We start from the raw sequence: 131,201 nt of genomic DNA, 5'->3' as shown, positions 1-131,201 counted from the left end.
TGGGCTAGACTAAATGACTTGCTAGATTTGCTTGACTCTAAAGAATGTAGTACAAAAAGGAGAAAATAGTAACTTTGCAGTGGAGAAAACTGGCAAATACTACTACTTAACCAAGTGATCAAGGTTAAGCTCAGTAGCGATGTCATGCTAATATTTAATATCAGATACCCCTGATATGATGAGGTGAGAAGTACTTCATCTCTGTGGATTTCTTTCAAAAAATCCATAACCCCAATCCAATCATGAGAAAAACATTAGGCAAATCCAGATTGGAAAATATTTTACACTGCAGTGGTCCCCAAGCTTTTTGGCACCAGGGACCATTTTCATGGAAGACAATTTTTTTCCACGAACCAGGGAGGAGTATGGTTTCAGGATGATTCAAGCACATTACGTTTATTGTGTACTTTGTTTTTATTAGTAGTACATTGTAATATATAATGAAATAATTATATCACTCGCTATAGGTTGGGGACCCCTGTTTTACAGGATACCCTAGCCAGTAATCCTCAAGACTGTGAAGATTATCAAAAACAAAGAAAGACTGTGAAACTGTTTCAGACCAGGAGAGACTGGGAAGAGATGACAACTAAAGCAGTGCGGTGCCCTGAGTTGGATCCCAGAACAGGAAGAAGACATCAGTGAAAAAATCAAATCCATATGAAGTCTGGAGCTTAGTTCATCAGAATGCACCAGTGTTGGTTTTTTTCTTTTCTTTTTTTTTTTTTTGTTGGAGACAGAGTCTCTGTCACCCTGGGCTAGAGTGCTGTGGCATCAGCCTAGCTCACAGCAACCTCAAACTCCTGAGCTCAAGTGATCCTCCTGCCTCAGCCTCCTGAGTAGCTGGGACTAAAGGCACTCGCTCCCACACCTGGCCAATTTTTTCTATTTTTAATAGAGATGGTGTCTTGCTCTTGCTCAGGCTGGTCTTCAACTCCTGAGCTCAAGCCATCCTTGACCTCCTAGAGTGCTAGGATTACAAGCGTGAGCCAACACACCTGGCCCAGTGTTGGTTTCTTAATTTGACCAATGTACTATTGACATATAAAAGATTATCAATTGGAGAAACTGGGTGAGGGATATTTGGGAACTCTCCATAGTACCTTTGCAACTTTGCTGTGAGTCTAAAATTATTCTAAAATAAATAGCTTTTAAAAAAATTTTATAAAAGGTGACCATTAACCTAGGGGAAAAAAATAAAAAAGAACAAAAAGAAAGAAAAGAAAAAAAAGAAAAATCTTAATAATGGTTAACTTCAGTTTCTAGATAAACAAAAACTGTATGTTCCATAACCTGAGCTGAAGATTTAAACAATGAGACATACCCATTGCTTTCAAGATCACGGTCTAGTAGGGGATGACCACATAAACTACTGATAATGATGGTAATAACAAAAATGGCTTACATTATCAAATGCTTTCTATATGCCAAGAAAGCATTTAATCTTCTCTAGAAGTTTATAAGGAGGGTGCTATTTTTATTTCCATTATTCTTCCCTTAGGAGAGCACTGAGGCTTCAAGATAAGTGGTGGGGCAGGGATTTGAACCCAGGACTTGAGCCCTCTATGACCCTCTCTCCTGCCTCATTGTCATCTTTACTTCACCAGAGTGTTGCTAGAAGCCTTTGCTTAGAAGCTTTTGCAGGGCAAATCCATCTCCAAACGCCTCTTCATGGGCTGTGGGTTGTCACTCGCAAAGGCTTTTAAACATGATCACTTGCACTGGGAGAAGGGCATTCCACAGGGGATCTATAGTTAAATTCTGGGGCCTTAAATGCATTGCCATGGTTATCATAATATTAGGCATCAGAGGGAAGAATATGGGAAATAAACCAGAAGACATTTCCCAAGGTCCTAGTGGAACTTTCTGCCTGCTGTTATTTCAAACTCAACACATCTAATACCATAGTCGTCACCTTCCCCCACAAACCGTTCCTCAGATTTCCTGTTTTTGTCAGTGGTCTCATCACTTTCCCAATCTCCCAGTCATCCTCCCTTCTGTTCTCTTTTCTCATGAAATTACCTTTTCCTGTTGGTCAGTCCTCCTACTGGTTCCCCCATCTGGCCTTAAAGTTTTTTATTTCTAAGGCCATCCTGAGGGTTCAGGTTCTCATCATCTTTCACCTGGACTGTGGTGATAGTTTCCTATGCACTGCCCAGTTTTCAGACACCATCTACTCTGTACCCAGACTATTCTTTCTAAAATGAAAATAGAGCAAATAACTCCTCTGCTCAGAAACTTTCAATGACACCTTAGTGACACCAGTTAATAGGTTAATAATTAATAATTATTAACTCTAGTTAATAATTCCAAGTCCAAATCCTTGCTTTTAAGGCCACTAGATCTTCAGCCCCTATGATTACCTTTTGAGAACCACCCCCTCTTGACCACATACACTCTTTGAATTCACACCTCTAAATTTTTACTCATGATCACACCCCTCACCTTTCATTTCCGCTCTAACCACGTATTCTGTCTTTTTTATTATCAGGCTCTGAGTGAAATTGAATAAGTCAATTAATCCTGATCCCAAGGAGCTCACAGTCTATTGAGAAAATAGACAGGTAAGTCAATAATGGCACTATAAAAGGATAAGAGGGATCAAAGACCAGGTGAACACAAAAGAGAGAGACTTAAGCTTGCCTGGAAGAATCACAGAAGGCTTCACAGGGGAGGTGATGGTTTGGTTCATTCTTGGAGGAATAGGAGTTTGTGAGGGAAGGGTTTGAGGGGAAGGCTTCCAGGCAGACGGGCACACGTGTCTCTAACAATTATGTGGCTGTTTAACATGTGGCTGTTTAACATGTTTCTGTTTAACATCTCCTGTAGTTTGTCTTGTATTTCTAGCAGCTTTTCACATACTACATCTTGTCTGCTTTTAACTGCCTTATGAGCTCCTTTAGGGCAAGGGTCACGTCCTTTATTTCCCCTCTGTAAAATGTGGGTAGCTATACCTACTTTACATAATTGTTATGAGTGTTAGGAATAATTCATGTAATGTACATGCCAGACACTCAGTAATTTTTTTCTGTAATGAATGAATGAAGATTCTAGCTCAGTTTCTGGCTCACACTAAGGTACTTACTATTTGCTGAATGGATGATGTTACCCTGCTTGAGCTCAGGAGTTGGAGACCAGCGTGAGCAAGAGCAAGACCCTGTCTCTACTAAAAATAGAAAAAAAATTAGCCACACGACTAAAAATAGAAACAAAAAATTAGCCGGACATGGTGGTTCATGCCCAGGTACTAGGGAGGCTGAGGCAGAAGGATCGCTTGAGCCCAGGAGTTTGAGGTTGCTGTGAGCTAGGCTGACGCCACGGCACTCTAACCCAGGCAACAGAGCGAGACTCTGTCTCAAAAAATAAATAAATAAATAAATAAATAAATAAAAAGAAGACGTATCCAGAGAGGTTAAATATCCTGCCAAAGCCCACATAACTAGGTGGTGGAATCCACTAGATTCCAAGTTCAATGTTCTTTTCACTGAAACGCACAAATTTTCATGATGTAGAAAAACATGAAGGATTTGGATAAGTTAAATAGTCTTGTTTGCTAAATTCTCTAAATACTCAAGCCATGTACAATTTCTACAGCAAAAGAGAGGTTGTTTTAAGGCAAAAAAGGAACGGTTGCTTTACGTTGGGAGCACAGTAGGGAATAAACACAAGAAATGTATTATGATTAATGGCACAAACTGAAAAAGGGAAAAAGTTAGAAAAGAGTTAATAAAATCACAGATAAAGAATCCCTGGCAAGTCACTGAAAGACTAACCCTCCTCTTCCTCAAACTGAACTATGAGAATACTCCAAGCCTAAGTGTGGGCTCTTCCCAAAGGCAAAATCGGGCTGTGTGAGGGCTGGTTTCCTATCGTTGGGCAGGCCAGCTGTGCCCTCCCAGGGCCTATCTTGGGCACAGCTGTTGAAGAAAGCTGTGAACAAAACATCAATTATAGTAGATATTTCTTTTTCTCCCTAAAATTTTGGCTTGAGGGCCTAAAATTTCATGTCAAACAGAGCAAGTTTATGAAGATAGCAATTAAATTTCATACACCAAAATCAAGTATATGCAAAGTCAATATACAGAAAACAATTGTATTTCTATATATTATACTACCAATGAACAATTGGAAATTGAAATTTTTATTTATTTATCTATTTATTTATTTATTTATTAGGAGACAAGATCTTGCTCTGTTGCCTGCAATAGAGTGCAGTGGCATCAGCCTAGCTCACTGCAGCCTAAAACTCCTGGGCTCAAGCGATCTTCCTGCCTCAGCCTCCTGAGTAGCTGAGACTATAGGCTCGTGACACCAGGCCCAACTAATTTTTCTAATTTTTTTTTTTGTAGAAATGGGCTCTTGCTCTTGCTCAGGCTGGTCCTGAACTCTGGCCTCAGGCAATCCTCCTGCCTTGGGCTCCTAACGTGCTAGGATTACAGGTGTGAGCCACTGCACCTGGCCTGGAAATTGAAATTTAAAAATAACACAATTGTAAAAAATATGAAATACTTAGGGATAAATCTGACAAAAGATCTGCACACTGAAAACCACAAAATGTTGCTGAGATAAATTAAGAAGACCCAAATAAATGGAGAGATATGTCGTGTTCATGAGTCAGAAGACATATTATTAAATGTCTGTTTTCCAAATCTGATCAATAGATTCAATGTAATACCAATAAAAATCCCAGAGGGCTTCTTCTTTTTTTTTTTTTTGGTAGAAATTGACCAGCTCATTCTCTCATATAGAAATGCAAAGGAGGCCGGGCGGAGTGGGTCACGCCTGTAATCCTAGCACTCTGGGAGGCCGAGGCGGAAGGATCCTTTGAGCTCAGGAGTTCGAAACCAGCCTGAGCAAGAGCGAGACCCCGTCTCTACTAAAAGATAGAAAGAAATTAGCTGGACAACTAAAAATATATAGAAAAAATTAGCCTGGCATGGTGGCGCATGCCCATAGTCCCCGCTACTCAGGAGGCTGAGGCAAGAAGATCGCTTGAGCCCGGGAGTTTGAGATTGCTGTGAGCTAGGCTGATGCCACGGCACTCTAGCGCAGGTGACAGAGTGGAACTCTGCCTCAAAAAAAAAAAAAAAAAAAAAAAAAAAAAAGAAATGCAAAGGAACCTGGAATAGCCCAGACTGACATTTAAGACAAACAAAATTGGAGCACTTACACTACCTGATTTCAAGACTTAGTATAAAGCTATAGCAATAAAAACATACAGGTAGAAAAACAGATCAATGGAACGGACTAGAGTCCAGAAATAGACCCATACATATTTGGTCAATTAACTTTTTTCCTTTTCTTTAAAAAAATTTTTAAAAATAAGTCAATTGATTTGTTTGTTTGTTTGTTTGTTTGTTTGGAGACAGGGTCTCACTCTGTCACCCAGGCTGGAATGAAGTGGCATAATCATAGCTCACTGTAACCTCAAACTTCTGGGCTCAAGTTATCCTCCTACCTCAGCCTCCAGAGTAACTAGGACTACAGGCATGCACCACCATGCCCAGCTAATTTTTTAATTTTTTGTAGAGATAGGGTCTTACTATGTTGCCCAGACTGGTCTCAAACGCCTGGCCTTAAACAATCCTCACACCTCGGCTTCCCAAAGTGCTGAGATTACAGGCATGGGCCACTGCACCTGGCCCACTCACCTGATTTTTGACAAAGGTGCAAAGACAATTCAGTAGAGAAAGGACAGTCTTTTCAACAAATTCTGCTGGAATTGGATATCCATATGCAAAACAATGAACTTTGATCCATAGCTCACACCACATACAAAAATTAACTAAAAATTAGTCATAGATCTCAATAAAGTCATTAATGCATAGTCTCAACTTATTAATGAGCAAGTATCAGACAAAATCAAATTGAGGAACACTATACAAAATAACTGGCCTCTTCCAGAAAAATGGAACTATCCCTGATTGAGGAGACTAAGGAGACATGACAAGTAAATATAATGTAGATTGGATCCTGTACAAGAAAAAGGATGTTAGTTGAACAATTGTCCACATTTGAATAAGGTCTGTAGATTACTTATTGTACCAATGTTAATATTGTGGTTTCAGTGATTGCACTGTGGCTATGTAAAATGTTAACATTAGGGGAAACTGGATGAAGCCCATATGGAATCCTATGTACTATTTTAAATAAAAAATTTGACAGGGCATGGTGGCTCATGCTTGTAATCCCAGCACTTTGGGAGGCCAAGGTGAGAGGATCACTTGAGGCCAGGAGTTTGAGATCAGCCTGAGCAATGGCAAGACCCCATCCCTACAAAAAATAAGAATAATTAGCCAGGCATGGTAGTGCGTGCCTGTAGTCCCAGCTACCAGGGAGGCTGAGGCAGGAGGATTTCGTGAGCCCAGGCGTTTGAGGTTGCAGTGAGCTATGATGACCCCACTGCACTCTAGCCTAGGCAACAGAATGAAACCTTGTCTCAAAATAAATAAATAAATGAAAAGAAAAAAATTAAAAATTAAAAAGAATAAATTACAGAGTTAAATGCAAACCTAAAACATACAACTTCTAGAAGAAAACATAGGAGAACATCTTGGTGACCTCAGGTTAGGCAAAGATTTCTTAAATACAACACCAAAACATGACATATAAATAAAAGCTTAAGAAATTGGACATCTTCACAATTGATAACTTCTGCTCATTGAATGACATTGTTAAGAAAATGAGAAAATAAGCCATAGACTGGAAGAAAATATTTGTAAATCACATATCTGATAAAAGATTTGAATCCAGAATGTATAAAGAATTTTTGAAATGCAATAAGAAACAACTCAATTTTTTTTTTTTTTTTTTTTTGAGACAGAGTCTCATTCTGTTGCCCAGGCTCATTCTGTGGCATCAGCCTAGCTCACAGCAACCTCAAACTCCTGGGCTCAAGTGATCCTCCTGCCTCAGCCTCCCAAGTAGCTGGGACTACAGGCATGTGCCACCATGCCTGGCTAATTTTTTTCTATATATATTTTTAGCTGTCCATATAATTTCTTTCTATTTTTAGTAGAGACGGGGTCTCGATCTTGCTCAGGCTGGTCTCGAACTCCTGAGCTCAAACAATCCGCCTGCCTCGGCCTCCCAGAGTGCTAGGATTACAGGCGAAACAACTCAATTTTTAAAAATGGGCAAATGATTTGAAAAGACACTTAACCAGAGAAGATATACGGATGACAAATAAGCATGTGAAAAGATGCTCCACATTATTAGTCATTAGGGAAATGCAAATCAAAACCACAATGAGATGTCACTTCACACTCACTAAGTGGCTAAAACCAAGAGAGATAATAACAAGTGTTGGTGAGTATGTGGAGAAACTGGAACCTTCATACACTGTGGTACATGCTTATTAGAATGGCTAAAAAGAATGACCATACCAAATGATGGGGAGGATGTGGAACAACAGGAACACTCAAATACTGATGACAGGAATTTAAAATGATACAACCACTTTGGAAAACAGTTTGGCTCTTTCTCAGAACGTTAACTCTGCATCTACTATGTGATCCAGACATTAAGTCATAGGTATTTACCCAAGAGACAACAAAATATATGTCCATAGAAAGACTTGTACATGAATATTCATAGTAGCTTTATTTGTAATAGCCTAAAACCGGAAACAACCAAACGTCCATCAACAGGTGAATGAATAAACAAATTGTGATATATCCAAACAATGTCATACAATTCAGCAATAAAAAGAAATAAACTATTGATACAAGCAACTACATGGGTGAATTTCAAGATAATCACACTGAATAAAAGAAGCCACACACCTCCCCCCACCAAAAGAACATTTACCGTATGATCCCACTTATATACAATTCTAGAAAATGAAAATGAAGCTGGTGACACAAAAGCAGATTAGTGGTCTCCTGGTGATATGAGGATGAGAGGGAGGGATTATAAAGGAGCATGAGGAAATTTTAAGGGTGACAATATGGTCACTGTCTTGATTGTGGTGATATATTCATGTGTGTATACATAACTTATCAAATTATACACCTTAAATATCTATGGTGGTTTATATGTCAATTGCATCTCAATAAAGCTGTTTGGTCAAATACATGTAGATGGCAAGCACAAATTACCAACTAGGTTCTGAGAACGCCAATGGATGGAGGGTCACCCAAAGGGCCAGGCCCATACCTGGAACTTGAAGATGAGGAAATTCTGAGTGGGTTCACCAACCATCATTACCACTTTGGAAACACCTTCTTCTGCCATTTCTCTCCACCTCAGACCCTAGCCAGCTAGCTAGTTTTTGGAAGGAGCCCTAGTCTGGGATGGACATAACTGTGGCAGCCTCCCAGGCCTGTCGCTCTCTGGCTGCCTTTTGGAGGAGCTGAGCTGAGTCTTGAGGTATTTTCATAACTCAGGAAGAGGAGTGGAAAGGAAGCAGTGAAGGAACCCGAGGAAGCTGGAGACGAGTTGGAGAGGGTAGCTATTCATAACTGAGTAATAGATAGAGGAGGACGGCTAGAAAAGGCCCAAGAGAACTCATGCTTCAATAATTCTTGTTTGTGAATGAGAACACCAAGACCTCCACCTTTTAGTCACAGAATTAGGGCTTTAATCCAGGTTTCTGTATTTTCCATCTACGCCTATTCCCATCACCCATTTCCATTATGCCAAGTGGCTACTGTTTTCGAGATGATGGCTTTCCTTTTCATTCGCCACTTTAGAGTACCTATTTATGGTAAGAGGAGGATAGCTCCTGGGGTCTGAAGGAGCTCACGGTCTAACAGATGATCTACGTACATAAATAACTCACCTAATAAAAGCAAGACCGTAAGAAGTGTTATAGATGAAGTGCTACAGAGGAGGGGAAATCTTTTTGTTCGGAAGAGAGAGATGCGGTGATGGGGAGGTCCTTATGCAGGAGTCCAGACTCCCCAGCAGTAAACAACACCCTTTAGTAGATGCTGAGTAAGTGTTACTGTCCTTCCTCCCTTCACATTCCGACCCGGCCTAACTTTCCTTTAGTCTACCAAACCCTCTGTTCCTCAGCAGCATGCTGTTTCATGCCACTGTGCTTTTTGCATCCGCAGTTCTCTCCTCCTGGAATGGAATGTCCTCGCTAGAATGAATGAACGGTGACAGGAAATGGAGCTCGGCAGGGTGTAAAACATGTGGTAACAGTTAAGCCCACGGGCTATGGAGGCCAGCCTCCGGCTCCTCATTGGAGATAATAATATTTATTTCACAAGGTTGTTAAGTGGATTAAAAGGACAGTCCCGTAAAGCTGTTAGCATCACGTCTGGCACGTAATGAGCGCTGAGGAAATATTCGCAATGTGTGTGCGAGCCTGGCGACCTTCGCCTGCCACGCCCCGCGTAGGAGCCGCCCCTTGTCCGCCTCCCCGGCGCCCAGGGCACCCGGCGCGGCGACCGCGCCGCCACGTCGCCTCCTCTCACGCTCAGGACACCCGGGTTTACTAGACCCGACCCAGCGCTAGGTGCCCGGTGCACCAGCCCGCGCCCCACACCCTGCCTGCTCCCTCCGATTGGCTGCTGCAGGTGCCTTTCGCCAGAGACCGCTGCAGATTGGCTGCGACGGGGGGGGGGCGGACCTCGGGGAGCGAAGGAAGGGCGGGGACCCGGATGTGTGTGGTGGCGGCGGCCGAAGAGCTTGTGTGCGGAGCTGAGAGGCCTATGGATGAGGAGGACGCGGCGGCCCCGGTAGGCGGGGATCGGGGGCGGGGTCCCGGAGGCCTCAGGTCTCCCCGGAGCCTGAGGCGGGGGTCCTGGGCGGGGGCTCCAGGGCCAGGGGCGGGGCCTTGCGCTCTGGTCACTGGGCTTGCTCGGTTGGCTCACCCTCGGCCCTCCGTAGGGCCCGGGACACTGGGCGTAGTCAAGCTGACCCGCCGGGGCCCCCTTGCCCCTGGGTCTCGTCTGAGTGATCAGGTCGTTCCCGGGGCGGAGGCAGGGCCCAGCACGGCCGCTGCTCGTCGGTGCCAAGGCTTTGGGGTTCTGGACAACCAGATGCCTTTAGATCTGGGGCTCCAGCATCTCCTGGGGTCAAGCCCTGGCAGAGTGCCCAGGAGTGGAGTCCTCGGGCTGCCCCACAGGTGCCTACTCTTCTGGGCCACGTAGTGGATTGTAGCTCCCGCATAAGGGTCCTAACATGCTCATTGGGATTGAATTCAGCCCAGCCAAGGCTTCCTAAGCACCTACTGTGTGCAAGGCAATGTTAGGTCTTGATAGAATCCCTGTCCCAGGGTTTGGGGAACGTGCAGAGAAGAGTACTTTACCTCTTTCTCACATTTTGCTCCCAGGAAAAATGTATTCATTCATTCATATATTGGCACTGCTAGTGGTTTAAATACCTGGATCATCCCACTCCTCTCCGTCATCACTGCTACCATCTTCGGGGATGCCACTCTCATCCAAAATGCTGCAACAGCCTCCTAATTGTTTGCCCACTTCTGCTGTTGCTCCTCTTGTGACGAGTTCTCCAACCAGCAGCCTAAATGATCTTTAAGATCTGATAAACTTTAAGATTATATCATTTGCTTGCTTGGAACTCTCCAGAGGTTTCCCATCACACTTGGAATAAAATCCAAACTCCTTACTATGGTCTAGTATGATCTTGATCTGGTTCCTGCCTTCTTCTCATCTTCTATGTTCCCCCCACTTTCCCTACACACCAGCCATCTTGGCCTTCTTTCTGTTTCCCCACCATGCCAGCTCCCTTCAACCCAAGGACCTGCGGTTGTCCCCTCTGCCTAGAATATTCTTTTTTGGGCTTGTCACATTCCTGGCTCCTTTTCAACTCAAATGCCACCTCCTCAGAGAGACTGTTTCTGTCCATTCTGCCCACCGCCCTCATATTCTTTATCATATCACCCTGTTTTATTTCTCCACTGTCTAAAATTGCCATGTCTGTTTATTGTCTGTTGTGTCCACCGCCCCCCCCCCCCACTAGAATGGAAACCCTATGAGGACAGGAATCCCATCCATCTTGGTCACAGTTATATCCCTAGCACCTAGAACAGTGCACACAGTAGGAGCTCAATAAATGTTTGTTGAATGAGAGGATGAGGGTGAGGGTGGGGATTGTTGAGGTCAGTCTGAGCAACTGGCCTCAAGTCCAGCACCCTCTGCATTCCAGGTCAAGCAGGCTGAGGTGCTTTGCTCAGGGCCCTGCTTCCTTCTCAACCCCTTCTCTCCTTGACAGATTTGTTCTCATGAACAAGATGGATGACCTCAACCTGCACTACCGGTTTCTGAATTGGCGCCGGCGGATCCGGGAGATTCGGGAGGTCCGAGCTTTCCGATATCAGGAGAGGTTCAAACATATTCTTGTAGATGGAGACACTTTGAGGTGAGTCCAGGGGAATACTTCCACATTTTCCTTCCTGTTCCAGATCTTACAGATGGAGGAAGGGGACTGTCTATACTGCTCTGGGATAGGGAATGCTCTTGACCCCAGAGGCCTTTCTGAGTGGAGTAGCGTGTGCTGCTTCACCCTGCACTCCCGTCTGTCACAGGGTGGCTCCGTCCCAGTCCAACAAGGAAGGGATCCAGCAGGGGTCTCTCCCGGTTAGGCATTAGAAGCAATCACGTCAGATACGGGAGGCTGCCAGGGTCTCAGGAGTTCCCTGAGTACTTTGCTGACAAGACTCCGGTGGGTCTGTGGGGTGTCCGAGACTCTTGCCTACGTCTCAGGGATTGGGTTTGGTAAAGAGTGGCCATTTCAAAGACAGTGGATTTCCTGTTTTGGGAAGGACGGTTTTGTAGTGCATCCTGTACTTCCCCCGTGTCTTTTCAACCCTTTGGTTTGTGTTTGTTTTCTCTCTTTTCTGGCTTGAACCCCTTCCCTGACTCCTTCTGAGCCTATTCTCTCCCAGAATTGTCACTGAAGGGGGAAGTCAGTAGTGTAATTTAGCCTGGAGGCAAGAAAGCTGAGCAGTGGGGATTGAATAACTGTCTTCCAGTCTATGAAGGGCTTTGGTACAAAGGGCAGAGACTAGCCGTTCTCCAACTCCACTGAGGACAGCCAGAGGAAAACAGCCAAAGCTGCAGCATGAGGGATTGAGGTTAGACAGGCTTGTGAGACCTCTCCTAGCAGCTAAAGGGACTCTACATTCTTTTCCCTCTGGAAATGAAGAAACCAGGCTTGCATTGGTCTGTGGTATGGCTGGGACCCTGGCTGGAGGCAGTGGAGGGGTGGGGTGAGGTGACCTTAAGTATCTTGTTATGGTGTCTGTGAGATGTCCTGCAGTGTGGCCTGAAGGGTTCTCCTCTCTGCTGGCCCTCGCAGGGTTGAGGTTAGGGATGCTGAGGCCCTCCCACCAGCTCCTGCGCTGGGTTGCTAATGGAGCTCCCCCCTCATTCTTCCTTCAGTTACCATGGAAACTCTGGTGAAGTTGGCTGCTACGTGGCTTCTCGACCCCTGACCAAGGACAGCAATTATTTTGAGGTGATCAAGGCAGTGGGTGGGCAGAACAGGGGATGAGATCAGGGGTGAGATCATTAAGCTCCAAGGAGCTCCTTTAATAGATTCACAACCTGGTCCTTTTAATTGTCCATCAGCGTTGTTCTGTCAACTGGGAAAAGGGCACAGGATAACATGGCCCTAATCTGAGAAATACGTGCCCTGTCCCTTCTACTCTCCTGCCCCTTACCTAAGTTGACCTTGACCCACGTCCTTTCCCACCCCCTGACCCAAACCCAGCATCTTCTCCATCACCTATTTTTTTCCAAAGTTAGGAAATAATTTTCTAAGTAAGTATCCATGGTGAAGCAGGCCTCTGCCCTCCCCAGTTCTCCCTCTGAGCATCCTCTCTTTTCTGATTCCCATGTCTTTTGTCTTTTTGAGCCTCAACCTCCTTTGATCTCTAGCTCCCCTTTCTCCTACCCCCAGCAATTCATCCTGTTTCGCATCCTTGCTAACTGTGCCCCACTCTCCTCCCCCAGGTGTCTATTGTGGACAGTGGAGTCCGGGGCACCATTGCTGTGGGGCTGGTCCCTCAGTACTACAGCTTGGATCACCAGCCTGGCTGGTTACCTGACTCTGTAGCCTACCACGCTGATGATGGCAAGTGAGTTGTCTCCTGCGGAACCTGACCCATTGCCTATGGACTTGGGAACCTTAGATACGAAGGACTTCCTCAGGGTGGCTTTTCCCGTTCCTTTCTATCTTTGGGTGTTTCATAAACTGTTGTGGTCAGGACAGGGAGGTGGCCTGGCAGTTACCCTAGCAGGTTTACAGACTTAGAGCGGAGGTAGTGCTCATGCCAGGACATAGGTGATGCCATCACAGAGCAACTAGGAGCGGTAGGTTGAGGCCTCAGCTGTCAGTGCTGGGGAGAAGTTGGAAGGCCAGGTTCAGGTCCTGTGTCTGTGTTACTCTGTCCACAGGCTGTATAATGGCCGAGCCAAGGGCCGCCAGTTCGGGTCAAAGTGCAACTCTGGGGACCGGATTGGCTGTGGCATTGAGCCTGTGTCCTTTGATGTGCAGACTGCCCAGATCTTCTTCACCAAAAATGGGAAGCGGGTGAGTGAGAAATCCTGGGTGGGATTTAGGTGGCTTGAAGCTGCCCAGGGATTTGTGGGAGTGATTAGGAAGAGTTTGCTGGCTGGGGCTGCCAGGGACATGTGTGCTTAGTTCCCACGTCCTTCATTTCAGCCTCAGATTCTCCTGAAGCCTCTGTGTGTAGGAGAAGACACTTCCCCTGCCCAGGGGAAGCTGGGACATTATCCAGATGACAGGCTTAGAGGGGCAAGTTCATGCAGCAGAGGCTGAGCAGAAATTGTGGGGAACAGAATTGGGTGATCTAGAGGAAGCTTTTGAGCAGACAAAAGAGGGGAACGAAGAAATGTAAAGGTCATAGGAAATCAAGAAGGGGAAGGGTTAAAAGCTACCTGTCAGGTACAGTGAACACTGTCTGGGTGATGGGCACACTAAAAGCCCCAACTTACACACTATGCAAGGTATCCATGTAACAGAAACTCTTGCACCCCCTTAATATTTAGAAATTAAGAAAAAAAGAGGTGAAGATGATAGCCTGGCTGTGTAAGCTGGAGCCTCCTCTTTGGGTTTTTGACTTGAATACTTTTGGGGATATGTCTTTTTTGTGTTTTATTTTCCTTATTACACTTCTCCTTCCCTTTCCTCTTGAAAGAGAGACGAGTAGTGGTGAGGAGATGGGGCCAGAGCAAATAGAAGAGAGAGACACCCAGCTCTCTTCTCTGTCCAACTCCATCTCCCACCCTGGGAAAATCGCTTTCCCAGGCCTCGGCTGAGAGTGCCTGCTCCCGTAGCATCCGCACCTCAGTGCGTGCCTGCTCCAATACATGCTCACACGTACTAAAATATTTGGCAGTGAGTCAAGAGACTTGTGTTTGTTTTCTAGCTCTGTGGATTCCTTGCTTGGCCTGGGGTACTTAGCACATTTTTAAACTTTTCTGCACCTCTGGGTTTTCTTTATTTGCCAGTGTGTGATAATTATTCCTTGCATCATCTTAAAAGTGCCCTTGTGAGAATTAGATGAGCTATGGAAAAGTGAGCCAGGTGGCAGCTCTCTCCCTCCCTCCCTCCACTGCAGGTGGGCTCTACCATCATGCCCATGTCCCCAGATGGACTGTTCCCCGCAGTGGGCATGCACTCCCTGGGTGAGGAGGTGCGCCTGCACCTCAATGCTGAGCTGGGCCGCGAGGACGACAGTGTCATGATGGTGGACAGTTACGAGGACGAATGGGGCCGGCTGCATGATGTCAGAGTCTGTGGGACTGTAAGTAAGGGGCAGTGGGGTGGGAGGGGCTTGGGTGGAGAGGGCTGGGCAGGACACCTGTGGACACATGAGCATGTTTGAATGGCTTAGAATGGGGAGAGACAACAGTGTCTTTTGTGGGGTTTTGGCAGGATGGCCTGGACCCCCTTTTGGCTTGATCTCAGCTCAGCTGGCCCAGGCTTTCCATTCACAGTGCTATGGGGCAGGTGTGGTCACAAGTCCCGGGGGAATGGTCCTTTGCTGATCTTTTTTGAGTGTCAGTGTTAGTCTCTGCTGTCTTCCCCTTACATGTGTGATAGAGGATGAGAACGGAGGCAGATGAAGAGTCAGTGAGAATCCTTGCGCCTCCAAAGCCTGCTTCATCCATCTTCTCCTCATACGTGTTTTAGTCCCTCCCTGGATTTTAAGCTTTCTTGGGAAGCTCATGGACCTTGAGAGAGGGAAATTCTTCCTGTCTACCTTGCATGCCTCATGCTGTGTTGGGAGTGAGTGGTCCTGGGTCTGGGTCTGGCCCTGACCTCTAGTGTGCTGCTCAGGCCTCCCACTTTGAATTGTCCCTCTGTTACCCCCTTACCCCCTGCCTGGGCTTTTTCTCCACCCTTTGGCCTTCTCACCCCAATCCAAAATGTTTTCAACTCAGCCTTTGATAGCAAAACAGAAGCAGTGGGGGGTGGGAGTGGATTATGAACCAGGCTTCCTCCTTGTGGAGTTCAAGGTAAGTGGAACACAGGGAAAGTGGCACAAAGTGTGCCCTCCTGTTGCTTCTGACACTCTGCGCCCCTTCTGGCACTGGGGTACAAGGGCTGCAGCAGCCATGAGCCAGGAGGCCTCAGATGCCCACTTCTTGACTCTCATTTCTTTCCTTTCTTTTTGCCTTCTGCCATCATTTTGACAACATCTACAGAGTTGAACTTGGGACTGAGCCAGGGCAATGTTCCAGCCCTCATCCCTGACCTCCTCAAGAGTTTTTTCCTGGCATCCTTTCCCTGCCTGGACCTGTCTCCACTCTGCCCCCAGCTCCTCCCAGGCAATCTTTTCTAATTGTTGCAGAATCCTGTAGACATTTATAAATAGCCTTCCTTCCTCCCCACCCTCTCCCCAATAACCTCAGGCCTCTCATTTAAGAAGTTTTTTCTGTCTTAGACATAAGCTGTCAAGTTTGGCTCTTCTCTCAGACTCTGGGGACAGCTGTCGGGGTGGGAACACTGCTCCCTGAGCACTTGGTCCTCTGGGGCAGACTTGGGCATGAGCCTCTGGTGGGACATGTGTCTTCCTCTAGTCTTGCCAACTGTCCCATCTTTCAAGCAAGGGTGACTTACCTAGTTTCTTTCAGCCCTTTGGGCATCCCATCCCCACTTGTCTCCTGGCCTCCTCCCTCCTGTCCCTTCTTACCATCCACTTGGTATTTCTGACCCAGCGATCACAGCTGTGTCAGCCTGGAGGAGCCGGGGAGAGGTCTTTTGGGCTATGCCTGTGCCTCCTCTTTCTAAAGATGTCTAACTTAGCTGTTTCTGCTCTTTGCCCTTTCTGTTTTATATGTCCCCCTCTGTTGGGGAGCCCTTCCCTGGAACCCCAGACTCCTGCTGTCGTTGAAGCCTGTTTCTTCTCCTGTCCTGGGTGCTGTTCTTAGTAGAGTATCCTTTAGAACCATAAAGGTTTTGGAGAGGCTTTGATGTTACCTAGTCCAAGGTTTCTCAGTGGGGAGACTGTTGGCATTTTAGTTGGGACAATTCTTTGATGTGAAGGACATTTAGCATCCTGGGCCCCCAGACACAAGATGCCAGTAGCCTCCTCCCCTAGTCATTATGACAGCCCCAAATATGCCCACACTTTTCCAAATATCCTCTTGTTTTGCTGTTGATGAAAAAAAGTCCCAGAGAAAAGTGAAGTGTTTGACATTGTTCAAGTGTCAAACAGTGAATTAGCAAAACTAGGCCCAGATATTCATTCTTTGACCCCTCTCCACTGCCTTTTCTGCTGTCCAGTGTATGCTGTTACCTTCTACCCAAGCCTGCTCTTCCATGGCCAGTCATCTCCTCTCCTCCCATGCACCTTTTCATCAGAGAATGGGAGTTTCTAAATTTAAATGCCCACTTTGCCTGGGCTTTTCTTGTCCGGTTCCTTTAGCCAAGGCCCTTCTAACTGAGTTTACTTGGCTTCCTTGGAGTTCCTTTACTCCTAACCTGTCTCAGTTTGGGTCCTCAATGATCTCTTTTCCCTTCTCACTGGTTCTTCCCGTAAAGAAGAACAAATTCAATTCCTGGCTCTTTTCTTTTTTCCTCCAACATCTCATTATGAAAAGTTTTAAACATATAGAAAAGTTTAAAAAAACAGTACAATGAATACCCATATACCCATTCCCTAGATTCAACAATTGTTAATATTTGGTTGTGTTTGTTTGACCTGAGTATCTATATAGAGACAGAATTCCACTCTTTATTGAGTGGAATTCCTCCCCTGCCTCCTGTGGCCTCAGTTTCCCCTGCTAAAGAGGCCCCCCTCCCCAGAGCTCTGAGGGTGCTGAGGAATTGCAGCTGCATTTGCTCACCCTTGGAGTGTTGTCCCTCACCTCACCCCTGCCCCCAGCCTTTCAAGGTGAGGTAATTTGTGGAGGGTGGGGGGCTGTAGGTACAGCCTGGGGATTAGACTCATTTTCTGCCTTTGTTCCCTATTCATAGCTCCTCTGACAACTCCTTAGCGACCAGGCAACAGCTTTGGTATACAAAGGGTGGTGAGTGAGGCCCCACCCTCTCAGGGGTCCTCCCCAGACCCACCCCAGGAGGAGGCCGTGTTGGGGCCTGAGCTGGGGAGCATGTTCTTGGTTCCTGTTTCAGCTGCTTCTAGGCCCTCAGGGCACTGAACCCTCCTTTGCTCCTGTCAAGAGGGATTAGGGTCCCTGCTGGCAAGGGGAGGAGCGAGGTTACCAGCGGAGAAGAGGCTGAGAAGGCGCTACTGGTATGAGGTCCGCGTGTAGGGGGTTCTCTACACTCTGATCTGCAGCCTCCACTCTGCAGCACTGAGTCCACCTGTTTGGCCTCCCAGGGCTTTGTGGTGTGTACATGTGGGGGAGAAGAGGTGGCTGAGAGCCCCAAGAAAGAGTTCCCTCCACCCCTACTGGAGATGCAGAGGAACATGCCTGTCGATTGGGCACTGTTTGAGGGGAAGGACACTTGGGGTAGGGTAGTCTGAGGAGTGTTCCTCTGTCCTGGTTGGCCTGACGGGCTACTCTCGTTGGAGGTAAGGGCTGAGATGAGACATCATGTCCTTCTTCGCAATTGGCAGTTCCAGTATTGCCCCCATTCCCTGATTTAGGGAGCGGTGGAAACGTGTACGGATCACTACTGGGTGTCAGGCTCTGTGGCAAGCACCTGACACTTCATTTCGTCTTCTTGCCCATTTGGAGGAGATGCAGGTAGTGTTAGCCTTTAACTTGCTCAAGGTTAGTGGCTACTAAGTAACAGGACTTAGGATTTGAACCTATGCCTATTGGGTTCTCTTTCAAACTAAGAGGCTTCTGAGACATAGACTGAGGGGCCAGCATCAGGGTCCTGGCAGCTCACTCTGGGGCTGAGCTTCCATCTCCTCTGGGTTCCTAGCAGTGGTAGGCCAAGCAGGGGGAGGGATGTATTCAAAAAAGCATCTTTGAGGGGGGCTAAACTTCCCCTCACCTGCACCCCTCTGAGTGCTCTGAGAAGGCTCAGGGCTGGGCTCTGCTGAGGAGTGGGAGAGTGGATGGTTTCTGATGGCTTCTGCCCTGGGGGCTGAGCGGTTCCTCTCTTGAAGAAGGCACATTGTGTAGCTACCTAGTCATCCATTCAGCTGGCCCATCGTTCTGTGGGTAGGGGATGGAGAGTGGGTTTTAGAGTCCTATGTTAGTGCAGTTCATCCTGCATTTTCAGTTAAGGAAGCATCCCCACCCTATTCTTAGACAAAACTGCAGCAGCTGCCCTCCTCTGGGCTGAGGCGGAGGGAATGGTTGGGCGGGTTTTTCCCAGGGATCAGGCTCTGGATCGGCTGTCTTTTGGCTCTGGAACTGGAGAACACTGTGTTTCCTATGCCGAGGCCAGTTGGATAGAGTGGGTCAAGGGCAGCTGTGGGGTCCCCCACCCAGTTTTGCAGTGCTGGTAGAGAGGGTGGGCTGGGGGCTGCTCTGACTGGGTGGAGTGTAAACTAGTTAACAGGCATCAAGCCACACCCTGCACTGCTTGCTGCGGAGAGATGCAGAGGAGGGACCCAGGCTGAGCAGAGAACACACAGGACCACCAACAGACAGCGTGGGCCAGGCTGTGGGTTTAGGTGGTCTCCCATGCATCTCTGGCTTTCCCCCTGACCTGCCCCCAGTTCTCTTTGGAGAGGAGGGGAGGATGGGCTTGAGGTGGCAGGGCTTTGGGGATCCAGGGCTGAGAAGGGCACCAAGCCCTTCTATTCCCACTGTCTGAAGGGGCAGTGAGGGTGCAGGACCAGCCTCGGCAGGAGACACGCACAGGCGTCCACGCTGGTGCAGGCGAGCATAATTCCTTTCCTGTTCAGGCAGGAATCTTTGCGGGGTGAGAGGCCAGGATCCCAAGGCTTGCCAGGAAGACATAGAGGAGGTCCCCAGGGAGCCTGTTTTTTTTTTTTTTTTTTTTTCCGGGCTGCAGGGGTGGGAAGGTAGAAGAAAGTCTTGAGGGGCAGTTGGGCTAATTAAAAGGGGATTAAGGAATCCCAGGTGATGCTGAGGGTGGGGGAGAGAGGGGATGGGGTTGAGTCATAGCCCCACTATTACCATGACAACTGACAAATAAATCCTCCCAGATTGGGGGTTGCCGCCCCATCATGCCCAGGCAGGACCATTGTGGGACTGAAGAGCCCCAAGAACCCATCATTCATCTCCTCTCTTCTCCCCACTCCACACCCCTACTTTAGCTTGAAAGAGCAGTGAGGGGCTGGGGACAGGAAAGCCTGCCTCTGTCTTCATTTTGACCTCTCCCCACCACACGTGAAGTGAAGGAGCAGAGCTGCTCGTTCTGGGCCCCTGGGTTCCCCTCAGCACCTCCCTGACCCAGCTCTGAACAGCTCTGTTCAAAGCCAAGTAAAACAGGGACCTTGAGAAATCATGTCAGACCCATCCCAGGCAGAATGGGCTTCTGAGCTCATCCCCTTCCCTAAACATCTGGGGTTGACACCTGGCTTCTGCATCCTCCCTCTCTCCACTGGGCCCCCGAGAAGGTTGTCCAGTTTCCTCTGAGGCTGGTCTTCACTCCTCCTTTTCTCTGTGCTCAGAGCCCCTGGGGTGGACCCTTTCTAGCGGGGGAGGCCAGCAGGGTTCTTCAGGGAGGTGAGATTGGCCTGGGTCCCCACCCCCACCCCATGCCTTCTAGCTTGCTGCTGCTCCCGGCTCCCCTTCTCCACCACCTCTGTTCCTCCATGCCGGCCTAGACCTTGAGGTGTGCCTGCAGGATCCTTTCTCCTTCAGCCAGGAGTTTTTGTCAGACTCGGGAAACTGGTACCCAGACTGTCTTGGGACCAGGTTTCCAGGGTGGGGCAGCGTGCCCCTTGACCCCCATCTGGCTCTCCCTCCACAGCTGCTGGAGTACTTGGGGAAGGGCAAGAGCATCGTGGATGTGGGACTGGCCCAGGCCCGGCACCCGCTGAGCACCCGCAGCCACTACTTCGAGGTGGAGATTGTGGACCCTGGAGAGAAATGCTATATCGCCCTGGGGCTGGCTCGGAAGGTGGGCACGAGTGCTGGGCCTTTTTGCTCAGCTCTGGGGCTGTTGGGATGGACCAGGAAGCTCTTGGGGAAACCTGGGAGGCCTGGGCTGTGCAGGGAGGATCTTAAATTGAGACAGAACACATGTCATATGTGTCCGCTGCATTCAGAGTACAGACCCCACGTGACTAAGGACCTCAGACAGCCTGGGGTGGGGGTGGGGCAGCCTGAGGCCCTGGTCTTGAAAGCTTAACACCTTCCTCACCTTGCCTGGTTCCTGGCAAGCCCAGCACCTGTGGGATGTGAGAGGCTGCGGGATGGTGAGCCGCTGCCTGGGTTGTAGCCTATTCTAGAAGACTGAAGATTCAGATGCCACTCTCCACTCTGCCCTGTCCCCCTTTTGTGCACGGGACCACAGATTTTCTTTTTTCTTCTTGGTGCAGGACTATCCCAAGAACAGGCACCCTGGCTGGAGCAGAGGGTCTGTGGCTTATCATGCAGGTGAACAGAGGGCTGCCTGGGACAGGCGGGATTGTGGGGGATGAAGAGACTTGGGGACACCCATCTTCCTGGTCCCCTCACACACGGCCTGTTCCCCGCTGCTGGCTGATCACCCCCTCCCAAGCTGATGGTGCTTTCTCCTCCTCTGTGTTTTTCCTCTCAGCCCTATAAAGCTAGGGGAGCGGACAGGGCGGGAGATCTGGGCCCAGACTGGACATTCCAGGCCTCTGAGTTGGCTCCCTCCGTGCCCTTCCTGCAGATCCTGCAGAGTCTTCGTTTTCTGTTTTTGGTCTGCTTGATTTCCTTCAGGGCTTTCTTTAGAAGAGGACCGAGCCTTGAGTTCCTGGCCCCACCTCTGCCCTCCCCACCCTGGATGTCGTTACTTCCCTGGGGGCCCTCTGCTCTCTTCCCACTAGTCCCCTGGGGGAGTTTCCCCTTTAGCCCCTTGAGCTGAGGGACATTATGTCTCTTTTTTTAATTTGGTGCCCCCTTCCCACATCTCTCTCACTTTTGTTTCACCTGGTCCCCTCCCTGTCTCGGAGCCAGCCGGCGAGGGGGTAGGGAAGTGTTCAACTTCAAGCAGGGGCCACTCGGTTGGTGGGAGGTGTGCAGTGTCAGTCCCTCCTTCTCCAAGTCTGTCCTCTCCCTTCCCTCCAACAGATGACGGGAAGATCTTCCATGGCAGTGGTGTGGGGGACCCCTTTGGGCCACGCTGTTACAAAGGGGACATCATGGGCTGTGGAATCATGTTCCCCCGGGACTACATTCTGGACAGTGAGGGTGAGTGGGGCGGAGGTGGCCAGCCAAGCTGCTCGGGGCAGAGGGTGGGGGAATACCGCAGGAGCTCAGGTTTCCTGGTCTCCTAGGGGACAGTGATGACAGTTGTGACACAGTGATCCTGTCCCCAACTGCTCGGGCTGTCCGGAACGTCCGGAACGTCATGTACCTGCACCAGGAAGGAGAAGAGGAAGAGGAGGAAGAGGAGGAGGAAGAAGATGGAGAAGAAATAGAGCCAGAGCATGAGGGCAAGAAGGTGGTGGTGAGTAGGGGAGAGTTTAGGGTGGGCCTAGGTTCTTGGGTCTGGGCAAGGGCTGAGTGTTAGTGGGGAACAGAACTCAGAGCCAGGGTAAGAAGGAGAGGAGGTCTGGTGCTGCCCTCAGGGGTCTTCTGGGGTGGCCGGGACTGCTGAGATGGGGAGGCTGTGGTTGGGAGGCTGTTTTCCAGCCTCAGGACGCCCTCTTGTGGTCGCTCCCATTTCACCCTAACTGTGTCCAGCCCCTGCCGGGAGCTGGGAGTGGTTGGGGTTCAGCATGGTCAGAGAAGAGGCCGGAGCCTGCTGGCTCCATTCACCTCAACTCCTCCAGGTATTCTTCACGCGGAATGGCAAGATCATCGGGAAGAAGGATGCTGTTGTACCTTCTGGAGGCTTCTTCCCCACCATTGGAATGCTGAGCTGCGGGGAGAAAGTCAAAGTAGACCTGCACCCCTTGAGTGGCTAGGCCTCTCCAGACCGCCCGTCTCCCTCTCCTCACCCTCGCTGGCCACGTGCTCAGTTCCTGACTCCCCTGAGGACTTGCTCGCCCAGCAGGCCCCGGGGCGCAGAGTCGCTCTGCCCTACCCGCCCAGGCCCCTGTCAGGCTCCTCTGTGCCCTCGTTTCTGACCTGTGCCAAGCCCTGTTCTGGTTGGACAGAACAGGCCCAAAGAAGGGTGTTGCCACGGTGGGTCCCGCTGGCTCGGGGAGGGGGCGTCTGGATCCCCCTTCCCTCGGGCCCCACGTGACGGGAGAGGAGTGGGCACCTGTCTCGGCTGCTGTTTGGGCGTGATGCTTTGCCCCTCCCCTCCTTGCCCCAGTGTTTCTCCATGGATTCTTCTTTTTTGTTCCCTGTCCTTATCGTGGGAACCAGTTGCTGCTGTCATCCCCCTGGCGGGGTTAGGGGGCCTCTCTTGGGCCATCTCTCTCCTTTCATTGGCTGCTGCCTCAAGAAGTCCTCTAGGGTCTCCATTCTTTCCCCTGAGAGCTGGCTACCCCCACCCCCTGCTCAGGCACCCACAGAGAATCTGAGTCTCTGGCTTCCGCGACCACACCCACATGGGTGGGTGCCTGTTGCATGTTTAAGAGAGAGGGGCTGTGAGGTGGCAGGGCACTGGGCCTTTGCTCCTCTCTCCCCTTCCACCTGCTCCTCACCTGTGCCACCCATGTCCCTGGCTCCCTAGGATGGAGGCTGAGGCTCTGGCGCACGTCTCCTCTGCTGCGGCAAGGGCAAGACCCCAGAGCCTGAGCTGGGTAAGCCCAGAGGGGCAGGTGGGCCCTTCACTCTCCTTTTCCTGCCCCTGCTCCAGCCCCGTGCCCCAGCTTGCTGCTTGTGCCAGTTGCCTGTTTTGCTTCGGTGTTGGATTCTAGCACTTACATGTCTGCCCCTACCAAGCCCTCATATCTCCTTCCACCCCCTTGACCCCTGAGCCCCTCCCCATAGCAGTGACTTCTGGGAGGACGAGAGAGCAGGAGCTGTTGGCCTTGGTTTGCACAGAGTGGGTAGGGCTGTGGGGAAAGCGGGTGAGCTACGGTGCTGGGCCCCCTTGGCCCTCCCTCCAGGCCCTGCACTATGATGTATGAAATGTATGTACAGACCAGAGATGTTTATATAGCCAATAAAGATGGAGTTTCCGTATTTATCAGCATGGCTAGAATCGGAATCCTTTCCGGTACCTAGGGCTAGGGACAGGGCCAGAGGGTAGGATACAGCCAAGGGCAGCTTGCTCACAGGGAGATGTGGACCAACATTAGGCAGGGGATGGGAATCATAAATGTTCCGTGGACCTGGCTGTGGGCCTGGGGCCTGGGATGCCCCCAGGAGGGGGCTTCCACCTTCCTGTGAGTAAGGTATGACTCCAACTGAAGTTTATAGAAATTCTTTATTATTAGACAAAAATAGACTCTCTTTTTTCCCCTATTCATGTGATCCCACTCTGATCTCTGCTCAGGGGGGAGGCAGAGGAGGGAGTGACTTGCTCCCCACCCCTCTCCCCTCTCCCTGCCATGCTGGGACCTGCAGCTGGGTGGGACTGGCAGGGCCTGACTCCCCTGGAGGGCTGATGTCTGCTGCAGGTTGGGCTGTCCCAACCCCCTTCGGGGCTCAACTGCTGATGCTGCCTCACCCCTCACATGCCCATCTCTGCCATCTGCTCACATGCAAGGTCATCTCTCGGGCCTGTCCACTTAGCTTAGCAGGCTGGGGGCAGGGAAGGAGAGCAACATCCCAGGCCACTCCCCATTCTTCAGGGAGGGTGCTGGCTCCCGGGTCTCCTGGGTCCAGGCCAGGGGAAGTGAGGGCTGTGGGGTGCTGGGAGGGGTGCAGTGTTGACGTGGGCTCCTAGCTGTGGCCTTCCTTCATTTTCTCTGGCCCAGTAGAACTTTGGTGATGAAGGTGACAATGGCGCCTGCAGGCTGATCTGGGTCAAGCTCTGCAAAGAGGTGACACACATTCTCCCAGGGGCTTCCCGGCTTCTTGGCCACGAAACCAAAGATCCTAGGGGGACAAAGCCAGGGTGGGGAGGGGCCTTAGCATTCCTTGCACAAAGGAATGTAGCTGGCCTTGGCGGGCTGACTCAAATGCCAGGGCTGGGGAAGTTGGAGTTTCCCTGATCCCTCGGAGGGAAGAGACTGGATTCATGGGGGGAGCTTACTTGGAGGTGGTCCCGTCTGGGTTGGTCCATCTGTAGAAGGAGAAGAACTGTGAAGGAGTGCACGCCAGGGGACAGCCACTGAAGGAGCTGGGGCTGGGGCTGGTGGGACCCTGGGGCTATGGGGGAAAAGGGTTCAGAGGGAGTGTCACCTCCGGTCCTGAGGGTCAGTGCTGGAGAAGGTGATGCTGTTCACTGGATAATGGCGGCGAAAGAAGAGCCTGCAAGGAGGAGGATGAGGAAGGTCACATCACACTCAGAAATCTAAGCACGGGATTCCACAGGGACCCCCATGCGGGGCTGGGTGTACAGACTCACTTCCTTTGGTTGTCTGTCAGCGTAATGCCCTGGGCTGAGACCTTGAAGTGGACAACAGCTGGTGTCGGGCGGGGACTAGAGCTCAGAGCTGCAGAGCTGGCCCGGGCCACAGCTTGGGGGCCCGTAAGTGACTCCGTCTCCACTGAGGTCAGGTAGAGCACACTGCAGGCTGCAGGGGCACAGAGGGGGTCGGGAGGGAGCGCTGGCCCCCTGGTTCCCCATCCTACCAGCTCTTGCCCATTCCCCAGCTAGTGCTGTCAAATGCATTAGAATCACACAGGTGACTTGTCTACAGCAGATTCCACCAGACTACAGTCAGAAGCACTGGAAAGAGGCCTGAGAACCTGCATTCTAACAAGGCTTTTCCCCCAAGCCCCCCTCATGTCCACAGGACTTTGGGAACCTAGGCTGAGGACCCTCTTCCCCACCCCCTACCAATACCTTCATGGGTTAAGTGCATCCACCAGGGCCCACCCACCTCAAGGCTTCCCAAGTGCCCCATGCCCTGTATCTGCAATGCACCCCCAGTGCCCAGGGAGAGGGAGGGCAGGGAGAGGGCTCTACCAGCACCCTGACGTAGGAGGTCTGCCGCTGTGCTCATGTTGGTGGGCGCTGGAGCCTCTGGGGTCTCTTCCAGAGGATCTGGGAAATGAGGCCAGCAGGGAAGGTCAGAGGGGGGAGCAGTCCCAGGGGAAGGCTGGGAGCCAGGACCTCTGGATTCTGCCTTTGACTGCGGGGTTGGGGGGAGGACAAGTGACGAGACACCCACCTTTACTGGGAATGCGCAGGCAGCAGGGCAGGGAGATGGGGGAGATGGAGTGCTGGGAGACCAGGGCGGACAGGCTGCCTGTGAGGGAGGAGGTGAGAGAAGTCCCGAGGTGCCCACAGTCACCTTCAACTTGCCCTTCCACCCTGCTGAGACTCCTTGGCCTCACCACCCTACAGCGACCCCAGGTAGCCTTCCCTGGGCTCCTGCTGCTCACCAAAGTAGGGCTCACTGGGACAGCCCTTGATCTTCACCCCTTTGGGCCCAGTCTCAATGAGGAAGTGGCGGACCAGCTGTTCCAAGGGGTCTCCTGAGAGGAGCAGAGGGGAGAGTAAGGCCTTATCAGATTCCATTCCCAGCGTCTTCCCCGACGGGATTCTGTCCTGAGCAGCTGAGGTCTTTTCCTGCCTCTCCCCACCCAGGAGCGGCATGGCCCGCACCCCACCGCCACCTGGGCCTGTTATCTTGTCAGGTCTGGGCATTCCGTACCTTTCCAGGGCTGGGAGCTGGGAGGAGGCGTGGCCACCTTGAGGGCCAGCCCATAAGCTCCTTGGAATGAATGACTGTCCCTGATCAGGAAGGCCCCAGGGTCCTTGTCCTTCAGCAGGGCGATGGCTGCAGGGAAGGTAGGTGGTGAGGAGAAGTTTTCACAGTGGCCGACCGAGCCGCATGCAGCCCTGCTCCTCTGCCAGCAAGCTCCCTGGGATGCTTTTGCCCTGACAGCTGTGGTGGTGGCGGGAGTCTGGGGACAGGACTTTAGGGCTTTGACAATGATGAGTCTTGGGCCCAAAGCCCAGAGTCACCTGCTGGTGAGAGGCTTAGTCAAGGTAAACACAGCTGAGATGGGAGGAGGAGCCAAGGGCTTCAACCAGGATGGGACTTAGACGCCAAGACAGGGGGCCTGGGGGGTGGGGTTGGTGAGGGCATGCTGTTTCTCACCTTGGTCACGTGACAGGTGTGGCTTGTACCAGAACTTGGATGTATCTTGGACAAACTTGACATTGCTTTGGCTCTCTTGCATGGGAGGCTCTAGGACAAGGAGGGCCTGAGTTCAGACCCCAGGGCTCCCCAGGCCCCATGCCATGCTCCTCTCTGGGAGAAAGGCTTCTCTCAAGGTGGCCCCAACCTGTCTAAGACCTTTGTACCTGGGGGTTGGGGGGCATTATCCGGGAGCAGAGGTGCGAAGGTGACATGGTGACTGGTGCCTCTGGCTGGTGGTGATGCCTGCTCTGGGCCCCAGGGTCCTGGTTGTTGCCCAGGCCCCGGCAGGTGGCGTTTCTCAGGAAGCGGGAGCTGGGTGGGGCCATTGGTGTCATAGGCTGCAGCCAAGGGGAAGGCAGGTGTGGGTGAGCTCTGAGGTGGCTCTGGGCTGGCCACAAGCCAGGGCACCTGCGTAGGCACAGGCGTGAGGGGGGACCCATCCGGGCTGTCTGGGGGGCCTCGAGGGCCCTGCCAGGGGGCGTGGCGGAGACCAGGCAGCGTGGTAGGCACAGGGCCCTGGGGACTGGCACTGTCTGAGCGGCCCCCTGGGCTCCTTTCCTGAGGCCAGTCACTGGGCGAGCTGGGAGGGGAGGTCGGGGAGCAGGGGCCGGAAGCCGGAGGCTCAGGCCCACTTCTCTCTGGCAGCTCAGGAGCCTTTCCAGGGCCTCCCTGGGAAGCAGGGGGCAAGGCCTCGCCAGGACCCAGTCTCTGAGTGGGCGCCAAGGTGGGGGACCTGGTGTCCTGTCGTCTGGTGCTGCAGGGTGGAAGGGCAGATGGTCAGCAGAGCCCCCTCTGGGAGCTGCCCCTGTCCCCAGGCTTCATCATCTTCGTGGACAAAGAAGCGCCCAAGCGCCCTGGCCCTCTGCGTACCTTTCCTTGCCCTGGACCGGGCTGCTGGTGTGCAGGGGTGCGGAGGGACCAGACAACTCTGAAGAGGCACCGCACTGGGCTTCTCGTGGAGACCGAGGCAGCGTGCTGTGCCCACTGGGGCCCTCCCTCCAGGACACTGGCTCAGGTGACTCTGCAATGAGGGGGAGAAGTGGTGTCTGAACAGGAACGGGCCCTCCTGTCTGGCTTAGTTCTTTCTCGCCCTGTGTCCCCTTGACCTCCCCACCATCTTCCAGAACCCTCCTCTGCCCTGGGAACTCTCCACTCTGTTGCCCTCACCTGCAGAGGCCACGGGTCCTGCTGAGGCCAGGTGCCCAGGCAGCGGGTACCTGCTCCCTCCCTCCTCCGCAGGGATCTCGTAGCTCAGCTTCCTGGACTGCGGGTAGGGTGGGCTGCCCGGGGAAACGGAGCCAGCCCGTGGGGAGTGGGCACCAGGGCTGGGATACCCTCTGCCCTCACCTGGAGAGCCACAGCTGTGAGGCACCCGGCCATATGCTGGGCAGTAACTGGGAACGGCTCCTCCACAGCCATATGTCACCAGGGCAGGGTAGCCTGGATGCCCATACCTGCCCTCGGGGCACATGGTGTAGGAGCAGCCCTCGTGCCCTTCCTCGCCTGCCTTGGGTGGCTTCAGGCAGCTATACTCAGCCATCGGGGCACGGTGATGCCCACAGGCAGGCACTAGCAGTGGCAGCGGGGGCCCGGGGCGCACTGGGTGCAGGAGAGGCTTGCCCGCCTCGCTCGCCCACCCCTCGCCAGCTTCCCTCTCCAGCCGCAGTCCATACAGGGCTGCCGTGGGCAGCGCCAGCTTCTCCTCACAGGCTGGGCATGAGCATAAGGCAGGCAGGGTGGGGTCCTCCAGGATGACCACCTCCCGGTAGCCTGGGGAGCGGTAGCTGAAGTCCCCGTTGGCTGGTTTCCCCATTGGCTCGGGGGCGTAGGGATACGGCCCCTCGGACAGGGATCTGCAGAGGCGCCTCTTCTCCATGGAGGCCTCAGCATAGCCCTGGGGGGGGCCTTCATAGCCCCCATAGGCCAGCCGTCGCCTTTCCAGGGTTCCTTCTGGCCGGTAGTAGCCCCCATTGGGGACCCCGCAAGGCTCCCGGTAGCCCTGGCGGCAGGAGCAGTGGCGGCTAAGGCCAGGCCTATGGCCTGAGTACACTCCCAGGTGGGGGCCTCCGCCCATGGGGGGCTGCTCCTCATCGTCTAAGATGGCCGTCTCGCGCCCAGCCCCCCGGCCCCCACTGGCCACGCCACAGCCTCCCAGGAGGCGATCCAGCTCCTGCCGTTCAGCAGCCGTCGGGGGTGGCCGGCCAGGGGACTCAGCAGCGGGCTCTGTGGTCAGTGTGGATGAGTGGCCGGAGTCGCTGCTGACAGAGAGCATGGGGGGTGGGGGTGGCTCCGGAGAGGGCGCCGGTGGAGTCTGGCGGGGGGCCCGCTGCACCTGAGCATAGGGACTGCCGTCCAGGGGGCCCCGGGTGTGGGTCAGGGAGCCTGGCGGGGGGGGGGAAGCAAGCAGGCAAGAGGGAGAGAGGGAGGGTTAATGTGAGGGGACGGGTGGGGGACTCCAGCTGGGGTGCCCAGGGGTGTCTCTTGGGAGGGGGCTCTCCCTGCCCCCCAAGGGCCACAACCCTGCACCTCCCACCGGGCAGGCCTGCCTCACACACCATCCACACTGTCCTCATGGTGCTGGTTGAAGTTCTCATAAGAGTCCCAGCGCACGGCAGGCTCTGTGGTGTTGTAGTCAACAGAGACCGAGGGGTCATTCCGTGGAATGTTACCTGTGGAAAGGCCACCAGGTGTGCAGGAGCAGAGGAGATACAACCTTCAGTCCCCAGCCCAAGCCCCACTCTTACCTTTGACCTTCTCAGGGCTAGAGGAGAAGACAAACTCCACCGAGGCTTGGAAGGGGAACCTCTCATCTGTGGGGAGTGGACGGTGAAGAGCCAGCCAGGCCTTTGGCCCACACCACGCTCTCCTGCCTGCTGCCACCTGCCTGCCCTCACCTGGGCTCCCTCCCCACGCCACTTGTCTGGGACTCACCAGTCCAGGCCTCGTCCAGCTGGTCCTTGGGGAAGGCGAGCCGTGGTCCATGGATGGTGCACGTGTGGAACTGGACTCGGAACACGAGGGTCCGGTCTGTGCCACGGCCACCCTTGTGATAGCACGTGACCTGGGTGAGAGGCAGGAGGCCGGGGGTCAGACCTCGTGTCCTCTTCTGTGCTTCCACCCTGGGGACTGCCTGGTCACAGCTTCTGCCCTGCCTCAACCTCAAGGTGACCTCCCTATGTGCCCTCCAATCTGTCTTGAATTGGCGGCCCAGCAGCTGACTGTGCTGCTGATAGGATGCACCCCCCGCCCATCCCCTGTTCTCTCCTGGTTGCCCGGACCCCTCACCATGACGTCGCCTTTGAGGAGGAGTGCGGGCTCCAGGCTGATGCAGAGCTGCGGGGGGCCAGGGCCTGCAATGTGGCTGTGGGGGAGAGAGAAGGCAGAGTCAAGTCAGGTGTGCAGAGGTCTCTATGCAGAGTCAGGAGGGAGCTGGGAGATCAGAATCTGACCCTAAGTGGCCTTGACCTGAGCCTCAGCTTCCCCATCTATACAATGGACTCCATGGTAGTATTAGTTTTCAGGTGCAGTGGCTGGAGCTGAAGCCCAGCTGTCTGGGGAGGCTAGAGAAGCAGGAATCCAGGGAGTGGGCAGCGGGAGGGACTGGCCGAGAGGTGTCAAGGACCTGCGACTAGAGCACTCACTAGACTCCAGACGTGTAGACGAGCTGCATGGACTGATAGATTTTGAGGAAGGGCTGGAAACCTGGAGGGGCAGAGAAGGCGTGTGAAGGGTGCTGAGTGGAGAGGGTGGCTCTCCCCATGGAGCACATCTCAGGCGGACTCACCTGTGCCGGGTTCGAAGGCCGGCAGCATGGGCACGAGCACGTAGTGCAGGAAGAGAGGGCTGCTGTTCATTCTGATGGAGCCGGAGAGCAGCCCACTGAAATAGCTGATGTATCTGGCAGGGGGTGTGTTAAAGAGAACATAAGCCCCTTCCTTTGGAGGTCACCTTGTATCAATTCAACGATGCACGTGCCCACACACCCTTGGAAGGCCCATCCTTCTCAGCACTTCCCTCCCATCTTCCAGCTCACCAGAAAGTTCTTTCTTGCATCTAACCTCAATCCCTCTTGCTCCTGCAAAGATTCTGTACTTGCTGATCTCTGCCTAGAAAGCCCTTCTCCCAGATCTCTGCTTCACGTTTGGATGCAGCCCTTCACTGTCCTTCACATGCTCAGCTTTGTTTTCTTCATAGAACCTGTCATCCAAAATGATCTTGTCTATTTATTCACAGGTTTATTGACTTCTGCTCTTCTAGCTGTAAGAGCAGGGGCCTTGTTTGTTCTGAATTCCCGACACTTGGCACAGTGCCTGGCACATAGGAGTTGCTCAATTAAGGGATGCTGCAGGCATGAGAGAAGCTTGGCCTGGTGGCCAGGGAGGGAGTTGCTCCTCTGCCCCATCCCCACCCAGGATGCTCACCGGCGCTGGGAGGGCTGCAGTTCTGTGGCCACTTTGTCCTCACAGAATTTCCGCATGGTAAGAGTAGCCAGTGCTTGGTCCGCCCTGGGGAGAGCAAGGCCAGTGTGGGGGATTAGGGAATAGTATCCGTCCTGACTTCCCATCCCTAAGCCCCAGGGGAGGGAGAAGAGACGTGACTCCCCAAAGCCTAGAGGAAGCCCAGAGTGGTGGTAAAGAGAACTAGAAGCCCCACATGCAGTCACTTTACTAGTTGTTGGGCTTCAGGTAATTATTCCCTGAACTTTAGTTTTCTCATCTGTAAAATGGGGCCATAAGACCATGTTATGGGTTGAATCCCCCCAAAAGATATGTACCTCAGAATGTGACCTTATTTGGAAATAGGGCCGTTGCAGACATAATTAGTTAAGATGAGATCATACTGGAGTAGGGTGGGCCCTCACTGCAATATGATTGCTGTCCTTACAAGAAGAGAAGAAGAGACACAGAGACACAGACACACAGGGAGAACACCAGGTGACGATGTAGGCAAAGACTGGAGTGATGCATCTGCAAGCCAAGGAACACCAAGATTGCTGGCCACCACCAACAGCTAGGAAGAGGCAAGGAAGGAGTCTACCCAGAGTCTCAGAGGGAGCAGGGCCCTGCTGACACCTTGATCTTGGACTTCTAGCCTTCAGAACTGTGAGACTAAATTTCTGTTGTATTAAGTCACCCAATTTGTGGTACTTTGTTATGGCAGCCCTAGGACACCAATACAGATCAGCTGCTGGGGACTGTGGTGAAGTACAAGTAATAAAAAGGAGGTGGAAATGTCAGGTTTACAGCAAAGGGCTCTCTGAACAAAGAGGTGGGGTCCAAGGGGAGATGGGTTCATAAAGGGCCAGCTGGAGGAAGGGCCACCGAGGAAGGGGCTACGCGCATTGGGGAGCCTCACCCTGCAGAGATCTTGCTGTAGTGCATGTAGGCAGAAACGATGACCCCGAGCTTGCCCTTGCTTCCCTGAGAGGCAGAGAGACAGGATGGAGGGCCTGCTGGGGCCCCAGGCTGAGGGCACCCCAGCCCTGCGAACCCAAGGTCCCAACCCACCTTGCAGTACAGTACGACCACGTGCTGCGGGTCAGCACTGAGCCACGTCTCCATGGCTTTGCAGATGGAGCACAGCTTGTCTAGGGGTGGGGCATGCAGCTCAGGCCAGCCAAAGTCCTGGACCTGGGGAATGCAGGGGTGCAACTGGAGGTGGGGGCCACAAAGAGAGGTGGGTGGGGGTGGAAAGGGGACAGGGCATAGGCATGGGGGCAAGGTCAGGGCCTCCTGGGTGTCCCTGACAGCCTCAGCACTTTCTTTACCCATACAATGGGCTGATACCTGCAGCACCACGTTTTGAGGTGTCTCCAGTAATATGTCATATGGGACAGTGCTTAAGAATGAAGTAGATGCCAGTTGCTACTGTTAATAACGAGGAGGCTGGGGGCAGCTTGGTTTAATGGCTGAGCAGTCCGTCTCCCTCCTACCTTGGGGTTTAGGCGGGTTAGGTCGTGCCTTTTCTCGGAAAGGTTGAAGAGCTGAAATAAAGGAAGGGGGCTTTAGACGGAAGCGACCTCAGGCAGCGAGGAGCGGTGAAGGGCTCGCTAAGCAAGGATCTTCCTCTAAAACAAGGTTGCTCAGGCCTGGCCTAGCGGCCACTGACCAATCGCCGGCGTTCTGGCTTTCCCGGCTCGGCTCGGGGCGGCGCTCAAGACCCCGCCCGGCCCCGCCCGCTCCCGCTCCGGCCCCGCCCCCTGGCGGCCTCGCCTCCGCCGGTTTGACGTCAGTGAGCGAGCGGCCTCGCCCCTCTGAACCTCCCAGCCCTCTCATTGGCTGACTCCGGGAGGTCCCGCCCCTCACCAGGTACTTGTCGCGGTGTTTAGATTGCAGCACGTGGGCCAGCTCGCGCAGGTGGCCCCGATGTCGCTGTTCGTCGGGCCGCGCGGGGAAGGCGGCGGCCAGGATGCGCTCAGTCACGTAGGTGAGGTCCAAGTCCCAGCGCCGCTCCATGAGCGGGTCCAGGCTGAAGCTCCTGGCAGGGGGCGAAGCCTACGTGAGGAACGGACGGGTGGGGCACCCGGAGGTGGCCAGCGTGATGGGAGGGTGTGGGTCCTGAGAGCGGATGGGTCCGGAGGGAGAATACCGCTTTGGGGCAGGGGCTGTCCCAGGGAGCTTAGTTGCGGGGTGGGGCCCCCCAATCGTCCCCTACCCCGCGCCCTCACTTACCTGGGCAGAGAGCTGCGCTGCTTTGAGTGGTTCAGAGATTTGGTGGATCCCTGGTGGATGACAAACAGTGTCCGGACATCTCCTTGGGTACCCCTCCCCCAGTCTAGGCTCCCCACTCCAGAGATCCGTGTACTTTCGTCTTCAGGAAACCCAGGTCCTTGAGCTACCAGCTTCCTCCCCCCTCCTCCAGCATCATCTTACCAGGTGCTCTATGCGCCTGACTGGGGCGGTGTTTCGCCGCTAGAAGGAGATGGGGGAGGAAAAGGGAGTGGTTAGGGCCGGGGCAAGGCCATAACGGGCCTGGGGATGGTGGGAGGGCATGTCAGTGTCCTCGTGAGGGGACAGGAGTCCAGTTCCCAGCAGGCCCAGGAGGACAAGAACAGCAGAGGGCTCACATGTTTTTCTCCTTCCCCCTCAGGACGACCAATACTCCCATCAGTTCGTCCAAGGTAATCTCCTGGGGGCCCTCTCTGGGGCCAGACGGCTAGACATTGCAGCCAGGTTCCTTGCCTTCCCCACCCCATCCCAGAGCACACTCACCAGCTCTGCCGGAGGCAAGGCCTGACAGGGTGAAGTCACCTGGAAGGAGACCTGAGTAAGGGTCTGAGCTCCTAGTGAAATGGGCTTCCCTGGACTTGAGGATGGGGCAACCCCTCAGCTTTAGCAAGAAGGTGGAGGGGCTGTCAGCGGATGGGCACAGGCTCTAGCTGAGGTTCGTCTATTTAAGGGAGCCTCCCCTCTGGCCTCTCAATCCCCCACCCCCAGGGCCCCCCATGTGTTGCTCTTGGCTCTCAGCCCCCTGCCCACACAGACCCCCATTCATCCAGCTGTAGGGCAGGAGTTATATATAGAGGCATGCAGGCAGGCCATGGCCAGGGACGGACACTGGCCTCTTTCACTGGGAGACCCCACCCCTGGGCACACAGCTCCCCACAGCCAGCACCAGGGCACTGGGACCCTGCTCCCCTGCACTGCAGGAGGACGAGGGAACCTTTTCAAAGATAGGGCTGTCTCAGGTCCCAGTGGACAGTGGGTGCTATCTACAGCTTGTACCTGAAAAGGCCCAGTTTTTCCAGGCCCAGGACAAGGCCCACCCAGGCATCCTGAGGACCCTTCCCCAGAGGGAAGGCACAGCCCATCCGGCTGCCCAGTCTCTGAAATCCTGCTCCCCCCCCCCAGCCACCCCACCCTTCCTCCTTCTCATTCTCCTCCTCTTCCCCACCCCCCATCCTCTTGCCAGCTGCAGCCTGGGCACAGCACCAAGACAAACGGCTGTCTCGCTGTCCACCCGCCTGGGCCAGCCCTCCAGGGGGTGGAGTAGGGTGGTTCTTAAAGGGCCAAGTACAGCACCCCCTCCCACCTTGGAGGGGTTCCCCAATGATGAGATGGGTGGAGGTGAAGGGTGGATGCCAGTGTGGTTGGAGAATCCTGTTTGGGAGGAGGAAGGGACCCCAGACCCCCCTCCCTTCATCAGGTATAACCAGGTACCCACCTTTGCTTCACATTTTCTGTGTGTCGCCACCTTGCAGACTAGAGGGCAGGAGGTGGAGGGAGTGCAGAGGAGAGGGGTTAGCAGGGGCCTGTTGAGGCAGTGGAAGGAATGGCCCTCCCTCATCTCCCCAGGTGCTGGAACCAGACCCTGGGACTTCCCGACTCCAGCTGCACTGGGCTGGCTGAGGTTGGGGAGCAGGGGTAGAGTTTGAGGGAAAAATGTGGCAGTGGAGTACTGGTGCCCAGGCCAGGGGTAATGTTCCAGGGTGGATGGGGTGAGGAGGAAGAGAGGGAGGAAGCCCCCAGTCGCAGGTCAGGATGGGAAGGTGGTAGAGTACTGGGTTGTGGGGGGTGTCTGTCATGGGAGCCAGGGCTCTTGGCTACTATGGTGCCTAATCCAGGAGCAGCAGATTGGTTTAGGTTGTGTGGGTTGGTGTGCTGGAGTTGTGCAACACAGTGTGTGGGGTGGAGGGTCTCAGAGTCACAGGACAGAGTGCCTCACCTCTGCACGAGACACCTGTCCCATCGATGGTCACCTTACACACTGCACAGACTGGAGCTTTCTTCCGGAAAACCTTCTCCCGGAAGCTATGTGGCTCAGCTTTCCTAGGCTGGGGGTGGAAGGACAAACAGACAGAGGTGTGAGCTTCTAGTGGGCCCATCTCCATCTCCAGGACTTGGCAGGGGCCTTGGCTGCACTGGTTTCCTTCTTCCTCCATCCTGATCAAGTCCCCCAAACCGTAGGATGCACTTGCCATAGCTGTTTCAGGGTGGTTGTGGGGCCTGTCCTTGACTGTGCATGGAATCTGACCCCTTGCGTCACCTTCACTGGGTCAGCTCCTCCCCAAGGGATCACATAGGCCCCTCACGTGGCACTGGTGTGTGATGCCCTGTGGTCACTGCCAGCCCAAATGCTAGGGCTTTCCTCCTGGGGGCGGGGGCGCATCCTCTGACTCCTCCCATCTTGCCCTCCCCAGGAGGCCTGTGTGCAGAGTGAGCAGGGGGCCTGCAGTCAGGCGAGTTGTATGTCAGTCCTGTAGCACCCAGACTGAGCCGGCAGAAGTAGCCTCAGCCAGTCCTGCTCCCCTGGCTCTGGCTCGTGCTGTCCCCATGCTCCAGGCAGCTGACATGCCCCTGCCCCCACAGTCAGAACAACATGTTTACTCATTGTGCATTGAGGCGATAGACAGCAATTGTGTAAGGGGGGCGCTAATGCTGGGGGCAGAAACAGAAGCAGGACACTGAGGAGAGAAGACACTGAGGAGAGACGGTCAGCTGCCTTGCTGCCTTTGGATGTAGTGAGCTGTGCCGCCGCTGCTCCCCACCTGGGGAAGTTCAAGTGGGATTCAAGCATTGAACAAGGAGGGGGTGGACCCAATTCCCTGTTTAGCCCCTCCCCACCCAGAGAGGTTCAGTGATGCAGGAGGCTGGGATGCCCCCTCTGACCCAGGCCTATCTCAGTCCCATTCCTTTCCATTGCAGGTTTTCTCCAAACATCCTCTGCCTGGGGACAATTTATCTCCTTGCCACCTTTCTCTTTTACCCATTTTTCTTCTCTGGAGTTCAAACTCCTGCTGCCCTCCTTCCCCAGCCCTGCCCTAGTGTCATCTCATGTCCTGAGCTGCTGCTTTTAGGGTAGGCTGAGAAGAAGTGGGGAAAGAGGGTGATAGGGACCGAGGCAGCACCTCTGATCTCTTGACTATTCCTGGAACTCTTCTCGGCTGGACCAACCTTGGGGGACCCACTAGGACACTTGGGCGCATTTTCGCACTGACAGCACGTATAGATGATGACAGTGGAAAGTAAATGTCCAGTTCTAAAGCCCTCCTGAGACCCGACCCCTTCTTTTAGCCACCCCTATCCCCTTTGCCGGGAACTTCCTGGACCAGGTAAGGAGCCTGATCTCTTAGCCCTGCCCTAGGACTCCAGGACAGTGCCTGGCAAAATCCTACATGACATGTACCTGGGGCTCAGGCTTAGGGGGCCAGGACCCCCAGGGTTGGCCCAGGCTATAGCAGGGAAGGTGATAAGGAACAGAAACAGACAGCAGGAGCCACTCTAACCCAAACATGCCATCTGTGGGTCACACCCCAGCCCTGGCCACCCTGAAGGGGCAGAGTAATGAGGGAATGTGGGGCAAGGGGAGAAGGCTGAGGAAGCTGAAATTGGGAGAAGGGTCTGGCCTGATTCTTGGTCCCCTCCCCCACTGCCCATACCTCCACCCCTGCTTGCCCAGCCAGCTGGAACTCCTACCCTGCTGGTGGCCCGGCTGCTGTCCCTCCTCCCCAGGGCTCTGAGCAGCCTCTCCACGGGGCTGCTGGACTTCATGGTGTCTGGCTGGGGTGCCGGCTGCCAGGCCTGAACAATGCTGGGGCCTGGCCCGGGGCTTCCTGAAAGCGGCCTGGCGGAGGCAGCCGCTTCCCCTGGGCGGAGGGTAGGCTGTCTGGCTGGTGTGAGGAGCAGCCCGGCCCTGGAAGTGGAGGGAAGTGCAGGCGGGAAGGGGGCAGGTCGCTTGCTGTTCCAGGAAGTTGGGGGGCGGGGAGGATGTGGGGGAGGCCAGGAGATCAGATTCCCAGGATCTACCCTGCTGGGAGTGTCAGCCCAGGATCTTTTGCACACCCTCCCTCTCCACTCTGGAGCTGCCTCACACACCGGGGCATGCACCCTATCCAGGGATCTGCAGGGATTCATGGTCCTGAGCCTGGTGGGGCAGTGGGGTGGGGTGAGAATTTCAGTGTCAGGGCAGGGCTCAAGGACCAGTGGGGAACACCATGTCCCAGCCAGCCTCCCAGCCTGAACTCTCAAGCTCTCTAGGGACTTCCGGTGGGGAGGGAGGAGAGCTGGGAACTACTGCCTGGCAGGCCCAGGATCTGGAGTATGTCCTGAGGATCAGGGAAAATGGGACTGAAGGCCAGCTTCCTGCCTCAGTTTCACTAGTTATGAAGGAAAACGCACTGCCCACTCTTACCCTCAATACACCTTGCAAGGCCAAGTTCCAGCCTGAAGACTGCTTTGCCCACAGGAGCGATCCATTCTCATGCTGCAGCCTGAGAGAGGCATCCTGCTCTCTGCTCCTGATACAGTGCTCCTCCCTGTCCCCCACTCGTCCATTCCCTGGCTTTGTTTCTGACACCTCACAGATCCCTGGTCCCTCTTTCAAGCCCTGCAACTTAGGCTCTCCACTGCAGGTCCCCGGGGCTGGACCCTCTCCCCATCGCCACCGCAAAGCCTGGGTACTACCTTCATGGCTCTCCTAGCTCTGCACTCCTTCCTCAGCTGCTGTCCCAGGGCCTGAGGACTGGACAGAGGGACCCCTCCCGACACATACTCCACCCCCTCCATGGGCCTCCTGCCTCCCTCCTGGGAACATGGCCAACTTCCTGTCCTGGGAGTCAAGGGAGGGAGGTGGAGGGGGCCTTGGAAAGGGGGGAGTAATCTTCCTAAAACATAAGGGGTTAATGGCCTGGAGGTCCTCAGCCCCAAGCCCTGGACAGCAGCCCCTGTAGCTGTCTCTTGAAAGAATGTGCAAATATGCCCCCCCATTTGCATGGTATTTACTGAATGTCCCAGTACTCAGGCAACTCCCCCAGCTCTGGCTTCTCCCACAGGGTCCTCCCCCTCCCTGTTACCCCTCAACATGGTCTAATCCTGCATTCTCTGGGATGAGTGAAGCCCTGCTATGGGAGCCTACTTGGGACACTTTCTAGGCAGGTCCTCTCCTGAGGCCTCTCCCTCGAAGCTCCAATTCTCCAGGCCAGGAAGTCTGTCCCCAGGGTACCTTGGCCAGACAGTGGCATCTGTGTGGCAGACCTGGGCCCCTAGCCTGTAACTGGAGAGGGGCACTGGCTTTGCAACCCACCCCTACCCCACCAGCCCTGCCTGTGTCCCAGGACATTCCAGGCCCCTGGCCAGTGTGGGCAACTGGGCCTGGCCTGGTCTAGCACCCAGCCCTGGAGGCCAAGGGGACTGGGGCACTATGGCAGCGTGGGTGGGTGGGGGTGGCTTTCTTCTGCCCAGTTCCCGCCCCTGCTCCTGTGGCACATAGCCCTGACCAGGACCCCTTCAGCATGCTTCTTTCTGCTCCTGCTGCCTCCAGAGGGGCTGGCAGTCCCCTCACCTGGAATAGGTCCCTGAAACATCCTCTGACCTTCACTGGTCTCATGCTCCCCACCCAGGCCCAGCAAGGAGGTTCCCAGCAGTGACTGCAGTGAAAGCTGCAGGGCTCACTAAGTCCTGTGTTGGGTGGTCCCTCTGAGCCTGTGCCTGCAAGGAAACGTAGCCCCCTGGGGGAGGACTGGGAAGGCATGGCCAGACCCCCTTGGACCCTCACCCTCCTCCTGCCTGGAACATTCCAGAGTCTGTCAACCTCTCCCCCAGCTGGGCCCCCTCTCACTCCAAGCCTTGGATTTGTTTGGAGAAACCCCTCCACCCACACCCCCCTTCCTGGAAATAGCTGTGGTTGGAAGAGAGGCTGAGAGGCTGGGAGCCCGGCCGCCGGAGGAGGGTGGTGGAGGAGGGGTGAGGCCCAGGGAAGGAGTGTGGGCAGGCGGGGTATATGGGTGTTCCCAGAGGGATCTGAAAGATTGAGGGCTGAAGCAGAAGGGGGCTGATGAGTGAGGCTGGCAGCCTCATCTGTGCCCGCTTACTGCCTCAACGTCCCAGATGTGGAGTAGAAAAGGAAAACACTCGCCCGCACTCTGCCAGGCCAGGGCCCCCGCGCTGCTGCCAGCTCCTGCCCAGGCACCGGGGAGGTGTGGAGCCACCACCAGGAGCCATGATGCTGGAGGAACGGCCCCTCGTGCGTGGCGGGACAGCGCAGCACCCCGCCGGGCTGTGCGTGCGTCCAGAGCGCGGGAAGGCGTGACGGCCTGGCGGAGTGGGACTGCGGTCATGCCCCGCCCCCTGGTCACCTTCTCGGCCTCCAATGCCCCCAGCTCGCCGCGGCTTACCCCGCGGCGGAAGCCCCAGTCCCGGCCCGGGGCCCCAGCTCTGGGACGCGCCCCCTTGCCCCCTGGTGGCCCCGCGCCCCCTGGTGCCCGCCCCTGGCACTGCCCGCGCGGCCGTGACGCAGAAGCCGCCGCCCGCCGGCCCAGCGCAGCGCGGCCACTCACCTGCGGGGGGCGCCCGGCGGGGCGGGGGCGCGGCGGGGCGGGGCAGCAGCATGGGGAGCCCCCGGGCCAGCCCATCCCGCCCCGGCCCGCGTCAAGCGGGACGTGGAGGCGGAGGCGGCGGCGGGAGCGGGCGCGCCGCGCTCGGCTGGGCTCCCTCCCGCCCCCGCCGCGCCCCGTGCCCGCGGCCGCCCTCTCCTCCCTCCCTCGCTGCTCCCCTCCCTCCTTCCCCAGCTCCAATCCCCACGTTCCGCCCGCTCCCCGCCCCTCGTCCTCCTACTTTCCTCCTCTTCTCCCCACCTTCTCCCGGGAACCCACACTCACAAAGAGCTGAGCGCAAAGAGGGTGCCGAGACTGGCAGAAAGGCTGAGTGAGGAGAGATCGGGGACAGGAAGAGACACAGATGGGGAGAGTTGTAGAGAGACGGACACGGAGAACACAGGGACGCGGAGAGACAGATAGTGGAGGAGAGACTGACCCGACGGGACATGGGCAAAAAGAAGCATGCGAGCCAGACAGACGCAGAGGAAAAGGTGGACGTAGGTCCTAGAAGGGTCTAGAAACGGTACAGAGAACTGCCGCGCAGCCTCAGCCTCAGTCCGCCCCCTACAGGGGACTGTATTTGGGATGGGGCGGGACCCCAGGGTCAGGACCACCCGTGGCCTGGGCCTGGCCTGGTGGGCGCCTACCTACACGGGCGCCTGAATCAGTTCAAGACACCTGGTGGTGTGTCCCAAGACGCTGGACACACTTCCGTGGTCCTCTGCCCCACGGGAGACTTCTGTGCCACGTATTCTCCCAAAGGACTCACAGCTGAGATCTCTACATCAGGTTCAATCTCCCGCCTCCACCTCCAAGCAGCTCCAGTCGCCCCATCCATTGCCCTGCTTTGGAGCTGCACCTTCAATCCCACTCCCCAGGAAGACCTTCTAAGGTCTCAGAATTTGAACTGAAGCCCCAGGCTTCCCAATGGAGCTGGAAGTTCTTTCCATAATCTAACCTTCATTCCCTTCTTTTGCAGTGTTTGAATCTGGTACTGGATAGGAACTTCGTGGAATTGAGGCATGGGCTGGTTTGAGTTGTGCCACCCCGGAGGGGAAGATGGAGGGTAGGGATAAGGGAGGAAATATTTTCCTAGACGCTCTGAACCTATTGCCATTCCCGGATTTCCCAGCGGTTCTTTAGCAGTGAACACTTCCTGAAACTTTCTTCCTCCACCCTCCCCACTGGATTTTCCATGATGAAAACTGAGGGTGTGTGTGTGGGGGGGTGGGGGGGGTGGGGTGAGGTTTCTGAGAATCCAGTGCCCAGGGCTCAATGCCCAGTGCCTGCCCAAAGCAGCCAGTACCACCGGCTCTTAAGTCCCTCCGTCCCTCCCTGTCTCATCTCTCAGCTGGGTTCTTTCTGTGCTCATCTTGTCTTTGGCAAAGGCTGGAAGTCTGGTTCTGATTACCACAATCTGGCGGCAGGGGAGAGGCTGTGAAGCAATGCATGGTGACAGTGCGGGCACCCCAGAGACTGGCATTTGGGAGGGGTGGATGTGGTTGTTACTGGGAAGCCTTGATCCTTCTTGCTGCTCTGGGCTGAGTTGGTCCCCAACAGGCAGTTTCAGAGCTTACAGCAGTAGGAGTCACTGGGGTCTGGAAAAAGGACTGGGGATCCGGGGGTGGGAGCCCAGGAGGGAATGGGGAGGGGTCACTGCGGGGAGGGGAGAGGCAGGAGTTAGGGGAATACTGAGGAGAGCAATGGGAATTGGAGGCTACTGGGTAGAAGGCAGGGCTGAAGGTCTTCCCACGTATTTTGGCAAGATTTAATTATGTAATCAAGATATATGAAATATGGAGATTTTTTTCATTTCTTTGGAGCCTTCAGCTAGCTCTTTTAACATCTTGCCCTTCCCAGCATTCATGAGGGTCTTTGGCAGGGCATGCCATGGGGTAGGTTGTTATCCCTAAAGGTACCAATGGAGAGACTGGGACTTTTCAAGAGAGTTCCTCCAAGTTCCTCCAGGAGGAACTTGATTGGATCCCAGAGAAGTGGGTAGGGCTAAACCTCATACTTATGCTAGTACCGCTGTCCTGCCTGGCTGGCCCATGAGAGGAACTTTTGAGGTTCCAAGGAATTGGAGAAGGGCCACAAGATGGGCAGCTGAACTCCCAGCTCAGGCTTGATCCCTGAGGGCTATCAAGGGGAAGGAGGCTGCAGGAAGGAAGCTGATGAGAAAGGTTGAGAGTGAAGAGTGAAGGCAGCTTGGTGGGGGTGAAATAAAAATGGGCAGATCATGGAGCCAGCCAGGTATCCTGCTTTCCAGCTCAGAGCAGCAGGATTGGAGAGGAGGAGAGGGTTGATGCTAATGAGGGTGAAACAGAATTTCAGGAAAACCCTCCCATGCAGGTTTTCTTACCTTGACTATGCAGAGGGTGGCCCATCTTGGCACTGAAGGTGGAACCCCATCTTCCATGGTCTGGGGTGACCCCATGCTTGTAACTGAGTGCGCTCAGATCTGTGGGACGAGGGGACTGTAGGAGGGGGATTTGAGGGTGTGGGACTGTCCTGGCTGAAAGACCCCTGTGTCAGGAGAACTTCGGTGGCGGGTTTGGGTGCTGGGAACCAGGAAGAGCCGGGGAAGGGGCAGAGCCAACTCCAGAGGCGGATCTCCTGGCCAAAGACAGAGGGTGTATTGTCCAACTGGGAGGTTGCTGCAGCTGGGCGGAGAGCAGCACAGCTCTGCCTCTTCCAAACTTCTTTTTGGGGAGGCGGCAGAGTGAGGGAAGGCAAGTCCCCTTCACTTGTGGCCCTGGGGGCTATAGTGGTTGCCAAGAAACGAGGCTTATTTAACAAATAATGCTTCCCAGGAGCAGATGTGTAGCTCTCTCACTTCCTGAGAAACCAGATGCTTTGAGCTTGAGTAGCACTTGAGGTGACGCCCTCAGCATGGACTGGGACCCTCATTGCTTTGGGATCCAGAGCACAGTGCTTGATTCTGCGAGGAGAAACTAGGCTATGTGGGCTAGAATACACATGGGGCCCAAGTAACTTAAAAAGTCAGCCCTTGTGAAACAGGATACTGCACCTACACTCCTCCCCTACTTTTCTCGAGATTTGCACAGGTTGGCAATGAGTGCTGACTAGTCCTGGGCCCATTTCTGCAGCTGGGCTTCTGGGAGGGTCCACAGGTATTTATAACTGAGGATGTGGCCATATCAAAGCCCAGGCTTTGATTTTAGAGTGCCCTTTTGGGACATAGTACAGGGAGTTCCTTCCTCCCTACTTTCTGTGCACAACCAACATAAACCTCTTTCAATAAGCCTTTCCTACTTTTATCTTCCTTCTTTCGATCATTTACCCAGACATCCGTGTTGCACAGCTGGGGGGAGGGTGACTTGAAACTAAGGCTTGGAGAACGTGACTAGCATGGATTCCTGCGGTGGAGCCTCAGAAAACATCACCTTATAGGTTCCACGGGGAGCCTGGGCAGCAGGGGCACCAAACGCCACATTTAAAGGATTTCACATCATAAGCTCACTGTGCCTCTTACCCCTCAACTTAGCCAATTTTGGAGAACAGAGTTAAACGCACCAGGAAACTAGAAGAGCAATGCTGTAATCGGCTTGGGAAAGCCACTGTGTAACTGCTCCCATCTACCTCCCACTCCCTTCCTCTTGGCTCTTAAGTCCACCAAATTGTTGACTGAGGTTTCCTGGGCTCCTTTTCATGCTCCACCCCCTTGTGACCTTAGGGATTCTTTGCCACTGTCCTAACCCCTTTCCTGTCTTGCAACAATGACCAGTCTGTCCCTAGCTGTTTGGAAAATTCCCACTAGGTCTGACGTATGATTAAGTTGCCTTCGTTGTGGCTACCCAGACCAGCCTGCCACCACGATCTCCTGCCCACCAGCGTGACTCAAGAGAGCAGCGTCTCTCTGGATTACTTAAGTGAGATGAGGTTGGGGCATTTATGGAGGCACTGCCCCAAGGATGTGAAGATTTATTTGGAGCTCCCACATCTTATGATTAAAATAAACAATACAGGAAATGGACTGCAGGCATGTTCAAGTGATAGAAGTCAACACCAGGCAAAAAATGCTGGAGAGCTAAGCTGCAAACCCCACCTTGGGAGTTCTTGGGCGTCAGTAAGCACTGAAATAGATCCCTTAAGTCGGGAGTCGTCTGTAATCCCAACGACTTGGGAGACTGAGGCGGGGAGAATCCCTGGAGGCCAGGAGTTCAAAGCTGCAGCAAGCTATGATCGCTCCAGCTTGGGTGACAGAGGGAAGACCTGGTCTCTAAAACATTCCTTTGTAACCCCACCCTCTGATGTTGTACAACGTGGTATCCAATGCTGAATGAGAATGTCAGAGATGGTGGGGAAGGAGGGGCAGGCTGTTAAATTGGGAATCCAATAAAAAGCACTGAACTAGAGTGTATGTCAAAGAATTTCAGCATTAAAATGAACTTTAAAGATCAGATTTATTTGGAGAAAACAAAAAACCCACAACCCAAAGGATGGGATTTTACATCTCAAGACATCTCCCAGGTATTAAGTCTACAGATTACAAATCATTTTCATAGAAGATATTTTTGTACAAATTTTACATGTATTCAGGAGCGGGACATAAATCAATCCCTGTTTCTGTTTTAATGGGGGGGGCAAGGTTGGGGATTGGGAACACCAGATTTTTTGGATACAACTATTTGGAAGGGGAGTAGACATGAAGAGGGCAAACCCTAGCTTTTCATTATCTACAATCAATGGTTTCTTATTAAAAAAAACCCTTTCGACCTTGGGTATCTCTCTTTAAAAGCCCACTTCCTAGCTACTAGCCAATTCATGTCAATTATGTAAAGCTAATTCACTTGGTGTACCTTCTGTCCACTTGGTAAATTATTCCTTATGCCCACTGCTGCAGCACACATAAACCCACACCTCTGCATGGCTGGACACAGTCTAACCAGGACTGATGGGAAAAGGGCTTGCAAACAAGAGACCAAGGTGTCATTTCTGCAGGTACTAATATTATATTGCCCATGATGGGGAAGGATACCATCTACCCAGCTGACCCCTACAAAGTTGCACATAGAAGCAGGCAAGTCTAGCTACTGTGTTGCAAGAGAAACCAGGACCTTGTTAAACAGGGCTCTCCATTACCATTTACTCTCTTAAGGGAAGCTTAAAAAAACAAAACAAAAAAAACCACACACACACACACACACACTCTAGGCCACATTATAAATCCAAGCACTGGTGTGGGATTTTGGTGGAGAGAAAGAAATTTGGGGGTGGGGATGGAAAACAAAACCCAATCGTGGTTGTAAGAAAGGCTCCCAATTTAACTGTCCCTATTTATCCACCTTTATTTACCACCCAAGTCCATCAATTCTAGAGTATTTTGATCTATAAAAGGGGTCGAAGCAGCCAGGAGCAGGCATGGATGGAGGGAAGGAGAGTCAAAATACATCAAAGAACCAATGTGCTAGAGAAAAGCATCGATTCCTCCTTTCACAGCTCCCAGCGGCTGAGATATAAAATGCCCTGGATAATAGGTATGTGACTTAGAGACTGCTTTTTGGGAGGTAAGAGTACCATGAACTTAAGACAATGACAAGAATCTAAATTTTTAAAGCTTCAAGGTTTCAACAGAATGTGGATATATTTGGACTTTCAAAAAGGACAGTGTTTGGAAGGGGCAAAACCAGGACACATAAGACTGGGAATTCCCAAGACCCCAAAGTGCTTCCTGCTCCAGGAAATAACCATTCATGTGTTTATTGGAGTTCACACTATTTTTCCCTATAAGCTGGTGCAAAAAATGATTCATCACCTCCCAAAAGCTTCTTTTCAAACCACGATTTTCCCATTTATTTTGGTCCCAAGCAGTCCTATTCTTTAGTGGCCTATAACTCACTCCCAACTACCCCCCTGGGGGGTAAAAAATGAAGGAATTCCCCCTAGGCTGGCCCCGATAACTCAGAATTAAATAAGAGGAGGGGCTAGCAGCCTCCTGGAGACTAAAACAATTTGAGAGGCTAAATCTACCTTTCCAGGGATGGAAAATTTATTCAGATAATGTTCGAGAATTCATATATGCCACAATAGGATAAGAAGAATTAAAAGGTGGAAAGCTCACACTCTTCCTTGTACCTCCCCTACTGCCCAAATTCCAGACATCATATCACTGTCATTACATTTCTGCTAAATGGAGTTCCCCAGGCACTAATCACACAGGCAACTGCATGGTGTCATAAAAAACGTACCACAACTTTTCCATTAAAAAAGCTGTAGTCTCTTTCTCTCTGGCTACATTGGCGATTCTCCAGTTACTTCAATACTTTAAAGGCTGCAGCAGCATGCAAAAGAATTTCATTTCATTTTTAAAAAAAAAGTTAAGAAAGGTTTCCAGGAGATGGTGAGTTTTATTTTGTCTCGTCTGGATAGAGGTTTGATTTGCTCTTGAATGTTCCAGGGTGGAGACAGACTAGGCGAAAGCACAGGATGTCGAGGTCTATTCGGTGTAATCTTCTCCCTCGTTTTCATCTTCACCATCAACAGAGAGAGCAGCATACTTGCTTGCAGAACTGAACTTCTGTAACATATTAGAGTAAAAAGATATCGAAGGCCTTGAATTACGACATCAAAACCCAAGAAACAGGATACTCATACTTTGGCAAGTAGGGGATGATAGTCCAGACTACACCAGCTTGCTTGCTCATTAGCATCTTCCACTGGAGAGCAGCGCACGGGAAAGAGAGTCAGAGGCACGTATGACCTCACCGTAGTCATATAACACCTTTACCTTGCAGAAGGGATGAGTGCGGAGAAAGATGGAAACGGGGGAAAAAACTAATCTAAATTTCTTCCACTATTCTGCATAAACACCAATGTCTTATTTCCAGCCACTCTGTAGCCTCAAACGTGAAGAAGTTTGATGGCAAAAATGAGCTAAGAGAAGTTGCAAGCAAGCCTTTAACACTTACGGAGGCTGGATTTTCCTCAGATTTCTTTGGCTCAGGTGCAGATCTGGAGTCTTGATCCTTTTTGCCGTCTTTCCTGCAGAGATGTAAGCATAAAACCGCATCCTTAGGAGAGGACTCTCCAGCACACACGTGCACACACATAGTTGTAAGGCACTGAACAGGCACCTCCAGTTGACAGTTCTTGCTATCTGGACAATGTATTATTTCTAGATTCTCAGAATCATAACTGTCTATATTGGTTGACTTTAGTTTGTTCATAATGACAGACTGGGCAGTGCTTGGAGAACCAAAAACAACTTCATTACAAAGCCACGTGCCTCTAACACCAGAGAAAAGATTTACAAATGATGAGAAAGACAATGTGCATACCTATCTGACTCCTTCCAGTGGTCTTTGCTCCCTCCATCTCCTGGACCACGGCTGGAGTTCCCAGTTTGGCCTTTTGGGACACTCATCCCATCTACTTTATTTTCATCTGCTCGAGCAGTAACATAAAAATAAATCAAAGGCAAGTAAAATAATCACTCGCTCTCCTAGATTTTCTTTAAGCTGAAGATAACTGTGCCCATATGTACTGAGGGAAATTAAACCTCACCCCAACCCAGACTTCCTTCTGAAAGCCTTTATTTCCACGTCCTCTATATCACACATACACACAAAAACCAAACAAGATCCACTAAAAAGCTCCACTGTAAGGTTACACCATCATGAAAAGCTAGCTGGAAGTAAGGGCTATGACGCTCTGCCGTGACCTTGGCCTTGCTGATGGTGACATTTCTAATCTGGACTGAACATGTTAATTTCCTTCCGATTTTTTTTCTCCCCGTTTCAAAGAAATGTTCTACTGGGAAAGGGAGGGCTTCAAGCTTTCTCCAAAGAGGTCACTCCTGCCCCCTACTGGCAAGAAAAGGTAGATAATCCAAGAACCTTAAACACAAAATCAGCTGCAAGATACATTGCAGTTCAAAATGTAATTCTGGAAGCCTTTTTATTTAGGCCCATTCCCCTTAGTATGCTCTTACCTCTCCTTGCTGGTCCTTCCTCAGACGGCTGAGCTGGAGCTGGTTTCCCCCCGCCACTACAAGGAAAACATGCAATCACACTCATCAGTTGTTTCAGGGAGAGAACAGGTAAAGAAACCTTTAATCATTCTTCACATGCAGTAAGCTTTACAGAAAACAAAAAACCTCCCACCACATAACATTACAGAACATTAAAATACAGGAACGACAACAATGAAAGCAATAACATGAACATTAATGGACTTTAGAAAACTGAGCAACTGGCTCTCAGAAGCCAGCTCCAGCACACTTAGGACAGCATAACTTAGAAGGCCAACATCCCATTGGGCATTTTCCACCATTGTATCACAATATTGAAGGTTCTGTGGCTAACCAACTGCTGTTTCCAGGCCGACTCACCTTGTAGGGGATTGCTGCTCTGTGTCTGAGCTCTGAGATCGAGCAGGAGGGTTAGAACTTCGCTTCACCCAAGCATTCTCCTTTGGTGGAGGGGCTGGCATTACCTTTAGGGGCTGATCAGGTTTAGGAGGCTTAGAAGTTGGAGAGTGACAGTCTTCCTCCTTATTAAGTGTTTCATTTTCTAGAGATTTCTCACTCTCTCTCCTTCGCACATCTGTGAAGCCAGAGTGGAAAGATCAAATTATTGGGGGACAGGGGAGGGGGTTGAGAAGGCTTATCATACATCAATCTACCAAGATTTCAACAGAGTGAAAAATGGTCCACCATCCAAATTTACTGCTTTCCATTGTTTATTCTTAAACGAAGGCCCTAATTTGGCTTCCAATAGATGAAATAATTATCCCTAACCTAGTGGTTTCTAAATGTCATCTTGAAAGCAATGTTTTACTGATGCATACAGAAATAGAGATAATAATAATTGTGTATAGATCTTAAAGGATAGCCAGCTATCCGACCTTTTTAGGCATGAGTAAGTGTCCTTTAATGCAAGATTATAGCCTTTCTACATTTTCTGTGTTAAAATGTTCTGACCTGGAAAATAGTGTGAAGGGGCCCTATGATGAAAACCCCAAACTCCAGTAACCACTGCTCAACTCTAGCTTAGAACAGAAGCTCAACACAAACACACACAAGCTGTGATATAATCACATTTATGAAAAATAGAACATATACTTTTTTTAAAAAGCAATTAGTTGTCTCCTTAAAACTAGAAGCCTGTTTTGTCATATTCTTTCTACATTTTAACTGCAAACTCTACAGAAATAGGTACATGAATTAAATGAACAATATTATACTTCTACCTAGCCACAAAAAAGGGGCATTACAGGCCGGGAGCGGTGGCTCACGCCTGTGATCCTAGCACTTTGGGAGGCCGAGGCAGGTGGATTGTTTGAACTCAGGAGTTCGAGACCAGCCTGAGCAAGAGCGAGACCCCGTCTCTACTAAAAATAGAAAGAAATTATCTGGCCAACTAAGAAATATATATATAGGAAAAATTAGCCGGGCACGGTGGCGCATGCCTGTAGTCCCAGCTACTCGGGAGGCTGAAGCAGTAGGATCATTTAAGCCCAGGAGTTTGAGGTTGCTGTGAGCTAGGCTGATGCCACGGCACTCACTCTAGCCCGGGCAACAAAGCGACACACTGTCTCAAAAAAAAAAAATAAAGGGGGGGGGATTACATCCTGTTACTAACAGACTACTCTAGTATGAATTAATTTCCAGAAAACTCCAACAACACTTGGATGAATTTCTAAATCACTTCAGCCTTCAGCCGTGTTTTGAAATGCTTAAGCACAAATCAATTTAGAGGTGGGAGGAAAGACCTTAAAAAACCACAGTAAGGGAGGGAGGGGTTACAATTGAATCACTCAGGTTCCAAAAACACTACAGGTGCTTATGATCAACCAGTAATTAAGAAGAATTAAGACCAAAATAACATGGCTTGAGAACACTGCTCTGGTTATAATAATATACAACATCAAAACTGGCTGGCCCTGCCTCACACAGCACATCAACCTATGACTATGGTGAATAAACAAAGCTCTAAGATGTCAAGACATAAATGAAGGGACAAATCTAACGGTCAAGTATACTCTTTAGTGGCAGATTATTAAAACATCATCTAAACCTATTCTGGTGCCCATTCGTTAGATCTTTTGGAGAAGATGTGCAATGCCAATCAGTCCATGCTAACCCAAATAGAGTTCATGACTGAATGTAATACTGCAACAGTCTGTGCATAATTTGGTTATGGACAATTTATGGAAAACAGCAATAACATGGTACCCACCCTGGTCTGACTTACTTCTGCCAGATGTGGCTGAGGTCCCAGTCTGCGATGACTCACTTCCTGTCCTCGACCGTTCCCGTTCCTGAGTTTCTTCACTTCGCCAGCTTGGGTGTCTGTACAAAAGAGATTGAAGAACATACACTATGTCTGGTTCAGTGAAGCCCACCTCGTACCCATGCTAACCTCTCAGGAACCATCACTTATTAACATTTTAGCACACTTACTTTATCTATGAGTGTGTGTGTGTATACATTTATCTTTTCCTTGAACTATCTGAAAGCTGCAATTAAGACACACTTTGGCTCGGAATACTTCACCAAGAATCAGCTAATAAGGTTAAGATCATTCTCCTACATAATCTACAATATCACCCCCTCTTAATACTATTAACACAATTGTACAAGCCATTCATAACTAGGCCTAGTTTTTCAAAATGATTATTTATTATAGGTTTCTCCCCTATTATATACAATGCCACCTTTTCATGGTAAGCACTTTGTAATGGACATTGTGTGAAACTGTCCCATACACTGTAGATTGCCTAATACTCCCAGCCCACTAAATGCTAATCCGTGACAACCAATAATAACCACACAAATTTCCCAAATGCCCATGGGGATATAATGCCCCCATTAAGAACCACTGGATTCACAGATGGGAAATCCATCACTGAAGACAACCGTACCTCTCCCGAGGCCGTCGTTCTAGTTTTGGCTCATCCAGCTGACGCTGCAATTTCTCCTGTTCCTTTTGTAGTCGTTCTTCTACTTCTCTTTCTCTAGCAGCTGTGTCAACGGGCTTTGCCCCTCCAAAGATAGAAGCCGCTCGACTGGACTGGGAGGTGCTAGCAGAGGAATCATCTTCCTTAGGAGTACTCCGAGGCTTTAGATTCAGTTTGGGTCTTTGGGGGGGACCTAAGTTAAATGAAACTCTAAGTAATAGTTTTCCAAATCATCAGAAGCTGATGGCTGAGAGCCAGATTCCCAGACATAGGAAATGCTGTATGGGATTTAGGTTAGTGGCCTAGCCAATCCAGCAGAGAAGGTAGATGGGAGATCATTAGAGGATGGGTAGCTTAAATAAACAAGTTCAATTACTCTTTCCTCTACCACATCCACAATGCAGTACCAGACCATGGCAAAGACTAAATATAGTAAAAATTTAAATGGTAAATTAATCATTTATTATGATTATTTTTACCTGGGAAGAAATTTTCGACCATGATTAAACTATTGGACGAAAGTATCTTGTTCAAAAATCTGGTCTGGTAGATAGGTGTCTTCAGTAGGTTAAGAAGAGGTTGTAACAATATGATAGGGAAGATTCTAGTTCTTATATTCTTGTCTCTGTATATAATATAAATTTGACATGTGATTCATAGGGCAGAGCATGCAACACTCAACATATGAATATAAACTCTAAGGGAGTCTGATCTCTTCCTTGATCCAAGTTGTCAGAACACTTTCAATATAAACCTAAGTGTTTCAAGGAAATAATTCTGAAAATTGTTGCTTATACTAAATATTTTAGACATACAGAAGATACAGCAAATACAAAGAAAGCCCATGGGTACAACCACCTGGCTTAAGTAATGTTACCCTACGTAAGAGCTAATGCCTCCTGATGACATGCCCAGCTGTGCTCTGTCTGCTCACAAAAACTAGATGTGGACTGTTTATCTGCCCACGCGACAACTTTCACTATAACTGTATATATCTGCAAAGAGGTACTGTTTAGCAAGATTTACATTTTCTATAATGGCTTTAAGCTGATATTATATAGCTTCTGAGACTACTCCCACCTCAGCCTCCTGAGTAGCTAGGAGTACAGGCACACACCACTGCACTTGGCTAACATTTTTAATCTGTGTAACTTTGTGAAGGAGCCACTATCTTCACTTTTATAAGATAAAACGGGGGCTCAGAAAGGGTAGTTTTCTTAAGATACATAGCTAATAGTGGGTGGACCAGAAAATGAAATCTGTACTACTGGAAATCCGTATTACTGAACCAACTCTACTGGGAGCACTATAGTACACAATGTCTCCACCTTCTTTAAGAATGTCCACTTAAATACAGAGCCAATAATTTTACCAAACAGCTGTATGTTAGATACTGTGCTAAGCCAGAAATAAGATGGTTTCCTCCTGCCCTACAAGGAGCCCAATTTAGTAGGAGAGCTAGAGTAAAAAAAAGAATATCCATGTGAAAGACACAAGATGAGGACTGTGTCTGGGAAAGCCTGCAGAGTGGTAACAATTGAGAAATCTTGAATGCTGAGCATGTAGATGCAGAAGGGATGGGAGATAATGCTAAGAAGTAAACTGCAGGGAAACAGTGAAGGCCCCTGCATGTCAGAAGTATAGACACAGGGTTATCTTTCAGGCCATGGGGAGACTAGAAAGCTCTAAAGGAGGGGAATAGTCCAATTAGATTTTGTTCCAGAGAGACAACTGGGACTAGTGCGAAGAACGGAGTGAGGCAGGGAAATCTGTTAGGAGGCAATTGCCAGTAATATGGGCGCAGCAATGAGGCCTGAGCAAAGGCAGCAGCAGTGACTCAGGACAAGTGAGAGCTGGTGGTAAGATGAACAGGAGAAAAAATAAGGTGTACAGCTAGCTATTGGGGAAGGTAAGGACCAGTGTGAGAGAGGAAAAGGTCAGAAGTCAAGGAGGACCTGAAGCCCACATCAAGCCTCCACTTTTCTCACTTGTAAAGTCGAGATAACTTTACCTACACGACACAGAATTCTAAGGATTAAACAATACAAGCACTCAGCTTACTACTGGTATGGAGTAAATGGTCAATAAATAATGTTAGCTAGTAGTTTTAAAATTCTTGAGAAAACAGATAATAACTTAAGAATGGATTAAAATTTATAATAAAAACCAAAATGTTAAACTTTTTGGTTTTTTGTTTGAGGAAGGAGGAAAGACACTACTGCAGTACAACTTGCATACAATGCTGATGAATTCTGTCACCTTATTGTGTTTTACTAGCTGTCCAGGTCTATCTTCCCTTCTGAGGAATTATGCAAAATGATGGATATAAAACCCTTGGCACAAAATTCAAGACTAGTACAGGGATGTTAAATAAAAGAAAAAAATTCTGGGCCAGGCATTTTAACCTTTTTAATGACATCACAAAATTTAGAAGACAAATAGTGGTCATTTATTAGCAATTTCTTGTAAATCAGATCTGTAATAGTACATGTTTCATATGTCCTAGTATTAGCGGCATAGTTTTAGAACAGGTACACTGAAATCTCACAATTAATGAACCAATTATTGTGGTAAAAGGGCACTGAAATCAGCAACAGTTGGTCTTTAACTCCATAGTACCAATTACTGGCTGTGGAACTGTGTTTAATCTGAGTTCCTTAACTTGAAAAACGAGGCTAACATCATTTATTTTAAATGTAATTTATTCAATGAGATCATGCCATGAGACGGGCAAATTTTTTTTTCCCGGCCGTGTGCGGTGGCTCACGCCTGTAATCCTAGCACTCTGGGAGGCCGAGGTGGGAAGATCGCTCGAGGTCAGGAGTTGGAGACCAGCCTGAGCAAGAGTGAGACCCCCCCATCTCTACTAAAAATAGAAAGAAATTATATGGACAACTAAAAAAAAAAATTTATATATAGAAAAAATTAGCTGGGCATGGTGGTGCATGCCTGTAGTCCCAGCTACTTGGGAGGCTGAGACAGGAGGATCGCTTGAGCCCAGGAGTTTGAGGTTGCTGTGAGCTAGGCTGATGCCACGGCACTCTACTGTGGGCAACAGAGCAAGATTCTGTCTCAAAAAAAAAAAAAATTTCTTTTTCCATTTCTACTGTTTATTCAATAAATTTCAACTGAAAAATCTACATGCTAGCATATAAGGTGAAAAGAGCTATACTCTGATTTACTTCTATTAAAGTCATTCTTAGCCAATGTTCTTTCGACTATGCTCTGCTGTTTCCTTACAATGTGAAAATTGTACCCAATTCAGGGGTTTGAAACAAAATTGCAAATTTTCCATGGTTTTCCCAGTGTTTGCGCCATTAAGTAAGCAAAAGAAAAGGATTACCTCTATCATCACGTCTATAATCATCCCGAGAGTAATCATCTCTGGAGCTCCATGATCTGTCATCCCGTCTGTCGTATCGGTCTTCATAGCGGTCCCCGCCTCCTCTGTAGTCATCATCTCTGCGGTACCCACTACCAAATGCTCTTCTGCCACTGCCTATCCTGGAATCATAGCCTGTAAACACACCCCCAATTGCAATCACCACACTGAATGGAAATAAAGGAGTTCGTTAAAGAAAGCAACTTAATTGCCTTTTATAATTACCTCTATCATAGTCTCTGCTACCTCGGTCATCATAGCGATCCCGGCCCCCATATCGATCCATGTCCCGGCGTGGGCCATCACGATACCCGTCCCGATACCCATCACGATACCGATCTGAGTCATAACGATCTCGATACTCTACAGAAAAAAGAGACAGGTAACATCACTCTCTTTTCTTTGACACCATTAATAGAAACATGGTAACCCATTAGATCAAAGTAGTATCAGGAGTTCCTATTCACTACTGTCTCAGTTTTTATATAAACGAATCATTTTTTCCCAAGTGGAATTATTTATGTTGAGTTATTTATTTTTCACTATTTATCTAATTTCTTTAAAAAATTTCCCTGGTGAAATAGGCCGGGCGCGGTGGCTCACGCCTGTAATCCTAGCTCTCTGGGAGGCCGAGGTGGGCGGATCGTTTGAGCTCAGGAGTTCGAGACCAGCCTGAGCAAGAGCGAGACCCCATCTCTACTAAAAATAGAAAGAAATTATATGGACAGCTAAAAATATATACAGAAAAAAAAAAAATTAGCCGGGCATGGTGGTGCATGCCTGTAGTCCCAGCTACTCGGGAGGCTGAGGCAGTAGGATCGCTTAAGCCCAGGAGTTTGAGGTTGCTGTGAGCTAGACTGACGCCACGGCACTCACTCTAGCCTGGGCAACAGAGTGAGACTCTGTCTCAAAAAAAAAAAAAAAAAAAAAAATTTCCCTGGTGAAATAAATGCTGCTGGGCTAGCAATTTTGGGAGGAATATATAATCTCTATATATTCCATAATGAATTTCCAAAAGGATAACAATTTAAATACCAAAAAATGTGAGCACAAAACACTATAAGAATATAGTTGGCATCTTCTGTGCTAGATACCAAAGAACTAAAGACCACTTTAAAAAGTTCAGCATGAGAAAATACATGTACCACCAATGTGAAAGGCAAACAAAATGGGAAAAATATATGCAATGTATGACTAAGGGTTAATTAACTGTCTGTTACTTAAGTAAAAGAAACTAAAACTAATAGGACATCATTTTCTATGACCAAAAAGGCAAAGATTAGAATAAATAACATCTAGTGTTGGCAAAGTTTAGGGGCATAAGTCAATCCCTGTATTGCTGATCAGAGTCTAAAATAGTACAAACACTCTGAAAAGTTATGTTAGAACTATACATTAAAAGGTTTAAACTTGGCCAGGCACGGTGGCTCAATCCTGTAATCCTAGCAGTTTGGGAGGTTGAGGCAGGAAAATTGCTTGAGCCCAGGAGTTTGAGGTTGCAGTGAGCTATGATGACTGCACTCTAGAGCTAGGACAACAAAGTGAGACTCTGTCTCAAAAAAAAAAAAAAAAAAAAAAAAAGTTTAAAATCATGTATACCGGCCGGGAGCGGTGGCTCACGCCTGTAATCCTAGCACTCTGGGAGGCCGAGGTGGGCGGATCGTTTGAGCTCAGGAGTTCGAGACCAGCCTGAGCAAGAGCGAGACCCCATCTCTACTAAAAATAGAAAGAAATTATATGGACAGTTAAAAATATATACAGAAAAAAAAATTAGCCGGGCATGGTGGTGCATGTCTGTAGTCCCAGCTACTCGGGAGGCTGAGACAGGAGGATCGCTTGAGCCCAGGAGTTTGAGGTTGCTGTGAGCTAGGCTGACGCCACGGCACTCACTCTAGCCTGGGCAACAGAGTGAGACTCTGTCTCAAAAAAATAAATAAATAAATAAAAAAAAAATAATAATAATAATAAAATCATGTATACCCTCCTCTGGGCCAACAACTTAATTTATAGGAATTTATCTTAAGGAAATAACTGGACCTATGAAAAAGACAAATGTACAAGGACATTCACTGCAATGTTTATGTTACAAACTGCATTTTACACACATATGTGCGATATCAGAGGCCCCCTAAATACCAGAAATTTGTAAAAGAAAAGGAGTGGCTCAGGTGCAAACTGAGAATAATGAAGTCATTTATAAAAGGTGCAGCTGCTATTTAGGTCCAGCTGACTGTTGCTAGGATCTTTCAATTTTCTAAGAGAAGTTGGAAACCCAAATTTTTACTCAATTTCTAAATATGAACCAATTTAAAAAACCTACAAACGTTTTGAAGGCTAATTATGTGTGTAGGCCAAACAGATATTCTGTTTGTGACTGCTGCCTTTTAAACAATGATTTCATTTTGGAAACCATATCATTTTTTCTGTGACCAGACACAACATTCCCTGGCATTTTAAACTTTATATAAATTAAATGACATGCTAATGTCAGTAAAATCATTATATACACGAAATAATCTAAAACAGAACACAAAAAACAAAAATCAGCCATGTGTTTATTTTGAAATGTGTTTTTAATTTCTGGAAAGGCAGATGAACTCTGTACTTATTAAAATCATAGTAAGTACTCCCTGAAAAAACACAGATTTATAGTGAGGAAAAGCAGCACAATGGTATGCTATTACTGAAATTTTATGGTAATATTTAGTATAATACCCCCCACCCCCAAGATTTCTTTTTTCCTTTATCCTAATGCCTAGGATAGGAATCGTTGACTTCTTGGCTTAGTCTGGGATCTTTAACTCAGGTTAACTAAGTTGATTTTGGGGCAGCTTTGGATAACAACAGCACACTCACTCTTTCTTGTTATCCATCCTGCTTGCTCTAAATTCAAGGTTTCAGGTGAGAAAATAGTCATGTCCCTTGACTCAAAACAGGACCCTTGCTTGGTCTGATTGTCTGCTTTTTCTTTCAAGAGCCATTTCTTCCTGTTAACAATAGAATCTCTTGCATAAATGCTGAAGTACCTCAGGTAGTTCTCCCCAAAGCTTTGTTGGGTCACAAAGACACGAAAAGTCAGACATAAACTTGCTGATTTATTCTTTCTGACTTGTGCCCCCTCCTTTTCTTCCTTCTTCTACATCTCATTAGGTTAAGGAGAACTCTCCTCTAACAGGAATTGTATTTCTGACTGCTTCCCCACTTATATTTGGTATGGAACTCACTAGGTTATCTCACAGAATTAAAATGTTTATAAACTTAAGTTGTTCTTTCCATTTCTTTTTACTTAAATATTTCAAACACACAGAAAAATAAAGAAGCAATTATAGCAAACTTCTGAACCTATTACCTAGGTTTAGTGGATGTCAGTATTTTGCCACGTTTATTTCAATTTTTTATTTAAAAGAAGTACGTTACAGATGTAACAGAATTCTCCCAACCTCCACGTATAATCACGACGGTGCTTACATTACCATGCAAGTATCTTTAAAATTTTATAACTTATGCATTAACAATATTCTTTTCTAATTTTTACACAAATTTGTCTTTCACCCTTAACAGGTTTTGAATTTTATCCCTGTTGTTACATGTATGTTATGCTATAAAGGATTTCATTATATAGACAAACCACTACTTAACTCATTTACTCAACAATAGGTTCTTTCCATTTAAAAAAACATTACAGTGTTGTCTTTTTTCATATATTTTAATAAAGTTGCATAATTTTCCTCATAAAGGTTTTATAAACCTTTTGTTACATTTAGGTGATGTTTGCAAAAGCTGTAATTAATTCATTCCTACTTCTATCCATACATTCCCACTTTCCATCTAACCCCACCTGTACTATATTTTATTTATTCAGTCTCTTTTCCCATTGCAATAATGTATGTTCAATAAGGACAGGATTTTTTGTCTATCTTTATCTTTGTTCACTGCTACATCATAAGCCCAGACAGTGTCTTGCACACTGTAGACACTCTGTATTTATTTATTTATTTTTGTGCGGCAGGGTCTCGCTCTGTCGCCCCAGCTAAAGTGCAGTTGTGTCATCATAGCTCACTGCAACCTCAAAACTCCAAGGCTCAAGTGATTCTCCTGCCTCAGCTTCCTGAGTAGCTGGGACTACAGGTGCCTGCCACCATGCCCCGCTAATTCCCCCCGCACCCCCATTTTTTGTAAAGACAGGGTCTTGCTCTTACCCAGGCTGGTCTCAAACTCCTGGCCTCAAGCGATCCTCCCGCCTTGGCCTCCCAAAGTGGCTGATCAGAGGCCTGAGCCACCGTGCCCGGCCTGTTGTATTTCTTTATAAACAATTATCTCCAGGCTGGGCAGGTGGCTCATAACTGTAATCCTAGCTACTTGGGAGGCTGAGGCAGGAGAATCACTTGAGCCCAAGAGTTCAAGGTTGCTGTGAACTAGGCTGACGCCATGGCACCCTACTCAGGGCAGCGGAGTAAGACTCCATCTCAAAAACAAACAAACAAAAACCAACTGTCTCCAAAGAAAGGGGAGAGAAATATCTCTCCTTTTAATTCTTTGATCCGTTTTTTTAAAATTAAGAATTTAGGATGGGCGTAGTGGCTCAGGCCTGTAATCCTAGCACTCTGGGGAGGCGGAGGTGGGCGGATCATTTGAGCTCAGGAGTTCAAGACCAGCCTGAGCAAGAGTGAGACCCCGTCTCTACTAAAAAAGAAAAATAGGAAGAAATTAGCTGGACAACTAAAATATATATAGAAAAAATTAGCCGGGCATGGTGGCACATGCCTGTAGTCCCAGCTACTCGGGAGGCTGAGGCAGGAGGATCGCTTGAGCCCAGGAGCTTGAGGTTGCTGTGAGCCAGGCTGACGCCACAGCACTCACTCTAGCCCAGGCAACAGAGTGAGACTCTGTCTCAAAAGAAAGAAAGAAAAAAAAAAAAAAAAAAAGAATTTACCAAATTCTTTTTCTCCGTCTATCAATTCTTTTGGATATTTTCTACATATACTACTTTCTCCCCTTCTGTCTGTTAATGTGATCATCTATATAATACATCTGTCCTATTACTAAATAACCCCCAGAGCACAAAGAAACTACCTTCATAAAAATGAACTTACTGTCTCCAAAGCTATCATCACCTCTTCTAGGGGGGTAGTCATCAAAGGTGTCTGTGGCAGGACGGGCTCTCCAGTCTGTATCTGTTTTGTCAGACTCCCGGTTTCTATCCCGGCCAAAAGAACGATCATCCCTGTCTACAGTTGTATTAAAACAAACAAACAAAGAAATGTAAGTTCGCTCATAAAAACTTTGCCCAATATTTCTCAAACACATAGAAACCTCCCCTCATTTTAACCATATTCTTTCTTATAGCAAATTGTTGTCATGAAGTTGCCCCGGGCTCCGTAAAGAACCCTCTACAAGCCAACCAGGTGATTCTTTTCCTCACATTTATTTCTATTGGTTTAATGCTTATTTCATATTCTGTATAGGCTAGGAGTCCCTGAAACATACATGAATTAGGTCTCTCTTGTGCCTAATGCTCTGCTAGGTAGTTAATATGTTTATTATATATTTAATATTTATCTAGATGGATCAGGGCTTTTCAATCTTAACACTTCTAATATTTTGGGCTGGATAATTCTTTGTTGTGGGTAGCGGGCAGTGCTGTCCTACCCATTCTGGATTAACTCCTGCATTCTACTGATTAGATGTCAGTAGTACTCCCTCTAGTTGTGACAACCTAAAACGTTCTGCAAAAACTGCCAGAAGTCCCATGGGGCAAAACTGGTTGAGAACTGTTACTCTAGATTCAAGTGGGCCCATCACTACACCTCCATTAAAATTTTCTAGGAAAGGACACCTCTGCTTTGTCAAACTAGGATCATTACCAAACAAATTTCTACCAGTTTTCTTACCTTTATCCTGAGCTTGATCAGCAACGTCCACTCGAATTCTCCTGTTACCTAGAGACTGAGAGCACAGGACCATATTAACCAACCTTTTACCTCATTATGCACACACCCCTTGAAGGACCTTGAATGTGTGGGCACAGCAAAAGCACTGGGGGAAGGAAGATAAAAAAGACTTCCCCACTATCGGTTAAAATAAACGAAACCAGGAAAAAAATTAATTTAATTAAAACCAAATAATTTTTTTTTTAAAAAAAAGACTATAATTTAACCAACACTCCAATTTATTGGCTAAAGAATCCTTTATAAAGATTTGAAAACCGGCCGGGCGTGGTGGCTCACGCCTGTAATCCTAGCACTCTGGAAGGCCAAGGCGGGAGGATCTTTTGAGCTCAAGAGTTCGAGACCAGCCTGAGAAAGAGCAAGACCCTGTCTCTACTAAAAATAGAAAGAAATTAGCTGGAGAACTAAAAAAAAAAAATATATATAGATATATATATATATAAAATTAGCTGGGCATGGTAGCACACGCTGTAGTCCCAGCTACTCGGGAGGCTGAGGCAGAAAGATTGTTTAAGCCCAGGAGTTTGAGGTTGCTGTGAGGAAGGCTGATGCCATGGCACTCTAGCCAGGGCAATAGAACGAAACTTTGTCTTAAAAAAAAAAAAAAAAAAAAAAAAGACTTGAGAACCCTCTCCCCTCTTTGCCCTTCCTTTCGCTTGCCCTGCTGCAACAACAGGTCCAGTCGTCATCTGTGGCGTGTGTACCATGCTCTGTAACCTATTATCTTGCTCTTGTCCTATGATCCTATCTATCTCTCCTCAATAAACCTCATTTTCATGCTTGCCTAAAAAAAAAAAAAGACTTGAAAATGGAAATAGCCCCATGGAATTAACAAATCTAAGCCTTAAATGAACATCAGGTCAGTTACCTCATTATTTTTATAAAGCCAAATTTTGCAGAACAGAAATAACTTTTTAACTATCCAAGGCAATTTGTCAAGTGTAATAAATTAAAATTAATTCCCTGACAATTAGCTAAAAAAAAAAAAAAAAAAAAAAAAAAAGGTGTGTCTGGTGCTACAGTATTTATTCAAACATTTATAGAAGCCAGGTGCACTGGCACATTCCTGTAATCCCAGCTACCTGGGAGGATGAGGCAGGGGGAGTGCTGTAGCCCAGGAGTATGAGTCCTGCCTGGACAACATAGTGAGACTTCAACTCTCAAAAAAAAATTTTACAGAGCCCCTATTATGCACCAGTAAAACTGTATAAAGTGTGCTCTGTGTAGCCTCAGATTCTTTCACTCAATATTACGCCTGGATAAATTAGTTCCTCTAGGGAAACCCTCTGATTTCCCTTTCCCACACCATTATTTATATACTTCGAATCCAATTAATTCTACTGCTGATTTTTCCTCATTTCATAGTAGAATCTAAAGTTGAAGAAGCGGCCAGGCATGGTGGCTCATGCCTGTAATCCTAGCACTCTGGGAGGCCGAGGCGGGAGGGATCGTTTGAGCTCAGGAGTTCAAGACCAGCCTGAGCAAGAGCGAGACCCCATCTCTACCAAAAAAATAGAAAGAAATTAGCTAGACAACTAAAAATATACATAAAAATTTAGCCGGGCATGGTGGCGCATGCCTGTAGTCCTGGCGACTCAGGAGGCTAAGGCAGTAGGATTGCTTGAGCCCAGGAGTTTGAGGTTGCTGTGAGCTAGGCTAACGCTACGGCACTCTAACCTGGGCAACAGAGCGGGCTTAAAAAAAAAAAAAAAAAAAGTTCCCCAAAAATGAGATAATGCCTTTTAACACTATCTATGAGTGAACTAATATTAAGATTTTATTTGAGACATGGTGTGTGGTGGGTTTCTGCCACAATTTTCCACTTATGCAACTCCCTAAATTATTGGGGCCTACTGAATTTGCTAAAGTGTGACTTGCTAGATGTTGGATGTTAAGTGATACATTGTTAAATAACCCAGGCCTTCCTTTGTAAACATTATGGGAATCTTTGAAATAGCTGCTCACCCAAACTAAAAGATACCAGTCACTGATATGAAACATGAGATTGGCGAGCCTCCCGCCCCCCTCAACCCTCCACCCTTATTTTATTTACCTCTTCATTGAGACTCAGGGCACTGAGCAGAGAATCCAGGTCCTCAAACTCAGCATAACCAAAACCTTTCAACCTCTCTGGATTGCTGGGTTCACGGGGTAACCGCACTGCACTGATCTGAAGAAGAAACAGAAGAAGTTTCCCAATGTCCTTGTTCATTTGCCTTTTTTTTTTTAAACCACAAAAACATCTGTGTATATGCAATGAATTTCTCTGAAGAATACACAAGAACCTGGTTGTCTCCAGGAAGAAAACTGATGCAAAGGGAGAGAAGAGAGACTTCGCTATATGCCCTATTATATACCTTTTGAATTTTGAACCGTATGAATTTAACCCTAAAATAAAAACATGAATTCAGTGTATTCCTCTGAATGCCTCTGACTTTGCTTCATTCTGTGTTACCGTTTCTAGTTGTTTTTTTAATTAAGAGCAACTGCCCACTCCACAATTAGTTTATGTTAGTCATTACGCTCAATAATTGCCTAAAAAACTTTTACTTACGTTTAATCCTCTAAAGAATTCCTTAATCGATTCTTCTGTTACATCATAGGGCAGGTTCCCTAGAAAAGCAGTGTAGGGTGGCGATTTGGGAAGACGGCTCCGGTCGATATTGGGTTCCCGAGCAGCCCGTGGAGCGGTGGGAAGGATGGAACGGTCAATTGGAGGTGCCCTATACACATCATCATCATTACTGTGCCAAGTGGTTGAAACTGGGATAGAGGAGAGGAGACAAAAAGGTGGGAGTTTGGCAGGAAGGGTGCGTTACATTCCACTACAAAAGAAGTTGTGGTTTAAAAAAAAAAGGGTGCATTATAAAAGAGAAAATGTTTCTGAAATGTTAGGTACTTTATATTCATTATATCCCATCTTTGTAACAATCCTGTGAGTTTGTTCCCCATTCTACAGAAAAGGAAACTCAGGTTTCAGAGAGTAATTTGCCCAAGGTCACAGAGCACCAGAGCTAGGATTCACACCTGGGTCCCTCTCACTCCATGTGTTTAACCATTACTGACAACTCTCACATTCCTACCGTTGGTTTGGAGAGTTATTTTCTTCATAGTTTATTGTCCCTTAAAAAAAAAAAGCCAAACAAAAATCTTTCCCTACAGTTCTGTCCATGAATTTGTATTTCAGATACCAACACTTACAGAAAGTACAACTTATAAAATTTCCTGTTTTTAGGAATTATGAAAATAGGTCACAAAAGCATTCTTTCAGTCTGCAATAAAATTTTGCAGAAAAAAATGATGGTGACCAGATTTATATTATACTTGATAATTATAAAAAATAGTTCCTGATTAATCCTGGCACAGAGCTTCCTGGTATTATCCCTGAAAGCAGAGCTTGTCCAAATGACACTCAATGACTCTTCTGTATTTTCCACTGTAATTATTGTTCCCATTCCTTTTCCTCATATCCCCCCCCCTTCTTTTGATAGGGTCTCACTTTGTTGTCCAGACTAAAGTGCAGTGGCAATCATAGCTCACTGCAACCTCGAACTGCTGGGCTCAAGAGATCCTCCTGCCTCAGCCTTCTGAGTAACTAGGAGTACTGGCAGGAGCCACCATGCCCAACTAATTCTTATTTTTTATAGAGACAGGGTCTCACTTATTGCCCAGACTGGTCTCAAACACCTGGCCTTAAGCAATCCTTCCCCACTTGGCCTCTGAAAGTACTGGGACTCTAGGCATGAGCCAACACACCTAGTCCCTCACACCATTTTCATTTACCCAGGAACACCCTGACTTCATACCAATAACTATTAGAACTAATTATTCCTAGGCTCTGAGTAAGTGCAATTTACAGATTATATTGCAGTTATCACTTTATGAAAATACCACAGAATTTTAGACTTAGAAGGAATTTAAAAAATAATCTACTCTTTACTTTTAAAATGGAGAAAATGATGCCTAAAAGGATGGTAACTTGAGAAAAGTCTGTTAATGCAAAGTGTGAACTAGCAAAGCTCCCCTGAATGACTTCAGTCCCTATTGCAAAGTCTAACAGTCTAAACCTCAGATTAACCCTAAGATGATGATAAAATACATAAGATTTCAGGTGTTACAAAATGACTAAGTTCTTTTCAAATTACACATGATGTAAATTATTACAGACTAGCTTTTGTCTAGAAGATAATGAAAATTCCAAATATGACAACAAACAAAAGAAAAAATTACCATCTCCTTCCAGGTCATCTGTTTCATCAGCCCAGCTGACTGGTTTGGGGACATAGGTACTTCCTCCACCAGTCCCCCCATCCTCAGCCAGAAAGTCTGTCAGGGAGATAGTCTTCCCCTTCTTATTCTTCTTTTTTGCTGTTTTAGGAAGGCAAGGGAAAGATTTATTAATACTTAGGTATTTACAGTGCTATATGATGCAATATTGTTAAATATATTGATAAAGCAACAAAAAGACCCATCAAAGGATTAGATTATGACACTTTTATATTGAAGGGATACTGTGCACACAAACAAGGAGAAAGTACAATGTAATGACACAGAAAGAAGAATTCAACAGTAAGTGAAAAATTTAAAAGTTTCAGAACACATATTATGTGTAATATATGGAAAATGGTCTAGAGGGATGTTCAACAGTCTCTCTGGGGAGTATAACTGGTGTGGGGGCAATATTTTATTTTTTACTATGTTCACTTATTTATCACTTGAGATTTTTAATTTAGCAACTACTTTGGGTTTTTTTTTTGGGAGGCAGGGTCTTACTCTGTTGCCTGGGCTAGAGTGCAGTGGTGTCATTATGCCTCACTGCAACCTTAAACTATTGGTCTCAAGCAGAAACTACTTTTGTTCAGTAACTACATTCATTGCTCCTTGGATACAAAAATAAGACAAAATTCCTATCCCATAACATATTCTGTATGGCACTTTTGAGGATTATATGATACTTGCAAAATAACCATGTGAGGAAGGAATCATAACTATCAATTTACAGAGAAAGAAACAAGTCTCAGAAAGGTTAAATGAGACATCAGATGTCTCTAAAGTTACGGAGACATTAGTTGGTTGAGCTAGAATTAAAACCCAGGTATTTTATGCCAAGCCTAGGGGTCTTTCTATATACCACAGGGATCCCTGCCTCTAAGCAACCTATTATTAGTTCTAGTGCAGGTTACCATACCAGGTAAAATGTACTCAATGTTATTTGAAAGCGTTTGGATGTTAAGACTCACATACTCTAGATTTCGCTTCCCTCTAGAAAAAATTTTATCTGCTTCCCTACCTTAACATTGCATATGAAGATATGATACTAAAAGGAAAATACAAGAAGACCTTAACAACCAACATATTCAAATGTTTTCTGTGGTTATGAAATATCTAGTAATCTCCAAATGGCTTCATTTAGTGGACTGACGCTGGCTCTCTCTATCCAGTCCTCAGAACTTCTGAGATGCCACCAATCAAAAGCTAATTCAGAACAGAAGGGATTAAGTTCCAGTTCTAGAACTGACCCAATAGCAACCACTACATGATTAAAAAAGCAAATAGCTTTGTTGTAACAAAGATCAGCTCTATGGCTTTTATTAATCATGAATTATTCCTCTATGTTCCAATTCTCACCTAATTTTTAATCCAAGAGGACTAAGTATCTATAACTTGATGCACACCACTTGCTTAAACTTAAGGTTGCTCTCTCATTTGGTATCTTTCTTTTAAAACTCAACTTTCCGGCAATAAAGGGGATGCATTTGCTATCAATGTTACACATAGTCTTCTGGACACAATAAGAACCTGAAGTATTATGGTTTCAATGTGCAAACCAGATGAACCTGGCTGCAAAAGCACAAATAAAACATGGCCATGAATGTGACGTTTCCATATTTCTCTCAAGTGACTTAACACCAATCTGGCTCCAAAAACCACATTTATGATCAACCAGATCACATTTTGAATCTATTCTACAGCTCTGAAAGAAAACAGTTATGTTGAGGTTGGGTCCTATAGCACTGAAATTGCCCAAGCCCATACACAAAGATCTAGAGGAAATTTTAATAAGCTAATTTGAACAAGAACAAAGTAGAACAGTTATTGTGCATAGGCTTATTTTAGTATTTTTCCTATCCTTTAATTCAAAAATAGTGTCTGGGATTAGTATGATGCTATGATGCTAGCTAGAGGTCCTTACCCTCATGAGGCTTAATCTAGTATCATCAGCTAATATCCAGTTATTAACCTGTCTTGCCATTGGGGGAATAAAAATAGAGCTGACTGGTGGTGGGTACAAACAATGAGGACAAGTTCAACATAAGAATATAAGAATCTGAATAAGGTATCCCTTTCCTCCTTATTCTTTGTACGTATCTCATAACAAAACAGTACAATCTGGAATTAACCTGCCCTTTGGTCTGATTTGGCTTAAATCAACTTTGTAGATCAGGGTTTTTCAACTCTTACCCCTTGACTCTCTTGACAAACAAAGTCTCACTCTTCTTTAATGTTATTTGAAATTTCAAAACAAATTAAAGATGTCTAAAAAGTATTAAAGCACTGTTAATTTTAGAATGTCTTTTTTAAATCATACATTTCCCCTTCCTCTCTGTCACCTTCTCAACAACCATCTAGTTGAGAAATGACTCTTGGATGAGTCTCTAAAAACAGGCTAAAGTTCCTTCACAAGATTGCTAACATTTAAATCTAGCAGCAGCATTGAATCAGTCACAATATAAGCAGGTTTAAAGGAGCTAGCCCTTAGACCTAGCACTCTGGGAGGCTGAGGCGGGAGGATTGTTCGAGCTCATGAGTTCGAGACCAGCCTGAGCAAGAGCGAGGACCCCGTCTCTACTAAAAATAGAAAGAAATTATATGGACAGCTAAAAATATATATAGAAAAATTAGCCGGGCACGGTGGCACATGCCTGTAGTCCCAGCTATTCAGGAGGCTGAGGCAGGATGGCTTGAGCCCAGGAGTTTGAGGTTGTTGTGAGCTAGGCTGACGCCATGACACTCTAGCCTGGGCAACAGAGTGAGACTCTGTCTCAAAAAAAAAAAAAAAAAAAAAAGGAGCTAGTCCTTGAAAAGCAAAATCAATAAATTTAAAGTGGGTGTCAGTGTTTGTTCCACTCTATTTCATTCCAATAACTGAGAGAAGATGTTATCTGAATCTTCCATGCCCTTTGCTCCTCCAATACCTAGGCCCATTACAAGTTTAGGGTTTCAGCAACATTCCCTCTGCTTTGTAAGTAAAGCATTGTTTAATGCTCCAGGTTTATCAATCTCTTGCCACAATGATTGAACTGGTTCAATTCTTTTTCTCTAAATCATTTGTGAATTGGTTAAAAAGTTAACAAATCAATCACCTAACAAAATGTATCCCAATTATTTATACAGAAGGGGGCGGCTTAGGGGGGGAACCACATACTGCAAACTCTTTACACATCCATATAGGTTAAATAAAAGATCTTAAAAAGTAATCATCTTTTCAAATTTTCTTTAAGTCTACAGGTCCGTAAACAAAAGACAATACATTTGTGGTCTTCTTAATAAATAAACAGGATTTGTTATAATAGATATAAAAATAAGGGCCGAGGCGGGTGGATTGCTCAAGGTCAGGAGTTCGAGACCAGCCTGAGCGAGACCCCGTCTCTACTAAAAATAGAAAGACATTATATGGACACCTAAAAAAAATCTATATAGAAAAAATTAGCCGGGCATAGTGGCGCATGCCTGTAGTCCCAGCTACTCGGGAGGCTGAGGCAGTAGGATCGCTTGAGCCCAGGAGTTTGAGGTTGCTGTGAGCTAAGCTGACGCCACGGCACTCACTCTAGCCTGGGCAACAAAGTGAGACTCTGTCTCAACAACAACAAAAAAAAATAAGTACAGCTAATTAGCTTAATTCTTAAGTCAGGGTTTCTCTATTTCAGCACTACTGACATTTTAGCTTGGGTAATTTCTTGTCATGGGGGACTGTCCCATGCACTGTAGGATGTTCAGCAGTATCTCTGACTTCTACTTATTAGATGCCTGTAGCAATCCCCCCAGCCCCCTCCCACTGTGACAACCAAAAATGCCTCCAGACATTGCCAAATGTCCCTGGGGTGGAGAGTTTTGGGATGATAAAATTGCTCCACAGTTGAAAACCACTGTCTTAAGTAATGTTTTCATTCAATAAATAAAAGGACAAATAAAGAAAAAATGTTAGTTCCACATAAAGTATACTAGCAGAAAAGTGACTGCAATAAACTGAATTTTCAGTTATCAGGCTGTGGCAGATATAAAACATGCTTCCTCTATTTTCCTCCTCAGAATGTTTTCCTGTTATTACTCTACTTTATTAGTAATAAAAGCACCAGATGACAGATATTGAAATGATAACATCTATAGACTGGCAGCTAGTTCTTTATTTCCAGAGGATGCCTTACAGTACTATAAGCAATAAAGCTTACTGGTTGCAAAATGCAGCCCTATTTCTGCATCTTCCTTAAATGAATATTTCTTATCTGGGAAGGGAAATTCCCATAGCATTTGAAGTTCAGATGAGTCTTTGGCAAAAATTAAGTTTCTTAATTTTAGATATTGCCAGCCCAAGTTCCACTTATTTTATGGGGTTATCAACTCTTCTAAATGTTTTAGTGAGCGAACTAAAAAAGTCAGAGAAGTACAAAAACTTGTACAGGAATGTTCATACCAGCATTATTCACAATAACCCAAAAGGGGGAAACAATCCAATGCCCATGAACTGAAATGGATAAATGAAATGTAGTTTATTCTTATAATGGAGTATCATTTGACAATAAAAAGGAACAAGTACTGATACATCCTACAATAATGGATGAACCCTGAAAACATCATATTGAGTGAAAGAAGCTTGTCATAAAAGACCATGGTGTTATATGACACTATTTATACAAAATGTTTGAAATAGGCAACTCCATAGAAACAGTAGATTATAGTGGTTGGGGGGAAGAGGAAGTGATTATTAATGTGCAAGCTGTTTTTTGGGGGGATGATGAAAATATTCTGAAATTAGCGCCAATGGTTGAACATCTCTGTGATATACTACAAGTCACCAAGTTGTACACTTTAAAAGGGAAAATTTCATAGTATATGAATTATATCTGAATAAATCTTATTAAAAGTGAGTCCTGTCAAATTCTCTGGAATTAAAAACCAGTAATTAACAAGTGTTTCCCATGATCAGCAACATTGTATAAATGTAATCACTCCACCTAAATAACAGAGTGCCTAGAATTAGATTAATTATATCACTGTTTAAAGCCTAGCCATGAAAAGACATTTCATACATTATCATAATGTCGGAGGCTTCACCTTTCTCACGCTATATAGATGCACCTTGACTTACGGGGCTATGTCATGATAAAGCCATTGTAAGTGGAAAAAATCTTAGGTCGAAAATGCATTTAATAGCCCAATAAATCCACTGTAAAGTCAAAAGTCCTAAATCAAATAAATCATTGTAAGGCGGGGATTATCTTTACATAGATAATGTAAATATTCAGCACAGTAAAGATTAAGTCAGGACTAATTAATAAGCTCCATCATCTTAATCCCTGTGTTCAGTTACTTCATCTTGACACAATATGAGAAACAATGCCATTCCTTACCCCTCCAGGTACACTCAATTTGACCATTTATATAATAAAACAAAGTAAATGCCCAACGCACACTGTTACACAAACTGGTTAGAGCCTCTCAGCAAGAGAGGAGCTATAAAAACTCAGCTAAACGTCTTGCTTTGGGCACTTTCCCACCATTAACAATAGCTATTACAAATCTAAGAAACTGACTTCTGTGTGCATACTCATAAATGTACATGCACATACTTACAAATAAGCATTTAAAACAAAATACCATAATCAAGTCCATTCTTTCCCCCACCATCATGAAAAAAGAATAAATTCTGTGATGTTTTGAGACTAATAAAAAGTAGTAGGGTATTCTATCTCAAACTATATACATATACGTGGCTTGTGAATTAAAGCTCAAAGTTGTTATTAAAAGAATATATAAATGAACATACCTATTTTTTCAATGACATTACTTAGGAACACTGTTTTACTTTAACTGACACCATTCCTTGTATTTCAACTTTCATAAAGAGTGTCAGTCCTGGCATTCTGAATGTCGGTATCCTCCTCCCAGAATAACAAATACAGGGTATAAGATGGGATTTGAATATAGGTAATTTGTGACAACATATGATGGCAACCTTTGAAAGTATTTCCTAACTATGAGGGTTAGCACTGTATAAAAACCACCACTGGACACCATTCGCTCCCCGTAAAAATAAGATGTCACACATGATGGCATTTTAAATGCTACATAAATGAAAGGCCTGTGCACAAGCTTACATACACTACTTCCAATTTTAAAGCATTTTAAATGTTAACCTGTATCAACCACATTTGATTCCCTGTAAGTTATGGAAGAGCAGATAATATTAACACTATGACCACTTCACAGATGAGGAAACTGGGACTCAAGAGGTAACTGGCTTGTAACAAGTTTACTAAAATAGTCACAATGAAAATTTAAGAAAAATGAAAACCTCTTATTTTTAAAGAGTATTCTTTTTAATAAGTGATCCAAGGAATCGAATTTCTTAGAAATTCAAATTATCCTCATTCCAGTCAGTTCTGACACATCTTCAGTTCTTGAAGGTCAATATTGGGTCACATTAGAAACTAGTATTGCTGCAAAGAATTTTTTCATCTAATTTGACAGTAAAAGAGGCCTATGAAGTAGTATCATGTATTTTCACCAAGAAAACATAAAGTCCATTTCCAACATCTGGGAATACTGGTTACTGAACGGAGTCAATATGATCAGGAAAGATTCAAAGAGGGAGAAGAAATTTGATAAATTCCAAATTCCTCAAGGGCACACTGTAATATGTAACCTTGTGCTCAGATACAAGCACCAACTAAAAAGACTTACTGAACTGAATTAAAGGAGATAAGGGTTTTCAAGGGGGTACAGTAAATATGGAAGAACAAGGGGGAAATCACTGGGCAAATTGGTTTAACCAGTATGGATTTCACTCAACTCGGTAAAAGGACATGGACTGCTATCCTGTCTTCCACGTCTAAAAATTCCACAAAAGCTAAAGAGAAAAGAAATATAGACTTTTCACTAAAATGTCAAAGTGGCAAATCCAGGCAAAATAAGCACTTCATGCAATGATAGCTTAATATATATATAGGAATGTGCTAGCCCACAGGAGGAAAAAAATGAACATTTCTCTAAACTTCAGATGCCTTTGGGCAGCATCCCAAACTGAGGATGACCCCTTGGTACTTCCAAGTTGGTAAAGAAGACTCAGGATCTCAAAGATTTCCACCTTGCTCTGCCACCTGCAAGCACTGTGCGACCTTAAATAATTTTCCTCAGCTGAGAAATACCACCATCTCCCTACATTACCTCATAGAATCAAATAAGACAACATACATAAAAGTGCTTGATCAATTGTCAAATACTACATCAGTGAAAGTGTTCAAATGCACCTCAATTCCCTCAACATGTTCCAAAGACAACCCTAACGCTTAGTTTCCTTGTAATAATAGAGATGAATTCCTGGAGTGTGACATGAGCGTCCAGAGGTAGAAGTTCAAAACATGTTTTGCAGAATGTAAGGTCATGCCAGAAAAAAGAAACTATATCCTAAAAAGTAAAATCAATGCTACAAGATGTTACAGAACTCATGGTTGCTCTTATACGTCTATTACAAATGCAAGTAGACTTGCGTGGCACCGATATTCCCCTCCAAACAAGTCTAAAAAAGAAACAAACTCCAGCCACTAGTGAGCATTATTTTAACAGCAACTCCTAGTAGTTGTACAGTTATCTCAGGGGTCGGGGTGGGGAAGAACCGAACCCTACCATTGAAGCTATCAAAATTCAACCAAAATAGAAGTTTCATAAGAGCAGGGAACTTAGCATATAGTTTGCTCTGAGTAAAAAGTGTTCACTGACTAGGAAAAAAAAAAGGCCATGAGGGATATCTGGGTGCCCACCCCGGCTTCTTCTCCAACACGTGGGCGCTCCCCACCCCCGTCTAAGTCTAGTAGTTCCAACCTTCAAACTTAACACTTGTACCTTGGAAGAGTACATGGCCCAGGTCGCACTCTAAAAAGAGATGAGCATAAAAAGTAAAAGGAAATAAGAGTGCCCAACACAAGCGCAAAAAAGCTTTCCATCTGTGTTCTAGCGCATGCTTTTAAGGCACACCCGTCTCCACCACCCTGTTCTCTCCTACAGCGCACGCGCACCGCTGCCTTCCCCCGCCCCTCCACCGACTCGCGCTCGCGTTCTAACTGCCCCCCCCCTTTATTCCCCTGCCCCCACTCCTGTCCGCAACGGCCTCGCGCCTCGGAGACCTTAATGTGCACTCGTCCGCGCGCCAACTGCCTCCTTCCTTTCTCCACGCGGGCACAGTGCTTCACGTCTATGAAAAGGCCTCGCGCCTCTGGCAGGCCTTTCCTGCGCCGCCTCACTCCAATTCAAGCCAGAGTCCACCATTACTGCCTACTCCAACCTCGCGCGTACGGGGTGAAAAGGGTGTAAGGGGGAGGGGAAGGTGTCCTTCCCCTCCCCCCAAACATCCCGAGACGATAACCTAACATGGCCACACCGCCAGCCTGCCGCAGTCCCCAAGTCGGAAGGGGACCGATGCTGCCCATTCCCCGACTCCAGGGAATCAATGGATCAGGCTCGGAGGGTGGTTTCGGAGCCCGGTCCTTGGCCGCGCTCAGCCGCTCGCTCACCTGAGGCCGCCATGTTGGGAGAGGGAGAGAGAACGCAAAGGACCCGGATGAAGCAATCACGTGATTATAGCGGGCGCGTCGGACTAGGAGACGCGAAACTGGGAGGGGGCGGGGAGGTGAGGAAGGAGACAGGAGGCGGGGCGGCGCTGCTCTAGGTTCGTAAAGCAGCGCGGGGAGGTGGCGCGGCGTCCGACGGGAAGACCTGTGCGACATGTGGCCAAAGGGGTGGGGCCTGGGCTGTCGCGAAACTCCTCTCGCTTTACGTAGGGCCTGCGCGGGGATTCGGGCCGTGCCTGGGGCGGGGTCTCGTGATGCGCAGACTTCCTGTTGGTGGGGGAAGTGGGAACGGTGTGCGTTTGCCGGTCCTACTTTTCCCGCTTGGAGTCGAGGTGGGCTGGGAAAGGGGGGATTGTGAGTTTCGGGTTTTTTGTGTTTTGTTTTATTTTGGAGACAGGGTCTTGCTCTGTCGCCCGGGCTTGAGTTCAGTGGCATCATCATAGTTCACATCAACCATCCTCCTGCCTCAGCCTCCCGAGTACCTGGGACTACTGGCGAGCGCCACCACGCCAGGCTTATTTTTGTGGTTTTTGTAGAGACGGAGGTCTCGCTCTTCTTGCTCAGGCTGGTCTCCAACTCCAGGCCTCAAAGCGTGCTCCCACTTCGGCCTCCCAAAGTGCTAGAATTATAGGCGTGAGTCACCGCGCCCGGCCTTAGTTTCTGTTTTAATCACTGTTGCAGAAGGGGGGGGGGGGAAACAACTTTTTTGTAAAGGCAGAATAAACCCGGCATGCTTTTTAGGTGTGTTGAGAAGGAACGAGAGGGTAACACATATTGAACACTTAATTGCCATGGGCTTTTACCTAATTCAGTGCTCTAATTTACTGACTAGGTTTAGTGAAACTCAGGCCATTTTGATTTCGGAGCCAAGCGCTATCTAGCTAATGCTCCATTTCATTCATTTAAAATGAAGACTTCTGTTGAGCACCAATGCTGTGCCAGGCACTGTTATAGACACTTGTGGGTATAACACCAAACAAAATTGCCCCAAAGGAGATTATACTCTAGTGAGGGAAGGACAGCAACGAATAAGTAAAATATTGGAAATAATAAGCATTCAGCAGATAACTAAAGGTGATACAATAAAAGGTGATTGGGTGCAACTTTAGATTGTCTGATCAAAGAAGGCCTCTGGGGAAGTGACATTTAGACTGAGATCTAAATTACAAGCAGCCAGCAGCCCTGGGAATGTTTTCCAAAGAGGTTTAGGAGAAGACAGATGCACAGCTGGAGCAAAGGCTCCAGGGCTGGAACATCTTTGCAATTGAGGAATTTAAAGGTGGGTTGCTGGGAGTATGGTGTGGGCGGAGGAAGAGTGGTACAAAATGAAGTGTGAAAGATAGGAAGGGGTTGGATCATGTGAGGCTTTGTAAGCCAGGCTTAGGAGGTGCTTGGATTTTACTTCAACTAGGTTGGGAAAGGATGGAATGATTTTAAGCGGAGGAATGTCATGACTTGATATAAGTTTTTACAAAGGATTACGTGGTATCTTGATGTGAGTGGTGGTTACAGGGGTGTATAGTAAAACTTTATCAGATTGTACACTTAAGATTTATGTACTCTTTGTAAGTCACACTTTAATTAGAAAAAAATACTATTCAAGTTACTGAATGGACAGTGAATTATACAGATGCAATAATGGAAGAGAAGGTCCAGTTTGAAGGTTGTTTCTGAGTCCAGGCACAATGCCTCATGCCTATAACGCCAGCACTTTGGGAGGCTGATGTGGAGAACTGCTCGAGGTCAGGAGTTTGAGACCAGCCTGGGCAACATAGTAAGACCCCATCTGGGCATGGTGGTGGCACACACCTATAGTCCCAGCTACTCTGGAGGCTGAGGCAGGAGGATTGCTTGAGCCTAGGAAATTTCAAGGCTGCAGTGAGCTATGATTGTGCCACTGTACTCCAGCCTGGGAGACAGAGCAAGACCCTGTACCTAAAAAAAAATTAACAACAAAAAAAGTTTATTGTTGCCAGAGCCACATAACTTTTCACGGGCTCTAGGCACTTTTGCCTAAATAACTAGTTAGCAAAGATAACTCCCAAAGTTTTGGCATGAAGAGCTGGGTGATGCAATTTACTTAGATGGCAAAGCCTGGGAGGAGCAGGTTTGGAGAGGTTGTGTGGGCTCTGTTATGGCCCTATTAGGTTTGAGCTATCTACTGGTCCAGTGCTTCTCAGATTTTAATGTGCTTACAAATCACCTGGAGAATTTGTCAAAAGTCAAATTCAAATTCAGTAGGACTGGGGTGAGACTTGAGATTCTGTATTTCTTCTGGTTTGGATCATTAAAATGGACTGATATCTGAAAATTAAGAAGACCATTGAATTAAATTGACTGTTGGAGGCAGATTTCAGAAAGTTCAGAGAAAAGCCAAATAAGATAGGGATATATCGAGGAGGGAAAGACTTTCAGTTACTGAGCATCTAAGACATCCCCATGTTATGGCAAACACACAATGAATTAGCTTATTCATCTTCACAGTGGCCCTACAAGGTTGATGTGATCATTCTCATTTTTAGATAATGACCGCCAGGCTCAGAAACAAGAAGTACCTTACTCAAGGGCACATAGCAAGCAAGTAGCAGAGCTATAGACACAGTTATCTGTCAGGTCCATCTTCTTTCCAATTTCCCAGAAATTTTTTTAAAAATAAAGAAAACTTAAAATTGCAAAATATGTCTATGACAACATTGTAGTATTTGTTCTGAAGAAATCCAGAAGAATTAAATTGTGTTAGTTGTCTATTGCTATATAACAAATTGCCCTAAAACTTACTGGCATAAAACAGCAAACATTTATTATCTCACAGTTTTTGTGGGTCAGAAATTGGTTATTAAAAATCATTTGCTAAGTCCTGGCCGGGTGTGGTGGCTCACGCCTGTAATCCTAGCACTCTGGGAGGCCGAGGCGGGTGGATCGTTTGAGCTCAGGAGTTCGAGACCAGCCTGAGCAAGAGCGAGACCCCGTCTCTACTAAAAATAGAAAGAATTTATATGGACAACTAAAAATATATATAGAAAAAATTAGCCAGGCATGGTGGCGCATGCCTGTAGTCCCAGCTACTCGGGAGGCTGAGGCAGAAGGATTGCTTGAGCCCAGGAGTTTGAGGTTGCTGTGAGCTAGGCTGACAACAGAGTGAGACTCTGTCTAGCCTGGGCAACAGAGTGAGACTCTGTCTCAAAAAAAAAAAAAAAATCATTTGCTAAGTCTTGACATTTGCAGTCTTTCATATCCCTATCCTCTTCTCCATTTTTCTGTTTTCCATGTCACTTACCACCCTGACCACTGCATTAGCCGCCTGCAGTCTTTCCTTTTTTTTTTTTTTTGAGACAGAGTCTCCCTCTGTTGCCCTGGCTAGAGTACAGTGGTGCAATCTAGGTCACTGCAACCTGGGCTCAAGCAATCCTCCTTCAGCCTCCCAGAGTAGCTGGGACTACAGATGCAGGTGCATGCCACCACGCCTGGCTAATTTTTTCTATTTTTAGTAGAGACGAAGGTCTTGCTCTTGCTCAAGCTGGTCTCAAACTCCTCACTTCAAGTGATCCTCCTACCTTGACCTTGCAGAGTGCTAGGATTACAGGCATGTCTTTCCTTTTTAATCCATGTAATACATGGCTGCCAGAATTTTTTAACTAAAGCATAGGTCTGAAAACATTCCCTTGCTGGCAAACATTCAATGACTCTACATGGCCTGGGCAGACATTCAAGGCATGTTATACTTCAGCCCCAAATTACTGGTCCAAACTTATTTACTACTGACCTTCCTTGTCTGTTTATATTCACTTTGTGCTTTCCTAACTTTGAGTCTTTTTTTTTTTTTCCCCTTTGCTCTCCCATCGGCCTGGAATATTCTTTCCTTCTTCACTATCAAATGAGTCAACAATAAAACCTGTCCTTCAAGGGGTCTTCAAATGTCCCCTTTTCCAGGAGGCTTTTCCTTTCTCTGAACCTCTCCAGGACTGTTGCCTGCACCTTCTGTTTGGCATGTGTCACCCTCCTCCTTGAATCGTCGTCCTTCCTGGTCTATCAGCTCCTTAGGGGCAAGATCCGTGTTGGTTTTCCTTGTGCTTTCCACTCATTAGCACTGGAACATTGCTGGTGCTCGGTACAGATTTGTTGGTGCTAAAAGTTAGGGCTAAAAGTCAACCTTTCAAGAAATAGGCATTGACTGAAGAGGTTTTTAATGGGTTGTCATAGTGCATGTTAACTTGTGTTTGAATTCATTTAGTAGTAATTGAACTGGAAAATGTACCCCTTAAAAACAATGGTTTCAAGATATGGGAACCTAAATGTCAATTGACAGATGAATGGATAAGGAAAATGTGGTACAGTCATGTGCTGCATAATGACATTTCGGTCAACAACAGACTACATATGCAAAGGTGGTCTCATAAGATTATAATACCTGGTTTTTACTGTACATTTTCTGTGTGAGAATTACTGAATGATGGATTAGAAAGTTTGTGGTAGGTTGAAAAACATGACCAAAATATTTTGCAGTTCCTTCATCAAAAGGTAGAATCTTTTTCCTACTCCTTAAATTTAGAATTGCCTGTGACTTGCTCTGGCTAACAAATATGTTGGAAGTGACAATGTATGATTTCTGGAGCCTAGACTCAGAAGACCTTGCAATCTCCACTTTCACTGTCTCGGAATCTGCTGGTACCAGGTCAGGAACCCAGGTTATTCTGCTAGAGAACCACATGGAAGAGAACTAAGGTGCCTTGGCTGACAACCCCAGCTAACTGCCAGATATGTGAATGAGGCCATCTTGAACTGTCCCGGTCCATATGACTGCAGCACACGAGCAGCTCCAGGTAAGACCACCAGAACTGCCCAACTGAGCCCAGCTAAAATCGTAGAATTGTGAGCTAATAAATTGTTATTGTTTTAAGCCTCTAAGTCTTGGGGTGGTTTGTTATGTAGCAATAGCTAAACCGACACAGTGCTGTCTGTGCAGTCACAGGACGTCAGCTGTGTTAGTGAGACATGTGTTTCTTCTTTGGGGGGATAGCCTGTACCCCCGTGATTGAATTTTGTCTCAGCTGCCCTGAACCCCAGCTGGTTTGGGACTCCTGAAGTATCTCACTACCTGGACATGTAGTTTGGCCCCAAACCTTCTAGGTGTCTGTGCAGCCCATTTGACAGGCTCCTTCTCTACTAGGCTTGGTGTCTGTAGAGAAATGGAAGTCAACTCTTGTCAAAAGAAGAGAGGCAGTGAACAACTGTTCAAGGAACTTTACATCTGAACAAGGACTCCTGTGCCCAAATGAAAGTACAGAGTTAAGTCTATAATCAGTATCTGCCCCTTCCTTCCTTGAATCTGTGTGACACTTTAACTTTCCCCAAACCTCTTTCTACTTAGCTTGAGTCCCAGCATAATCCAATGAATAAGAGGGATGAGAGAGGAGGAAATCAAGAGATGTGCCAGCTGCTTAATCGTGGGCCAGATCCCAGGCCTCCTCCTGCAGCGTCCAGTGGCCCAGTGCTGGCTACTGCCCTGAACAGGCTCCATGTGCAGCTGTTTCTCTCCAGAGACTCTCAATCCAGGATGCAAACCCAGGATGTACAGGTAAACTCAGGAGGTTGTCAGGGTGGCAATGTGGTATCAAGGACAAGATCTAGTATCACTTCTGTTAGCTCCATCAGCTGTGTGATCTCAGGCCAGTCACTCAACCTCTCTAAGCCTCAGTTTCCTCATTTGTAAAATGGAGTTAAAATAATATCTACCTATACAGTAAAAAACTGTAAGTAATGGTTGTTTCAGGAGTGCGGTGTGGGGCTGGACATCTGGGGCAGGAGAAAGAGTTACTTTTCGTTGTGCATCTTTGTACTGTTCAATTTTATAATGATAGGGTAGACACTATTAATTTACTAATACTAATTAGCCAATAAATTATTAATTTGAAACAATTCTAATTCTCCAATAAATATCATATCTAAAAAAATTAAATTATGTCTGAATTCAGTGGTTATTCCTAGAATATTTGACACACTCAAATGTACCCCTTCTCTAAAGATATAGTTATTTTTAGAAAGAATCATTATTTTCTTCATTCACTTTTTAGGTTTAGAATAACAATTTAAAAACGCTGTTTAGGCCGGGTGCGGTGGCTCATGCCTGTAATCCTAGCACTCTGGGAGGCTGAGGCAGGTGGGTCGCTCAAGGTCAGGAGTTTGAGACCAGCCTAAGCAACAGTGAGACCCCCGTCTCTACTAAAAATAGAAAGAAATTATCTGGCCAACTAAAAATATATATAGAAAAAATTAGCTGGGCAGGGTGGCACATGCCTGTAGGCCCAGCTACTTGGGAGGCTGAGGCAGTAGGATCGCTTAAGCCAAGGAGTTTGAGGTTGCTGTGAGCTAGGCTGACGCCACAGCACTCACGCTAGCCCGGGCAACAAAGCAAGACTCTGTCTCAAAAAAAAAAAAAAAAAAAACCCAAAACACTATTTAACTTAAAAAGATATTCAAATCTAGAAAAACATTTTGTGTATGTGCACTTACCTAACAAAAATATTATACCTTGGCCGGGCGCGGTGGCTCACGCCTGTAATCCTAGCACTCTGGGAGGCCGAGGTGGGCGGATCGTTTGAGCTCAGGAGTTCGAGACCAGCCTGAGCAAGAGCGAGACCTCGTCTCTACTAAAAATAGAAAGAGGCCGGGAGTGGTGGCTCACGCCTGTAATCCTAGCACTCTGGGAGGCCGAGGCGGGTGGATCGCTCGAGGTCACGAGTTCGAGACCAGCCTGAGCAAGAGTGAGACCCCGTCTCTACTAAAAATAGAAAGAAATTATATGGACAACTAAAATATATATATATATATACAAAAAAAAATTAGCCGGGCATGGTGGCGCATGCCTGTAGTCCCAGCTACTCGGGAGGCTGAGGCAGGAGGATCGCTTAAGCCCAGGAGTTTGAGGTTGCTGTGAGCTAGACTGACGCCACGGCACTCACTCTAGCCCGGGCAACAGAGTGAGACTCTGTCTCAAAAAAAAAAAAAAAAAAAAAAAAAAAGAAAGAAATTATATGGACAACTAAAAATATATATAGAAAAATTAGCTGGGCATAGTGGCGCATGCCTGTAGTCCCAGCTACTCGGGAGGCTGAGGCAGAAGGATCGCTTAAGCTGAGGAGTCTGAGGTTGCTGTGAGCTAAGCTGACGCCACGGCACTCACTCTAGCCTGGGCAACAAAGTGAGACTCTGTCTCAAAAAAAAAAAAAAAAATTATACCTTGAAATTTGCACTGTTCTTATTTTAAATTTCAAACACAAATACAAATTCTAGATGAGCACAGAGTGGCAGATTTGGAATAACTGGAGTGTTGTTTCCTTACGATCACTGTGTGCACAGTTCATTTATTTCTCATCTAACTGCTTAAACCCAGGAATAAAACTGGCTGCAAGAGTGCTGGAACATTGGCCGGGCATGGTGGCTCATGCCTGTAATCCTAGCACTCTGGAAGGCTGAGATGGGAGGATTGCTTGAGGCCAGGAGTTTGAGATCAGCCTAAGCAAGATCAAGACCCTGTCTCTACTAAAAATAGAAAAATTAGCTGGGTGTCGTGGTGTGCACCTGTAGTCCCAGCTACTCCTGGGACTGACACTAGGGCACTTTACTCAGGGCAATGAAGTGAGACTCGGTCTCAAAAAAAAGAGAGGGAAAGAGTGCTGGAACAACTCTGAACTGTTACAAACTTACTCTCAAAGTGAATGGGTGTAGTGGAAAACATTGGGTGTTCTCTAAATTAACTACCCTATAGAATGCAATGTTTATTAAAAGATAAGTAATCAAAGGCTGTTAATTTGAAGTTTATGCATTTATTAAAACCAACAGTTTTCTAAACAGCCGTTATTTAGAACTTAGACCAACAAAAGATTTTCTCAGGGGATATCTTACCACTGTCTCTGTTTAGAATTGCCCATGCTTGGTGATAATAAAAAACAGTTTAACTTCAGTCAGTTTTATTTAGTTTTAAAATTCACTACAGACAAAACACCCCTTATTGCCTAACCCAGGGTGGACTCCTCCCAGTGTCCTGCCCTTGGTATGCCGCTGCCTTCCTTACAAAGTCCTTGTTAAAGAGCAAATGGAGTACTATTTTCAGGAGTCTCAACTTCAGATACTGTCAGGGTTCAGATAGGCAAGTGCATGAAGTGGCATAAGACAGAGTGGTGTAGACCGAGGTGTTCACATTCAATTTTCCTATAGGAGTCGGTGGTGGGGAGGGAGGAGCTGACAGTTAGTGACACTCACGACTAATAAACAATTCAAACTTGGGTCTGATCTGACTTCAAAGCTTGTTCTACTATGTCATTTTGTCTTGTCCTAAACTCTAGTTTCCTTTTTCATAATGTGGAACCACTAATACTTACCTATCTGGGAAGCTTAGGGATAATTTATTTCAAATTCTTAGCACAGTAACTGGGACACAGTAAGCACTCAAAGAGTAGTAGCTCTGTATAAAACAGTTGATAAACTGCAAAGCATTATACAAATATTAGGTATTATTATAAGGGACATAAACACCAGGGTAAAAATAGCACCTTACATTTTAACTAATATTATACTGACTTACGTTCTAGATAAGAAGAGAGTAAGAATCTTGGGAGCCCTGGAGAAGTTGAGAGCCTGGTGGGGGGGATTTACATGAGCAGTGTATCTCAGTCCACTGTGCTTTCAGGGGAACCACAGAAGGACTGTACTGGCCTGAGTCTGCAAGTGTGGCCCTGCATGAGGGGAAAGAGGCACTGGGCAGTTCCCACCAGATTCTTATACAGTTTAATGGGCTAAATGTGCCACCCATGAGAACATTTATTTATAATGCAAAATTAGTTTTAAAATGGCCAGAGGGATGTTTGTTGCAGTTCAACTTATGACAGCAGAAAACTAAAAGCAATGTAAATACTCCAAACTAGGGGACTGGTTAAATAAACTATGATGTAGCCATTCATTGATGAAATACTATTCAATCCTTAAAAATAATATTATTAGCATCTTTGTAGATGAGTAATTATTGACAGGAAAAGATGTTCCTATAATATATGTTATGTGTAAAGAAGAGATTACAAAACAATGGGTACAAGTCAATCGCACTTTTGTGAAACAACAAAAAAAGTGTATGTTAAAAGATCTTGAAGGATACATACCAAGATATTAACAATGCTTTTCTTTAGGTGGTGGTGTTCTGAGGGTTTCAAATTTTTCTTATTTTTGCTCATCTGTGTTTTCTAATTTTCTATAACGAACATGTCCTGCTTTTGTAATAAAGAAAAAACTAAAACATTTATTTTTTTAAAGAGTGGTGAGAGTCAGTGGACAGAGGTCAAAGATTTTGTTAATAGGACTGAGCTAATCTGGAAAAGCAACAAGTGGCAGATGTTCCCGGCAGCATGAAGGTGTAGGGGCAAGGGCAGATGAGGGGCAGCACCAGGAAACCTAGGATAGCTTGGATACAAGTGAGACGTCAGGGAATGGGGCCACATGCCTGACATTCATAGGGCCAGTTCCCTGACTCGTGGACAATGGTCATTTGCCATTCTATCCACACGGCTAGCATGGCCCTCCAGAAGGAACTTCAAGCGTGGGTGAGGCTCCAAGAGGCTTTGATTCTGTGAACTCTGCCGATGGGAATGTTGAAAGATTGGAAGTCAACATGGATGGGGCAGCCGGCTGTTAGCAGATTTGGCCAAACGATGGTGCTATAAGCCAGAAAATCAAAGCACTTTCTAGCAGCCCAGGGTTAGACGGGAACAACCAGCTCTGTACCTAGAAGGCCACCAGGGGGCAGAGGAAGGTAAGGACCGCTTCTGCAGGGCCCGCTGGAGTTGCCAGTTAATAATGCCATCAGCTGTAGTTCTATAAAAAAGGTGGTTGTAACTGATGAAGTTCCAGAAATAAACCCGAACAACTCCATACAGATATTGGAACAAAATGCTCAAAGGGACAGCTCTTGGCAGCTCTCTGGCCTCATCCCTCCACCTGCCCCTGGCCCCTCCACATACTTCCTTGCTCTAAGCCTCACCCTCTTCATGTGACTTTTCCTTCCCTCCCTCTGTCCCCCACTTCTTTCCTCACACTCATTGAACACCTTCTGGATACCAGAGCATTTAGCCGGAGCCTGAGAAGTTAAGGGACAGATCCCTGAGGATGAGGTGGGAGGGAACTACGTGAGGAGTGTGTGTGTATGTGTGTATGTGTAGTGGACGTGTCATGTATGACAGGCAGAGAGGACCTAGTCTTAGGTCCTTGGGCTGGAAACATGTAGAAGAACCATGTGAAGCCCAGTGTGGCTGAAGGCTGGTTGGCAGGAGGACATTGCACAGGGTGGTGCTGGAGAGAGGGGACTGACTGTGGAGTTTAGATATTTGAAGGATTTTAAGTAGGTGAGAGACATGATGAGATTTAATTTTATTTATTTATTATTTATTTATTTTTTAAAGACTGGTCTCATCATGTTGCCCAGGCTGGTCTTAAACTCCTGGGCTCAAATCCTCCTGCCTCAGCCTCCTGAATAGCTGGGACTACAGGCGTGCACCACCACGCCTGGCCTGTGGGATTTATTTATTTATTTTTATTGTTAAATTTTTTTAGTGATAGGGCCTCACTCTGTTGCCCAGGCTAAAGTGCAGTGGCATGATCTTAACTCACTGCAGCCTTGAATTACTGGGCTCAAGTGATCTTCCCGCCTCAGTCTCCCGAGTAGCTGGGACTACAGGTGGGCACCACCTTGCCTGGCTATTTTTTGTAGAGATGGAGTCTTGCTATGTTGCCCCAACTGGTGTCAAACTCCTGGCCTCAAGAGATCCTCCCACCTTGGCCTCCCAAAGTGTTGGGATGACAGTCATGAGCCGCTACACCCAGCCAGGGATTTATTTTTAAAGAAGACTGCACTGGCTGGTGTGTGGAGTGAGGCCATAAGAAGACTTTTGTTAGGAAGGTGTTGCAGTAGTGCAGAGACACATGATTGCAGCCTGGGTATGGATGCAGATGGGAGCAGGGAATAGATTTGGTCATATTTGGGAAGTAGACTTAGTAATTCAGTAGATGTGGGGAGTGGGGTAAGAGAGAAGCAGATGTCAAATATGGTTCCCAGGTATCTGGCATGAACGATTGGAAGGACAAGAATTAAGAAGCAGCTGGTAGGAGCTAAGATCAATAATCCAGTTTAGAACAGGTTAAATTTGAGATGCCTAAGAGATATCCAAAGGGAGGCATTAAGAAGAAAGTTCCATAGGCTTGTTCTAGAGCTCAGAAGAAAGGTCTGGGTTGGACATCTGTTAATAAATTTGGAAGGCTTTGGTATATAGAAGGTGCAACTAAAGCTGTGGCAATGTATGAGAAGAATCAAGGAAATAGAACATAGTCATAAGAGAAGAGGGTCCAGGACACAGCCCTGAGGAATGTCAACTTATAGATCAGGTCAATTTAGAGATCAGGTAAAGGAGGATGGGTTGGGAGAAGAGACCAAGAGACTGAGGAGAGTGTTTCAAGAAGAGGGGAGTGTCCAGCTGCTGGAAGCTAGGCGATCGAGGAACATAAGGAACGTGAAGTGTCCATTGATTTTAACAACATGGAGGTCACTGGAAACCTTGGCTCCATGCTTCTCCATGCTTCTCCCTCTGCCTGCAGTGCCCTTCCCTACCTCACTGCCCACTCACCTATAGGTCCTTCAAGAACCAGCTCAATGTCGCTGCTTCTCTAAGGCCTTGCCTGGCCCTACAAGCCAAAACTTTGTCTCTACACCCTCAACAACACATTTATAGCTGGATCATAGCTCCCACCGTATACTACCGAAGACAGAGACTATCACAGAGGAGTCTGTACCCCAGCACTGAGTCTGACACACATACGGTAGGACAGCTGCATGGATGAATGGTGACCTGTTAGCACCGTGGACGTTACGGTGGTGGGGGTGGCAGACTGACTGAGAGAATCGGCTATTCCAGTGGGTATTTCTAATACAGTTTTTTATTTTTTTGGTTTTTTTCCTGCAGGAGCGGAGCCGTGACAGTTCCCAGACCCTCTCACATAATCTCTCAAGGAATCCAGTTTAATAGATCAGCCCACTGTAAACAAAGCAACAGAAAACAGAGAATGGATTCAGAAGCCCTGCTCCTATCAGTCTACCCACACAGCAAGCTGGGGGGTCAGAGGTGAGGGGAGTGGGCCTGGGGTAGGAAAGGCGCCTGAATTCCTCTGCCCCTGCTCAGTGCAGGGATTCTCAGGTATTCTCTGATTAAGGTGGGAAGCAGCACAGCGGCCCTCTGGAATGTAAACATCAGATAAGATCCAGCTCCCTCCTCCCCAGGGAACTTCCATTTTCTCTCTTCTAAGATGGACACCACATTCTTTCACAGGAATTCCTTTCAGCCCCCTTTAGTCCCTTCAGACTTTGACCCCCCAGTTCTTTCCACCCCCCTTCCTCAGCTCTACTCTCCATCCTGCATCCCCTACGGCTTCCTGGTCTGACCCAGGCCTGCAGTGTCAGAACTAGCGGGGGACCTCCAGCATGTGGACATCTCTCGGGTTCAGGCTGGGAGTTTTTGCCCCCTGCCATGGGCTTCTCTCTCTTGTGTCTCCTAGGAAGGTAGAGTGGGCTCCATCTTTGTACCAATACAATGTTCATTCCAATAAGCAATCCCCGCCAACACGTGGGGCCACCACCCCGAGCATTAAAGGATGAGTGGTGCTAACAAGAGGTGTCAGAGGAGGAGAGAGCACTGGCAGGGAGCCGGTGGGTGGTCTGTGGTCCAGTTATGGGGAGGGCTACAGGGAGGAGGTATGATTTGCACTGAGCCTTGAGGAAAGCGTGGGGTGCAGGAAATAGAGGAATGGGGAGAAGTCCTGGCAGGAGGCGGTTTGGGATCTGTCCAGGTGGAGCAGAGGGTTTAGAGAAGGGGGACTGGGGAGGTAAGTAAGGAGACAGACATGGGGGTGAAGAAGGCGATGGGATGCAGGGCCAAGGTTAGATTTTAACTTTGAACAGTGGGAAAGCCTTCAAAGGTGCTGGAGGGGAGTAGTGGTAGGAGGATGATGTGGATTTAAAGATAATTCCAGAAGCAAACTGTGGACTGTTATGCAGGGTAGAGACGTGAAGGTCTCATACTCTCCTACCTCCGGACTCCTCACCCTCAGCTGTTGCCACTGTCCGAGGCCCAGAAGTACCTTGAGTGAAGATCCAGGATGGGGGGGACTGAGGGAGCCATGAGATACCCTCCCCCATCTTCTGGTCCTAGGATTCTCTGAACCATGTGTCCAGGCTCAGCCAGGGGTCCTGTCCACACTGGAGCTCTGGCCTCAAGCCTTCCCTGCCACCTGGTAGCACAGGCCAGAGGGCCTGGCATTGTCCAGTGAAGGGTTCTGCTCACTGCGAGCTGCCTGGCTTCTCCAGGCCCTCACCGCAGCCCAGCCGGGGACAGTGGGAGTGGGGAGTGGAGAAGTGAGTGGGCAGAAATTCAAGGGCAAAGAGGATGGTTTGAACAAGTGCACTGGGCCCATGGGACATCCCAGAGGCTTGGTCCACTCATAGAGGTTCCCCAGAGTGTCTCCTTTCTGTAGTCATGACCCCCAGACCCAGGCCTCACTCACCCCGTCCCTCCAGAAGTCAGGTCCTGGGAAGAGAAGAGCACCAGAGTGCAGCCCTGCACGGGGAGAATGCAAAGGGGGGTGAATGCTCTCCCAGACAGGGGGATGGAGGCAGTGACCTCTTTAGGATTGTTCCTGTGGCTGTTTGACTTCTATCCAGGGATATTTCTCTGGGAAGCTAGGATGGGGCCACTGGAGCTGCTATTATGGGAAGGGAGATGAAATTTAGCGGGATCCCAGACCCTGGAGCTTTCATTCCCCCCTCTCTTTGTCCCAGGCAGGCTACTTGCCTTTCTTCATGTCCTGGGTCCCTTGCCCACCCCATTTCTCCTTCCGGACAGGGCTGGAAAGGTGAGGGATGCCAGATTTAGCTCAGACTTAGCTCTGAGCTTGGTGCAGGGGTGCTATCTACAGGTCCTTCAGTCTTGAGGGGCGTAATCTGGCTCCTCTGTGGGTCTGGAACATTCCACTCATTCTTATCTATCAGCATGCCCCCCTCCCCCCACCTCCAGGAAGCCCCTCCCCTGCTCCTCCTCCTGCCCAGCCGGCTCCTCTGTAATCCTGGCACAATCCTTTGTCTCTGGTGACAAAACAGCACACTGTGCTGGACCTTTGTCCCTTAGGGTTTCCTGTGGATGGGTCTGCCCAGTGTTTGCCCAGCACAATTTACACTCTTCAAGGGCAGGGCCTCCTCCTCAGAAGGAGGAAAGAGAGTGGCGATGGGGGAGAGAAACAGACAGAGACAGAGCAGTGGGGCAGAAATGCCCGGCTAGACAGGAACTCTTTCCCCAACCCCCTATCAGCCCATGTTGCCACTAACCCCACACGGATTATATTCTGCTATTTGGTATAAATTTGCATTTTGTGTATTATGTGCCTAGAGGTAAGTTCCCCTCCTTTTATGTGTAACTCACATCAAATCCAGAGGCTCTTCTTTCCCTGCCCCCAGGGTCCTTGGGCCCCAGGTCTCCTTGAGGACTGGGCCTTGAGTTCCTGCCCCACTGCCTTCTAGACCTGCTACAAGGATGAAAGTATAATAGATAGACCCACTCGGTAAGTTGGCAAATGCTCTCCAAACCCAAGGCCTTTCTTGGGGTTGAGCTTATGGAGTCTTGGAGGGAGGTGACCAGTATGGCCACCCGTTCTGACTCCCTTCCCCATGCACAAGCCCAGGCTGCCTTGCCGAGTGAGTGCAGGAGAGAGACTTAGGACATCCTTCACCCGAGCAGAAACCTACCTCCTTTGTCTGCCACACTTTGGTCTAATTGTACCCCTGGGGATCACAAAGACTAGGTATCATTTATTTCTCCCAAATGACAGTCTTTCAGATATTTGGCGTCCTGGAAAGTGGAAGGGAACTTAGAGGACATCTAAGCCTAAATCTACATTTTGTTGATGAGCAGAACTGGCCCAGAGAGCAAGAACCTTGTCAAAGTTGCACAGTGAGTCATCCTGACCGACCCAGGGCTCCTGATGCCCGAGGCACCGTTCTCATCCCCCAGGCTGCTTTTTCTCCGGGCCAAACTCACCTCTGAAATCTCTCTTTAATCTACTCAGCTCAATTTTGTTTTTAATTGTATGTGCACATTCTGTCCCTCCTTGAGTTCAGACTCATTTATACATGTCTTGCCCACAGGGGCCTAGCATGGTACAGGGTGGTTAAGAAATACCGGATGAAGGAACAAAGTACCCCACGGAGTTCCTTAAGTGTGCTACTCGCTTCAGTTCCTTTCCTCACCCCCTCACCCCACTTCCCAGGGGGGTTTCTTTAGATGAGGAAGAACCCTAGGTGGGGAGAGAAGTGTGTTGCTCAAGGTCTAGCTGCTTCTGGTGCAGTCACCCTGCTGAGCAGCAGGCGTGCCCCTGGGCTGCTGTGAGGTAGTTGAAATCTCTGGAAACATTGCACTTGTGTACCGGCTGGTAAATACTCACTGCCCTGAGCTGTCCAAGTCCCCCAACCCTGGCTTGTCTTCCTGGGACCCCTCCCATCATCAGCTCTAAGGCCCTGTCTGTTCTGCCTGGTGGGGCTTGTACATCTCTGGAGAGAGCAGGCACGGGCTCCTTTCGCTCTAAACTTTAATGGGGGCTTCCTTTGCAGGCACACAGTACCTTAACCTAAACGGTGGGTCCAGATGGCTCTTGGAATTCAGAATATTTTAGATTTTACAAAGGAAATGTGGTGCATATAATCTAAAATAAGAAAGACCACAGTAGGGTCTCAGGTGGCACCTGGAATCATGGAATCAGTGCCATTAATATTTCTGCAGTGAAACGTATGAAGTGAGATTTATAAAACTATATATAGCCCCATGTCAGATTTTGCACGTAAGTGAGTTACAAAGAACTTTTAGTTTTTAGAGCTTCCTGGAATTTGGAATTATTGGATAAGGAACTGAACAATACTCCACTGCTTTTAAAGGATGGTTTTATATTACTTGGTAGGAGCTTGAACAAGCCAGAGAACTTGCTTGGAAGGGCTGGGTTGGGGTGACAGAGGCCTGGAAGTGGTAGCAAATGAGGGACAGCTCCGGGGAAGCCCAGGAAGACTTTGATTTGACCAGGGCTGTGACCATCCAGTCAACAGAGGGATCCTATAGCCTTGAGGAGCACGGTGTGGGGCTGTGCCTGGTGCTAGATGGGGCTCAAGGCAGTGCCAAGGTGGGTAGTAGGCCTTTGAGACTCTGGCTGGGCAGAGCCATGCTCTTCAGGCTGAATGTTGCCTACTTATCTGGAGTAGGCCTGGAGTCTTGGGGTAGCTGAAGGGTTGACATCCCCAATAAGAGCTGCGGGGACAAAACCCTTTTGTTCGTGCTTTTGGCTCAGCTCAGTCCCACTGCACGCCTGGCTGCTCCTGCCAGCTCAAGGCTATCTCCCTGGAGATGTGCTGCCTGAGGCTTGGCATTTGCTCATCCATGCTCGCTTGCCCCTGCTGCAGCCAAGAGCAAAGATTCAGAATCTCTGGGACCCCAGCCATTCAACTCAAGTAAAGCCAGTGAACTTGTATTTATTGAGTATCTACTGTGTACTGGGCCTGCAGTTGGGCCTTGGAGAGTTTGTTCTTATTATTATCTCACCTCTCCCACTGCACAAGTCTTAGCATCACTCAAGTTCCACTTCTGCCACAAATCATGACTGTCGTCCTCCCCCTGAACACCTGCAACATTTACTGCCATGCCCTTCATTGGCTCTGAGTTAACCTCTTGACCTTTCTTGTATCCTTGTGTTTTGTTGCTTGAATTTTTATTTGAATGCTCTGTGTTTCAAATCAGTTAGGGCTGAGACTGAGGGTCTGGACCTGGGTCCAAGCTGTCCCACTAGTAGGCACCTGTCCCTCCTTCTTTGATCATGTGTGGAATGCAGGAGTGACCCCGGGGAGGCCTATAAAGCCCTTCCTCTAAGGAGAGGTAGAAAGTGGTGCCTGGGGCCTATAAACATTTACATTGAGCATTCCTAAATGACAGCAAGATTTACCATTTTAGTGCCTTCCCGTTATAAGGGCTATTTAAGTGACTGAGGAAGGTCACATAATTTCTATGCCTGGGAAATTTATTTATCTATTTATTTATTTTATTTCAGAGTATTATGGGGGTACAAATGTTTTGGTTACATAAATTGCTTTTGTACAGTTTGAGTGAAAGTTATAAGTGTGCCCATCACCCAGATAGTGTGCATTGTACCTGTTAGGTGTCAATTTACTCATCCGCTTCTCCTCCCTCTGCCTGGGAAATTTTTAAAAAGAGGTAGAACTTACCTTACTTGAGCTGAGTATTCATTACATATGGTTTAATGTTTATGCTATAGCTTTTGTAACATACAGGGTTCTCTGGCTAGAACGACTTAGGTTGAGGCCTGCAGAAGGCCCCTGGGCTTTCTAAAAATTGGGTGTGTGTGTATGAAGGGGGGCCACGGTTGAGGAAGTTCAGCCAGTTCTCCCACTAGGTTCTGTTTCCTGGGACAAAGAGGAGCTACAAAAAGGAGAGAGAGGACTATCGATATCTTAAAAGATCTCTCTACTCTCTTTAGTCCTCTTTCCCTTAGGTGTTCTGCATGCAGAGCCCCATCTTGGTAGGTGATTTGCTCATTTCTTTATTCAGTCATTCACTTATTCATTCAAAAGCGAGTGAGAGCGAATTGTTAAATTTGGAAATTTTACTGGCCAGAATTCAACCACTTGAAATTGACCAGGGTGAGAGAGAGTATTTACACCTTAGAAATTGGCAAATGTGCAGGTCAGGGCTATTTTTAATTTTTGGTTTTTTTTTTTTTTTTGGTCCTTAAAAAAAAAAAACAACAACCCACTATTTATTGGTAACTTAACATGTGTTGGAATTGTGTTAAGTGCCAGCAGTCCAACAACAAGCAAGACAGCCCAGTCTCTGCCCACAGGGCGCTTACAGTCTAGCACTGTCCTGTCCAATATGGTAACTGTTAGCTAGTAGGTATTACTGTGGTTACTCAAATTTAAATTAATTGAAATTAAATAAAATTTAAAAATCATTTCAGCAGTCACATTGGCCATATTTGAAACCACATGTGGTTATTGGCTACCATATTGGACAGCGCAGATGAAGTACATTTCCATTACTGCAGAAAGTTCTATTAGATGGTTCTGTCTAGGGGCAGGAGAAGGAGGAGGAGGAATAGGTATGGCAAATGGGTCATATATCCAGAACCAGACTAGACCTTCAAAACAGCAGAACCAAATAATCTAGACTGGTAGCTTTTAAGCTTTTTTTGATTACGATCCACAGTATCAAGTGTTTCATGAAACAGAAAAACAGTATTCACCCTTTTTTTTTTTTTTTTTTTGAGAGAGTCTCACTCTGTTGCCCAGGCTAGAGTGCCGTGGCATCAGCCTAGCTCACAGCAACCTCAAACTCCTGGGCTCAAGCGATCCTCCTGCCTCAGCCTCCCGAGTAGCTGGGACTATAGGCATGCACCACCATGCCTGGCTAATTTTTTTATATATATTTTTAGTTGTCCATGTAATTTCTTTCTATTTTTAGTAGAGACGGGGTCTTGCTCTTGCTCAGGCTGGTCTCGAACTCCTGAGCTCAAACGATCCTCCTGCCTCGGCCTCCCAGAGTGCTAGGATTACAGGTGTGAGCCACTTCGCCCAGCCAGTATTCGCCCTTATTACACGGATGCACTCTGATTTAGTGTACACTACCCTATCCTATTCATCTTATTAGAAAATATATTTATATACTGGTTAGCTAACTTTTCTGATCATCTTCCTCAGTTTGAAAAATTTTGCTGTAGATATTAGTGGGGGGTGGGCAGGTAGAGCATGGAAGAGTGACACGGCTGGGAAGGCTCCCTGGAAAAGATCAGTCACACGGGCTATGGGAAGGCACAGAGGGGAAGGCGCAGTGTAAGTCTGCCACAGGGAACTCACTTCAGGTGGAGGGCCCGGGTTACAGGGGATGGATGTTCACTCCCCACATCTGAGTGTCTACAAAGCCTCAGCCTTCCCTGTCTCTCACCCACCGTGGCTCCCCAACCCTCAGTCTGACTTGAGTGGAAGTCATTAGCTCTAGCAGTGGACACAAAGCAGGACTCAAACTCAGGCATGTGTGGGAAGGGCCTGGGGCAAGATCAACAAGGTAAATGACCTTCTTCAGATCTTCTGAGGGGGTGGCTGGTGGGGCAAGGTCAGACAATCTGGCAGGGCCCACTTGGCTTGCTGCTCTGGGGCAGGTTGAGGGTAGAGGAGGGAGAACTGTGTGGGTTAGGCCCAGGGGATTGGAATGCCCTCAGAGTCTCCCAGAAGGTCTCCCTAAATCCCTCCTGGTGCATCACGGGCTGCTTCCTCATGTTCTGACCAGGCCTGCAGGGGAATAGAGCCTCCTGAGACCTGAGGACCATTGTAATTCTAATTCCCTGAGCTGTTTCTGTGTAGAGAAATGTCTCCAGCCCATTCAGGGCTGTGGGGCCCCTCCCCAAGCAGGTGGGCTTGAGGCCTCTGTAGAGCTAAATCCTTACACAGTGCCTGGGTTTCTTCTACACAGGTTAGAAGAATAACCACCTGTATGTGGAAGAGGGAGTTCTGTGTAACTCTAGTGGGCGGAGCTGGGTCTAGAAGGTTAAAAGGATACAAATTTCAGCCCAGGAGAAGGAACAGTAACTACATAATTATTACGTATCAATTAAAATTTTTTTCAAAAAGTTCCAGTAGCCAAAGTGTCTGTGAGGACTGCACTGTCGTAAAGTCTTCACACAGAGGCCAGATGTTGGGAAGGCCACAAAGAAGATTCCTATGTGGAGAGGCCAAACTTGAACCATTCATTCATTAATTCAAAACATATTTACTAACCACCTATCATGTGCCAAGTACTGTGCTAGATGCTGGGGTCACTTCCGAGAACAAAGCAGACAAAATCCCTAACCTCCTGGACTGACAAGGGTGGGGCGGGGCTGCGGGGAAGGGGAGGCGGGAAGACAGGCATCCTAGATTCCAGAATAGCAGAATGTGTGGAACTTTACAGAACTTCCTGACTCATTGCCAGCTGCATAATTTCAGGTGGTCTTCACAACAACCCTTCATATGGTTAGAGCAGGCCAGCCCAGTGTCTTACACCTAACAAATGTACGCTCAAGAAGAGAGTATCTTTTATGTCCAACTATTATGTACCCGCAACATTCTTTAATTCTTTTATTTTTTGTTTTTTTATTTTTTATTTCTTTATTAATTAGAGACAGGGTCTCGCTCTTACTCAGGCTGGTCTCGAACTCCTAAGCTCAAGCGATCCTCTTGCCTGGGCCTCCCAGAGTGCTAGGATTACAGGTGTGAGCCACTGTGCCTGGCCATAACATTTTTTTTTTTTTTTTAAAAAGGAGTATCTTTATTTCACTTATGAAAAAAAACCCCGAGGCCCAGAGGGTGACTGACTCATGGTTGCAGAGGTAGCGACAGGGCCAGGACAATGATTCAGACTGTAGGGCTTCCCAGCTTTTCTCACTCTCGTGGGTGACCCCGCGCCAGGTGGGGCCAGAACATCCCTGTCTTTACCTTCCTTCACCATGGGTAGGTAGCTAAACTCCTGGGGTTGGGAGTGGAGAGATGCAGCAGAGCCAGGGTGAGGGACTGGCTGGGCGGGGCTCGGGTGGGTAGGGGGTGTCCTTAGGTGCACGTCTGTGCACCACCCGTCTCATTTCTGATGACCAGTGGGCATAACCCGATTGTGATAGGCCTCCCCGAGAGGGAAAGGGCAGGAGCAATCATGGAACCTTGGAAGAGGATATTGGAATTCTGGTGCTCAACTGACTTACAATGTAAAGATATCAAACCTTATATAGCACTTACTATGGTCCTGATAGCTTTATTAATTTATATTAATATATTGATTTATATAATCCTCCCTACAACCCCAAGAAGAATGCACTTTTTTTAGCCTTATTTTAGGACCGAGGAAACTAGAACTGAGAAGTTAAGGAACTTGCCCAAGGTCACCCAGTTAGTGAGCGGCTCCCAGGGATTTGAGCCCAGGCAGTCGGGCTCGCTGGATGTTTGTCTCTCAGACCCGCTGGTCTCGGCCACACGTGGGTCCAGAGCCACGTCTTCCCTCCCGATCTCCCTCAGCGTGCACCTGGCGAGCCCGCGGCCTGGCCCCTGCTGCCCGGACCCTGTGCCGCACTCCCCCGCCCCACCGGGTCCTGCCCCACCGGGTCCTGCCACGCCGCGCTCCTCGCCGGGGGTGGGGGGGTGCTAGCGCGGAGGAACTGGAGGAGAAAGCGGCTTCGGGTTGGGACGGGATTCCCCTTAGAGCCACTGCCAAGGTGGGAGAAGGGTGGGGGCGGGGAGCAGGGAGGAACGGAGAGAAGGCCCCAGAGCCCGGGCCGGGTTTGACTCCACGGGAGGGAGGACGGGCGGGACCTTCCTCACTGAAGGACTCGCCGTGGAGCCCGGGGAGCCGCTCCCAGCTGGGCGCCGCCCGCCGCCTCGGCACGCTGCCCGAGCAAACCGCGTGGGGACGCGGCGGTCCTGCCCGCGCTCTCCTTTCTCTCCCACCCTCGCAACGCGGCGGACAGGGGGCCCCGCGCGCCCCCGGGAGTCAGTGGGTGGCGCCTGGGTGCTCCAAGGGCTCGGGGCCGTCCCGCTCGTCCCGTGGCCCCGCAGAGGCCAGGCCAGCACTCAGGGCACCGCCTGGGCGCCGCCGCCTCCTCAGAAGCCCCCCCCCCCCGCTGTCCCACCCGGAGCTGGAAGAATCTCCTGGTTTCCAGTTTGTCCTGGAACTCCCAGGAGAACGCAGGGCGAGTCCTGGGGCACTGCAGCCACCCTCCAGTCTCCTAAGATACGGGGCGGGGGAGTTCTTTTCTATCAGATCCTCAAGCAGAAAAAGCAAGGGGAGGTGTGTGCTCACGTTTAGGGTAAAGGTTGAATATTTAAAAAGAACCTTAAAAATTTTTTGGAGAAAACATGTTACACATTTTTAAAAATCAAACTTTTGAGATAACTGTAGACTCTCATGCAGTTGTAAGAAATTATAATAGAGACCCATGTGCAAAACTGAAGTAAGATGTCACAGCCAGGTATTCACATTGATAAAGATACACAACATTTTCGTTGCCACAAGGACACCTGGTGTTGTCCTTGTATAGCCACATCCACTTCTCCCTGGCCCCATCTTCTCCTCAACCCAGGCAGTCACTAAGCTGTCTCCATTTCTATACTTTTGTCATTTCAAGACTGTTATATGAATGGAATCACACAGTCTGTAACCTTTTGGGATTGGATTTTTAACTAAGTACAATTTTCTAGAGATTCATCCCAGTTGTTGCATCAATAGCTCATTCCTTTTCATTGCTAAATGTCTTCCACAGTGTGGAGGCACCTCAGTTTGTTTAACCCCCTGGTGAAGGACATCTGGATTGTTTCCAGTTTTTAGCTAAAAAGAATAAAGCTGCTGTTCCTGTAGAGGTTTTTTTGAACACAAGTTTTTATTTTTCTGGGATAAATGCCAAGAAGTGAAAATGCTGGGTTGTATATTTAGTTGTTTTTTTGTTTTTTTTTTTTTTGAGACAGAGTCTCACTCTGTTGCCCAGGCTAGACAGAGTCTCACTCTGTTGTCAGCCTAGCTCACAGCAACCTCAAACTCTCCTGGGCTCAAGCAATCCTTCTGCCTCAGCCTCCCGAGTAGCTGGGACTACAGGCATTCGCCACCATGCCCGGCTAATTTTTTCTATATGTTTTTAGTTGTCCAGCTAATTTCTTTCTATTTTTAGTAGAGACAGGATCTCACTCTTGCTCAGGCTGGTCTCCAACTCCTGACCTCGAGCGATCCTCCCGCCTCGGCCTCCCAGAGTGCTAGGATTACAGGCATGAGCCACCGCGGCCAGCCCTTTGTCTATTTTCTAAGTGGATTGTTTGCTGAGTTTTGAGAGGTCTTTATGTATTATAGACACTATCCTTGTTGCATGTGTGGTTTGCAAATGTTTTCTCTTGGTCTTTTGATTGTCTTTTCATCCTCTTAATAGCTTCCACAGAGCAAACATTTTCAATTTTGAAGTCCAGCTTATCAATTTTTGCTTTTATGGGTCATGCTGTCACTGTCAAGTCTACGACCTCTGTCTAGGTGTAGATCCCAAAGACCTGTGGTTTTTAGCTGTACTTAGTAGGGGGAATACGGAAAAGGATGTCTACACCATCTTCCTGAAAGTGAAAGATTATCTACATACTTATTTTAAAAATCAAGAATGGAATGCCGGCCATGGTGATACGTGCCTGTAGTCCCAGCTACTCGGAAGGCAGAGGTGGGAGGATTGCTTGAGCCCATGAGTTTGAGACCAGCCTGGGCAACATAGCCAGACGCTGTCTCATTAAAAAAAGAGAGAGAAAGAGACACAAAACTATTCAAAACCACTACAATTAATAAATAGCATATTTTAGCTCCAAATGTACATTTCTAGCCCAGATCTGTCTCCTAAGCTCCTTACTTCTAGAGTTAACAGTTTACTACATGGCCTCTCTGTGTAGCTCTCTGGAACTTTAGACTCAATGTGTCGAAAACTCTCTCCCAGGGATGTTGCTTCTCTCTCAGCTTCTTACCTAGGGGAATGGGTTCACCTCTAGGATGCCCAAGCAACCAAAGGCCTCAGCTCCCTCTCTCCCTGTTGGTGACCACATACTAATTATGGTGTTTCTCCTCTCTTGGTATCTGCTCAATCCACCCACTCTCCAGCTGCAATGCCTGGGTAAGATCCTTAGCGTCTCCAGCATGGGTGTTTGACAACAGCCTCCTAACTGGTCTCTCTGCCTCTATTCTTGACTTCCCTGGCCCCACCATTCATCCTCCAAATTGTCCCTAGGGAGAAGTTATTTTTTTATTTTTTTTTGAGACAGGCTCTCACTCTGTTGCCCTGGCTAGAGTGCAGTGGCGTCATCATAGCTCACTACAACCTCCAATTCCTGGTCTCAAGCAATCCTCCTGCCTCAGCTTCCTGAGTAGCAAGGACTACAGGCATGTGCCACCATGCCCGGCTAATTTTTCTATTTTTTGTGGAGATGGGGTCTTGCCCTTGCTCAGGCTGGTCTCGAACTCCTGGCCTCAAGTGCTCCCCTCCCCTACCCTGCCCACCCCCACCTCAGCTTCCCAAAGTGCTAAGATTACAGGCATAAGCCACTGCTCCTGGCCAGGAGTCACATTTTTAAGAGAGGAAAAAAGGTGACTTTAATAGACTGCCTACTTATTTCAGAACTAGAACTGTATGACCATGTAATTACTGCCAAAGATTCCTGTGGGTCAGACCATTCTGATTACTACTCTGACCCTGTTGCCTTTTAAGGTAATCATACCCACCTGGCCTCTGCCATGCTGGGATCGATCCTATCATTGCTATTGAAACCAGGAAGCCCATTTCTATGGTAGCCTTCCCATCTTCATTCCTGAGCATGCAGAGATAAACCAGCATAGCACTTTTTAAGAATGCTGTGCTTCTCCTCTCATCAGTATATTTCTCAATGCCTCAGTGAAGGGAGTATCCTCTAGGCCCTCTTGGGGGAATTATTTAGAGGTGAGTAAGTGGATTGTACATGACAAATCTGCTCCAACATTCTTCGCTCCCTAAGTCTTTGGATTCCTTCCTCTGCGTTATACAATAGAATTTCTGGTATCTCAGCTTCATTTATTGTAAGCTGTTACTGAGTCCAGGTTTTAGCCAATCAACTGAGGAAAGAGATAAAAATCATTCCCAGCTGGCTGAGCCAGCACACTGAGTTCAGAATCTCTGGACCCATGTACTGTAAATAAATTCAGCTCAATCTAAACCCGTGTTCCTTCCTCTTTAATTTAGCACCCTTAGACTCCAGCCCCACACGTATTGCCCACATTTATGTCTATGTAAACTAGCAAAATCTTTGCAATGCTTTTAGTTTGTGAGTCTTCTTCCCTGGGGTTAGACTTTGTATTTGTCCTAGTTATACACCTAAGTCACCCACTGCACATTCATTACCTCAGGTGAGGCCATTACAGAATCTCCAAGCAAGACAGGAGCAGCCTCATTAGAGAAGGGGTTGTCTCTGCTAGTCAGTGAGATCCAATGGGGTCTGGTCGTTCAGTATCCTCAAATATATCCAAAATCCCGTATCTCTATTCATAGGACGCTGCTCCTCAGTCGTGCCTTGGGATTTCACATACGACCTGGCAAGGTTGTGATTTCAACTTAATTATGTAATCCACCAACCTGCAGTGTCAGGCTTCAGCTACCTCAGCCCCATGGCTATAGGAGTTGAGACATTTAGGAAGTCTTAGAAGCACCCCGGTTTTCTTGGGCCAAGAATTTAAAACTCAGCGTTGCCATTTTTTCCCTTTAAGCTCACCAGTGCAGTCAAAGCAGCCAGACCATACCAGAGCCTTTGATTCCTTTTTCCCACCACAGGGTTTGGGCTCAATGGCTGTGTAGTCTGCCAAAGCCAGTCGTTCAATAGGCCAGTCGTTCCAGGTAGCCCCAGGTGGTAAATTAAGTTACTGGTTTTGCCATTGCCTGTGCTAACTGGGACCCTGGCTGCCTTCAAACCCAGTCAAGTCAGACAGCCACTCCCAGATCCCTTCCTTGAATTCTGGATTCTAGTTGCAGGAGACATAAACCACCCTAGCTGGTGGGGAATCAGGAAGCAGACTGACCCCATGAATACACTATTGCAGCTGGGATCCATGGATCAGGAAGCCACCACTGCCTCTCCTGGGGCAACTGTCTCTCAGCACTCACCAAAGCAAATGGACACTGGACACTGCTCTAGAAAAATCCAACACCCCATGACCAGGCTTGCCAGCAGGAACAACAACCAACCCAGGCTTGCAAGCAGCAGGGGACGGTCTTCACCTCACTTCCACCTTCCAAATAGCATTCATCTGCATCTGATTGGTGGGACATGGTTCACACCCTAGCTATCAGGACATCTAGGAAATGTACTTTTTGGCTTTGTTCTCTGAAGAGAAAGGCACAAATTTGGGATGGAACTGAGTGCCAATCCATCCCATCTACTGCCTTTGGATTTTGCAGCCAGAATACCTGGGTTTAAATTCTGACATTGCCACTTATTTATCTGTGAGACCTCAAGAAAGGTAGTTTACCTGTCTGAGCCTCAGTTTCCTCACCTGTAAAATGAAGATTATGATACTACCCATCTCAGGGTTGTTGCTGGGATTAAGTGAACTAATGTAGGTGAAGTGCTTAGTGCAGTGCCTGACACATAGAAAGTGCTCAATAAATGTTGGTTATTATGATTATAATGTCCATTGTTGTATAATCAATCCAGGATGGTACAAAGATGAATAAAACGGGGTACCTGTCTTCAAGTCATTTACAGTCTCTCGGGGGAGGTGACATAAATAGCTAAGTGTGCTACTCAGCGATCCATAACCTTTTTGGCACTGGGAACAGGTTTCATGGAAGACGGTTTTTCCATGGGCAGGGGTGGGGTGGGAGCTCAGGCGGTGATACCAGCAGTGGGGAGGGGAGCAGCTGGAAATGCAGATGAAGCTTGGCTGGCTCCCCCACCGCTCACCTCCTGCTGTGCAGCGCCCCCTTTCTAGGTTTCATGGAAGACACTTTTTCCATGGAGAGGGCGTGGGGGGCTGGGGAGTTGAGGGGGACTTGTGGGGGGAGGGGAGGACTAGGGTTGGCAGAGCTCTGTGGCCCAGTCCCTAACAGGCTGTGGACCTTGGGGACCACAGTGCTACATGACCGAATGAAACAAAGGCAGTTGGAAAATATGGTTCTGAGGCTGAAGCGAGACCAGGGCTGGAGGTAAACATTGAATTACCAGCTCACAGGTAACCGTGGGGTCAGGGAATGAAAACAGGATGGTCCAGGAAGAGGAAAGGCTGAGGATGGCCGGCAGGGCCCATGTTGCAGGAAGTGTAGTAGGTAGAGGACTGGGTAGTGCAGTGGTGCAGACTCCAAGGGCAGAAGGCTTCAGGGTCAAGGGCCACAGAGGTTGGGGAAGATGAGGAGACAGAGGAGGCTGTTGGACTCGGACTGGTGGCCTCTGGGGGGCTCCAGTGGCAAAGTGTAGGAGGGACAAGGAGAGAGCTTTGGGGTGAGGTCGGTTGATGGTCTACCCTTTCCCAGTGTCCTGTGGGCCCCAAGGGGACCTAAAGGCACATAAAAGGAAAACGGTAAGTGTGAGGGTCAGGGGCTGAGAGATGCTACTTGTCCACCTCTGGCAGGCCTCCTCCTCACTGCCGCCCCCCCCCCCCCAGATATGCCGGGCCAACTCCTTTGCCTCCTTCAGTCTTAATGTCGCCTCCTACCCAGATTGCCCTACTTAAAATTGCAACATTCCCCTCCCTTCATGCGGCAGGCTGAATCATGGTCCCCTCCAAGGTGTCCATATCCTAATCCCCGGAACCTGTGGCTATGTTACCTTACATGGCAAAAGGGACTTGGCCATGTAAATTAATGATTTTTGAGATGGAGATATTGTCCCGGATTTTCTGGGTGAATCCAATGTAATCAAAAGGATCCTTATAAGAAGGAGGCAGGAGGGTCAGAGTCAGAGAGGGAGGAGTGAGGACAGTGGACGCAGACGCAGGGAGGTGGAGATGGATTTGAAGATGTTATGATGCTGGTTTTGAAGATGGCCGATGGAGCCAAGAGCCAAGAATGCAGGTGGCCTCTGGAAGCTGGCAAAGGCAAGGAAACCAATCCCCCTCTAGAACCTCTAGAAGCAATATAGCTTTGTAGACACCTTGATAGGACTTCTGATATCCTAAACTGTAAGATAACAAAAGTGTGTTGTTTTAAGCCACTAAGTTTGTGGTAATTCCTGAGAGCAGTAATAGGTAACTAATATACACCCCCCAACTCTCAGTCCTTATATCTGTTTCTTTCCATAACACTTACCCTTTCAGGCCGGGCGCGGTGGCTCACGCCTATAATCCTAGCACTCTGGAAGGCCGAGGCGGGTGGATCGCTTGAGGTCAGGAGTTCGAGACCAGCCTGAGCAAGAGTGAGACCCCCGTCTCTACTAAAAATAGAAAGAAATGATCTGGCCAACTAAAAAATATATATACAAAAAAAATTAGCCGGGCATGGTGGCACATGCCTGTAGTCCCAGCTACTCGGGAGGCTGAGGCAGAAGGATCGCTTAAGTCCAGGAGTTTGAGGTTGCTGAGAGCTAGGCTGACGCCACGGCACTCACTCTAGCCCGGGCAACAAAGCGAGACTCTGTCTCAAACAAAACAAAACAAACAAACAAACAAACAAAAAAAAACCACTTACTCTTTCGAACATCTATATAACTTATTACATTTATCATTTACTGTCTGTCTCTATCTGCTAGAATGTAAGCTCCACAAGGGCCGGGATTTTTTGTTTGTTTTGTTCACCACTGGTGTCCCTTGGACCTAGAATAGTTCTTGACACTTAGTGGATGCTCAATAAATATTTGCTGAATGGCTGATTGACTGAATGGGGTGGGACAGAAACAAAGACAGTTGCTACATTTCCTTATCTGGAAGGCTGTAGTTTCCTGTACCATTAAAAAGTTAACATCCCCACCCTTTTTGTATTTGTATTAGTAGTAAATGATTCAAAAGGTACAAAAGGCTACACAATGGAAAGTAAGCCTCCTTCCACCCTTGTTTCCCCTTATGCCAGAGGCAGTCATTAATTCCAGTTTCTTGAGTATCCTTCCAGAGATTTTTGCATATACGAGGATATATACATATGAATTTGTTCTTGCTTAAATGGCACTATATGCCATTCTGTACCTTCCAGAACCACTTATTAATTTTATCATCTGGGCTGGGTGTGGTGGCTCCCACCTGTAATCCTAGCACTCTAGGAGGCCGAGGCTCAAAGATTGCTTGAGCTCAGGAGTTCGAGACCAGACTAAGAGTGAGACCCCTTCTCTACTAAAAATAGAAAAAATTAGCTAGGCAACTAAAAATAGAAAAAATCAGCTGGGTGTGGTGACACGTGCCTGTAGTCCCCAGTACTCAGGAGGCTGAGGCAGGAGGATCACTTGAGCCCAGGAGTTTGAGGTTGCTGTGAGCCAGGCTGATGCCACGGCACTCTAGCCTGGGCAACAGAGCGAGACTCTGTCTCAAAAAATAAAAAAATAAAAAATATCATCTGGGCTGGTTTGCACTAAGAGGATGGATAAAATGGGACAGATATAATATGGGACAGATGACTCCATATTATAAACTTGGGATTGCTAATGTTTTCCTTTGGTGCTTGGGGAACAAATTGGGCTGCCCCTCAGAGAGTCACCTCCCCATGCTGGGGAGCGAGGAGGATTGTTCCAGAAGCCTTGGGCTTTTCCAGCAGTGCGCTGTTTGAAACAGGCACAGCCGTGACCTGCATAGGGGGAAGGACTGGCGCTGCCCCTAGGTACAGCTCGGGTCTGGCCCTTGACTGTGGCTGCCTAGTGGAAGCACCTGGGGAGCTTTTCAATCAGGTCCCACCCCAGAATGACTGCGTCGGAATCTCTGGGCCGGGACCTGGGCCTGAGCACTGTTTGTAAGGCTCCCGGGTGATTCTAACGTGCAGCCTGTGCAGCTACGTTAGAACACACGGAGGAAAGAGCTTGGGACTAGGAACATGGAGATGTGGTTTCCTGCTTTGAGCTTCCAGCTCTGTGATCTCAGACAAGTCACATGATCCCTGTGGACCTCAATGTCCACCTCTCTGAGCCAGAGCCAATAATACCCACTGCCTTGCATACCTCACAGGATTGTAATGAGGATCAAATGCGTAAGCGCCCTGGGAACTGTGAGACATTGTCTAATAGAAGGGATAATCATATCAGGTGCATTGTCTCAGGTTACTCCGATCAGCTTGACTTAGCTGCAAGTACTGCTCAGGCTCTGCCAGGGACTTTCTGTTTTACCTTTGGACAGGTAGACATCCTATGATGTGGGCTGGGGCCAGTTTATTCTAGAGCCTGTCTGCCTCCTGTACTGCCCCTGGCAGCTGAGCCATCTGTCTCTCCTTTTCAGGGACCCAAGAAAGCTGGGTTCCTCCTAAATTACAGTGATAGCCAGCCAGGGTGGCACAGCCCTTCAGGGAGGCTCATCAGAACCTTGGAGGCACCTGTGCAGTTTGAGAAAGCACAGTCAATAGTACACTTACATATATGCAAAATGGTGGGGAGGGATAGGGCAAGAAAACTACCCTGATTGCTTCCCAGAAACACAGCTCATAAAGTAAAGCTCAACCATCTTCCCCAAAGGCGTATTTCCTGCAGACTCCTGCTAAGATCGGAGAGCACAGAGTGCGGGCTTAAGAGAGAAGGGAAAAGAAGTGGGACAGGTGATTGCTATGTTTATTCAGGGAGGGAGGGTTTAAAAGGGGCGAGAAACACCTCACCAGAGCCCCTTGCTCTCAGGTGGGATGTTCTCCTGCAGGTAGAGGAACCCAGGAACCCAGACAGCGGGGACCCTGCCTGCAGAAGCTCCCAGTTCGCCTCTTGTGTACCTGACGCTCAGACCTTGCTCTGCTCATTGCACCGTCTCTCCTGACCCCTCTTCTCTCAGGGCCCCACATTGGTGAAGACTTCCACCCTGTCCCCCTGGGGCTGCCTGCCCTGGCATTGTCCCCTGATTCTCTCTGGGAGAAAAGGCCTCAAGCTGTGCTGTCTTTAGTTCTTTTCCACCAAGGACATCCATATTTTTAGAGTTTGCAGAATAAACATACTGCATTTCTTAGATAAAAACTGTTTTCCTTTTTAGTCTAAGATTCATTACTCATTATTGCAGGATCATCATACGTCACCTTCGCACTTTCCTGACTCTCCCCACTGTCAAACCCCTTGCCTGCTATAATACATCAGGGCCTGTAACACCTGTCACCTTCTAACATGCTATATAATTTGCTTATCTTATGTTTCCTGTTAGTCATCTGTCTCCCAAGTCCGAGTGGCTCACTGATGTCTGGTAGAGTGGCTGGTACATAGTAGGTGCTCAGTAAGTATTTGTTGAAAGAATGTATAAAAACGCACATACCTTTGGCCATTAGGCTGTGAGCTTCATGAAGTAGGAACAATACCCGTTTTATTCACCACATGTACTCAGTGCACAGCACAGGGCCTACCATAAAGTAGGTACTTCATAAATATGTTCATATGGTAGCTCCACCTACCATTTCTAGGAATTTGTCCTATAGATACGCTCTCTCAGTGAAATATGCATGTGGATATTAATTGCAGCATTTTTGCAAAAGCAAAACTACTGGAGACCAAGACCTCCCTCACTAGAAGGCAAGGGTTAAGTAAATTTGTACTCCAAACAGTAGGCAGCTGTTCAAACAAATGAGGTAGGTCTATGCATACTGATTCAGAAAGGTTTCAAGTTATATTGTTAAATGAAGAAAGCAGAGTTTAAGAAAATCAAGGTGCAGAACAGTATAATCCTAAATATTTAAAACAAAATGCAATGTTTGTACCCATTTAATTTTAAAAAGTATTTAACAGTGGTTACTCTGGGGAGTGGAGGGAAGACTTTAAATTTTATATCTTTTTTTTTTAAGTTAAAAAAAAGATAAATTATCCTCCCAATCAAAGCATAGGATCAGTTTTAGGCACCATTGTTTACACTGCTGGATGACACAATTATAATCCAAAGCACAAAATGATGCGACTTCAGTTAGTTTCAAGATGCCCATTCTTACCCACGTGGATGCTCACCCAGGGGCACCCTTCCTAGGTGGGAACCACTAGGGTGACTCTCCCCTTGTCAATGATCACATTTACCCCAATTCTAGCCAGACTTCCAGCACTCTAAAAATCATATCCCCATTGTATGAATGAGCAGAGCACAGGGGACCATACGTTTGGGGGAAGCGTGGGTGGGAGCCCTGGGCAGAAGGCCAGGATGCAGAGCAGTGGGCAGGGGAGGCCAGCCGTGTGCTCCACCCTCTCTGCTGGGCCCCACTTCCTCCTGTGGCCCAGATTTCTGCTGATGAGCCCTGGCTGGGCAGGGGCTTTATGGTCACCAGGTCCCTTCAAGGTGAGGATTCCACAATTCCACTGTAGTTTTCCCCACTGCCCGTGGCCTGTCCCATCTACTGCTCCCTCCTTTCTCTGAGGTGTTTCCAAGAACCCAGATGCCTCTTCCTTCCTTCCACTCCCCCACCCATACGAAACCCCAGGGTCAGAGGTGACTTTTGCCTGATCAGAGATGGGACTGTTGGGTCAGGGCATGTGCACACAAGTATGAAAACAGCCAAAGAAGACACAGCATGTTCAATGACCTGTGAACTTTTTATTGGTATAAGGGCACTCTGGTCCTACTGCCTCAATGCCTCAGAACTTTGGTGTCATTGGTCTCAGACACCACTTTGCCGTCCACTATCCTGCGGGTCATGGTCTTTTGGATGGTTTGCATGGAGTTGCTGCTGTCCAGGGCATCACCAAGACTGTAACAGAAGACCAAGCCCCAGTTACAAATAGCCCCACAGAGTAGAAGAGAGACAAGAAGAGTGGGTAGAGGCAAAAAGCCTCCTGGCCTCTACCTTTATCTCCAAATTCCTCTTGGCCACTTCCTTCCAAAAATGCTAAACTTCATTTGTACCCTAAGTACAGCTAGGGGCAATACTTAGTTCATTCTCTTCTCATGGGAGGGAACTCTGGAACTGTTACCCCCTTGAAGACATAGGGGCACCCACAGAGCAGCCGCCCAGTGCTCAGGGGACGCCAATGAACAGCAGCACATGGGGGCTTCCGCAGCACAGGCTTTAAGGAGAAGTGACCTTAGACCCCAGCATGGGTGGGCAGGAGAGCCCCACTCACCTGAAGTCTTCCCCGTCTTCCAGCAGGCGGCGGTAGGTGGCAATCTCAGCCTCCAGCTTGACCTTGATGTTCAGCAGGGCCTCGTACTCCTGGGCCTGGCGCTGCCCCTCCGCCCGGGTCTGTGCCAGCTCCGACTCCAGGTGCAGCAGGACCCCGTTGAGCTGCTCCATCTGCATGGCGTAGCGGGCCTCCACCTCCCTCAGGCTGTTCTCTAAGTTGGCCTTCTGCAGGGGCACAGAGAGGAGGGTTGGGGTGAGTCCAGAGTCCAAGGACTGCTCATTCCTTGACACTGTGACTTTTTTGAGCAGCTCCTGTGTTCCAAGTACTAGGGTAAGGGTAGGAGCAGTGGGAACCGACTCTTTCTGGGCTAAAGGAACTCATGATGGAAGGGCTAGGATTTGGGCTGAGACAGGGTTGGGCCTGAGGCCACCAGACAGAAGTCAGGGGCCCAGAGGAGCTGGGGCAGGTGACGTGAGGGTGCTCACCACATTTCTCATGGAGTCCAGGTCGATCTCCAAGGACTGGACTGTACGTCTCAGCTCCGTGAGTGTCATCTCGGCAGCGTCGACCTCGGCGGACTGTGAGGTGACCACTGTGGTTCTCTCCTCAATCTGCAGGGTGGGTATGGTCCATCAGGCCCTTCCTTCCCCACCTGCTTCCCTCCCACATCCTGGCAGCCATCCCTTCCCCTCACACACCTGCTGGGACCAGTACTTGTCCAGCTCCTCTCGGTTCTTCCGAGCCAGCTCGTCATACTGGGCCCGGATGTCCGCCATGATCTTGCCGAGGTCCTGGGATTTGGGGGCGTCTACTTCCACGGTCAACCCAGAGCTGGCAATCTGGGCTTGTAGGCCTTTTACTTCCTAAAAGAGACAGGGGCAAAAGAGAGGAGGGCTCAGGGTCAGAGCTCTATCAAGGCCCTTCATCTGTAATTGCCTCCCTAGGAGGCCTACAGGATCAGCTGGAGAAGAGACCAGAGGAAATTCTTGGCTTGCACTCTGGGCAATGGCAGCTCCGGGCTTTCTACTCCAAATGGATAGAAATGCCACCCACTCACTGCTGGTGCCTGTCACGCACAGGTGGTTTCTCTCTCCTCACTTCACCTTGTCGCTCCATCTGGCCCGGTCCGCAAACCTGCTCCTTATACCTTGTTCTAGACAGCTCTGCCAGCTCCACCTGCTCCCATTCCCCATCGCCCCCAGCTCCTAGTGCTAGCTGCTTCTACCTTTGTCCTCACCTTCTCTGCCCCTTATCACCTTGACCTCATTGCACTGTAATTTAGGTGAGCAACAGAATGTATGTGGCCCACTGCGTATGCTCTTCATCAGAACAGTCTGATAAGGAAGAGCCCAGGCTGGTAGCTCTAAACTTCCCTGCAAGGCTATTTGCAAGTGGCTGCCCCATCTATTCCCCCACCCAGACTTGTCTTGGCCCCCTTGTGCCTGGCCAGTGGCCCCTGCTTGCCTCCTCCTGGTTCTTCTTCATGAAGACCAGCTCCTCCTTGAGAGCCTCGATCTCTGTCTCTAGCTGCAGCCGAGTGATATTGGTGTCATCAATGACTTTGCGGAGCCCATGGATGTCGCTCTCCACAGACTGGCGCATGGCCAGCTCTGTCTCATACCTGTGGGAATGAAGGAGATCAGAGGAGCCCAGATCCAGAACCTTCTCAACTCATGCCACCTCCTAAGAGCAGCCCTGTGCCCACTGTGAACTAGAAACTTCAGTCCACAATCAGATGGGAATCCCCTGAGCACCATTCTTGGCACTTGAGTGGCAGTATTCTTAAACCGTGTTACAAGAGTGAATAATTAAATGAATAAAATGATGGACTCTAACTCTCATCTACCCAACTCCACCCATGCCTGAACAAGATACCATCCCGTGAGCCCCTACCTGACCCAGCCTGGGGAGCAGACCATTCTTGGCTCCTCCCAGGCCTCCCAACTCCCCAGCCCCCGGACTTACTTGACTCTAAAGTCATCAGCAGCAAGACGGGCATTGTCAATCTGCAGAACGATGCGGGCATTGTCCACAGAATTTGCAAAGATCTGGGGGGATTGTCAGAGAGGTTAATCCATGAATGGAAAGTCAATGATAGGTGGGCTGAGTGTGTGGAAGGGGTTATGTGTCTCAGTGAAATCTTCCTGGTTGCAGGAATAGCCAGAGGCTCTCCTTGTACACCTGTTCCTTTCTACCTCTGTCCCTCACCCCACAACTGTTCCCTCCTTTCCTGGATTCCCAAATCCCAGCACTCTGCCACCGCTGCGGGGCGTCGGCAGGCTGGCTGGCTGGCCTACTGGGAAGTGAGCGGCTACTAACAAGTCCTCTCCCTGGCCCTCTCCTGGCAGTTCTTCCTAGTGCACCTGCTCACCCCCTGCTGTGGGCCCCCCACCCCCTGGATTGGCCCCTCCCACAGGTAGGCCTCTTGTTTACTCTTAGATGACTCAGCCTTAGCCACATCCGCTTAACCCTCTAACTGTCCCCACTCGACCACAAGCCAGTGTCCAGGTCCTCCTATTGCCTTTTCTCATCTCCTTCCATGCTGTCCACTTCCTCTGCAAAGCTCTGGTCCCTGTCCCCTTCCCACTATCTCTTGGAGAAGAGCCCTCCCACGCTTGGGGCCCCTATGGCCAGGAGTGTGGATGGAAATCCAGGGTATTCCTACCCCCTGCCCCGGAGTGGGCGGTGGGGGTGGACGTAGAAAGCGGGGGAGGAGTCAATTCATCCCGCCCTGATAAAGTTCCTATCCTTGAGGGGGAAGAGGTAAGGGAGTGTATAATTGGAAGGTCAAACATGGCTGGAAGTTGGGGCTCCTCCCTCCGTGCCCCTTACCTGAGCCCTCAGGTCCTCGATGATTTTGAAGTAATGCGCCCAGTCTCTGACCTGGGGCCCCTTCTTCTCCAGGTGTTCCCGGATTTTGCTTTCCAGCCTCCTATTATCGATCTCCAGGCTCCTCACTCTGTCCAGGTAGGAGGCCAGGCGGTCGTTGAGCTCTTGCATGGTCTCCTTCTCGGTCTGGATGCCCCCTATTCCTGCCAGACCCCCGGCCATCCCCGCGGCCAGGCCCCCGGACCCCCAGCCACTCCGCATGCTGGTGGAGCGGGACACGGAGATCCGGGAGCCCGAGCCCCCGGCGCCTGCATAGACGCTGGCCGCGCTGCTGACGGGCCGGACGCTACGGCTGGGCGCCTGGACGGAGCCCAGGGACCGGTAGTTGGTGGAGAAGGTGGTGGAGCGAGTGGTGAAACTCATGCTGTCCGCGGAAGAGAGCGAGAGGACGGGACTCAAAGGTCGGTGGGGCAGGGTGGCGGTGCGCGACTCAAGTTATATCGCCAAGGGAGGCCCCGCCCCCGCCACCGGAGCCGCCTCGGAAGCCCGGGCCCCAGGTGGACCGCAGCGGGAGCGCGCGCCCTCGGTTCCCGCCCTCCCCACCTGCCCCGCGCCCTCCGCACAGCCTTGCCAAGGCCACCCCCACCTGCCAGAGGCGGGTGACTAACCAGGGCGGACAAGGGCAGCAGGTGTTTTTGGCCCTTGAGGCAGTGGTTTCGGGCAGGAAATGACGTTATTATACTCCCTGCCCCAGGTAGAGGAGGTGCTGGCAGGTTGGAAGTTTGGGGGTCCTGGTGGTGGGCGGGTAGTGGGGTGTGAGTCTCTGTAGCTGTCCCCAACCTCAGCCCAAGTTCCCCACCTGCAGAGAGGATCTTGGGGGGCGGGGGTCGCGGAGCCCCGAGTCCTGGGGTAAAAAGGCTGGAAGCTGGAGAAGAGAACCTCAATCCTGAGCCTCCAATCTCCTGGTTTACACACTCCCCAGTGCACTCGGCTCCCAGACACTCCTGCCTTACTGTGTTCAGTCGCATGAGTCATACGGATGGGGATTCTCGAATACACACAGGCACATTCACTCACCAAACAGGTTCAGACTCCTGAAAACAAGCCCAGTCTCTGAACCCCCTCCTACCTCCTTCGCCTCCCCCCAAATCGCTCCCAGGAGCCTTGGCCTCAGAGGATCACACTCTGTGATTCGGACAGGGGACACATCCTCAGTCTTCATACCTGCATATAAGCTTTGCCTACATCTGGGTAAACAGATACTTCCAGAGCACTTACAATTCCACAAATAGTAATTGGGCACCTACTGTGCGCCAGGCTCAGTTCTAAGAACTATGAGAACTGCAGTGAACAAAAGAGGCCAAAATCCCTCCAGGAGACGGTACTGTGCCCCACACAGCAGGGGGCCTGAGAGGACACTAGCTTGCTCTGAAGCATTCTAGCTGAGACTCAGCTCTGGCTGCCAGTCTCTCTCCCCTTCCCTACAAAGACATCTCCCCAGGCTCCTCCTTTCCCAGCCCCTCTAGATGCAGCCCTGGGAGTCCAAGCCTGTTGCTAGGGGGCTTCCCCCTCCTGGACGCTCTTGTCAGAATATGAGTGAGAAGGATGGAGGTAGGGAAGCTCCCGTTCTCCCTTGTCCACCCCAAGCAGGATGACCACCCACTGCTGAAGGAACTGGGGGAAGCCCCGAGATGTGGGGCTTTCAAGTCTTTCAAGTCTGCCAGCACTGGCAGCTCATTTTTCTGGAGGGCCTGGTATTACACGCCAGGCTGTGCTTTTTGCTCTGGAATGAACCTATTGATTCATATCGAGCTGCCAGCTGGACTGAGGAGAGGGCAGGCAGGAGGGTGGGCCTGGGAGGAGAGGGACCCTGGGAGGAGAGGGACCCTGGGAGGAGACTGGCCAGTGGACCAGCCAGCTGGGAGGCACAGCTCAGATGCAGAGCTTGACTCTAGATGGTTCCGAGCCTGCCGCCCTAAGGTGGGCAAAGCCCCAGGCACTCAGTGGGAGCTGGCCAGGGGAGGGCAGGGCCCGCTGAAGGCTGGGAGGCAAAGAGGAGGCAAAAAGACACACACACAAATGCCCACTGGTTTTGCATGGAAGGATCCTGGGAGGTTGGCGGTGCCAGCCAGCCAAAGGGGTTTCTCCTGCTTTTACCTTCCTTGTCCCCCACTGGGTTCCAGAATTGTCACGTTGTGCAGAAATGTACAATAAAGTATATGGATTAAACATGCAGCATACTGCCTTTTGCTGTTATCGCTAAGCTTAAAGTCATCCAGCTTGGACATTTTGCTAGCTGTGTGCCCTTGGGGAAATCACTTAACTATGATCTTCGGCTTTTTCACTTGTAGGGGGAGAATAACAAAGCCTGTCCGGTCTATCTCTTTGGGTGACAGTGACTGTGAATGTGAACTATCACTCACTCATTCACTGAACAAATACTAATTAATTACTGCAAATTAAGGCTCTAACACACCCAGGAGGGCAGAAGTAGGGAGTCATTCCAAAGACCCCTGTGGGATTTTGAATTCTATAAGCAATCACCCAGATCCTGGAATTCTTATCCAAGTTTCTTCCTAGATCCTCCTCTGATTCCTGCCCCACCCTAACTGCTCAGAACCTTCTGGGGCCTGTGGAGGTGCAGTCAGGCAGGGGCTGGCAGGGAGAGCCACCAGCCGGGCCTTATCTCTCATAGCCGGAGTCGATGGCCGCATTCCTGACCTCTTGCAGCATTGGGGCAAATACCAACCTCAGGCTTCCAGCACCAGCCTGCCCCTTCCCTCCACTTCCAGATTCCTCTGTGGTCAGCGCCCGTTCACTCTGACTGACAGCCTCTTGGAGAGCAGGGGAGAGGGGTGTAAAGGAGGAGTTTCGGCCCCCAGATTCCCAGCACTGGGGCTTTGGGGTGGGTGGGAGGTAAGGTGGAAAGGGGCATGGGGTGACTGTGAGGCCAGCCCCCGGGGAGGGTGGAGCCGGAGGGGCCCTTGTGAGCCTTTGCCAGAACAAAGACAAGTAGAGTAATGAGCCTCCCAGGGGAGTCCGGAAGGAGGGGAAATGGCTCTCCACCCCCAATCTGCCTTGCATTCTGGAATCCTGCTGTAGGGGAGTGGGAACCTGTGAGGCAGGTTTAACTAACGAGTAAACTGAGATGACCCTGATAGGTGTGGGTCAGCTCTGCCCGCCCCTCCATATTCTCCCATAGGGGGCTGGGGCTGATGGCTCTGGGGAAACTAGATTGGGGAGATAAGAGGATTAGAGAGGATTTTGAGAATCTGAAATCCTTCAGCCTCTGCTTTAACATTTAGGCTGGAAATTTTCTTGTCCAGCCCGGAGGAGGGTGCAAACGATGTGTGAGGATGGGGGTCTACAGCAAAATGGGGAGAGGCTGACTCCTCAAATTTGAGAGTAACTCCTGTGGGTTGCAGAAAGTGAGAGATCTGTGTAGTGGGAAGGGCTGGAGGGAGACAGGGGGTGAGGGGATTCTTGGGGGGCTCCCCTCGGCTCCCCTCAGCTACTCTCAGGGGAGGGCCCAGCCTGCAAGCCAGGGGCCTTCTGCAGAAAGAACCCAAGCACTACTGAGTTGGGGCAGAACCGTGGAGACTCAGGGAGGGATGGGTTGGAACTCAAAGGACAAGGAGTCTGGGACAGAATGCCTTGCATCTGGCATGTAGGGGAGCTCCACAAATAATTTAGGTATAAGTAATGAATGAAAAGGGGGTGCTAGGAGAGGTTTGGGGCACCAGAACATGCAGTTGTGTAGACTGAGTAGAAAGGGGAGGTAGGGCAAAGGTTCAGGCTTCAGAGGCAGCTGTGGAGGCAGGGGGCTGAGGGAAGTTGCAGCTGGGTTGGATGCAGGGCCAGATCTTCTTCTGGAATCTCTTGGGAGGTACTCCTGCCCCATGTGGAGGCCCTGGCTGCCTGTCCAGTGTGGAGTCGTAGGAGAGGGGTTCTGAGGGCTTGGGCCAGGCCTTCTCCCCCAGGAGTGAGAGGGTTGAAGAGTGTTCTGACACTTTTAGTATCACTGCTTCAGTTAGGTTTGTACCCAATGGGATATTCCCTGGGGATAAAAGAAGAGGAAGAGTCAGTGCCAAGGGGCACATGGCTACCCAGGAATCTCCAAGTGCTTACGCTCAGAGGATTCTGGGGAACCTGATCCTCCTAGGAGCCCCCTCAGCTCCCTGGTCCCTTCTCCAGCCTCCTCTGGCAAAGCCTCACCCACCATGCCCAGCCAATTTCTTTTGTTATAACCTGGGCTCAGGGCAAGGGTGGCTAGGACTGAGTCTATGGAAAAGAAGGTGAAATGGAAGAGTGGAGTGGCCAAGAACCTGCCTCCAGTGCATGCAGTCACTCGCTTGGCTGTGTCTCCCTGGCCCAGACTTGGCAGATCTGCCAGCAATATCTGGGGGAACCATTCTGTGAACAGCTAGAAAAACAAGTATAGGCTGAGCATGGTAGCTCAGGCCTGTAATCCTAGCACTTTGAGAGGCTGAGGCAGGAGGATCACTTGAGCCCAGGAGTTGGAAGTTACAGTGAGCTATAATGATGCCACTGCACTCCAGGGAGAGTGTGATAGAGCAAGATCCTATGCCCTCCCCCCAAAAAAAAGAGAATATTGCTTTTTCAGTTTTGATTTCCAATTGTTCATTGCTAATATATAGAAATATCATTTATTTTTGTATATCATTTATCCTGCAATCTTGCTAAATTCTCTTATTAGTTCTAGTAGCTTTTATGTAGGTAGTTCTTTGGGACTTTCTACATAGATGATCATTTCATCTGTGAATAAAGATAGTTTTATTTCTTCTTTTCCAACTTGTATGCCTTTTATTTCTTTTTCTTGACTTACTGCACTGGCTAGCACCTCCAGTACAATATTGAATAGAAGTGGTGAGAGCAAATTATCTTTGCTTTGTCCCCAGTCTTATGGAGAAAGCAGTCAATCTTTTACTATTAAGAATGATGTTAGGGCCTGGCGCGGTGGCTCACGCCTGTAATCCTAGCACTCTGGGAGGCCGAGGTGGGCGGATCGTTTGAGCTCAGGAGTTCGAGACCAGCCTGAGCAAGAGCGAGACCCCATCTCTACTAAAAATAGAAAGAAATTATATGGACAGCTAAAAATATATATAGAAAAAATTAGCCGGGCATGGTGGCGCATGCCTGTAGTCCCAGCTACTCGGGAGGCTGAGACAGGAGGATCCCTTGAGCTCAGGAGTTTGAGGTTGCTGTGAGCTAGGCTGACGCCACGGCACTCACTCTAGCCTGGGCAACAGAGTGAGACTCTGTCTCAAAAAAAAAAAAGAATGATGTTAGCTGGTTTTTTCAAGATGCTTTTCATCAGGTTGGGGAAATTCTCTTCTATCTATAGTTTTCTGAGAGTTCTTTTTTTTTTTTTTGAGACAGAGTCTCACTCTGTTGCCCGGGCTAGAGTGCCATGGCGTCAGCCTAGCTCACAGCAACCTCAAACTCCTGGGCTCAAGCGATCCTCCTGCCTCAGCCTCCTGAGTGGCTGGGACTACAGGCATGTGCCACCATGCCCGGCTAATTTTTCTATATATTTTTAGCTGTCCATATAATTTCTTTCTATTTTTAGTAGAGACGGGGTCTTGCTCTTGCTCAGGCTGATCTCGAACTCCTGAGCTCAAACAATCCGCCTGTGTCGGCCTCCCAGAGTGCTAGGATTACAGGCGTGAGCCATCGCGCCTGGCCTCTGAGAGTTCTTTTTTTTTTTTTTTTTTTTTTTTTGAGACAGAGTCTCACTCTGTTGCCCAGGCTAGAGTGAGTGCCGTGGCGTCAGCCTAGCTCACGGCAACCTCAAACTCCTGAGCTCAAGCGATCCTCCTGTCTCAGCCTCCCGAGTAGCTGGGACTACAGGCATGCGCCACCATGCCCGGCTAATTTTTTCTATATATATTTTTAGCTGTCCATATAATTTCTTTCTATTTTTAGTAGAGGTGGGGTCTCGCTCTTGCTCAGGCTGGTCTCGAACTCCTGAGCTCAAACGATCCGCCCACCTCGGCCTCCCAGAGTGCTAGGATTACAGGCGTGAGCCATCGCGCCTGGCCTCTGAGAGTTCTTAATCATAAATTTATGTTGAATTTTGTCAAATGGTTTTTCTGCATCTATTGAGATGGATATGTGATTTTTCTTGTTTAGTTTATTAATAAAATGAATCACATCAGTTCTTTTAAAATGTTGAACCAACCTGGCAATCCTGGGAGAAACCTCATTTGATTATGATGCATTATCTTTCTTACTTATTGTTAGATTTAATTTGTTAATATTTTGGTAAGGGCCGGGTGCAGTGCTCAAGCCTATAATCCCAGCACTTTGGGAGGTCGAGGCAGAAGGATTGATTGAGGTCAGGAGTTCAAGACCAGCATGGGCAACATAAAAAATTAAAAAAAAATAAAATCAATTTAAAAATTAGCTAAGTGTGCTGGCATGTGCCTATAGTCCTAGCCCAGGAAGTTCCAGAGGTTATAGTGAGCTATGATCGTGCTGCTGCACTCTAGTATGGGAGACAGAGTGAGACTTCGTCTCTAAAAAAACATATTTTGGTAAGAATTTTCATGTCGATATTCATGGAGGATATTGTTTTATAGATTACTTGTATTGTTTTTATCTGGCATTGGTGTCAGGGTAATGCTGGCCTTATAAAAGGAGTTTCTTCCTCTTCTATTATTTTCTGGAAGAATTTTTGTAAGATTGGCATTATTTCTTCCTTAAATGTTTGGTAGAATTCACCAATGTGGCAATCTGGTATGGAATTTTCTTTGTGGAAAGGCTTTTAACTAATAATTCAATTTCTTTAATAGGTATAAAACTATTCAGGTTATCTAATTTTTTTGTATGCATTTTGTTAGTTTATGTCTTTTAAGGAATTTTTCCATTTCATCTAAGTTGTCAAATTTATAGGCAGCAAGTTGTTCATAAGCGTATTATCCCTTAAATATTTTTAAGATCTGTAATGATAACCCTCTTTCATTGCTGATATTGGTAGTTTGTGTCCTCCCTTCTTATACATCTGGCTTGAGATTTATCAATATTGACCTTTTCAAAGAACCAGCTTTTGGTTTTGTTGCTTTGCTCTATTGTTTTTCTGTGTTTATGGTCATTGATTTCTGCTCTTATATTATTATTTCCTTCCTTTTTCTTGCTTTCATTTTAATTTGCTCTTCTTTTTCCAGTTTCTTAACTTGGAAGCTTGGATTTTTTATTTCAAGGCTTTTCTTGCTTTTTTTTTTTTTTTTTTTGAGACAGAGTCTCGCTCTGTTGCCTAGGCTAGAGTGCTATGGTGTCAGCCTAGCTCAAAGCAACCTCAAACTCCTGGGCTCAAGCCATCCTCCTGCTTCAGCCTCCCGAGTAGCTGGGACTATAGGCATGTGCCACCACGCCCAGCTAATTTTTCTATTTTTAGTAGAGACGGGGTCTCGCTCTTGCTCAGGTTGGTCTCGAACTCCTGAGCTCTAATGATCCGCCCGCCTCGCCCTCCCAGAGAGCTAGGATTACAGGCATGAGCCACCATGCCCGGCCCTTACTGATCTTCTATTTATCTTATTAATTACTGAGATAGGAGTGTTGAAATGTCCAAGTATAATTTTGAATTTGTCTATTTTCCCTTTCAATTCTATCAATTTCTGTTTTATGTTTTTAAAAACTCTGTTGGGCGCATACACATTTAGGTTGGTTACATACTCTTGATAAACTGGCCCCTTTATCATCTGTCCCAGGCATATTCCTTGTTTTGAAGTCCACTTTGTCTGATAGTCATGTGACTTTCTTCTAATTTTCCCCTTCTCAGGGAATGGCAACACCATCCAATGAGATGTCTAGGGCAGAAACTTAGGTGTCATCCTTAACACGTCCCACTCTCCACTATCATTTCAACCTGTTACCAAATCATGCCCATTTTATCTCCTAAATGACTCTTGAATCTTTCCACTTCTCTCTGTCTCCACAGTCATCACCCTTGTCTGAATTATCATTGTAGTATCTCTTGGTTGGCTTCCTCCGTAGGTTTCCTAACTGCTCTCCTTGAATGAACTCTGGTCTAATCTGCTCTCCACACTAGAATTAGGTAGGATTAAAAGACACAAAAAACAAAAAAACCACAAATCAAGTCACTCCCCTGCCAAATCTAAAAAGGCCCTATTATTCTTAGGGTGAAGACCCAAAACCTCAAGGTGGCTGATAAGGCTCTGCATGGTCTGGTCCTTCCTTCTCCTCCTGTTTCCTCCGGTATGTTTCTCCCCCCGGGATGGCTACGCTGGCCTTCTTTCTATTTCTGGAACATATTATATTAATACTCCTGCTTCCCCAGGGCCTTTGCACATGCAATTCCCTATATCTGGATCATTTTCTCCCCCCGCCCCCCACTGCTGCCATCTCAGTTCAAGTACTGATTCCTCAAGGAAGTTTCCTCAAATTTCCTTTGTAATATACTGTCATACAATTATGTTTCTCTCAGTAAAATATTTTATAGGCCGGGCACAGTGGTTCACGCCTGTAATCCTAGCACTCTGGGAGGCCGAGGCGGGAGGATCGCTTAAGGTCAGGAGTTTGAGACCAGCCTGAGCAAGAACGAGACCCCGTCTCTACTAAAAATAGAAAGAAATTAGCCAAACAACTAAATATATATACAGAAAAAATTAGCCGGGCATGGTGGCGAATGCCTGTAGTCCCAGCTACTCGGGAGGCTGAGGCAGGAGGATTGCTTGAGCCCGGGAGTTTGAAGTTGCCGTGAGCTAGGCTGATGCCACAGCACTCTACCTCGGGCAACAGAGAGAGACTGTCTCAAAAAATATATATATATTTTATAGCAGTTTGTGTTTATATTTTCATTCATGTGATTATTACATTACTTCCTTTCCTATATTGTAAGCTCCAAGATCATTTCTATTTTGCTTACCAGTGTGTTCTCAGTGCCTGTGCTTATTAGGTGCTCAGTAAGTATTTGTTGACCATACGGAGAGCCCATGAGTAGTGGAGAAAGGAAAAAAGGCAGGAGACGAAGTGGGAAAGGCTGGCCAGGGCCAAGTCAATAAGGGCCTTGAAGAACATGAAGAGTTTGCTCTGCCTCAGTGTGCAACTTTATTTTGCACCGGATGCCCTGGGGGATGTGTTATGAATGCAGGTGCCCAGGTATCACCCCAGAGCTGCAGAATAATACCCTCTGGGGATGGGGTCTGGACCTCTGTATATTACAACTTCCTTAGAAATACACCAAATGCTGAGGGTTTCAGGATCTGGGGAGACACTGAGGCTTGAAGTGGGGAAGTGTCGTGATCACAATTGCATTTTGGTAAGACCGTTCTAGCTGGATGTCTTGGAAAGATTTGAAAGGACAAGAGTGGAGCTTATTGCAATCATCTAGGCAAGTGGTAATGAGGGCTCAAACTAAGAGAGAATCCGTGGAAATATGGGGAAGAGGGTGGATTCAAGGGAAATTTAGAAGATAGAATTGGCAGGGCTCGGTGTCTAATTGAATGTAAGGAGAAAGAAGAAGCAGTAGCAGCAGAACATTAATAACTAACCCTAACTGGGCACCTATGATGTGCCGGGCACCATTCTATGTGCATTACACATATCACATTATTTAACATAAGAACCCCATAAGACAGGTTCTAGCATCATCCTCAGGACTTCAGGTGCCTCCAGGCTTCTTGCTTTGGAAGTAGCACTGTTGTCTACCAGATGGGGATTATGAGAGGAAGCGAGGCCTGGAGGGTGGTTGTAGAAGATGACTTCAGTTTAGAACCTATAGTTTGAGCCTTGGGTGGGACATCCAGGCAGCAGTTGCAAACACAGATCTGCAGCTTCTTCGAGAGTCTGGAGATGTTGATCTGGGAGCCATCATCCCTGAGAGTGGATGGGATTGGCCGGAAGAAAAGAGGTGGAGGCAGAGTCTGGAACCCTGACATTCAAGGTTAAGGCTCTTAATCTGGTTTTTGTGGATGAGTGTCCCAACCACACGAGACCCTTGAGTTGCATGGGAGATGCTGGCAATCTGGGATTGCGCATTAGAGTCACAAAGGGGGTGCGAGGCCCACCAAAAAGATTAAGGACTACGGATATAAGTGGTGGGTAGATAAAGACGACTCAAGGAAAAAGATTGGAAAGGAGTGGCGAGAGAGATAGTAAGAAATGCAGAAGGGGATGTCAGGAGGCCAAGGAAATGGTCTTTCAAGAAAGAGGGAGTGGTCAGTGGTGTCCAATATTGCAGGGAGGAAGGGAAGAGAAGACTTGAAAGGAGTCCACCAAATTTGGCTGTTAGTTGGTCATTGGTGGGTTCAGTTATTTCCATGGATGGTGGCCAGGGTGGGGTGGGCAGGAGCAGGTAAAAACTGAGACTAAGTTTGGTTTCTTCTTTGGGGAAGTTTAGCTGCAGAGGCAGGAGAGAGAGCTGTAGTGGGTGGGGGATAGGGGTCAAGGATGATTGCCTCTCTCCCTTCCCTCCTTTCTCCTGCCTTCCTTTTTTTAAGGGAGGAAGTGACTTGAGCATGGCTATAGGTAGAGGGGAAAAATCCAGCCTGGGATGAGGGTGAACAGAACAGGACACATCATGGGACAGGCTCTAGGGTGGAGTTCAGAGCACAGGTGGCAGGCCTGGCCCTGGGCAGAGGGAGTGCCCTCTCCATCTCCAAGAAGGAGGTAAGGGTGGGAATGGATATGCATAATGGGTGGGGGGCATTGTTAAAGATGCAATGGTGGCAATGGGAACCCCAAGAATTTATCTTTATTTTTATTTTTTTTGAGACTCAGTCTCGCTGTGTTGTCTGGGTTAGAGTGCAGTGGCGTCAGCCCAGCTCACAGCAACCTCAAACTCCTGGGCTCAGGTGATCCTCCTGCCTCAGCCTCCCGAGTAGCTGGGACTACAGGTGCGCGTCACCATGCCCAGCTAATTTTTTCTATTTTCAGTTGCCTGGGTAATTTTTTTTTCTATTTTTTAGTAGAGACGGGTCTCGCTCTCACTCGGGCTGCTCTCGAACTCCTGAGCTCAAGCAATCCTCCTGGCTTGGTCTCGAGAGTGCTAGGATTACAGGCGTGAGCCACCGTGCCTGGCCCCCCAAGAGTTTTTGATCCTGGTGACCAGCAGAAGGGAAGGAGTGATGGTGTCATCTGTGCCTTCACCCCTATTGCTCTGTTCTCTCACACCAGCTGAGGAGACACCCTCTTCTGCTTTGAAGCCTTCACTAGCCTGGGACACCCTCCTCCAGGAAGCCTTCCCTGACTGACACCCCCAATCTACTCCCTTCCTAGAAGCTGGCTCAGTTCCTCATGCCTTCTTTCCCCAGCACAGGCTGCTTCCCCCGTCTATTGTCTGTCTGTCTCTGGTCTCAGCTGAGAAGCCACATGGAAGGGGTTAGGAGGGGCTGAGAACATGTGTATCTGTAAAATGGGTGGCTGCTCCCTCAGGACTGCCCCTCCGCAGCTCTCAGGTCTGGCTCTGCCCACAAGAGGGTGCTCGGGCAGAGAAGTCCTGGCTGGCATGGTGTGGGCAGCTGGCCCAGTTGGCAGGCTGGCAGCCGGGCCCTCAGGGTCGGGCACTCATGACTCCGCCCCTGGCCAGGACCTTTACTCCCAGCCTTGATGGCTCTGGCCTCGTTGCCATGGCCACCCCTTAGTTTGGGATAAACAGAGCTCTTCCTTCTCCCGTCTAGCTTCCTGACACCCAAGTGTCTCCCTAGGGATGGGCTGGAATTTGAAGCGTCCAGGCCCCTACCTCATCCCCCAGGGAGGCCTAATGGTGGTGAGTCACTGAATTTAGGCCCCTTCCTGCCTCTCACTGTTCTCTGGCCGGCCATGCTGCTCCCTCCTGCCCCAGCTGTGTCCTGCTGGAACTGGGGTGTGGTGGAGAGAAGGGCTGGGACTCCCCTAGGTCTATCAGACTGAGTGGTGGGAGGGGAGAGGACCCTCCCGGTCCTGATTTACCTCCCTGGATGTTTCCAGTCTGTGGACCCCCCGCTGAGGCCCAGGAGAACAATCCCAACTTCTTTCCTCCCTTGACTTCTGGATCCTTGGGGTTCAGGCAGGGATTGGAGAAGACAGGAAAAAAGGAATGTGGGGGAGAGGACATAGGGGTCAGAGCAGAGCAGAGGATGCATCTGGATAGAATCGAATTATAGAATCATTCATTCATTTAGTGAGTCAAACAGGTTCCTGTCCTGTGCTGGGTGCCCAGGGCAACATGTAAGACGAGGGCCTGCGTTTGAGGGCGATGCCTTGGTGTGGTGTGAGGGCCCTAGGCTTAGAATCCAGGCCCCTGGTTTGAGCCTGACTACCACTTGCTGGACTAGTTACTTCCTCCTCTGTGAATAAGGATAGTAATACTGAACTCCCAAGGTCGTCGTGAGGATTAAAGGAGACAAATATGGAAGAATGCCTCATTAATAGTTGGTGTTCAATGCATGTAAAATGACTGTGGGTCAGGTTTACGATAAGGGAGGGGAGATAGGACATGCCCACAGGCAAGTGGAACCCAGCCCTGGGGTGTAACAAAGGCCTGTTCTTGGGGTCTCTGTGGGAGCGGCCACTTCTGGCAGAGGTGACTGGGGCAGGCTTTGTGGGGAGGTGCCTGGTGCGTGATTTCATTCAGTAAACGTTTGCGGAATGAATGAGGTGTGCTGGAGCCAGGCCTGCAGGCAGGGTAAGGTTTCAGCAGGTGCAGGTGACAAGGAGGTGCTTCAGGAGGGGAGGGCACAGCCCTGGGGGTGGGGTGGGGAGGGCAGCTAGTGCCAGGTAGGAAAGGCTAAACCTTCACCACCAGATGAGGAATTTGACCTTTATTCTGAAAGCAATGAAGGGGAAGCTCCAAGCTGAGCTGGGGAGTGACAGGATCAAAGCCGTGTTTGTAGAAGATCAATCTGGCTGGGCACAGAAGATCTTGGAGCTAGGGGGATGGTGGGGGGCGCAGAGGGAGGGTGCGTACGTGTCTAGGAGGCTCAGGGCAGGCAATGATGTCACCCCCCTGCACTCTGAGCACGTCTCCAGGACAGGTCTCATCTGCCTGCAAAGAGGTGGAGGGAGCTTCACAGGGAGGTGGGGAATTTCTCAGGGGCACAGAAGGACAGAACACTGCCCCCTTTCTCCTCCTTCCTCCCCACCCCGGGCACAGCTCAGAGTGATGGGGCTGGAGGGGGAGCCAAGACAGCACTGGAACTAGCACCTGGTTCCCTTTGTTTGCTGGCTGCAGCTCCTGTCCTCCAAGACACAGGCCGATTCAACTGCAGTTGTTAAAACTAGAGAGGTATTTACTGGAGGAAAAGGAGAGAAAGAAACTATTAGGCCCATTAAGAACTGTGCATAAACCCCAGAGCTCATAATGGAGGGGTAATTGTGGTGACAGTGTTGCCCAGCCCTGGGGCCTAACTTTCCTGGGAGTGGAAATTTCTGGCCTGGGGCTGGCCGGTAGGAATTTGAGGCCTTTAGCCTTTGTGCAGATCAATCGCCTTAATCCATCAGCCCCCACATCTGTCAAGGAGATCTCCTTTGCCCCCACCTCATTTCTGGGTGGACCACACACCCTGGAGTGACTCAGGTATGCTGCCAGGACCCACAATCGCCCCCAACCCCCAGCTCTGACTCAGCCTGAGCTCCTGGGAACCCAGAGATAGCTATCCTGGCTCTGCTGAGGTGGGAGATAAGGTTTATGGCCCTGGACAGACTCACTCCCTGACACTGTGCATACATACCTCCCGGGCCTGACCCTGTCCAAGTCTTTTCCAGGAATGGCAGACTGTCTGAATTTTCAGAAACCTGCTCAGCCCTTCCTCCCCCTGGAGGTCGTCCCTGTCTTGCCCCACTGAGGCCTGCCCCTCATCTGTGTCTTGGCTTCAGGGCAGGGCTGACCCAGTCTGAGTCTCAATGAGAGGAGACCCAGCACAGTTCCTTTTTCAGAGGAGCACACTCCCCTTCCCTGGCCACTCATTTCTGCTCCCACTACTTTTTGGATTTGTAAGTTCTTCCTGTAGTCTATCCTTTTGCTCCCTTTTGGTGCTTAGTAGAGGAGAAGCTGTTATGGTCCCTGGCTGTGACTGCAGACTACAGAGGAGAGCTAGGTGTGTGCTTCACCCCCAGGCCTTTAGCTGAGGAGAGGAGACGAAAGACAGAAGGAAGGGTGAATAAAGACAGAAGGAAGGGTGAATAAAGACAGAAGGAAGGGTGAATTCTAGGAGAAGAGTGCATAGTCTACCATCACAGCAGAGTCCTGCACAAACTTTACCATCATATAATTTGTTTTACGTATGACAGAACAAAGCCCGAGAGCCCAAATCGAGTATGATTTCAAGTGTAAAGCTTTTCCCACTATGTTGCAATCACTTTGGGCAATTCAAAGTTCTAAAAACCAAATTAATTTAAATGTGATTAACAAAAATGATTTCAATAATTTCCCCCCCAACATTAATAATGAAAGATAATTTTAGGAGTAAATGGTCCTGCCTCGTCATTATACAGACGAGGCAACTGGAGCTCATAGAGAAGTGACTTGTCCATTGTCACATAGCAATTTAGAGACGGAGTTGAGACTAGAACACGGGTTATTTGATTACCAAATTTAGGTTTTCCTGTGGCCTCCACATTGTTCCAGGAATTGTTTAAAACAATTCTCAACACGAAAATGTACCTTCATTTTGTTTAATTTTAGTCATGAATCTTAGAATATTTTGATTTTAATCACAAATCCCAGAGCACTTTGGGAGTGGTGGAAGGTGTTTGCAGGAGCAGGAGGACCCAGGGTGTGTCCGCTCACAGAGGAGAGAGGGAAGAAGGGTGGAGAGCTGGAGCCTGGCTCCCGAGCCCCAGCTCAGCTGTCCTGGCCTCCCGAGCCTCCCCAGATCAGTGGAGAAGCTTCCACAGGCCTCCTGGAAGGCATCTGCCTTTATCAGAGGTGCTGGCTGGTGGAGTCAGAGCTTGGATACTGGCTAGAGAATCTGCCTTCCTGACGCCTGCAGCCCGTCTCTAGCTAGACCCAGAGGAGTGGGAAACTTAGCTCTGGATTTTGGAGCCAGAAAAGCTGGGTCGAATTCTGACCCTGGCACTTACGCGCTATGTGACCTTAGGAAATGTACAGAAAGTTTCTGAGTTGTCGTGTCCTCATCTGTAAAATGAGGTTATAGGTTTAATTGTGAGGATTAAATGGGGTTATAAAAACCTGTGGTGCAGGGAGTGCCTGGCATATGGTGCTGTCTTCAAGTGACCGGGAGAGAAGGAGGTGTAAGATGCAGGGGGCAGGGGGAGACCTGGCTTTGGAGGCAGACTGGGTCCAGTTCTGGCTCTCCCACTTGCAGCTACTGTAGCACAAGCTACTTTTGACCCTAAGGTTCAGTTTCCTTAGCTCTAAAATGCAGATAATGCTCATTTCATAGTTTCTGTAGGGATTAAAAGCTGTGGTTACCACCTTCAGGGAACTCCTAGGCCATTGGGGGTTCCTGGACCCACGCCCAGTTCCGGGAGAGCAGGTCAGGGCTGGGGAAGCACGACTGCAGGCTCCAGGCTCCAGGGCTGGAGGGAGAAGCCCGGGAGGAAAAGTCTGTCTGGGAGGGCTTTCTGAAGGAGGTGCTTGGGGTAGAGCCAGGCTGCAGAGACCGAGAGAGAGGGAGAAGGTTCCTGGGCCCATGAACTGCATTGGTGGGGAGAGTTTGTGCAGGAGCTGGCAGCTAAGTGGGACAGGGTCAGGCCATGGGGGCCTGGGGTTGGAGGGTTCACATAGCTGGATGTGGGAGCTCATGGGCCAGGGGCCTAGGAGGAAGCCTAGGGGGTTTGACTTCTGCAGCTGCACACTTGTGAGCAAGAAGCACTGGTCTGGGAGGGAAACGGCCCTCTCCCCAAGTGGGGCTTTCTGTCCTCTGCCTCCCATGTTCTGGAGCTGTTTTTGCTGCTCAAGCTTCTCTTAGTGTTCCCTGGATGGTCACCTAGGAGACCCGAGGAGGCAAGGAAGGAGAGAGAAGGTGAGGTGTGGCCTTGGGGAATACTCTCCTCTGCCCGGAGTTCTATTGGGAATGTATAAACACACAATGAATCCTGTTGCCATGGGAGCTTGGCTAACAAATCCCTGAGGCTAAAGTGCCCTGGGTTGGCTCTGGTCCAGCCCGTTCCCACCATCCAGGTCAGCAGATTTTCCCTAAGACCTATGAATGGGTCATTGTGACCCTGTTTGAGGTTATCTTAGCCCTTAGAGACCAGGGAATGAGGAGGGGTGTGGATTTGTGGGTAACAGCTAGCAGGTCTTCCCTTTTGCTGACTGGTGCTCTGTCTGTCTCTGTTCCTCTCCTTCTGTCTCGTTTTCACGCTGACAGATATACACACACATGACGGGGCAGGCCGGGTCCGTCATCTGTGAGTTCGTTCGCCACGTGTCGGTGGAGTGCCTGCGAGGTGCTTTTCTAATGCTGTGGGTGGATCTGGCAGTCAGCAGGGTAGCCGAGGTCCCTGCCCTCTCGAGGCTGTCCATTTTGGTAGAGTGAAGTCCCCCAAGTCTGTCAGGATTCCTGATGTAGGAGAGGTCATTTAGATGCTCAACAGATATTAATTGAATGAATAAATGTAATGTATATCTTTTGGATTGCTAAATAAAATAAGAAAAATGTTTTGTATAGTTTCTTTTGAGTTGTTGATATTATTGCATCTCTTAATGGAAATAACTGGACACTGACTCTTAAAGCAGAGTAATTGAAAAGAGAATGCTCAGGCTTTAGAATTACTCTGGACCTGGGTTCAATTCCTGACTGTCACACTAACTGAAGGACCTTGAACTTTAGTTTGCTAATCTGTAAAATGGGGATAACGTTATCTTCTGCATGGATTATAAACAGTATATGTAAGAATCTGACACTTTGACACTCAGTAGGGACACAGTAAATGAAAGCCATTGTTACCACTATCATTCCCATCATCCCCACCCTCACCACTGTCACCACCATCACTGGCAGGGAAAGGAGCTGGACTGAGAGTTGGGATAAGGAAGCAGGGTCAGTAGGCAGGGCTCCGTTTGCATGGCTAGTTCCCTAGCAGTTGGATTTGCAAGCTTCTGTTTTGCATGGTGGCAGGTTTTTGCATGTTATCTCCTTATTACTATCCTGTAGGCTCCTCCTTGTAGGCCTAACTGCCACCTCCTTCTGGTTACCCTCAACCCTTCTGAGCCAGAGCTCTCTCCCACCTATTGTGGGCCAGGCAGCTGCTGCACAGGACACAGGATGCCTGAGACAGGGTCCTGTGCTGCATGGAGGGTATTTCACGTATGGAAACATAAGGGCTTCAACTCTCACACGGCAAATGTAACAAAGCGGGTATGTGAACACAGGTTCCGCGGTGGTCCTTGCTGCTGAGGGGTGGAGACCCTGCAGGGAGGAAGGCTTTAGGAAAGGCGGGGGACAAACAGGGAGGGTGGTGAGTCAAGTTAACGTGGATTGAAAACCTATGTTCTGTCAACGGAAAAGAACACAAACTCTTGAATTAATTTCTGTATATGACCAAAGATAGGAATCCTGTTTCATTCTTCATGTGGCTGTCAACCCAGCACCGTTTATTGATTAGCACTTCCTTTCAACAGGGTATGTTGTTGTCAGCTTTGGTGAAGATCAGTTGGTTGTACGTAGATGATTTTATTTCTGGATTCTCTACTCTGTTCATTTGGTCTATGTCTCTACTTCTTTTGAAGATGGATAAAAGACTTAAATGTAAGGCATGAAACCATAAAAATTCTAGAAGAAAACATAGGAAAAACTCCTTTAGGCCGGGCATGGTGGCTCACACCCGTAATCCTAGCACTCTGGGAGGCCGAGGTGGGAGGATCTCTTGAGCTCAGGACTTCAAGACCAGCCTGAGCAAGAGCGAGACCCCGTCTCTACTAACATAGAAAAACTAGCTGGGCGTCATGGCGAGTGCCTGTTGTCCCAGCCACTCAGGAGGCTGAGGCAGGAGGATTGCTAGAGCCCAGGAGTTTGAAGTTGCTGTGAGCTAGGCTGACACCACAGCACTCTAGCCCGGGCAACAGAGTGAGACTCTGTCTCAAAAAAATAAAATAAAATAAAAATAGTTGAATTACATGGTATGTGAATTATAGCTCAACAAAGCTGTTATAAAGAAAAAGATACCACAAAAGCATACCTTAGCTGCATTTAGAAAGCAGGGACTTTTTAGGCCAGAATAGGTGTCAGGGGAAAGGAGGGAAGAGTTTGCTTAGAGGCTGAAGGTAAAGACGCGCCCTGACTCTGGCTTAGGGCAATGCTCCAAAAGTACCGAAATCTCTAAAAGATGGGGCAATTTTGTACCCCTGGGAACGTGGCACTGCCAGCGGCAAGGAGCGTGCGGGCTGTGGCCTGCAGTCCGGCCTTGGCCTTGGTGCCCGCCCCGGCCCTGGCGGCTATGAGTGCGCACCAACCCCACTCTGCTCTCAGTGCGGAAATTCACAGAGAAACATGAATAGGGATAACGACAGAAAATGGGCTTGGAACAGCGGGAATCAGCGATTTTGCACAGGAAGCTTTGGGAGATGTTGTTTACTGTCGTCTGCCTGAAGTCGGGACAAAATGAAACAAAGGAGTCTGGTGGGTGCTTTGGAAAGTGGGAAAGCTGCTGGTGAGCCCCGTTCTCCTCTATCAGGAGAAGTAGCTGCAATTAATGAAGCCCTGCAGAAAATCCAGGACTTGCCAACAAACCTCGTTATGAAGACGGCTGGCTGATGGAGAGGACACTGACGCTTCAGGACTAGATGGACTAATGAGTGAAGAAGCACGTGCGAAATGCATGAAATCTACTGAGGAGTGAAAATGGACCCCGCAAACAGACCAGTGTGAAATAACTCAGTCCAGCAGAGTTGTCTGAAATTGGTGGTGGATAGACGACTTCAGAGCAACTGCTCCCAACACCGCTAGTGAAAGAAAATACTCCTTAACTTTCTGATGACAGTAGATAAACAAAATGTGCACCTTTTTCCCAATACCTTGTGATTTTTAGACTAGGCTCTAGTATTCAGACTTCATGAAATTATCCATGGTAAAAACTAGTTATAAAAATTATGTAATTCAAGGATAACATTATTATCTTAAGCCTTATATAATACTGTAACTTGCTTACATCCATACCAAGATTTGGGTTGAAATACTCAATGGTCTTTCCGTTGGAAATAACTGGGAGTGGAGAAGTTGTACAGTTGTCAAATGAAGAACGACATTATCTGTATTTTGAGATACCAAGAAAAGGTTAATTTAAAATGTTATTGTTGGCATGGAAATAGATGGGTTTAGCATTGAGGCAGGAGAACAATTAGTTTAAATAGGAAGCCACAGCTGGTGGGTGTAGCCCTCAGCAAGCCACATCATGAATAATAAAGTTGATTTTATTGTGGATCTTGTGTTGTGTGCTCAAGGCCAAAATTGGTCGTGGTCAAAGCTTAGCAAATAGTGACTGTTTTCCTCATGATCAGTAGTGGCCCTGATGACCAGAGCCAGCCAGGCTGGGACTGGACTGACCAAAGAGGCGGCAAGCTCCTCTCCCTGGAAGTGTTGGGACCAGGCTTGCTCACTGGCTGTCCAGGCTGAATTCATGGGAGGAGGGTTCCTGGGTGAGCTAGGGTTTGGACTAGAACTCCCAAGTCCCGCCAGCTCTGAGAGCCTTTGATTCACGTCCCACCACCATAGAGCTTTACGTATAGCAGATGAGACAGCTACGAACCTTCTCTGACTTGAAATTTTGACTGTGATAAGAGACATGATTAGAAATGATTAGAACAAGACTCGGAGAGGACAGCAAGGTAAGCTTGCTGCAGTGGAAGGAGGCACAGCCCAACAGCCCGGAGACGATGAGGTCTCCACACCTTCAACACCCTCTCACCCTAACTCTCCACTCACACCAAACAGGGAGAGGCCGTCCACTGGGGGCCGTGAGGCCTAGGCGGGGGGACGGCTTATGGTTCAGTCCATGGAGTCCCTCCCCTTAACTCTGGTTCTCCATCACATCAGCATCACCTGTGGGAGACTTAAAATGCACGTGCCCAGGCCACACGCTGACTGCATTTTGAAAGCTCCCTCAGGGCAGCCAGGGCCATGCACTGGGCTTTAGCTCTGGTCCCATCACAGCTCAGGCCATGGGTAATTCTCAGGGCTGGAGGGTGAGGGTTGGGGCAGGGTGGCTGTAGCTCATACCCAGATATCAGAGGAAGTTCAGCCCCAAGGTTAATTACTCACCATAAAAGCAACTACAGCCCACGTAGTGGGGTGGCGTTGGCAGAGCTTCTCAAAAGTGAGCCACCCCAAGATCAGGCCTGCCCTCCCCTGTCCCCAGCTGCTGGATTGGAAGGAGCAATGAGTCCAATCTGGCTGAAATTGGGCTGTGCCCCAATTACCCCTGTCTGTTTCCTCCTCTGGTGTTAAGGAGTGGCTCTAAACAGCCTCTGATATTTCCCACGTCACCACCAACATCAAGGAAAGTTTGATGTTTCTGAATTCAGGGATTCTAAGGAATTGAGAGTCACTCTGAAATAATGAGAATTATTGGAGGGCAGAGGTGGATGATCATAGCGTGTGTCTCTGGAGCAGGTGTTTTCATATGTGTGTATTGTAAAAAGAAAATCAAATCCTCAGGCACCTGTGCAAAGCTGGCCCCACAGATCATTCATTAAGGAAATTTCTTGCTAACCTCCCATAAACAGGGACATGCAAATTGTACCTATGTCTAGCAGGTAAAACTAAAGCCTGTTGGAGTTCACACTAATGATGAATGACAAGTTTATCTTATAGGCAACAGAACTGGGGACAAGACAGAATCAGACATTCTTCCACCTACCCAGGGACATCTACATAATTGGTGCTTCCTTCACTCCCTTATTTTATGTAAAATGTGGATTTCTTATGTAACCACTACCTCATCATCCCCCACCCCCCCTTTTTCCTTCTCTCTGCTGGTCTTTAAAATGATGAAGTTTCCAACTTCCCCTTCAGCAAAACAGCTACAGCTTGTCTGCAGTTTGTGTTTTCCTGGGTGTGTCCTCAAAATCTTGGCTTAATAAACCTTCATTGATTGAGATTTTTGCCTCAGTCATTTATTTGGGTCGACAGTATACAAAGGACACACCGGAGACAGGTTCTGTCCCAGAACAAACAAGCCCTCACATGCCCACCATCCCGTCCCCCACCCCGTGCGCCCACAATCTCATCGCCCTCACGTTCTCACTCGGGTTCCCACATGCCCCACTTGCCTGCTCAAGGTGTCACCCACACAAATACTCCAAGGCGCACTGCCACCTCACGTCCCCAGACACACGTGGGCATGAATGCGTGCCACCCATCATGGCCACATGCGCACCACTTTCCTGTGCACAACACACACATACCTGTGCACACACAGCCACATATAACACGCATATCCACACCCAACACACGGGTACACGTTCTTGATTACAAGTGACTGAAGCCCAACTCAAGTTGACTTAAGCATAAAAGATCATTTATTTGCTCTCACACTTGGGAAGTTCAGGGGCATATTTGGCTTCCGGCCTACCCAAATGAGGGGGTCGGTGATGTCATCAGGACCTGTCTTTCTCCACCTCTCTTGGCTCCGTTTCCCTCCACGTTAGCGTCATTCTCGGGCAGGCCATCGCCATGCGAGGATGACCCCCAAGGGAGCACCTCTTTCCCGACACATCAGGCTGGAGTTCCAGGCTGACTCTTACTGGGCCGACGCAGGCCACATGCTTATCCCCGTGGCCAGGAGGATAGAATACTGTCATTTTGACGGGACTAGATCCTGCGCCCAAGTCCCTGGGGATGAGTGATCAGCCCCCACCAACCTGTAGAGAAGTGGGGCAAAAAGAGGTGATTCACTGAAAGACAGGGGCGAGATGCTGAACAGGCAAAAACAGCAGGTGTTCACTGTGTACACTCACCCAAATGTACACAGATGAAGACAGAGAGGCAGGGTGTGAAGATATCAGTGTATACATTGAGCCCTCATATACATATAAATACTCTCTACCTTCTGTGCCTTATCAACAAAATATTGATTTTAGATAAATAAGTGATTCAGACGTGCTATAGGGCTTCAGAGGCAGAGGAGAGCCCTTGAGCAAGCTGAGCTTAGAAAAGGAAGCTACAGAAGGAAAGACCTGGAAATGTGATGGGCCATTGCACAAAATCAGGATTGCTATGGAAGGGTGGAAGGGCTGGGTGGTGGAGAGGAGGGTGGGATTGAGGACTTCAAAGGCCAAACAGAGTCTATTTCATGGATGGAGGGGCCGAGGCAGGTGGGGACAGAAGGGCGGCATGGTTAAAGCAGTGTGTTAGGGAAATTAAGCTGGCTGAGGTGGGTAGGTTGGATAGTAGGGGCAAAGGCTGGAGGCAGGAGACTGCAAAGGGGGCTACTGCAGAGAGCAGGTACGGAGGCCCGTGGTGCAGTAGGAGTAGCGGCGGGAAGACAGGGATGGAATCAAGCTAGAACCAGCTTCAAGGATCTGGC

General features: G+C 48.5%; 4 protein-coding genes across 8 annotated transcripts; 1 reads left to right on the top strand and 3 right to left on the bottom strand.

Moving 5' to 3' along the window:
• The first annotated feature begins 9,599 nt into the window (after nt 1-9,599).
• SPRYD3 (SPRY domain containing 3) lies at nt 9,600-23,609 on the top strand. Its single transcript, XM_069490254.1, has 11 exons — nt 9,600-9,689; nt 11,188-11,334; nt 12,357-12,432; nt 12,930-13,054; nt 13,374-13,509; nt 14,561-14,746; nt 20,311-20,460; nt 20,882-20,939; nt 21,600-21,719; nt 21,806-21,978; nt 22,304-23,609. Exons 1-11 carry the CDS (start codon nt 9,667-9,669, stop codon nt 22,436-22,438), a joined length of 1,329 nt encoding a protein of 442 aa, XP_069346355.1. The 5' UTR covers nt 9,600-9,666; the 3' UTR covers nt 22,439-23,609.
• Nucleotides 23,610-23,834: 225 nt separating this feature from the next.
• TNS2 (tensin 2) lies at nt 23,835-40,106 on the bottom strand. Of its 4 annotated transcripts, none has more exons than XM_069490252.1 (29): nt 39,960-40,106; nt 35,351-35,459; nt 34,850-34,887; nt 33,898-33,936; nt 33,559-33,597; nt 33,358-33,407; nt 32,992-33,163; nt 32,619-32,669; nt 32,194-32,316; nt 32,042-32,106; nt 31,108-31,191; nt 30,471-30,583; nt 30,328-30,388; nt 29,972-30,047; nt 29,618-29,747; nt 29,431-29,496; nt 29,242-29,355; nt 27,854-29,068; nt 27,557-27,707; nt 26,851-27,440; nt 26,645-26,734; nt 26,195-26,320; nt 25,923-26,015; nt 25,709-25,786; nt 25,504-25,581; nt 24,940-25,108; nt 24,774-24,842; nt 24,625-24,654; nt 23,835-24,467 (listed from the first exon to the last, which is right to left on the bottom strand). In XM_069490252.1, exons 1-29 carry the CDS (start codon nt 40,032-40,034, stop codon nt 24,329-24,331), a joined length of 4,233 nt encoding a protein of 1,410 aa, XP_069346353.1. In that variant the 5' UTR covers nt 40,035-40,106; the 3' UTR covers nt 23,835-24,328. The 4 variants fall into 4 exon arrangements, with proteins under 4 accessions (XP_069346353.1, XP_069346352.1, XP_069346351.1 ...); XM_069490251.1 differs by lacking the exon at nt 39,960-40,106 and adding an exon at nt 38,089-38,149; XM_069490250.1 differs by lacking the exon at nt 39,960-40,106 and adding an exon at nt 37,102-38,073.
• Nucleotides 40,107-44,367: 4,261 nt separating this feature from the next.
• EIF4B (eukaryotic translation initiation factor 4B) lies at nt 44,368-73,079 on the bottom strand. Of its 2 annotated transcripts, none has more exons than XM_069491605.1 (15): nt 73,040-73,079; nt 64,482-64,619; nt 62,806-63,014; nt 62,305-62,421; nt 60,195-60,249; nt 59,397-59,531; nt 54,529-54,666; nt 54,265-54,438; nt 50,886-51,114; nt 50,201-50,313; nt 48,352-48,565; nt 47,953-48,008; nt 47,300-47,405; nt 46,931-47,003; nt 44,368-46,539 (listed from the first exon to the last, which is right to left on the bottom strand). In XM_069491605.1, the coding sequence occupies exons 1-15, from the start codon at nt 73,050-73,052 to the stop codon at nt 46,459-46,461; spliced, it is 1,851 nt and encodes a 616-aa protein (XP_069347706.1). In that variant the 5' UTR covers nt 73,053-73,079; the 3' UTR covers nt 44,368-46,458. The 2 variants fall into 2 exon arrangements, with proteins under 2 accessions (XP_069347706.1, XP_069347707.1); XM_069491606.1 differs by having other exon boundaries at nt 44,369-46,405; nt 50,216-50,313.
• Nucleotides 73,080-105,383: 32,304 nt separating this feature from the next.
• Nucleotides 105,384-109,241, bottom strand: KRT18 (keratin 18). The gene is made up of 7 exons (XM_069489564.1): nt 108,756-109,241; nt 107,889-107,971; nt 107,388-107,544; nt 106,622-106,786; nt 106,409-106,534; nt 105,924-106,147; nt 105,384-105,550 (listed from the first exon to the last, which is right to left on the bottom strand). The coding sequence occupies exons 1-7, from the start codon at nt 109,173-109,175 to the stop codon at nt 105,430-105,432; spliced, it is 1,296 nt and encodes a 431-aa protein (XP_069345665.1). The 5' UTR covers nt 109,176-109,241; the 3' UTR covers nt 105,384-105,429.
• Nucleotides 109,242-131,201: the final 21,960 nt, after the last annotated feature.

The sequence above is a fragment of the Eulemur rufifrons genome, chromosome 16, assembly GCF_041146395.1.
Source record: "Eulemur rufifrons isolate Redbay chromosome 16, OSU_ERuf_1, whole genome shotgun sequence".
Lineage (NCBI taxonomy): Eukaryota > Metazoa > Chordata > Mammalia > Primates > Lemuridae > Eulemur > Eulemur rufifrons.
Note: the sequence above shows the minus strand (reverse complement) of the source record. Positions and strands in the feature narration are given on the sequence as shown.

Coding starts and splice junctions, on each gene's coding strand:
- KRT18 (XM_069489564.1), bottom strand. CDS start 109,175: ATGAGTTTCACCACTCGCTCCACCACCTTCTCCACCAACTACCGGTCC. Junction 107,972..108,755: donor TCGAGGACCTGAGGGCTCAG/GTAAGGGGCACG, acceptor CAATCCCCCCAG/ATCTTTGCAAATTCTGTGGA. Junction 106,787..107,387: donor TGAAGAAGAACCAGGAGGAG/GCAAGCAGGGGC, acceptor TGTCTCTTTTAG/GAAGTAAAAGGCCTACAAGC.
- TNS2 (XM_069490250.1), bottom strand. CDS start 37,539: ATGAATCCCTGCAGATCCCTGGATAGGGTGCATGCCCCGGTGTGTGAG. Junction 33,937..34,849: donor ACAGAAAATGTGAAGCAAAG/GTGGGTACCTGG, acceptor GTCTCCTTCCAG/GTGACTTCACCCTGTCAGGC. Junction 29,069..29,241: donor CCATGAGGACAGTGTGGATG/GTGTGTGAGGCA, acceptor CCCCCCCGCCAG/GCTCCCTGACCCACACCCGG.
- SPRYD3 (XM_069490254.1), top strand. CDS start 9,667: ATGAGGAGGACGCGGCGGCCCCG. Junction 13,510..14,560: donor TCACCAAAAATGGGAAGCGG/GTGAGTGAGAAA, acceptor CCTCCACTGCAG/GTGGGCTCTACCATCATGCC. Junction 21,979..22,303: donor ATGAGGGCAAGAAGGTGGTG/GTGAGTAGGGGA, acceptor CAACTCCTCCAG/GTATTCTTCACGCGGAATGG.
- EIF4B (XM_069491605.1), bottom strand. Junction 54,439..54,528: donor TAGCAGAGACTATGATAGAG/GTAATTATAAAA, acceptor GTGTGTTTACAG/GCTATGATTCCAGGATAGGC. Junction 46,540..46,930: donor CTGAGGAAAATCCAGCCTCC/GTAAGTGTTAAA, acceptor AATATGTTACAG/AAGTTCAGTTCTGCAAGCAA.